General features: G+C 38.6%; 2 protein-coding genes across 3 annotated transcripts; one reads left to right on the forward strand and one right to left on the reverse strand.

Moving 5' to 3' along the window:
- Nucleotides 1-47573: 47573 nt before the first annotated feature.
- Nucleotides 47574-84305, reverse strand: RASSF9 (Ras association domain family member 9). Of its 2 annotated transcripts, XM_051845719.3 has the most exons (3): nucleotides 82754-84305; nucleotides 70194-70289; nucleotides 47574-52496 (listed from the first exon to the last, which is right to left on the reverse strand). In XM_051845719.3, the coding sequence occupies exons 2-3, from the start codon at nucleotides 70238-70240 to the stop codon at nucleotides 51236-51238; spliced, it is 1308 nt and encodes a 435-aa protein (XP_051701679.3). In that variant the 5' UTR covers nucleotides 70241-70289; nucleotides 82754-84305; the 3' UTR covers nucleotides 47574-51235. The 2 variants fall into 2 exon arrangements, with proteins under 2 accessions (XP_051701679.3, XP_002711317.3); XM_002711271.6 differs by lacking the exon at nucleotides 70194-70289 and having other exon boundaries at nucleotides 82754-84293.
- Nucleotides 84306-105905: 21600 nt separating this feature from the next.
- NTS (neurotensin) lies at nucleotides 105906-119482 on the forward strand. Its single transcript, XM_002711375.6, has 4 exons — nucleotides 105906-106115; nucleotides 108343-108404; nucleotides 114805-115029; nucleotides 119140-119482. Exons 1-4 carry the CDS (start codon nucleotides 106043-106045, stop codon nucleotides 119290-119292), a joined length of 513 nt encoding a protein of 170 aa, XP_002711421.1. The 5' UTR covers nucleotides 105906-106042; the 3' UTR covers nucleotides 119293-119482.
- The last annotated feature ends 24697 nt before the right edge of the window (nucleotides 119483-144179 follow it).

Here is a 144179-nt window from a genome sequence, read left to right on the forward strand (position 1 = left end):
ATTTATCAGCGATGTATGTTTATAATAGTGACAAAAATAGTTTTAAATATGAGAAAAAATATAACTGCATAGTATTTATAAGATTATTATAGGTGGTCAAGTTGCTAAATTGGTTTTAGTTGAGATGATGTAAATATGAAAAAGCTTTTCAGCAGAGAAAAATATGTGAATGGCTCTCTTCCATTTGAAAAAGTACTTTCATTTATTGTTAGTAACAATACTGAGTTACTAACAGTTACTGAGAAGTAACTGAGTTGTGAACAGAATTTCATAGTCAAAAGTCTCCGACATTTCCAGACTAGTGACAAAAATTTAAATCTATATACATTAAACACATAAAAATGATATAACTTTAATTCTTTGTATCCTTGCTTCATGTTATAACATGGGTTGCTAGTCTTGATTTTGATGTTCTAGTACTTTAACTTTCAATGTTCAGGAAAGAACAAAAAGATGAAGAATAAATTACATGTGGATAGACATAAAGAACATTCACATTCTTGTATGGAAAGTACGTATTTAATACATGCAAGCATATATTTTCTTATAAGCAGATGTTGACATTACAAAATAACAAGTAATTGAGCACAGATGGTGTGGTTGGCTTATAAAGTGCTTAAAGGAGAGTTAGCACTCAACAGAGACAGCAGATTTCCTTTTCAGTTAGGGTTCTTTTGGCTTTAAATAGTCCAGATTTCTTTCTCACTTAATGACTCTTTGCAAAGGGAGTGCTGTGAGCCAGTTTGAAAATAGTAATGTATCAAATACAAATGACAGATATAAAAATGATTTTATTTCGAATCAACCTTAAAGGAACCATGCTACATAGATCGAGTGTAAAGTATAGTATCAGTGCTATACATGAATTACATTTACATCTTTGTACACAATTGAAAAATGATAATTTATTAATATGATTATTACATTCTTTTCAGTTAGTTATTGAGTAAATTGGGCTTAAACTTGCTGCAGTAGTATTTCCACATTTATGATAATTGCAATAAATTAGACCTGCGACAGAATAAAACAGTCAATTTTCTCCTATTCATGGTTGTGTTGTTGGTGTGTTTAAGTCTGTAAACCCAAATAAAAATGATGGTAATTGAGGAAGAAAATGGAGGAAAACATAAATCTTACATGTGGTTAGGAGACAGATAATAGTTTCAATTTACTATTTTGTAGAGCAAAATGATGTTAACCCCAAGAACACCTATACCGTGCTGATAGTATTGACTAGAAATATTAAGATTCATATTTGAAAGTTTTTCTTCCTTTTCATAAAAGAAGAGGAAGGGAATAGTCTTTCTCGAATTTCTGAGCCATGCCCAGTTTTTTTTTACATTCCATTGAGAAGGGACTTGAATTATTCCTCAAAGGCATTCTTCCACACAAAGGTTTTTCCCTTGACTTCAAAGTAGGAACTACAAAAGTGCATATTAACATTGAAATGGATGAAAAACAGATTGAAAATTTTGAATAAGCATAGCAAATTGAAAGGCAGCTAGTAGAAATAATCAGAGGATCAGTTAAACTGATAGACCACTTGAATCTCTATTGTGTTAAAGTCAAATGCAAAGGATGAAGATAATTTTTGCAAAGAATACAGAAAATCCCATGCAATTGAAATCATAAGACACAGAAGCAAAGAAAGCTCTAACTCCTTAGATGCAATAAAATATTACTATGACCTAATGAAGCAGGCAAAATACATTTGATTACTAAATTTTGCTTCACTTCCTAGATTCCAAGATACACAAATTTGGGGAGCAATCGCATCATAGGTAAGTTGATACTTCCTATTGGCTGCAAAGACCTTTCCATAGACTTTCTGTTACGTCAATTCCCAGAACTTGCAAAAAAAAAAAAAAAAAAAAAAAAAGGCAGAAGACAATGTTTTGGAATTTCAGAGCCCCATGATCAATAATCTCATTTTAAAAAATCAACATTTTACACTGTGAGGATGGAGCATATCAATAGTCTGCCACAGGGCCGGCACTGTGGCATAATGGGTAAAGCCTCAGCCTACAGTGCCAGTATCCCATATGGGTGCCAGTTCAAGTCCTGGCTGCTCCACTTCTGATCCAGCTCTCTGCTATGGCCTGGGAGAGCAGTACAAGATGGCCCAAGTCTTTGGGCCCCTGCACCAGCATGGGAGACCAGGAGAAACTCCTGGCTCCTGGCTTCAGATTGGCGCATCTCCAGCCGTTGAGGCCAACTGGGGAGTGAACCAGCAGATGGAAGATCTCTCTCTCTCTCTCTCTTTCTCTTTCTCTGCCTCTCCTTCTCTCTGTGTAACTCTGACTTTCAAATAAATAAATAAATCTTTTAAAAAAATAGTCTGCCATATTACCATCTTAGAAAATGCTTGCTGTTTCTTGTTTACTTCTGCCTTACCAATGAGATCCTTAGAACCATACAGTTCTTAATCATTTTCACAGAGATGTGAGGTTCTTTTTTGCTTGTTTGTTTAAAATAAAGACCATAGAAGAGTTAGTTAACTCTGGTAGTGATCTCCTTAATATAAGTTGCTTGCTAGAGTGTATTCCTCATAGAAATCTTTTGAGAGATAAGAGGATAAGAGGAAAGCATGAAGCATTTATTTTGGAGAGCTTTACGAAAATTCTTTCCACGCATTTCAAAATTTTATGTTCACTCTGGAAGAAAAGTTCACTCATTAACTTTATTCATCAGACATTTGTTGAAGAGGTTAAAATAGTAAACTGGAGGTGGACATTTCACCATTTAAGACATGCACCGTTAAAATTGTATATCCCTTATCAAGTAACAGGGTTCAGTAGTTGGCTCCTTAATAATGAGGATCCTGGGAGACAGCAATGACGACTCAAGTCATTGTGTTCCTGCCACGCCTGTGGGAGACCTGGATTGAGTTCCCAACTCCATCCCTGGCACTGCCCCAGCCCATGTGGGATGGTATCTCTCTCTGTCTCTGTCTCAACTAATAAAGTAATTTTTAGTGTGGACCAATTATTGCAGAAGGATTAATTTAAAAGTTTCCTTCAACAATGTTTGAGGCTACTATAAGACTGGAGACTAGAAAGAACAAAATTTTTTAAATAGTACAACATAGTTGAAATTATTGGATATGTCCTGAAATCAAACAGAAGAATCTGAAGCTGAAGCTAAATAAATGAAATTCACCCAAAGGAGTTCTAGAATTGCTCTATATTAGTGAAACTTCCATTACTTTAAGTAAAATACCTGACATTTATTTTGGCTTTTAGTTTTGGGGCTCATAAACCAGGATCTGGCATTCTCATTAGTCCTGCATCTGACAAGAGCAGAACGCGCCCACAGGCTGAGTCAGGAAGCAGAGACAGGAAACAATTTCCATCCTCCTTCTGTGTGGTCTTCCCTTATAAAGCCATCATGATTCAATCCAGGGCTCCACCCTAGCAAACTAACCCAATCCAATCATTTTTCAAAAGCCCCACCTTCAGATATGACAATTGAGTCAAGTTTCTACCCTTAATCCATCAACCATTTATCATTTTACCTTTAACATAATACTCTGAGATTTAAATATCTGCTAAGGTTTAGGAATCAGATCTTGATAGAACTGTAAGAAGCTCCAAGCAAAGTATCAGCAGTTACCAATGTCAGAGAAATTAAATCTTGCTCTAAGTATTTCTTCATCCGGTTACTCATTTGTATTCCTTATAATAAAGCAGTGAATGTAAGCAAAGTGTCCTTTTGGGCTCTATAAACTATTTTAGTAAATTTTCAAATATTAGGGTTGTGCCCTGGGACTCCCTAATTTATAACCAGCCTATCACAGGTACAGAGGTCTGGGGCTGGTGCATAGCATCTCTGCTGGGGCAGTCTTGGACAATGAACCCTTGTGGGATCTCACGACTTCCATTTACTTACACTGTATCCTGCATACATAGTGAAAATTGTATATATAGTTCTCTGTTCACTTGGTAAGTTGTATCTACCCATTTCAGGTTTACAGGTTGATGTTATCACTAAGTCTCTTCAAACATGTTAAGGCATATAAAATATGATAAAACTTTTAGATTTTTTACTAAACCGTACAAAACTTCTTTAAATATTTATAATATTTATTCAGAGTATTATGTAGTATAATACTATCAATATTCTTGAACTATTTAGCCTATGTAATTTATATCTTTCCATTTAAAGAGATTTTTTCTGCTTTGTGAATATCATAAGGTGATAGTTTTACAAAAGCTCTATGAAAATTACAGTGTGCAATTAGAGTAATTAAGGGCCATCAATGCAGTACAGTGAGTTTTTGAGCAGGAGAGTTTTAATACCTACTTAGAGCTGATTAATTTTGAATTATAATGCATCTCTATCAAATAGAATAGCTAGATCACTACTGTCATGACTAAAATATGAGTAAAAGATTAAGGGGAAGAAAGTGGTGAAACAATGTGCTCTAACTTACATTTTCGTGTCCAAACCCGAACTTGTCTTTGTAAAATGTACACTCTTTGGGTGTAGACATCTGCATACAGATGTAGTTTCTCTTTTTCTACTGAGCATGTAGTATGCTACAAGGAGATTCACCCCAATACAAAGGTATTAAGATAATCCCATCTAGATTTAGAAATTGCTATTCTACAAAATTATCTTGTTTCCAAAAAGATCTCTTAAAAAGTATAAAATAATGTGTTGAAAAAACTAGATTTTTTCAAATAAACTAAATAGAAGTAATTCTATGTATAAATGCTAGGAATGAGTTTACTTAGACTGCTTGATTATATCTCAATGATAAAAGTTGATTAATCAGAGAAGGCTATGTGTTTCTTGTTTTTTTGTTTGTTTGCTTTGTTTTCATTTATTTATTTTTATTTGAAAAGCAGTGAGAGAGAGAGAGAGAGAGAGAGAGAGAGAGAGAGAGAGAGAGATGCAGAGATAGAAAGAGAATGCCCTGGTTCATTCCCCAAATGACTGCAGTGGTGGAGCTGGGCCGATCCTAAGCCAAGAGCCAGGAGCTTCTTCTGGGTCTCCCACATGAGTGTACAGGCCCAAGCACTTGGACCATCTTCCACTGGTTTCCCAGGCACATCAGTAAGGAGCTGGATCAGAAGTGGAGCTCCCAGGACTTGACTTGGCACCCATATGGGATGTCAGCACTGCAGGCATTGGCTTAACCCACTATGCCATATCACTGGCCCCTTGCAGTTTTCCTATGTAAGTTGCAGAAGTCTCATGGACACCTTTGCAACTTAATCAATAACCATTTATCTTATAACTTGCATTCACTGCTCACTTACACCGTCCTAATCTTCTCTTCAAATTCATCATTGCTCTTTGCCCTTTCCTCTTATGCACAATTTGATGTTGATTGAGCTTTCCATTCCCCACTATTTTCATTGCTGTTTTTTTCCCACTACAAATAGCTTTCTATTGTTCTGTTCAGCCATATTTGCACTACCTTCATCTCCGAGAGCTAGACAATTACTTCGGCTTCAGACTTCATATACTTGAGAGGTTTTATTTACTTCCCATAGGAAATCCTGTACGTAAAGAGCTGTCCAGTCCTCAGATGGTCACAAAAAGATCATCACAGGACACCACACATAGTTTCTTAATTGTGCTTCCTGGTTTCCTCCCTGAAAAACATCAATAACGAAACAAATAATGTCTGTCATGGGGTTGGTGTTTGGCACCGAGATTAACATGCCCTTTGGAAAGCCTGTATCCCATATAATAGTGCTTGTGTTCCAGTCCTCACTCTGCTTCCAAATCCAGTTTCTTGCTAGTGGGCACCAAGGAAGGTACCAAGTGATGTCTCAAGTAATTGGGTTCTTATAAAACAAAAGTTGTTTTTTTTTTTTATTTGAAAGGCAGAGAGGGAGGGTGGGAGCGGAAGAGAGAGAGAGAGAGAGAGAGAGAGAGAGAGAGAGAATCCTCCATCTGCTCATTCATTCCTCAAGTGGCCACAATGGCCAGGGCTGAGCCACACTGAAGTCAGGAGTCAAGAGTTCCATCTGGGTCTCCATGTGGGTGCAGGGACTCAAGAACCTGGGCCATCCTATGTTGCTCTTCCCAAGCCTTCAGCAATTAGCTGGATTGGAAAAGGACACCAGCCCACACGGGATGGCTGCACTGTGGGCCCAGCTCCACCCTTATACCGCAACACTGGCAGCCAAGAAATGTTATTAACGCATTTGCTTCTTATATTTTTTCTGAAAGCATTCAACAAATGCTAATCTGGAAAAGACACTTCCATTATGAAGTATTTTATTAGAGATCTTTAAATTTATCAAATTAGCGTAGTACATTTTTCTTGCAGTGAATGAAAATTAATTTTATCCTATTGTTTATTGTCAAGAGCACTTAAAATGTTAAATTACATAATTGCTTTTTCAATAAAAATGAATCACTTTCTCATCACCAAGATCATAAAAGAGCTATCACACATCATTGTTACATATATTATGATAATGATACTATCTAGAATTCTTGACTGACTTAAAGTGGTACTTTCATTCTTTGCAGAATAAAAATAAAATCCCAAACTTTTATGCTCCTTCTCAGACAATGATAACTGTTAATATCCACCTCTACTTAGACATTTTATTATGTTTGATTATTTTATTAAATGTATCATGAGTCTCTCAACAGGTAATTGTAACTAAGAATGCAAAAACAAGTATCTCAATTACAGATTTGAAGGTCAAATTTTAAAACAAAGTCCCCTCTATTGCTAATAGAGTTACTTCTAAAAAGTGAATCACTTGAAATTTTAATCTGCTTATTTTACTAAAAATTCCTTTTATAAAAAAAAATCAACAAGACGTTTTTGGCAAACATTTAATTTTCCCACTTATCATGGAGGCACCAAAATCTCTTCTTTTTATCATAAGGGCTCGACATCTTTTCCCTCATTTTCACTTCAAACTATAAAATTGATGTTTCAGGTGTAACAGAACAATGATGGGATTCAAAGTGAAATTGGTGGAGTCATGTTAATCATGGAATAAGGACAAACAAGAAGGAAGAATCTCATAAATCATTCAATTCATTTTAGTCTATTCACTCATTTCATTCATCCCACAAATACTTCTAATGTTTCATGTTGCATTAGACATTAATGATAAAAGGTGAAAATACATGATCCTGACTCCCTATACTTCCTAGAACTTCTCCAACATTCATACTGGGTTTGCATAAAATCTGTCTTAGTGGCTCGAATGCATGTGCAGATGCATTGACAACCCTCTCTCTTGGCTTCTCAAAGACAGAAATAGTGGAGAATCAACTTCCTTTGATGACTAGAGATTGGAATTTTGACTCATTATGCACTTGGCTTACACACTAAGAATAGTAAGGAAATTTAGCAACAATTAAGAAGTATTAACGTATTTGGTTAAAATCACAATTTTTTTTTTGCTTCCCATGCACCAAAACTAGAGTATTTTCCTATACTGCTGCATAAAAGAAAGGAGTTGGCTGATTACTTCATTAGTTACACATCTTTTATCTCCTCATAAAAAAACATCTTTTTGTTTTGTTTTGTTTTTGACGTTTAAGCAATCAAAAATTGATAGGTAATTATTTCAGGTATTCTTAACTCTTTTCTGCTTTGGATTTGTTACTTAACCTTGAAATATATACCAAACCAAACCAAACCAAACCAAAACAAAACAAAACAAAACTTAAATTATCTGACAATGTAACAGTACAAAGCAACTTAGATATATAATACTCTCAAAAATTAAAACAATAATAAATAGCAATAATGAAGGAATATTCAACATTGTTTGTAGACATCTAATTAGTGATGAGTACAAGCCATTCCCAATAGAATTTAATTTGCTTGATATGATTAGAATCAAACATAAGCTGTTTATTCTAAGCTACTTTCATTTCTCTTAATGGATTTCTTTTAAGTTTAAACTTAAAAATTCTGTTTTTGTACTCCCATACACCATAAATTGATGCTTCAATTTATGATGATTTAAAGCAAATGAAGCAGTGTGCTGTGGCCTTTGCTTAACATGATATTCATATAACAAAAACTATATCCTTATTTGACCTATATTCTTCTCACTTTTATTCAAAGGATTGGAGAAAACCTTATGCTCATTATTTCACAACGCCCTATATTTCTTCTGTCTCTGTCACTGTCACCCACTCCTCATTTTATTATTGCTTTGTTGCTACATGTTGCCTAACTAACCCTCTGATAGATGACTTTGTGTTCTCTGACACATTAACTCTCAGATCACTATTTCTTTTACTATAAACCAGCTTATTTGTTTTTCAAATGTCATAAATGATTATTTCTAATGATTCCCAGTCCTATCTAAAGTTGTGAAAATTATTAAGAAAGCAATCATCATGTATACCCGTTACAAAACAGAATATTTTATTAAAAAGGTAATATTATGGAGTCGGTGCCATGGCACACTAGGTTAATCCTCTGCCTGCAGCACTGGCATCCCATATGGGCACCAGGCTCTAGTCCCAGTTGCTTCTCTTCCAGTCCAGCTCTTTGCTATGGCTCCGGGAAAGCCCAGGAGGATGGCCCAAGTGCTTGGCCCTCTGCATCCGCAAGGAAGACCAGGAAAAAGCTCCTGGCTCTGGCCATTGCGGCCATTTGGGGAGTAAACCAGTGGATGGAAGACCTTTCTCTCTCTCTCATTGTCTATAACTCTACCTGTCAAAGAAATAAATAAATAAAAATCTTAAAAAAGGTAATATTATGTAAAGCTATGCTAAAGTATGTGAGATACTTTGTCTCATAAATATTGTAATCTACATGAAACTGTTTTGTAAGAAAAACATAAACAACATGGCAGTTAAATTACTAAAATTTATGAAGAGTAAATTTCTAATTAAAAGAATTTATCAAATTGGTATGCGAAGTTTATGGAAATGAAGCAAAGGATAAGCAATTCATTTTTCATCCAAAATATTTTAAACATCTCTATATATCAAGATTGATAAGATATATATTTATTTCTATTATAGAAAAAATATTCATTTGGGACATAAAGAATTTTGTTTAGAAAAACTCACTAGGGTTTTGTAACTTTATTAATAGGTTTATCACATTGCCTTTTCTGCCATTCTCCACTCTGTTCTGCTCTCTATGCATTTTCATTGCACAATGCTTCACATTTCTTATATATTTTTATGATTTCATGTACTGTTTCTCAAAATAGGTAAAATTATTTGATGTCTTCTTACTTTTTAGATATATTTAAATTCAATAGCAATACTGTTGTTTGAGATCTACCTTAGCACAGTGCTTCTATAACGCACTTATGCACTTATAAGTGCACTTATAAATTAACAACTAAAAGTATTTTCCTTTGATTTTGTATGTAATAACATCTTGGGCAGAACATGGAATTATGGATAGGAGCAGAACAATAACTCAAGAATGACTATGTGGTCTGCGACTCTGGCACAATGGTTGAGGTGGCTTGTGACACTTGCATTTCACATTGGAGCGCTCATTCAAGTCACTGCTGCTCCTCTTCCCATCCAGCTCCCGCTGATGCATCTGGGAAAGCACCAGAAAACCTTGCCACCCACATGGAAGACCATATGGGTTCCGAGTTCCTGGATTCAGCCTGGCCTAGCCCTGGTAGTTTTGGCCATTTGAGGAGTGAACCAGCAGAAGGAAGATCTCTTTGTTTTTCCCTTTCTCTCAATTGCTCTGCCTTTTAAATAAATAATAAATAAATCTTTAAATAAGGATGATTATTTTTTACACCTTTGGTAACTATGTTTACCAGATTCTTTCACCAAACAGTAATTATGTTTGGTAACTAAGCCCTTTATGTTCCAAGGTTGGCAAGAGGTAAAAGTAGGTGCATTGAGAGAAACATGAGTAAGAGAAGCAATAGATTTACAGCTGAAAATAATGAGAGTGCATTTCAATTGTTAAACTCCAGGTGCCCACATAATTTTCGGTAGTAATGAGTGATAGTAGGAAATATAGGTGTGGCAGTAAGAGGGAGGGTGATGAAATAGGTTTGGTCAGACCTAGTACTTGAGCTGTCCATTGGGACAATGTTAAAGAAGGTGGGGAGAAGAAGAGGAGGGGGAGAGAGAGAAGGAGAGGGATAAAAGGTAGAAAAGGAAGGGGGAAGAAGTAGAAGGAGGAAGAACAGAACAGAGAATCACTCAAGAGGTTGACTATAAGACTGAAACGAGGGGCAGTTATTTATTTTGAGGACTGGATATAGGAATACGTCTAAAGGAGGGAACAAAACAAGGAGTTTAAATCATGAACAAAAGAAAGAGCAGTTTATAAATATAATTTATAATTTGTGAACAGAGTCTGAGACTCAAGGTTTCTATCTAAAAATACAGGAGAAGCAATTCACCAAACTTTTGAGAGGCCACTAAAAACAAAACTCATCTTGCTTCAGTTTGCAATGGGAAATTTGAATTCAAGATTCAAGCACAGCAACCAAGAAACAGACTTCAGTAAGAGAAAGCAAACTCAGTCAGAAACGAAGCTTAACAGTAAAAAGTATTAAAATAAACTGTCAGAGAAATTGAAATTCAGCAAAGCCTCAGCTAGTAAGAAACGCTATTGGCAAAGCAAAGCAGTAACTCAGCAGGAGTGTCTCGTATGACTCCTGTACATGCCCAGCCTTTCCCCTTATATGCAGAGTGGGACTCACATTTCAGGCAGAGGTGAGTATAGTTTATCCGTGGACATGAAAGCCATGCTTATCCACTCAAGACACAGGTTTCTGGGGAACTGAAGGCCTCCCAAGGGAGAAGGGCAGATTAGGCAGGTGGACCCACTAATGAGGCGTGGGGTGTCAGGCTCAGCTCTTTTTTCAGATTGTCCAATCAGATTCATCACTCTTCTTCCAAGACAGGAGTGAAAGGCAAACGTCCAATCCTGGGGAAGTACCCACACACAGAAACATGGGATTTGGACATATAAAGTTCTCCTATGATGGAATCGTTTACCCTTCTGGTTTCCTTGTTCTTCTTCCAAAAGATGTTATTGCTAAACATAAAGTTCTATCATTTCTCTGTGCTCCTCCTTTAAATGATTCTTTTTCTTCATTCATTCATTTATTTATTTTTCAGGAAAGAGCAAGTCTGTGTGATGGAATAAAGATTCCTCCATTTTTGGTGCTGGTCTAGCATGGGGTGCTTGCTATCTTCCATACTAAAACTAAGGAAAAGACCAAGGCAGGTAAGATCTTGGTTAGAAGAGGAAACCTCTCTGCTACCTGAATGAGTCACTAAGGTATCCCAAGAAGACATTAGCATCGTCAGTTGAATTGTGCCCCTTCTAGTTGTTCCATGTGCACAGCACAATGGGATGCGTCCCTTTCCCTCATGGCTACTTTCTGCACATAAAATCTGAAAGAAGTGATAGACTTTTTCTCAACATAATAGAGGGGAAATATGGTGTAACCAGACTACCAAGGCCTGCCTCAGAGCAGAAAAATTGACTAAGGATTTCCTGTCTTTCCAAACTCCCAGGAGAGAGTTATTCTGTTTTGATTCAACTCCACAAAATATTTTTTCACTGGAAAAAATGTCAAGTCTAGTCTCTGCCCAATAACAGTGGTTCTCGGGTTTGAATTCTTCATTGAGACACCTCTGTAACCTTTCTGGGGGCACATGTCTCTTCCTAACTGGAACTTTGGGTGGGCTCATTCCACTCCATGCTGGAAATATTTATCACATCTGTTTCTTTGAATTATTTCAGCAGTTCTGTCAGCACTGTGTCTGTTTCAGGTTATATTGGGAAAATCAAAGATATTATCTTTCAAGTACAAAACACAATTGTGAAGTGATTTTAAAAATGAACTTAATGGATTTTACCTCAATACTCTGTACTGATTTGTTTTTGTTTCCACATATGCTGTTATATTTGTAAATTTCTAATGAATTACATAGGCTGATAATGATTCAAGAGGTTGTATCAGACACTTGGGAAATTTTCTCCTACCACTTCTGCTATAGTCTTGTAACTGCTTCATAATTCATACATATTATTGTTTCACCAGACTTTTGAAAATTACCATTTATAAAGTCGACTTCCTTAAGTTAGATTTTTTCAATTGTTTTTTAAAATATAATTTACCTGTTGTGTTTTGGAATGGCATGATTCCAATCAGAAGTATCATATTTAAGCAAGAAGTAAAAATTACACACATTTTATTCTAAGTTGTTAAAAAGGTTAATAGTTAAATGGAAAAGATTATCAGACATTTACCTTTTTTATACCATGGAATGTGAGTTCTACAAAGAAAATAAAACTAAAATGTATAGTAAAATGCTAACTTGTAAGGAATTAAATGAAGCCAAATAAAAGTGTATAAAGCACAATTATCTACTTTTATTCTGCATACAAATGTTGATATTAAGTGATGTTCATTTACTTATTATCAAACTCAGCCCTCTGCTATGATCGCCTCCACTGTTTGGAGGCCTACATCAGTTAGAATTTTGTTTTTACATCAGACCTTCCCACAGTGGCTAAAACAGTATTTATGTTTTTCAAATTGTAGGAGTCAGGATACAGGCAATTAAGATTGGTGCCACTGATTAAGGAAATCACCAAGGGCTTGGATGGATATTCACTTCATTTTTTTTTTTTTAAGATTTATTTTATTTATTTGAAAGATAGTTACAGAGAGAGGGAGAGACAGAGAGAGAGGTCTTCCATACGTTGGTTCACTCCCCAGATGGCCACAACGGCCGGAGCTGTGCCGATCCAAAACCAGGAGCCAAGTGCTTCTTCCGGGTCTCTCACATGGGTGCAGGGGCCCAAGGACTTGGGCCATCTTCTACTGCTTTCCCAGGCCATAGCAGAGAGCTAGATGAGAAGAGGAGCAGCCGGGACTAGAACCGCCGCCCATACAGGAAGCCGGTACCTCAGGCCAGGGCTTTAACCCATTTCGCCACAGCGCCAGCCCTGGATATTCACTTTTTGATCTGCCATCATTAGCACATGATTTTGGCTATTGCTCTACCTTCAAGAAACGTGCTCATATTTCAAAGTCAAACAAGGACTAAGGTCATGGAAGCTGTCTGTTTTATTTCGAGTCTCCATTTCTATATTTGGCTAAAATACAACACGTCCTAGTGCAATTATTTTCAAGTATGTGTTTTAAGGAAATAAAAGCAAGATTCTTTTAGTAAGAAAATAATACATGTGCCATTGTATTCTTTTCTACAGAAAAATTATAGTTCCAAGGATTTATGGTTATTGCTTACTTTTGCAAAATTCAAAATACATAAGATTTTTCTAGGAAGTTAAACAAAAAGGCAAATTTCAAGAACTCAAATGGAAAAACCATTATTTAGTAGAGAAGAGAATGGTCCAGATTTGCCATTTAATCTATCATCATGGGTAATTCTGGTGCACATGGTTCATGGGCCATTCTTTGAGATATACTGCTCAACTCTTCTAAGTTCATTGAAGATACCATCCAATTTGATAAATATAATTCAAAGGCAATTGGTGTTTTAATTTATTTTATCTTTGTGTTACAACTTTATGTGTTTTTATCCTTTGAATTCCTTCTAATATTTTTTTATCTTACTTTTATTTATTTGAAAGGCAGAGAGAGAGTGAGATAGCAAGAGAGACAGAAAGAGAGAGCACCCATCTACTTGTTCACTCTCCAAATGCCCAAAACATCCCACAACATCCATGGCCAGGCCAGTGCCAAAGCCAGGAGCTAGGAATGCAATTCAGGTCTCTCACGTGTGAAACAGACCCTGATTATTTAAACACTCACTGATTACCTCCCAGGGTCTGAGTTGGCACAAAGCTGGAGTCAGGAGCTAGAGCCAGGAATTGAACCTAAGTAGTCTGATAAGGGATACAGACATCTTAATTGGTGTCTTAAAGAATTAAGCCAAATCCTCACTCTGTATTTTTCAAGTTCTAGAATATGCATTCATCAGGTCTCTAGGGTTCTTGTGAAGGAAGACCCTTTATCTTTTCCCTTGGATACTGGAAGAGATTTTATAAAACATGCTGTTTTCCCATTGCATAAAATGTGGTCCGTTAAAAAGGAAATAGTGCGTAAGAGTTTATTCCCTCATGGCATATATTCAGTAATATGCTGGGGAAGGTTCATGCTGGCTAGTTAGCTCCAATTTTCAGCATCTATTCCCTGCTTTGCATTCAGTGACATCGAATTGGCAGTTATAAATAAGCCACAGTGTGCATTTTATACATTACAGAATTAAGGAGATGCTACAATCAGGCTTTTGTTTTCCATCAATTTTATTACCTTCATTTTTACTCTCTCTTTTCATTTTTACATCATTGCTTATATTGTTTTACCTAAATTTGTAGATATGTAAGTAGATGGCTAAAAAATCAGATTTCCCAACTTTCCTCATCTACAACACCTCAGGAATTTATTATTATCATTACTAATATTATAGCTGAGATACAACGAGACAGAGAGAATATGCCATCAGCTGGTTCACTCCCCAAATACTAATAATGATCTAGACAGGGCAAAGCTGAAGTCAGGAGCTGAGAGCTGGAAACTCAATCCAGGTCTCCCTCATGAGGGCCAAGAACCCAACCACTGACACCATCACTGCTGACTTCCAGGGTCTGCATCAGTAGGAAGATGCAGTCAAGAGTTTGAGCCAGTCATGGCAGTCGGGTACTCTGATATAAGACTTGGGCATCTTAATCCTAACTGTATATAACTAGTCCCTGAGAAATTTGACTTTCGTGATCAGTATTGTGGCAGAGAGGGTTAAGCTGTGGCTTGCAGTGCCAATATCCTATATTAGAGTGCAGGTTAAAGTCCTGGCTTTTCTGCTTCTGATCCAGTCTCCTGAAAATGTACCTGGGAAGGCAGCAGAAGATGGCTCAGATACTTGGGCCCCTACCACCTGTGTGTGATGGAGTTTCTGATCCCTGATTTTGTCCTGGCCCAGCCCTGTATACTGTGGCCATTTAGGTAGTGAATAAGTAGATGGAAGATTTCTTTCTCTCTGCCTCTCCTTCCCACTCTGTGTAACTCTGACTTTCAAATAAATAAATCTTCAAAAAATCTAAACATAAACAAAGGAAACATGAATTAGAACCTGAAGATCTGAAATAGAGTCCTCATTAATAAAATAAAGATAATTTTTTTCAATGTAATAAATAGTTTCTAGTAAAAAGTTCTTGGATTAATCAAAGTTACTTTGCCCATTCTCTGAATGAAGAATTCAGACATTTTTGAACAGGATGAGCTATAGGAAGAAAGTATGGAATAGCTGTAGAACAAAGTGACTCACATAAATGATTTACTATGTTCTGTAGGATACAGATCATGGGTTTCTGAGATCATCACAATAGATAATATTGATATACCTATAAGAAAGTATAAAGTCAGAACTGAGTCAACACTCAATGAACACTACAGAATGATGCCCTATAAAATCCAACAAAGACAAGCTGTATTGTTAATCAGCCTCCACAAAACCTGGTTTTGCAAGATGCCCTTGATTGATGCATAGAGTCAGCTATCCTTACATCAACAGCATGTTAATAGTGAAGAAATACATTTGTAATTGCTTTTGTTTGTGAAAGTCCTATGGAATCCTAAAGGTAGATTGTTCAGTGCAAAATGGGATGAACTACTAATGTAGCACACATACACTCTTGTTAAAATTTTAACTTCTGTTAAGTACATTAAATAAGTATGGCACATCATATAATAACATTTTAAAAATATTTAAAATAAGGACTTGAATTTTGTGTAATGTAAAAGACATTATAAGGAAGGTAATTACCAATCATCCCAAAATATCATCATTCAAGGTTAGATTGTCAAAATGGATTAATTGGAAAACATGTCAATTGAAAATAACAAACAGATTGAACTGGATAATTTATGAACATACACAAATTAAATATTTTAGTTTCTTTATATAAAAAGATTTATTTATTTACTTGAAAACCATAGTTACACACACACAGAGAGCAAGAGAGACAGAGAGGAAGATAGAGATCTTCCAGATGGCTGTAATAACCAAGGTTGGGACAGGCAGAATCCAGGAGCCAGGAACTCCATCAGGGTCTCCCATGAGAGCAGCAGGGACTCAAGCATTTTGGACATCCTCTGCTGTTTTCCCAGGCCATTAGCAGGGAGCTGGATTAGAAGTGGAACAGCTGAGACACAAATCAACCCCCATATCACAGGTGGTGACTTTATCCACTATGCCACAATGCTGACCCCTGACTTTAATTTTTATGTAAATTTGTCTCAGTATATATCTAGTTCCATTTACTTTCATCCATGCACAGAATGCAAGACATCTTTTATATTGGTATTGATATTATTGTTAATATCATCAGTGTTCTTCTTAAGAATTATATACTGGACATCTGAATCAGCAGTAGATAATTAAATTATTCTAATCTCATTTGTATTAGATTCTTTAATATTCACTCAACACTAAGTCACTCAGAGAAATAAAAACACATGGATGATTTACAATTGAGAAGGACAGATGTGGAGGCAACATAGGCTTAAGAGTATATCTAGGGTTTACTTGGTATGCTCAGAGTTCTTTATATCTGCTTGTTCTGCTTCCTTCTCTGTTCTGAACATATTCTATTACTAATCACACACTTGCTCTGTGTGGTGGGGGAAATGGGCAATGACAGCCCTTGCTTAGGATCCTTCCTGCTCTGAGAACACCGAAGCAACAGTATGACATTTAGCCTTCTGACCAAATAAAGAACATCCTAGGGACAGCATTGTGGTGCAACAGGTTAAACTGCCTCTTATGACACCAGCATCCCATATGAGAGCACCAGCTTGAGTGCTGGCTTCTCTGCTTCCCATCTAGCTTCCTGCTAATGCTCCTGGGAAAGCAGCAGAAGACGGCCCACGTATTTGGGCTGTGGTCACCCACCTTGAAGACCCAGGTGGAGTTCAGGTGCCTGTATTTGGTCTGGTCCAGCCCTGACCTCTTTAGGTGAATAAGCAAGTAGAAGATCTCTCTCCCTCCCTCTCTCTCTCATCCTGTCAATATTTCAAATAATAAAAAAATTTTCCTTAAAAAAAAGAAAAATTCAAGTGTTGGGGGCTACTGTTGTGATGCAATGGGTTAAGCCACTACTTACAAGGCAATCATCTCATATCAAAGTGGTGGTTCTTGTCCTGGCTCTTCCACTTCTGATACAACCCCTTGATGATATACCTGGGAAAGCAGCAAAACATAGTTAAAGTATCATTTAGGTTGGAGACCTGGCTGGAGTTCTGGTTTCCAGGCTTTGGCGTGGACTAGCTCTGGCTGTTGAGACCATTTGGGGAGTCAATGAGCAGATGGAAGACCTCTCTCTGCATCTCTCTTGGTCTCATGCTCTCTCCCTCTCTCTTTCTCATTCACTCTCTCTTCTCTCCTTTTCACCCTGCCTTTAAATAAATAAATACATCTTTTTTTAAAAAGAATCTAATTGTCGCAAGTCATCCTGGCCTTAAACACTGCTAGATGAATGTATTGCTATGTTTTCTGCCTATTTTGTGGAAGAAAATCAGAGGACCATTAGCTTAAGGCTTCAAAATGTTGAGAACAAGAACGCTTGCTAGCAGCATTTTGTCTTAGAGGAGGAAGGGGGATTTCATACAGCTTTAACAAGAGGTATTATACAAAAGTCAGATAATTCTGGTAATACTGAAAATCAGCTCTGGGAAGAGGGTGAAATTATTCGATGGGTTAGTTTTTCCTCATTGATAAGTTGAGCCTCATCAATAAGGGTGAGGAAGAAGAGGTGTAAGCGGAATGGGAAGGAACATTGTGGGAGACAAGATATGTCAAAGCCACAATAGAAATTCCAGTCTCACAGATTCTTAATAGATTCTTAATATTCTAACCCATATGGGTCATGGATTCGTCTCTTTATTCACTTACAAAAGATTCTGCTTGTAATAAGCTGTTAGTACTTAATCAACAGCCCCAAACAAATAACACCTGTCTTTCATTCTTAACCTGCAGGCTTGTCCTGCGAGGCCCGCACACTGCAGGGATGGGGGGCGACAGCGTTCTTAGACGAGAAGCATGGGAGACAAGTTTCAGTGAATGTGTCTGTTTATTAACGATCAAGAACACTCTTTAAAGGGCAGACAGAGGGGGTGTAGCTAACTCAGGGCAACACTAATTCTATAGGATGAAGCTGATATTGGGGCCACTGTGCTCCTCCAATCAGCTTGAAGGTCACATAGGCCAGGGGAGCTTTCCAGGTGGTCCTAATGGGCTTAGGTCACATCCAGGAGCTGTTTACCTGATTTGTAATTACAAGACCTTTCAATAAGGAGGTGGAGGGAGTGTCTGGGGCTCCTGCCACCTGACAGCAGTCAGGCCATCCAGGGAGGCATGGTGTGCCATGCCCCTCTAACTTCCTGCATGGGCTAGGCAGGCAATCCCCCAGCCAGGCACAGAATCACCCACATATATCAATCAAAAAAAAAAAAAAAACCTTAAGAGGGTTCCCCTGATAACTTTGTTCTGTGCTGTAGTATCATTTATATTTTAGTAATAATTAATATGTAGGACTTCCTTAATAAATGATGTAATATGTAACATAATACAAAAGTTAGAAGGATGAATAGATATTCTAATTTGATTTTAGTTCATTTGAAATCTTTGTTATTTTTAAAATACATTGCTTGGAAAATATCACTAATTCTGTTTCACTCAGGAAACCAAAGGGATCCTACAAATCTATGAGAGCTGAACAATATTCATTCGAGAAACTCATATTCTAATAAAGGATCAATGCAGTTTTGTTCATTACACAATATGCTGAACTGATTTATCATCTTGTATAATACTGATCAAGGTAATGAAAGATAATAATTCAATGTATCAGCCTAATTTGAATCAACTAATTGCTTTATTGAACAATGTAATTAAAATGTGTCTGATCTGTTGGGTATTTAAGTGTATTTAGATAGTGATAAAACATGCTTAACCAACATTCACAGGTTCATAGTCATCACCATAAAACATGGGAGGAAATGCAAAGAAATCAAGAGGCACCTGTTTATACACATACTGTTCAGTACACCCACTATGTTTTTGATCAGACTGGTTTTGAAAACAGAGTATTTGCATAAATAATATATATACATATCCTCAAGACAGAGAATATCCATATTACAATAATGTAAAAATTGAAATGTTTTACTTTTTTCCTTACTTCCAAAAGACAAGAGTAATCTAGGAAGCATAGATATTCCACTTTGCATGCCATAGTCAATAAAATTTTTAAACAAACATTAATATAATCCATAGAGCCATTGTTTTTATTTCCATAATTCTAATAATTAAGATTTGCTCAAACATAATTGGTTACCAGTGGATTAAATTTTTAAAATATAGTAAACACTATTTGAAGTTGGAAGCTTGTGACCAGTCAACTCCCAACAACAGAAAATTTGAACCTATTTTCTCTTCTGGCTGAAAGCTTCCCAGAAATAAACACAGCAATACGTAAGTTTAAAGGAAAAATTTAAATCATACCATCAAAGCCACTGGATACCTAAGTCCACAGTCTTCCCTACTCCTACAGAAACCCAGTGACTTTATTTTTTTATTTTATTTTATTTTTTGAAAGGCAGAGTTAGACAGAGAGAGACAGAGACAGAGAGAAAGGTCTTCCTTTTCTGTTGGTTCACCCCCAATGGCTGCTGTGGCCAGCGCACCACACTTTTCCGAATCCAGGAGCCAGGTGCTTCTCCTGGTCTCCCATGTGGGTGCAGGGCCCAAGCATTGGGCCATCCTCCACTGCACTCCTGGGCCACAGCAGAGAGCTGGACTGGAAGAGGGGCAACCGGGACAGAATCTGGCGCCCCGACCTGAACTAGAACCTGGTGTGCCGGCGCCACAGGCAGAGGATTAGCCTAGTGAGCCACAGCGCCGGCCACCCAGTGACTTTAAACTGCCTTGTTTGTCAAGCAGAATTTCATAATGAATACACATACAAGGGATTTCAGACATTTTGTGGAACCATGAAATTCAAAGTTGTTTCTTTTGGTGCAAAAAACCTTTGAAAGCCATGCATGGTATTTTCATAATATGGATTTTTCTTGAACTTTCTGAAGCCCTTTGTACAGGTTCTGGAGACACTAACGCTAAAACTTTGACTCTATCGTCACTTACTGCCTTTCAGACTTTGGACAAATCACTTGCAGTGTCCACCCTGCTGTACTTACCTTTCAAATGATGGAAATTAGAACTAAAAATCTACCTCATAGCTTTGCTGTGATGGCTAAATGATGGGTAAGTACCTGGTTCATAGTGTGAACTACGTTAATGTGAATTCATATTATTGTTTCTTTCAGTTCTAGCTATTTAGGGCACTTTCTATGGAGAAAAATCTTTGCATGAAGTTTAAGACATAAGTCTGGAGCAGAGATACAGAACTAGGCTGACTGAAGACTCATTTGAACATCTCAAGGAAGAATTCCATCAAAATTCAAGCTTCCAGAAGCAAGCAAGCAGGCAACAACTAAGAGTCAGTCTCTTATTTTCTGCATCTTTTTCCCTTTTGACAGGCCATTCTCAGAATACACTTCTACAAGATTTCTTTTTTTTTAATTTATGTTTTTATCTGATAGGCATATGATAGAAATGGAGGGAGACATACACACACATACACATACAAGGTGGGGGAAGAGACAGACACAGGGAGAGAGAGAGAGAGAGAGAGAGAGAGAGAGAGAGAGAGAAGGAGAGGGAGAGAATCTTCCCTTCACTATTCTACTCCCCAAATGCTTGTAATGGTGAGGACTGGTCCAGGCAGCCACAAGCAGTGGTTCAACCCACTACACCACCATGAAGATCCCTCCATGAGGCTTCTTTTGATGTAGTTTTGGCTTATTGTCTCAATTCTCAGTCCATCTCCAAGCAAATACTCAGGCAATATCCGAATTTCAAAGATGAATAGTAGTTATCATTTTTCGGTGGTATGATTTGGGTATTAGTCTGGGTGTGCCTAGATGTCCATTTAGGAAAGGCTTGGTCCCAAAAGTCCTATGTTAATAGCATTAAGGGTAGAAACTTAATCCAATTATGGTGTTTAAAGGTGGCACTTCTGGGAAGTAATTAGATTGTATTAGGTTGTTAGGGCACAGCCCCCATGATCAGATCATAGTGACTTTAAGAAGAGACATAGATAGACAGGTGTGTTTTTTCTTGCCATGTGATGCTCTGTGCTACCTTGGGACCCAGCCAGCAAGAACCAAATCACTGGGATCACCCAAGCTTGGATTGTGAACCTCTAAAATTGTGATAAAAAATAAACCTCTTTCAAAAGTTTGCTTGTTTCAGGTATTTTGTATTTGTTATCAAAAACTGAGTAATATATACTGTTAATTCAATTTTTTGACAGGCAGAGTTAAACAGAGAGAGAGAAAAAGGTCTTCCTTCCTTTGGTTCACCCCTCAAACGGCCGCTACAGCCAGCATGCTGCGCCGATCCAAAGCCAGGAGCCAGGTGCTTCTTCCTGGTCTCCCATGCGGGTGCAGGGGCGCAAGCACTTGAGTCATCCTCCACTGCCTTCTCAGGCCACAGCAGAGAGCTGGACTGGAAGAGGAGCAACCGGGACAGGACCGGCATGCCGACCAGGACTAGAACCCGGGGTGCCGGCGCCGCAAGCGGAGGATTAGCTTAGTGAGCCATGGCGCCGTCCGTTAATTCAATTTTATAAGGACTGGTTTATCTTTCCTTGGTCACACACACAGCTAATCATGTCAGTTAATCCCATAATAAATTCCAACTGGTCAGGCTTCTATTTCTCATTTCATACTCATTCCTTTATTTTAAGCCTTTTAAAGTAATAGATAGAAACAATTCTGCTTGTTTCTCTAATTGCTTCCACTGTATAAACCAAAATAAACATAATTCAGTGAGAAATAATAGCATATGTGAATAGCACAAAATTGAAAGGTATTAGTACTAGAACTGACTATACTCTATGAGTTGAAGACATAGGCATGATTTATAACCTAAATGCCTAAGAAAATGTCATATTCTGAAGTCATTAAAGAAGTATTTTCTGAAGTCAATCATATCCCCCTTCTGACATTCTCACTCCCCCCAGTTCTATCCTGTTCTGAGCATGAATGACTGCCTGGGGATTCATCCTACACTTCACCCTCTCTTGCCCCTGTATTGTTGCAAAAAGTCAAATTAGTAACTTCAAAGTCCATCTTCAGCTCCTCTCTAGCTCCTCTCTTTCCATATTCTCTGTCCTAGTCAATCTCTCCCCAGTGTTGATTAGATTCTCTCCAGGTTTCCTTGGCCAGTCATTGTCCATCAACATCTTAGCATGAAACAAATGCCCTGTGAAACACGACCCAGCCCTTGTTTCCAACCTGGTTCCTTTCAACCCTCTCCCAGCGCCTCACATCCTCCTGCAGCCTCCGCAGCTATTTTCCTGTACTCCAGACTGTCTCCATGTGCTTGTCCCTCCATGCCTTTATGCTTGCTACTCCTTTGACCTAACATGTTCTTTTCTTCATTTTTATTTCTTAAGATTACATTCAAATATTTCCTCTTCAAAATCCCCATAATCTGAGTTATCTACAGGGGTAGTTCTTAGTTTGTTACTATTGTTTTCTGATCAGACTCTTTCCTAACCTCTCATAAAAAATAGGAGGACTAATGGCCCCACCTGGACCCATCCCAGTCTGCCTTCTCTTCTGGCAACAATTATTAGTCTAGTACTGATTCAGCCCATCCATTCAGAGCTCGTTTCTGATATTTTCTCTGTCTGTGTTCTTCCTGGCACGCATAGCAGAGAATACGTGAATCTGGGTCAGCTATTGGCCCTACTCTCTATCACTTGAAAAAGTCTACCGATGTGAAAAAGAACAATATATACAGAGGAGAGGCAGAACAATACAACTGGTAGAGCTGAATTTCTTTTAGAATCCCCAGGTCCTCAGAGAAACCAGTGTGCTATAGTGCGTCCTTCAGTTATGAAAGCTTCTTTATTATGCTCCCATTATGGTTCTATTTTTTGCATAAACATGTCAGTTTGGTTTCTGTCACTTATAACTAGACCATCCTTCCTCACGTGTTATCAGAATGTTCTCATACTCTATGGTATTGTGTTCATTTTCTTTCATATTCCATAAATAGAAGTAAATACATTTTGAGGACATATTAAAATAAGAACCAAATAACTACTTGATTCTATACAATAAAAATACATAATTATTTAATAAATATTTTAACAGATGAGTAATCTAGCAAAGCTTTGAAAATAAAGAAATTTTAAGATTTTCTTTGAAAATTTTTATTTATTTATTTGAGAAACAGAGACAGAGAGGAGAAAAAAGAATTTTTATCCACTGATTTACTTCCCAAATGCCCAAAGTGGCTGGATTGGGCTGAGGCCAAAGCCAGAACTGGGAACTCAATCCGGGTCTATCACGTGGCGGGGGGGGGGGGGGGCCCATCGCTTGAGTTATCATTGCTCTTCCCAGGGTCTGCATTAGCAGAAAGCTGGAGTCAAGAGCATGAGGCAGGTATCAAACTCGGGTACTCCAATATGGATTAAGAATGTCTTAACCACTAGACCAAATACTTGTCCCTAAACTTTATCATACACAATTATTAATTTTGAAATACTTCATTTTTATAAATTGCTTTTTAAATATTTATTTGAAAGGCAGAGTTATAGAGAGAGAGGCAGAGGCAGAAGAAGAGAAATATTGCATCTGCATGGTCACTCCCCAAATCGTTGCAACTGCCAGATCTGGTACAGGCTGAAGCCAGGAGCCTGGAACTCCATCTAGGCCCCCAAAGCACTTGGTCCATCCTCTACTGCTTTCCCAACTGCATTAGCAGGGAGCTGGATTGGAAGTGGATCTGGTGCCCATATGGGATGTCATCGTTGCTGGTGGCAGTTTAACCCACTATGCCACAAAACCTGTCCCTAAATTAATGTCTTATTTATTAATATTAGTTATAATAGTTGGCCTCAGTGGCCACATAGTTCAACATTATAATTTTTCACATGAAAATATATAATTCTCAACATGATAAAGCTTCACCAAAATCATACAATTGGTATGTGATAATCTCAATTTTATATTTAGTGTAAATACAAACTTTCATTATGTATACAAAAAAAGCACAAAAGAAAGAAACAAGTAAAATTAATTCAAGTTAATTATTTAGTCTATTAATGGCATTGCTATCACTTAATTATAGCTCTTTTGTTCAAGTTTTATTGCTTTTGTATTTAACAATGAATGTCCCAGGAATTAGAACTCTACTGTAAAATTGATTTCTTTTCATTATACATGTATACTTTTCTATATAAATTTTACATATATATATATTTGTCTAACAGAGAGTAGACCAACAGTAATGAGTACAGAAACTCCAGGACACATAATTGACCATTCAGTTTTTGATGTTTGCCCTAAGAGTATACCATGACCATCATACAGCAAATCTTCTTAAAAATTTTTCCTGTATTAGAAATATTTTCCTATATTAGAAATAAGCAGCAATAATTGATGTGACTAACCTTAAAAGATTTTTTCAAATACAGGCTTCTTCATTAGAAATAAACTCTTTCAGAAATACGCTATGTATGCTATGTATGTGTCCTAAAGTTGTAAAGCATTCTAAATCAGATAAAAGAGCTTGTGACATTTACAAAACCAATATTGGCACCAGCGTTGTGGCTTAACAGTGAAGCTGCCACACATTGCCAGCAACCCATATGGGTACTGGTTTATACCCCGACCACTCCACTTCTGGTCCAACTTCCTGCTAATGGCCTAGGAAAAGCAGCAGAAGATGAGCCACATGGTTAGGCCCCTGCACCCACATGGCAGACCCACATGAAGCTCCTGGCTCCTGGCTCCTGGCTTCACCTACCTCATCCTGGCTCTTACAACCATCTGGGGAGTGAACCAGTGGATGGAGGCTCCCTCTCTCTCTTTTTCTCTCTCACTGTAACTCTGACTTTCAATTAAATAAATACATCTATCTATCTATCTATCTATCTATCTATCTATCTATCTATCATCTATCTATCTATTTCTATAAAGCCAATATTTATTTTTCTTCTCTTTAGTAAAAAATATTTTTCAATAAAAAACAAGATTAGACTGGTTACGTGAAAATTCTATCAAACAAAATTAGAGATTAATTTAATCTACTTAATACCTACAAGAAACCTTATTTGATGCATTCGTATACCACAACTAATTTTTCAGGGAAAAAAATCCACCATGACATCAATGTATATTCCATATCTGATCACTCCTCACCATCTTCACTTTATCACTTTAATTCAGCCACTGTCAACTTCTAGCTGAACTGCTTCGGTGGGTGATTCAGTAGAGTATTAAATAGTAAAATTTCTAGTTTTTACAATCCTGGACACTGCAATTCCAATTTCTGTTGTGCACCTATTATTCAAGCAAATCTCATTAAAACAAAGGTTAGATTTTGATTTCTTGTTGTTTTCCCACTTTTCTCAGAGAAATGGTGGCCCTTATGATGATCTACCAGGCCTGTCCAATTTAGCCTAAAATTCTCCTCATGGAGTTCCAGGTTCTGAATCCCCTAACCATGCTACCAGGCATTCTCTCTTTCTCACTGTTCTGTGAACACATCACACATGCCTACAATTCATGACATAGGCTTTCTCTTCCCTGTCAGAAATGCTTTAGATCATATTATCTACAAATGTTACTTATTGTTTCCTTCAGATGTCTACACAAACGTCACCTAATCAGAAATCTAGAAGACCGCCCTATATTAAATTAGCCACAGTCTCATAATGTTCTTTACTTTCTCATGGATCCCCAGGTAACATGCTGAATATTTGTTTTTCATCTCATTTCACCACAAAAGAAAGTGACATGAAGTCAGGGACACTGTTTTGTTCACTGCCATCAGAAACAACTGAGAACTGGAAAACACCAGCTGAGCTAAAAATACATGAATAAAAAAAAAAAAAAGATGGGAATTACAGCACTGATAATCACTACTGAAGCAGCTAAGTAACTTCATAATTGCTTCAAATTTTTGCCATTAGTTCCATCACTTTTATTTCTATTTATTTTATTTTTTATTTCTATTTATTTATTTTTATTGATATGAAAGGTAGCAAAACAGAGAGAGAGAGAGAGGAAGGAAGGAAGGGAAGGAAGGAGGAAGGGAGGAAGGGAGGGAGGGAGGGAGGGAGGGAGGGAGGGAGGGAGGGAGAATGTTTGTCTTTCACTGATTGTCTCCATAAATGCCTGAATCTGGATCTCAGTCCAGGTCTCCCATGTGGGTGGCAGGTGTCTAAGTATTTGAGTCCACACCTGCTGCTTTCCAGGGTGCACATTAGCAGGAAGCTGGGATCAGCAGTGAAAACAGAATGGAATTCCATGCACTCTTGGTGTTATTTGGAGGCTACTAAATTTTGGGATGGATAATTCGTTCTGGAGCAATAGAAAAATGCTACAGATTTGGTAATGGTGCATAAGTTTATCTGCTCATGGAACTTGAAATGTAAATTTTTATTGTAATTCTGAAAGATATCTGTGTATGTATTTATAGATTTATTTATTTATGGCACTGTAAAGAATTTTTAATAAAATATAGTTGCTTGCAAAATACATTTTTCTTAGTCCTCAAAGGCATCACCATTCATATCTTAGAGCCATCAAAACCTCTTACAGATTTAAAGCTACAAAATACTACAAGATTATTCTATCACATGTAAAACTTAAACATACTTGGATTTGTTTCCTGTTCTCAATTAGTTTCCCATATATCCCATTTTATTATTTCTAAAATAAGTTGTTTATCTGTGGAACTTTCCATTTCCTTCCTTTTGTAGTCTTTTTGAGAGTCTGTTCTCTTCATTTTTGGCTTTGGCACATCACTGAATTTATTCTTGTCTACAGAATCTCTCACCTAATTGTATGCCCTCTTCCCCCCACTGTGTGATTCACTTTTGTTTGTCTTTGATGTAAGGTAACCTTTTTTACTACAGTGATATTTTAACTTTTCTTCCGTTTCTTTACTTACGTTCCAACATAACAGTAGTTAGTAAAACAACAAACTCAAAAGGAGCTTTAGTTATAGAAAATGAGTTGACTGTAACCAAAACTAATAGAACTTTAAAAGCCATAAAATCAGAATTTCTGATGCTAAGCCTCTGTGAAAAGAAAGAAGTAGGTGGTCAACATTTGGATTAGAAAAAAATCAGGTGGTCAAGGAAGCAATGTTCAGTTTTCAGCAGATGAGTATTAAAAACTGATAGCCTATGACTGGCGTTGTGTACAGCCGGTTAAACCTCCCCTGTGGATCCATCCCCATATCCGAGAACTTGCTTTGAGCCCCAGCTCCTCCACTTCAACTCCAGCTTCCAGCTCCTGTGTCTGGGAGGCAGCATATGATGTACCAGGTACTTGGACCCTGCCACCCACATGGGCAACCTGCAAGGAGTTCCTGGCTTCCGGCTTCCTCCTGGCCCAGTCCTGGATGATGCAGGCACTGGGGAGTGTTCAAGTGGGTGGTGGTGAGATCTCACTCTCTGTCCCTCACTCTGCCACCCTGCCTTCAATAAATAAATAAATAGCAAACAAAAAATAGTTTTAAAAGGGAAAATAGACAGTCTTGCTATTCTGCTTTTCATCTTAGAAACAAAGTATCCTTTTCTGCTACTGGCTAATTGCATTAACTATCTATGTAATTAACCATTTGCTGTAACATGGTCCAAATCCTTCATCTGATTAAGTTTGTGAGAGAAAACCAAGGAATTTATTGTCCCTCTATTGTTTAATAATATACCTATATGTCTCTGTGTGTAACTACAACCTAGAGCTTAATTGCTTGCCTTCAATACAATGAAATTTAAACTATTAATTATCTGTCTTTGGAGCTATTTACCATCAGACATAAGGAAATGAGAAAGGGAAAACAACAGAATGATTTATGCCATCCTGAACAATAAAAACACTTACTTTCTTGTTTTAAGTTATTTTCTAGATAGGAGCTACTTTTCAATTCAGCAAATGCATTCTACTGTAAATAATTAACTTCCTGATTTCCTGAATGCTCAAGTGGTAGTTGAGTTAAAAGCAATTTTCTATTTTTAAAGTGAAAAATGGCTTAATAACAGTAATTTTGTATTGCTCAACCTAGCAAAATACCTGATTTACAAATATTCTTTTAAAAAACTTGAGCCTACATTTGGGTTATTATTCACTTGAAATTAATATTTGGCTTCCACATTGTTTTAAACTTCATTGAACAGTTTTGGCTATGAGAAGCTTTTACTTCTTCCAGACTCAGTTATAATCATATATTTCAGCTTATCTCTAGCCATGACACAGCAATATTTTATGTATTACACCAACAAGACTACCTCTTGACCAGGTGTGAACCCATGACAGGGAGGGCTTACATTTTGTTTTAGTGGTCTATAATTACCTATGAAAACATGAGTTACCCTTTTAAAGTCAGGCCTGGACTGCTTTTATCAGTTAAACATACAGTCAAATTGATTTCCATTTAAAATCATGACAGACACAGTATCTATGGAATTGAGTCTTAAAAGACAAAGTCTGACACATAAAAATTTTACAGAGCTTATTTGTGTGCACAGCATAGGAACCCAGAGTGTTAGAGACACCTCAGTCTGGCAGCCTCTCATTGAATTATTTTAATAGCAGAAAACTTAGAATTTAGATTTAAACCAAATGCAACAAATGTCTATACAGGACACCTACGTTAACATTCTGAAAAAAATATACATATTCTTCCAAGATTTTCTCCTGTATTATAATTGCATAATTCAACATAGGCACATGCATCATAAATCATGTGTGTGTGTATATGTGTGTGCTTATGTGTGTGTAGTTGCATAGAAAAATGGCCTTGTTAACATTTTGTTTTTCTGAATACTTGTTACTATAGCTATTTCTTTGAACACTTTAAGGAAAATACTTCTGTCAATGAAGCTCTCATTTTTTGAAATGTGTAAGTATTCCCCTATTGTTTAAATGCCAGTACACAAAATATATGTTTCAACTCATGTAAATAGAATGTCACAAAAGTTAAACTTTGTCTACTGAGTAGAAGCAAAATAGAAATTAGCAGGTTACTTAATTCAATAAATAAATATCGCCATGGGAAAACATAAAAGATCCCTGAGTAACTTAATTACCTCTTAATTAATATTAGAAAGCAATTGCTGAAACTACAATTTAATTAAGCCACTGCTACAGGGGATCCTCTTAGGTATAGAATAGGAAAAAAAGAAGTTCAGTAACCAAATAATTCTGTGCACACTTAGTTACATTAGCTTAAATAAGTTCTGTTGTTGCTGTTGTTACTATATATTGTTTTTCTATATGTTCTTATATCTGATGTTCTTATATCTGATCTTCTCATATCTTCACCTTTAAATTTTTATTTGTTTATTTGAGAGGTAGAGATACAGGTAAAGAAAGAGAGCTGGTTCACTCCCCAAATGCCCACAATGGGAAGGGTTGGGTCAGGGCCAGAGCCACAAGTAGGAGCTGGGAACTCAATCTGTCTCTCCCATGTAGGTGGCAAAATTTCAATTACTGTTGTCCCACGGTCTACACGGAAGGGAAGCTGAGTCAGGAATCAAACTCAGTAGTCTGATGTAATCTTGAGACTAAATGACCACTCCGACCTTCTCTACTATTTCAGTGTGTTAATGTGCATTATAAATAATATCCAAATCAGAAATACAATATTGCCCCCAATTTTTGATTATGGAGATCCCTTCATTTGAATTATCTTACTAATATAACAATGAACAATCATTGGCAAATGCTTATGTAGAAATATCAGAAAATATATATACCTTACATGCTAAGCATGTTTTTTCTTGTTGTAGATTCTATTTAGTGGTTTATATACACTAGATTGCAATGTAAGCCTTATGCATATATTCTAATGTCATAACCACAAATGTCTTTAACATTTTAAATTCAGGAACCTTCAATCTTTCTACTCTTCCCAAGGCATTTTATTTTATTTTATTTTATTATTTTTTTTTGACAGGCAGAGTGGACAGTGAGAGAGAGAGACAGAAAGAAAGGTCTTCCTTTGCCGTTGGTTCACCCTCCAATGGCCGCCGCGGCCAGCGCATCGCGCTGATCTGAAGCCAGGATCCAGGTGCTTCTCCTGGTCTCCCATGCGGGTGCAGGGCCCAAGGACCTGGGCCATCCTCCACTGCATTCCCTGGCCACAGCAGAGAGCTGGCCTGGAAGAGGGGCAACCGGGACAGAATCCAGCACCCCGACCGGGACTAGAACCCAGGGTGCCGGCGCCACAAGGCGGAGGATTAGCCTATGGAGCCATGGCGCTGGCCCCCAAGGCATTTTGACATCAATTTCTATTGCTTGAGAATAAACTCTGAAATATCTCTCTTTTACCACATCCCCTTTCTTACTTATTCCATGTCTTCACTAAATTGAAAAAATTCCCCAAAATTGGGCCTCACCATCAATAGTTCAACATATCTGTGTCTTCTTTTATCCATCTCGGGTTTGCATATCAAGGTAACTAAATAAGGCTTGATTGCATTATAATGTACTTACTACTCCTGTAAAATTCCACAAAATCTGTAGACCTTTCACTCTTTCCTCCTTATCAATTTTCAAACATGAGTCATATAAATAGCAAACTTATTTCACAATATGTCTACACCCAGCTTCCCTCCATGCACAGCGTTATTGAAAGATGTTTCAAAACTATGCTAATAAGGTCTACAATAAATTCCTGTTATGCGTCCTCAGGAGCTCCTACTGCTACTGTGAAACCTTTGTGTGTGTGTGTGTGTGTCTTACTGAAAACATTACCAAAAAAAAAACTTTGCACATGAACTTTCCCATGCTTTTTTGAATCTCTTAACGATGCATATCCTACTTTGAAACCTTAAGAAAATGATGTTCACATTGATGTTGCTGTCAGAGAACCCTGTCATTCTTCCTATTCTGCTTCATTTTCCAAAAACTGAACTTCCCTATTTACCTGGACTGATCTTCTGACTGCATTTTTGCATTTTCTTTGTCCTCTCATCCACCAAGACTCTGTTTCATCAGTCTGTTACGTACACCTTTAACCTTTCTCAAGAATCTAATTTCTTTCCTTCAGCTTACAATGTCCATAGTTCTATCAGAATGAAAAAATATAAAAGTCCTTCAATTTGTTTTCTTTTTCCTCAGCTTTCAATCTATTTCCTTTCCAAAGCCTTGTTCACATGAACTAGCTCCACTTCAACATCCACTCTCTAAATCAGTTGTATTGTGACCTTCATACATTCCTGACAGTGATTCTGCAGTTTCCAAATACCTTACGGATCAGCAAACCTGAAGCTTTCTTTCAGTGCTTGGCCTAATTGTATCTTTACAGGTGACATATTCAGTAGCTCTTCTAATGTGACTTCCTTTTTGGCCTTTATGATCTTTCAGTATCCAGTTTCTCCTATGCCTCTTCTCTGTGTACTTTGCTGATTTGGCATTCTATAATCTATTTGTTTACTATACCATGTTGTGACTTAATGCACATCCATAATTTCAAATCATATCTTCTGTGAAAGTGCTTCACAGTGGAAAGATTTGATAACTAGATACACCCTCCATTATCTGGACTTAATTAGTGTGGTGTTCCCTGAATGTTGGGATCTTTTTTTTATTTTATTTTTTGACAGGCAGAGTGGACAGTGAGAGAAAGAGACAGAGAGAAAGGTCTTCCTTTTCCGTTGGTTCACCCCCCAAGTGGCCACTGCAGCCTCACAAAGCTGATCCGAAGCCAGGAGACTTGGGCCATCCTCCACTGCACTCCTGGGCCACAGCAGAGAGCTGGCCTGGAAGAGGGGCAACCAGGACAGAATCCGGCGCCCCAACCAGGACTAGAACCCGCTGTGCCAGCACCGCAGGCGGACGATTAGCCTATTGAGCCGCGGCACTGGCTTGAATGTTGGGATCTTTATAACCTTCTTAAAATCATTATGATGAACAACCAAGGCCCAAGGGCACTGCACTGGGAATTTTCTCTTAGCTATAGTGACTAATTTTTTAGTTCTAACAATATCTTAAGAAATCAGGAAATCGTAATTTTTGTCTGCTCTTGATTGTGCTAAGCCCCAGTAAATTTAAAATTGTATATTCTTTTTGTTCGTTTGTTTCCCTCCTTCAGTATAACCAAGAATTTCAAGTGCTTTTCTGCAGATAATATTGCCAGTCATTCCTCTTATTCTTCCCTCTACAATCCCATTTGCAGTCATTCTTTAGTGCTTCATAGTCTCCTGCCTAGACTTTTGCAATAGCATGTATTCAGTGTGTGCTTCCAGAATGCTATTCTCCTTAGCAGTGTGATCATACTTATGTTATTGCCAATCAACTGTTCACTCAAATTAAATACACATGTACGTAACATTTATTTTTCACTTTTTGAGAGGCAGAGAGAGAGAAAAACAGACAGAGGGCTCTCAACTGTTGGTTCACTCCCAAATGCTCACAACAGTCAGGGCTGAGCTGAGGATGAAGCCAGGAGCCTGAAACACAATCCAATTCTCCCACAAGGGTGGCAGGAACCCAATAACTTGAGCTACCACTGCTGCCTTCCAGGTTCTGCACTGGTGAGACGCTGGAGCCAGGAGCCAGCAGCCAGGAGCCAGAGCTGGGGATCAGACCCAGGCACTCCGATGTGAGAAGTGAGTGTTTTAATTACCAGGCTAAAAGCCCATTCACAAACTTCAGATTTTTTTTTGCTCATGTATTCATTTTTTCCTCCCATTATTTATGTTGGTCTTTTTTATCTCTGTGTCTATGTACAACTTTGCAAACCACCAGTTTCCAAAATAGTACCTTTGACATAAGGCCTTTGGTCTCAGATCTGACTGTATCATCATGTGAAATTTGCTTATCCTCCTTTGGCCTCAGGTTTGTTTGTTATTTTTCTTTTAATATGTAGGGCTGACATGATATTATCTATTACCTAGAGTTGTGAAATTGAAATAATAACTACAAAGTTCCTAGCTAAAATCAAACCTCAAAAATGTTAGCCTCCTTACTTGATTTTCCCTTCTAAATAGACCTTTAAATCTCTATTGGTATTTTTTTATTATCATCATTTGACTCTTATGGTGGTATCTTGCCTCCTGAACAAGATCTTAGAGAATGCACCCTTGTCTTGACTCATACTTCTTTTGTGTCCAGTGCAGTACTTAACATGTATTATATTCACTGTAGGACTCATCAAATATTTGTTGAATGAGTTTGCTAAATAAATTATGAAATCTTCTGGAAGTACAAACCAAGTCATGCAAGCCCAAATTGTGAAAGACTTCATAAGAGCTCTTCATTTGTGACTGAAAAAACAAATCCATATAACTTTTGTATTTAAATAGAAAACACAAAGCAAAGGCAAAAAAAAAAAAAAGAAATAAGAGAGGGAGCCATTAAAATAATTTTTGAAAATCAAAATGCATAAACAACTTAATATCAAACTGGTATAAGAGAACCAGAGAAATAATTTTGTTCTACTGTAAGGAAATTCTGGGAGAAAATATGCTACTGTGCCTTCGTTTCAGCATCTAAAATGTATGTGAATTTGTTTTTAACTACTTCTTTGTGAGTTATGATAATAGGCTGGTAACTTGTATGAGAATATTTTGAGGTTTTTTTTGTAAAGCTTCAAAGAGCTACTATATTTAAAGTGACGTCATCTTTGTGTATGCTGTAAATATTGGGTAACTATATTTCTTCACAGATTTAGTGCATTCAGTTGCTTATCATTTCTTTCTTTTCAGTGTTTCATTTGTTTATTTTACCTTTATCAAGGCAAACAAAGTGAAATGTTGTACATTAAAAGCGTGCAAATGTATACCCCTACCATGTCAATTCATACTGGCAAAAGCAATTTTCTTAGTATTACTCCTCTTTGAAGCACATTCTCACAGCTGAATGTACAAAGAGCTGTCTACTGATTCAACATAGCCAATTCCAACTCACAAGACTTCTACTAATGTTCACATTCTGAAGCCACCGAACCTAAAGAGCTCGCTACAAACTCGTCACCGGCCTAGCAGAAACAACAGTAGAAATGGACACTTCCAAACCCATCAGGAATTATGCTCAGCAACACACGACAACCCTCTTATAGCCTCTAGTCCTCGTGCAATAGAGCATTCTGGGAAAAGCAGTCAAGCATTGGCTGTGGCCCCACGGCTTGCAGCCTGTGGAACTGAAACGCTTCAATCTGTTTCTGAAGCTGCCAGCAAAATCTACAAGTCATGTTGATGAGGAAGTTACTTTGAGATATGAAATCTTGATGAACACGGGTAGCAGAAGCTTTCAATCTACAGTCAGCATGAAGGGTTTCCCATAGACAAAAGAGCGATCGGTCCTGCCGTGCACTGTCTGGTACCCAAACAACTGCTTGGACACTTTGTCCTATCGGGTTAGGTTTAGTCACTTTCGCTGCAGGAGCGGGTGCTCCCCTTGGAAAGGAAAAGTAGCCCCTGGCACAGAGAGCAGAGGCCCAGTAGCAGACTCACCACAGCCACCCGTCATTTCTTCTTCTTCTTAGTCATGGATTTTTTTGTTTTCCTATCATTTATTATACATGCTATTATCTACTCCCCTCTCCTGTTTGCTGAATGTGCCATGTGGTGTTCAGACCTACCCAGGTGCAGCTTCCTCACCCACCCCTAGAGTTGTGACTGAAGCCCAAGATGTCTTTATTATAATTAAAGTAAAACCAACTCTCAATTATCTATGATAATGGGTTCCTGGGAGAGCCTGGATGAATAAATGCGTTTGGAAACTTGTCACCTCGTGTGAACTCTCCCGTGCTGTCCCCTGGGTGTGGCAGAAAGAGCAGGGTGAAGGAAATAGGAGGGCTGAGTGCTCACAGTGACTCACACTCCAGTAGGCAGCTTCGCAGACGATTTCGGGGATGTCCACTTGTCACCCCTCTACCCCTTCTTGAGGGTGAAAGGACTGACAAAACGGAGATCCTTTAGCCACACGTTTGTGGAGTAAATGCACGAATGAGAGGCTTTCTTGATGTGGTTCCAGAAGATGAGAGCGCTTTTCTTTCACTTCTCTCACAGAGTTCCAGGGAGTAAATGCAATCATTGAAATACTGTGGCAGTACAAGCTCTTCCCTAAGGAAGCTGTACTTAGGTGTGAGACAGTTCTGTCAGATGCTCTTAAATCATGGGCAACTTATACTATAAAATGTGTTCACTACAATAAACTAGTTGACAAGAAAACATTTTACAATCTAGGCTATATATGAAATAATGCTTCCATTATGTTTGCCCAATATTTATAAAATTTATAAAATATTTGTCCGCTCATCTGGAAAAAGCTGGTGATTTTTCTCTAGTAGATATACAGAAAAATGTCAACCACTGATTGAGATGGGTGAGGAGGTACCTGGCTTCTCATTTTGCTATTAGTTGTCAAGCACTGATATAATTTGAATTCAGTCAATATTCATGTCAATCATAGAGATTTTTCTGGTGGCAGAGGAACAAAAGGTAGTTAAACAAGACATGGTTCCTGTCCATAATTTATTGTTTCTATAGATTTGCGAGTTACAGGATTCAATCCCAGACTCAAGCTCTTCCAGGGCTGTTATACTTTTTTTATAAGTACCGCGCTAACTGATTGCACCACTGGAGCCACTGTGTGTGATACTTTCTGTCAGTTCTACAATCTTTCCCCACAAAAATGTAAAGGACACTGAGGAAATATTGAAAGTAATTTGCAGAGGCCGGCGCCGCGGCTCACTAGGCTAATCCTCCGCCTTGCAGCGCCGGCACACAGGGTTCTAGTCCAGGTCGGGGCGCCGGATTCTGTCCCGGTTGCCCCTCTGCCAGGCCAGCTCTCTGCTGTGGCCCGGGAGTGCAGTGGAGGATGGCCCAGGTGCTTGGGCCCTGCACCCCATAGGAGACCAGGATAAGTACCTGGCTCCTGCCATCGGATCAGCGCGGTGCGCCAGCCGCAGCACTCCGGCCGCGGCGGCCATTGGAGGGTGAACCAATGGCAAAGGAAGACCTTTCTCTCTGTCTCTCTCTCTCACTGTCCACTCTGCCTTTCAAAAAGAAAGAAAGAAAGAAAGAAAGAAAGAAAGAAAGAAAGAAAGAAAGAAAGAAAGAAAGAAAGAAAGAAAGAAAGAAAGAAAGAAAGAAAGAAAGAAAGGAGGGAGGGAAGGAAGGAAGGAAGGAAGGAAGGAAGGAAGGAAGGAAGGAAGGAAGGAAGGAAGGAAGGAAGTTGCAGATCGATAGAATTTTGTTTTTCAAATCAGGACAAGAAGTGTTACATTAATACAGTGAAGTATGAGGACTTCACTTTCCTGGAAACACTAAATTGAGTGTCCAAAGGTGTACATTTCAATAATAATGTCACCATTAACTATCTACAAAAGTTCAGTTATCTGAGATTCTTTTTGCTCTTTTTGTAATCTGAGGGATTCGGACTACATGAAACTTTAAATTCTTTCTAAATTCAATTAAAAAATACTATGATAAAAGAAAGATGGGATTTTTGAAAAACCTTAATAACAAATATTTATAGGCCCTGGAGACATTGGATATGAGGGTTGATTAAGTGAGGAGCCTAAAAAGATTCTGAAGAATTCAACTTGGATAACTGATGTCAGATTATTCTGGAGGGGTTATCTGTTAACCCCAAAATGCAGGCAAAGTGAGAGAAAGCAGCAGCCAAGATGATTTATGATCTAATAATTGAGCACTGGTTGCCTGGGAAAGCTACAACCAATCTTTTTTTTTTTTTTTTTTTTTTTTCATTTCCCTGACTTGTGTATTCTTGTTCTAACAATCTAGAAAAATTCCCCTGGCATTATGCATAAAAACTCATTACTCACTTAGCGTGGAGAAAGCATATACCCTTCAAGCCTCATTTAATTTGTATCTACAAGGAATGAGGAATACTAAGCATGGTCTCTAATTATGATTCTAAATAGTGAGGTAAAACTTAAAGTAGTGACAACCCGTGAGCCTAGGTAATGGTGGTATAGAGTGCACTAGGGTGATGACAGAGACTGTCAGCTACAGCTGAGCCTCTGGATGATGGAAGTTTTCACAAAATACTGATAGAAGTCTGTTTGAATGGCAACTTTTCATCAAGTCTGTGAGTATTTAATGCATGTCACATACTCTCATTCCATGAAATATGGCAAGTTGCTTATTTCCTTGTGTGTATATTAAAAATTTGAATGAATTTAAGTTTAAAATAGGCAGATCATTTTATCTTTGATAGTAATTTGGGAATTCTTCATTCTCCAATCGTTATAATCCATATTTGCCTGTCATTTAACAGCCATGTAATATTCTTCCTATCGTTAAATTTGGTCTTAACCCACCTGTGTACATAGTGAACTGTAACTAGATTTAATGTGCAAACTACAACCTGAGAATATAATCTTTTAAAAAATAACCAAGGGGCTGCTGCTGTGGGGCAGTGAGTTAAAGCCTTGGCCTGCAGTACTGGCATCCCATATGGACGCTGGTTCATGTCCTGGTTGCTCTACTTCCGAACCAGCTCTCTGCCATGCCTGGGAAAGCAGTGGAAGATGGTCCAAGTTCTTGGGCCCCTGAACCCACGTGGGAGACCTGGAGGAAGCTCCTGGCTCCTGGCTCCTGGCTCCTGGCTTCAGATCCGCTCAGCTGTGGCCGTTGCGGTGATTTGGGGAGTGAACCAGTGGATGGAAGACTGCTCTCTCTCTCTGGCTATCTCTGTAACTCTTTCAAATAAATAAATAAATAAATCTTAAAAAAAAAATTACCAAGCTTCGGGGCTAACATCATAGCATAGCAAGTAAAACTGCCACCTATAAGGCTGCCATCTCATATGGGCTCCAGTTCCTTTGCCGGCTGCTCCAGTTCTGTTCCATCTCCTTGCTAATGGCTTGGAAAAGCATCGGAGGATGGCCCAAGTGCTTGGGCCCCTGAACCCTGTGGAGACCTGGAAGAAACTCCTGGCTGCTAGCTTTGTTCTGGCAGAGCCCTGATCGTTGTCTCTCCTTCTCTCTGTGTGTAACTGTGCCTTTCAAATAAAATCACAAATCTATTAAAAAAAAAATAGGAACCATCTTCAACCAAACATGACAGTACAGCTTTCAGCCAATCAGGCTGCAAACTTTTTGGACAAGTTCAAATCAGGCAAATGCTGAGCTGTTACCAGACTCTTTCCAGATGTCACTTCCTTTTTCTGCCTATAAACACTGCCTGACCCTGTAGTTGGAGGAACTTTATGAACGTTTTCTCTTTAAGGGTACTACCCCATTCATGAATGATTTCTTTGCTTAAATATAAATTCTGCTAAGTTTAATTTGTCCAAAGCATTTTCTTTTCACACTACAAAAAGCACGTATGCTCTTACATCAGTATCTCCAACATTGATTGATAAAGTAATCTTTTAAAAATCCCACCATTAAAATAAAGTTAGATCTGGTCTGTTTTCAGCTGTACCATATACAAAATGTAACTCTTTTTTTTTTTAAGATTTATTCATTCACTTGAAAGGCAGAGTTACAAAGAGACACACAGAGAGAGAGAGAGGGTTTCTCCAACTGCTGGTTCACTCCCCAACTGGCAGCAAAGCCCAGAGCTGATTCAATCAGAATCCAGGAGCCAGTAGCCTCTAGGTCTCCCATGTGGGTGCAGGGGGCCAAGGGGTGGGTCATTCTCTACTGCCTTCCAGACCATAGCAGAGAGTTGGATCAGCAGTGGAGCAGCCCAGACTCGAATCAATGCCCATATGGGATGCCAGCACTGCAGGCGGCAGCTTTAGCCACTGCGCCACAGCGCCAGCCACATTTCAGTTACAAATTGCCTTCTCTTTATCTCACTCAATATGAAATAATATTAGAGGACCATGGTCAAATGAACATTTGAATGGTAAATAATCATAGGTAATTTGAAAAAATGTAATAAATGTTCCAAAGATTGTAGTGAATTCAACTCATATAATAGATCAAAACCAATTTCTAAGATGCATCTTGAGGGCTGGTGCTGTGGCACAGTGGGTTAAAACCCAAGCCTGCAGCACCAGCACCCCATATGGGTGCTAGTTCAAGTCCCGGCTGCTCTACTTATAATCAAGTTCCCTGCTAATGTGCCTGGGAAAGCAGCAGAGGATGGCCCAAGTACTTGGGCCCCTGCACCCTTGTGGGAGATCTGGAAGAAGCTCTTGGCTCCTGGTTCCAGGTTTCAAATTGGCTCAGCTCCGGCCATTTCTGTCATTTGGGAAGTAAAACTGCAAATGGAATACCTCTGTCTCTGTCTCTACCTCTCTTTGTAACTCTGTCTTTCAAATAATTAAACTAAATGTTTAAAAAAAGATAAGATGCATCCTTGATTTACCTTTTAAACATTTTATTTGTTTATTGAAAAGGCAGAGTTATAGAGAAAGAAAGAGAGATAGAGATCTTCTATCCACTAGTTAACTCCTTAAATGTCAGCAATACCCAGGGCTGGGCCAGGCCAAAGCGCAGAACCAGCACTCCATCTGGATCACCTGTGTGTGTGGCAGGGACCTGTGTTCTGGGGCAATCATCTTCTCCTTTCTTTGTCACATTAGCAGGAAGCTGGATCACAGTGGAGGAGCCAAGGACTGAAACTAACTCTCCTTTGTGAGAGCCAGTGTGACAAGCGGCAGCTGAACCCTCAGGGCCACGGTGTTTGCCCCCACGCAATCTTGATTTAAATGTCACTGATTTTTTTTGTTTGTTTGTTTTTACAATTGCCTTGCGTAATTTTGTGTAATTTTATCTGGGATTTTGGAGTTATTGTTCCTTTTGATATCCAAAGAAAACCACTTGAAGCACTTTTCTAATATACTTCAGAACAGGGGATAAAGATTCTTTCCAAGTTTTCCTAGAATTACCAAAGGGCAGGGAAACTTACTGCTCCTGTCTCTCTTTCCTCCAAATTTCTTTTGTTTTTAAACATTTATTTATTTATTTGAAAGGCAGAGGCAGCGAGAGAGAAGTCTTCCATCCACTGGTTCACTCCCCAAATGGTTGCAAAGAACAGAGTTGGACCTATCAGAAGCCAGAAGCCATGAGCTTCTTCTGAGTCTCCCACTTGGGTGTAGGGGCTCAAGAACTCGAGCCATCTTCTGCTATTTTCCCAGGCCACTGCAGAGAGCTGGATCAGAAGTGGAACAGCTGGGATCCAAACTAGTGCCCATATGGGATGCCAGCACTGCAGGCAGCAGCTTTACCTGCTATGCCACAGTGCCAGCCCCATTCCCACCAAATTTCTTGTCCTGTATTTCTTTAGCATCTCTCTCTGTCATCTCCACTTTGCTAGTAGGTAGGCGTAGAATCTTCTTTGGTCTAAAAAATTTTTTAAAAACATCATTTTGGTGTAACCAGGCTATTACTGAAATTTGAAGATGATATGTAAATGAAGCTTAGCACAGCAAAACTCCAATTCAAATATAAGAACTCAAAATTCACTGCTAATTCCGCATAAGGCATCACTGGGTTACCAACACTTCCTAAGCTTAAAAACTCTACACCTCTGATTTATTTTTCATCTCTGATAACACTGTTTTTCCATTTAAATTTTTGTGTATTTATTTTCATTTTATTTGAGAATCAGAGAGAGAGAGTGAGAGAGTGAGTGAGAGAGATCTTCCATGTGCTGGTTCATTCCCCAAATGGCCAAAACAACACTGACACTGAACCAGGCCAAAGCCAGGAGCCCAGAACTCCATCCAGGGATCCCATGTAGGTGGCAGTGAACTAAGTACTTGGGACATCATATGCTGCCTCCCAGACACAGTAGCTAGAAGCTGGATCCAAAGTGGAGGAGCTGGAATTCAAACTAAGCTTTTCTGATATGGAGATGGGTCCCAAGGGTTGGTTTACCGCACTGCAGGGAACCAAGTACTTGGGCCATCTTCTGCTGCTTTCCCAGGTGCATTAGCAGGGAGCTGGATCAGAAGTGGAGCAGCCAGGACTTTCATTGGTGCTCTTGGGTGAGATGCTGGCATTCCAAGTGGCAGCTTAACACTCAGTGCCACAATGTGTGCCCTCACACCAGTTTTTGAAGAATAAAACAAATCATCTTACATGCCACCTAATGTTTTTAACCAGCATTTATATGAATTTATTTTTCTTTATGTAGTAGAAACTGAGATCTAAGGCTTTCCATTAAGAAGTCCTAAGTTGCTCTTGGTTGCTTTTGAACATTGTCAGTTTCTAGTATAAAATATTGGTTGTCATAACAAATACTTAGGAAAGTGATTTCTTTGAGGAAAAGTAAAATATAAACAATCTATAGTTGTGCTTTTTAAAAAATTTAATCCCTTAACATAATTAAATGTTACTGGGAATTAATTTTTCTTAAAATGAGTCAGATTATTTTTGACAAACTGTCCTTTTGTGCCTAACAGTCTTTGTGACGTGTAGCTAACTTCACACCAACTTGTCTTCCCTGAAAATTCTGAGATAGTTGTCAATTTCTACTGTTTTTGATTATGTTTCTGTCTTATAAGTAGAAAAACATTTCAAGAACCAAATACAAGGCAACTATATCTTATCTTATTAGAAACTATAAAACTTTTGATTGTTGTTCCAAATTAAGTATAAGCGTATTGTCATCCTCTAAGGAATAACATATACATTACTTGTAAAACTGTTTTATTTCATCTTGTACCTCTATTTCCATCCTGTGTTTATACACAAGCTTTTTATTCCAATGCTGGACTGCAGTAAAATATGTTAAGTGAATTTGGTGATGTAGAGCATGCTATGTAAGTCCTCAGTTGAAATGATGACCAAAAGAACAGACAGATCTCTAGAAGTAATCTCCAAGGGATAAAAGTAACACCAAAAACATAGTCTTCTGTGCAACCTGGTAAACATTTGTAGTTCATTTCATACAAATACAATTCTGCTTCATTTTTTATTATCATTAACATAGCAAAAAATCATAAAAACCAAGAATATGCTATACTAATTAGAGCTGCCATAGTAATTAAAGTCTTCTCTAAGCCAGGAGGGATGCTGGGCGTTTCCCATGCCACTTATCTCATCTTAAACATTCCAGAAAGTCAGGTATTATTCATCTCAGTTTTGCAGTTGAGCAAATTCAAGAAGAGATTGTTTGTATAACTTGACTAAAATCATGTGGGTAGCAAGGGCTGGATTCCAAATATGCACTGAATCTCAGGATTCTTGAAGGGCATCTATCTTAGCTATTCTGTACAATAAATTACATTTAATTTGAGCTAAGAAAAATCACAATATGGATAGTTTGGTATTCGTAATATGTGAGCCCCCATTGTGACACAGTTGAGGAAAAGTATGTAAGACACATCAACAGCATCTACAGGACTCACAGGACACCAGAAATTCAAGAAGTGGACTAATTTCTTGCATCCTGTTCACCTTAGATTAAGCATTAGTTAGAAAAGAGACAAAAAGCCTTCTCTCCTTGAGTTCCTGCTGCCTTGGTGCAGTCATTCGGTAGGTTTTTTTTCCAAGCTCTCTTTGACTTAGGTCTCTGGAGACTTGCATGTCTGTCCCAAACGATGGGCTCTCTTCATCACTTTGGGAGCACTTGCTCTTCACAGCCCTGCATTCTAGCTTGGTCTTTAGTCACCAGTTCTGTTAGAATTAATAATCCGTGCTCTCATTCTAAAGCCGCCTGTTTAGACACACTTGGGTAGCTGTTTAAAAACACAAAAGTTGGGGATGAAGCCCAGATCTCCCCAATCAAGTTCTCCAGGGTGAAATTCAGGAATCTTTGTTTTTAACAGGCACTCTTTGTGATTCTGTTGTGGAGACAAGTTTGGGAACCACCTCAGAAAGACTCATGACTCAGGCTGACCTAAAAATCAAATCTCCAACCAGGACATTTTCCTCCCTCGGCTTCCTGCATTGGAATGACATCCAGTTAGCATTACCACCCTCATCTCAAGTAGAAGCGCTGTTCCTCATACAATCTAACATTTGTGCATTTATAATCCTCCAGGATATGACCTCAGGAGTTGGGCGGTAGATGCTGACAAAGCGATATATAAATCCACATTTGGCCTCTTTCCCCTAAAGGTAATTTAGATTTTGGTCAAATTTCTATATTTGAAAAGCAAAAAACATCCTTAACAATCACCATGTCATAAACTTATACTTACTATAGAAGAGTAATTTGTGTACACATTTCACATATGCAAAAAGTTGATGCTAACAGACATCTAAAATTTTAGTTTTAATTCTTAGAAATTGTAAAACTCTCTCTAGTTTCTTGTCTGAAGTATGACAAATGCTAGTTATAGTGGGAAAAAAATCTTTATAAATAGGATTTGAAATGGATAACCTTAGTCTGAACAATACCTACATGAACATTAGTGTATTTGTGCCGAAACAAAGGGAAAGAAGTAGCATGCATACTAAATATAGCATATAAGCAATATTGCACCCTTACAATAATAAGTTATTATACTCTTATAATAATAAAATTAGCATTTGTAGAATAGCTCATTTTCCAGGAACTATGCCAGCCCTTCAGTTACTTATCTAGTTTTACTACATTTATTGGCAAATATTCAGTACTAATCTCTGTTACGCATGAGAGAGATAAAAATAAATAATACAGGATAATTTCCCCTCCACCTCTATTTTCAGTCTATTTTTTTTTTCTGTTCTGGAAACACAAATGATGTCTTTTTTTCCTGGCTAAATATTATCTAGTTAACATAACAATGATTCTGGTCTATTAAAGGTGTTACTAACAGTCCTACAGGCCTTCCCTAACTAATTTTGAAAGAAATGGGAGATAAGAGTGAAAATGTTGGTAAAGTCAGAGTTTTGAATTTTAACTCTCTCCTTTCTCAATAAATGAGCTACTCAGTTTTAAGCTAGAACTTGCTCTATCAAGGATAAAATAACAAGAAGAGAGCCATGAACAATAAATACCTAAGATTTGTTGAGAATGTATCAAATCCACAGAATGCCTTACTTTACATAATTTAATCAAGCTGGAAAAGACCTAAAGAAATGTCTAATTTAACCTTTCCTTTTCTTTTTTCACAATTATTTTGTGACTAGGAATCTGCCATTCTGGAATTCAAAAAGTTTGTTTAGATTATTCAGGCTTCTAGTTCCCAGAGAGTTGATCTTGCCATTATTTATTATTCTCCTGCCATTTGATCAATTTTTGAAAGTCCCTAATGCACCTTAGCAAAGAAATAGGAGTCAGAAAAATACTGTAAAAATGAAATATTTCTAATGTTTTTAAATTATAAAGTTTCCATATTTTGAAATATATTTATGGTGAAAATAAGGGTGTCATGAGTAAACCATCACTTTCTTATAAAAATTATTGGCAAAATTGATGTATTTTTATTTTCAAATGGATTTGTTTATTGGTATGCAGAAATTATTAAATTATTCCTAACATATTTGGCCTATCTATATTTTAAAATTCATTTCTTTTAAACTAGAGTTCATTTTGTATCATTTCATATCCATGAGAATTAAAATTTATAAATAATAATACTTGAACAAACCCAAATATCTCAGAACTTACTTAAAATTCTTCTATTATTGAATTCTATTAATATCTTCATGTATATATGTTTTCACAAAGTTTGAAATATTTCCTTGCTATCTATTATGAACTGTAAGAGTATAGATTGAAAGCTATGAATCATTGAGGGTTGTGGGCTTATATACCATTTCCAAATCACTTTTCATGGTATTTACCATCTGCTATAAGTAAATCCCCATATTTGATTATTTTATTTTCAAAATAGAAGGTCCTTAATAATATGTATAATGGAGCTGGTACTTGTTAGAAAAGCACACATTCTAATAATGTTGAGAACGTAAGAGTTAGAACAATAAGACCTGGATCTTTGTTACTTTTAAATCAGATTCGTTATGGAAATCCTTAATAGCTTTGACAGCTATTTGTTTAATTATTGGCCACAGTCTGAATTATTTTTATTTATTTATTTATTTAGTTGAACCTCTGAGTGAGAGTGAAGGAAGGAGGACGGGAGAGAGAGAGAGAGAGAGAGGGAAACTTACATTCTCTGGTTCACTCCCCAAATGCTTACAACAGCCAGGGTGGGCCTGACCAAAGTCAAGAGCTGCAAGTTCCATTGGGGTATCCCAGGCACATGGCAGGAACCCACATACTTTGGCCATCATCTGTTCCTTCCCAAGGAAATATTAACAGAAGCTGGACTCCATTCAGCTGATGTGGAATGTAGGCTTCCCAAGCAGTGGTTTAACTCACTGCACCACAATGCCCTCCCCCATTGTCTTGTTTCTGAACTGATAAATTTTGCAAGCAATATTCATTTATCTCAAAATAATAATTAGTAAGTTTAATTTATTATTAAACATCCTATAGATTTGAATTAAAAATCAGATCACAAAGGATTAGTTTTTATAGAGATTAACTGTCAATATTTATTAAAATTAAAAATTGCATTTATCACCATTGAACCAATATTTCTACATCTAGCAATCTAGTCTCACAGAAACACACTGATAAGATTTATAAAAAGTATTGTAAATGACTGAGAATCACCTAAAATGCCCATGAGAAGATTAATGGAATAAATTATGATAATTGACAGGATGGATTCTCTGCTGCTCTCGGAGTATAGAATCTCTATATGTCCCATAGAGGGCGGTCTCCAGAATAACCATGTGTCAGAATAAGGAACGTGTTGTGTGAGCAAAGTGAAGTCCCAGTCTTTACCGTAAGCAATATTTTTAGAAAAAAAAAATTATATCCACATACATATATCATGTTGTACATTGTTTGAATAATTCAAGTTTGAAATCATCTACCTATTTCATTTAGAAACAAATAGGAAAGGGGACACCACTGTGGCATAGTGGGTTAAGCTGCCACCTGCAGCACCAGCATCCCATATAGGTGCTGGTTCAAGTCCTGGCTGCTCCACTTCCAATCCAGCTCACTGCTGATGTGCCTGGGAATGCAGTGGAGGACCACCCTCCATGTTGGAGACCTGGATGAAGCTCCTGGCTTTTGGCTTCAGCTTGGCCTAGCCGTAGCCATTGCAGCCACCTGGGGAGTGAACAAGAGACGGAAGACCTCACTCTCTGTCTCTCTTTCTTTCCCTCTAACTCCGCCTTTCAAATAAATAAGATAAAATTTTTAGAAAAAGAAATGAAATAAAGAGAGAACTAGGACAGATGTTTAGCTTAGTTAAGAAGCACACATCCCACATCGGGGTACTTCCTTTCAATTCCCAGCTCTGGCTGTTCGACTTCATCTTCCCACCAAGGAAGACCCTGGGAGGCAGCAGTGGTATTTCAAGTGAGTGAATTCCCAACTCTCTCACGGGAGACCTAAATTAAGATCACGACTCCTGGATTCACCCTTCGCCCAGCTCCAGCTGTTTTAGCTATTTGGAGAGTCATTCACTGAGTGAGAGCTCTCTGTCTTTGTTTAAAAATAAAAATAAATAGCTGAATGGTACTGTATGCATAAAATGTGGTGACTTACCAGCCTCCTGTTAAATTATGTCTAGTAGTTCCACATAAGAAAAGCATATTTTAATTGCTTCATTTGAATTCTCAAAATAATTCTCAAAATAATTATTTCGGATATAAACCTAGTAGCTACAAAATTTAAAAAACAAATGTTATTCTTAGGCCCAAAAGTTGCTGAAAACAAATTATATCTAGACTAACAAAATAACTATTCTGTTTTCTCTCACTGTTGAGATGAATTAGTAATACAATAGTGTTAATTTATTTCTGTTTTACTGGATACTATATACAGTCTTTAAGAAACTCATTGCAAAAAAAAATAAACAAACAAACAAACTCACTGGGGCCGGCGTCGTGGCTCACTTGGTTAATCCTCCGCCTGCGGTGCCGGCATCCCATATGGGCACCGGCTTCTAGTCCCAGTTGGGGCGCCGGATACTAGCCCCGGTTGCTCCTCTTCCAGTCCAGCTCTCTGTTGTGGCCCAGGAGGGCAGTGGAGGATGGCCCAAGTGTTTGGGAAGAAGCACCTGGGTCCTGGCTTCGGATCGGTGCTGCGTCGGCCATAGCAGCCATTTGGGGAGCGAACCAATGGAAGGAAGATCTTTCTTTCTGTCTCTCTCTCTCACTGTCTATAACTCTACCTCTCAAAAAAAAAAAAGAAAGAAAAGAAACAAATTGCAAGGTCATTTGTAGAAAGAACAAGTGAATTTCCTTATGGTTTAAATGAACAACTACTTAAAAAACTCAAAATCTATTCTAAGTTACACTTCGAAGAGGCACTGTAGTGACAAATTATAATTCATTGTAAAAGATTCACACTTTGTTGAGTGGTTTTAAGTTAGAACGATTTCATTCTAGGAAGCAAGGTAGTTTGCTATAAAATCACTTATTGAATTTACTAACAAACCAGAACAAAAGTATATAAAACCTAATAAAAATCTCTGTTAGATTTTATTTATGTATTTATGTAGTCAACAAATAACTGATTTTGAAATATATTATAAAATAAATAATATCATTCATAGCTATATAAAACTTATTGTCAACACAGTCAACCCACCCAGAAAGACAATATTACACTGAAGTGTTCAATGATGCTTTTATTGCTCTGTCAGTTACAGAAGTTGTATATACTTATATCTGTCACATCAGGTTTATTAAACCAATCAGGTAGTACAAAAAGAAACAGCCTAATATTTAAAAAGTGTATCAGGACTAAAAGGTATTCCTTTGTCAGTAGAAAAATATTTTTAAGTAGAACAAGAATCCTACTTAGAAAAATTATAAAATGCAGCAACAGAAATATATTTTGTTTTGTCAATAGATGCTTAAATAAATATAAAAATAAATTTTTAATGAATTAAAATATCTTCTACATACTAATGAAGGATCATTCATTATTACAAGTAAGAAGAAAAATATAATAGATATTTCATTTAGAATATGTTAAAATTATTTTGTGTGTCTACTATTTCAAACTCAACTCTATAAAATATGTTTTTCTTATAAACATATAATGGAAAGAGAAATTCAATAATTAACCATAAAATTGGCTAAAAAGATAATATCGTGTTGCTTTAAATCAGTAATTCTGTGAAGTACAAATAAGATTAAAAATGAATATAACACTATGGGGAGGAAGGCAAAAAAAATTAATGTAACATCAAAAAACCTCGTAGTATCATAGAGACTCAGTGTTCCTCTAAATTTTTTTAAAGCAGAATTACTTTTAATGTTTTAAGTCTGCAAAAATGGGTATTTGGATATTTATGTACAAATACACAAGTATCAATTACCACAAATAAAGATACAAATACAAAATTTCAATTCCTTAAAATGTAGGTATTCAATTTAAAAATTGAGTAAGGGGTACAGAAGTTGATAGGAGGGAGTTTAGTTAACCAGACAGATGATAAAGTAATATGTTAAGAATCCTTTATGGAAGGGGAATTGGATAAGAACATAAATGAGTATAACCTAAGCCAGAATATAAATGATGAAATAAACAAGAAATACATCTGAAATATTTGTGAGCTTACACATAAGAGATTACAATTGGTTGAATATAACAAAAATGTTCCATAAAAGTGATAGCACATTACAAAGGCTGGGAAAATGGATAGGACTCCAGAAGGTAGCAGATGGAGAGAAAAACAGGCATTCTGTGGGGAAGAATGCACTAGTTATTGCCTGTGAGAATCTAAGTCTTTTGATAAAAATAGAGTTGTCAGCTTTGGTTTACTTCTAGCTGCACACAGCAATTTCATAGTTAACCTCTCAGGTTACTGAAAAATTTTGAAAAATCCATAAGTACTGTATTTTAAGGTTTCTTATAAGTAATGAAAAACACTAAACTTTCTATCAAGTCCTATAATTACAACTTAAATTTTCTCTTAAATTAATAATGAATATCTTAGTATTCACAAATAAGAACATGGTATTTTAGTTTTTCTGTTTTCATTAATATATTAAAAATAGCTCTAAATTGGAGACTCACTATGGAAATTGATGAATGATTATGTACTATATTGATTAGAAGCACAAATACCTGTGTATAATTAAAGATCAAATAGAAATCCTAAAATGAATTTAAAAACCAATAGTTTTCCTCTCTACCAAGGGTTTTAAACATTATTTCCTATAAAATTTAGAATTGGCTTTTGGATTGCATCATTGTCTTTACCTCTATAAAAGCAGAATTGATTTATACAATCAAATTCTCTCTCACGTTCTTTCTTTACAACCTCTTTTGAACTCAGTAAAGTTACATAAGAATATAAGCAATGTATCTTTTTTCATGATTTTTCTCATTTAGGGTAATCCAAAGAGATTATTTTCACTTTAGGAAAGCAACATTTACAATTGTTTTATCACTTATGACAATCTTTTGCATTTAATCCCTCCTAGTAAACAGTGAACTTGTCAACAGCTCACCACATTGTTTCATAATTTAATGGCCTATTAGGCAGGTAAACTTTCATTTCACAAGTGATTATTATTCAAGTCCATTTGTGTGTGTATATATATCCTATGTTGCACTGTACTTATTGTTTATCACTGTATCTTTTATCGAATGGAAATTTCTACATTTCCTACCAGCCAACTTCAAAAATGGCCTACAAATATCTTAGTGCAAAAAATGACAACACAGATGCTATACAGTCTACATACCTTCCCAAATATGAGTGAAAAAATTAGGAGAGGGAAAAATACAAGGATATATGAAGAAAATTTAAGAAAGACAAAGAAAACAGTTAATGAAGTTGAAAAGTTGAAAACATAAAATTTTAAAAATGAAAAAGTAAAACTGAATCAAAACCTACAATACACTATATGTAAAAATAAATGAAAAGAAACATGAATTTCAGTATTATTCACATATTAAAACTAAGTCAAATATTTTAGTTACATATGCACTGGCTCAGGAAAGAAGATGTCAGCTACAGAAAAAACTAACTGCATCAGTAGTCAGTTCACATAATAAAATGATAAAAACTATTTTCAGTATGATTTTACCATGTGTTCACTGACAGGCAGGAAGGAAAGGAAGAAACAAGGGAAGGGAAAAGAGGAATGGAGGAGGGAAAATAGAAAGACAGCCAGGCAGGCAGAGAAAAAAGAAAAAAAGGAGGGAGAAAGCAAATTCATAACCATTCATTCATAATCAAAACCAAGTATAGTTTGGCATATGACAGTGTTCAAGATGGAAACTAAATAATCCACTAAGTTTCTTAGGTTTTTGGTAGCACTCTGGAGATATTGTAGATCCTTTAAAAGCTTTTTAGATGAAGTGCTAAGAAAACAAAAAGAATTGTAATGTAAAATAAGCTTTCTCCATATGGGATTTTGTACATTCAGAAACAAAATGCTAACAATTATGCATATAGAACTCTATTTTACCCACACAAAGGAGTAAAATTTCATTACTATAATGTGTGTAGATAGGGTATAAACAAACAAAACTATGACTGGTTTCCTCTGTAACCCACATCATACTTCATTCAAGAATGAGCCTGCAGCGAAACTGGTCTGATCAAAGGATCTGCATTGCTAGATAATAAAAGTTCATGCATATCTCCTAATAATTGTATTCTTCTTTAGAAAATTCACTGTGTGTGTGCAGCACTTGGCCTTGCCTCATCTGTTCCCTCCACTGTGTCTAATACACTGCCAGTCGTTATTCGTGTCTCCAGAGCAACTTGTCACTTAAACCTAAAAGGTAAAGGGCTCAAGAAGTGACAGACTTAGTAAGTTACACAGACTAAATATTAAAAGAACAAAGATTTAGATTAATATAGTTACAACATAGTAGCTGCCATTTTCTTTTACAAATTTCAATGGCAATGCAGAAAAAAAGATGTTTCAGTATGTTTTAATTTTACTTCTGTCATGTTTGAAGTTTCAGTATTTTGACTATCCACTATTAAGAATTGTTAGCTTATATAAATCATTTTTCATTGAAGCTGTGATAAATTATCTATGATTCTCAATTATTTCTGTGTTCTATACCTACAGGCTCATTCTGCTACTTTTCTGATAGTTCATTCTTGAAATTCTTAAGGTAATACTTAAGGTCATACTGGAAATCTTATAACCAAAAAAAAAAATGGAGTTCACTAGTTTTTACTAACTACCGAATACTTTAACATGATTCACAATTTTCAGAAAGTAGTATTTCAAATAAAGTTTCCTATTAAATTACGCAAACACAGACAACATTCAAGCAGATCGGAAAAGCCCATTTAAATTATGTTGACAACAACACCAGGTCTCCTGCAGTGTTCTCAGAGTCCTGACTGTGGTTAGAGCTGATACCAGTGTCTGAGTCTGTGTCATTGGTGTAAGTGTTAAATACTCTTTGAGTGAAGGGAGGAACCGCCCCGTCGCCGTTGGGAGCTTCTGATTCCTTCCCTCTGTTTTCCTTTAGCTGACATCCATCCTTGTTGCTAATGTGAATCGAATCGAGCTCCTTGGCCAGCAGTTCATACTCTTTTGCTTTCATCTGAAGCAATGAGTCACTATATTTAATCTCTTTCTGGATGCCACTCAGATGAGAGTGGATTTTCAAACCAGCTCTCATGCTCTTCTCCAAATCACACTTCACGCTTTCCAAATTGGAGCTTTCCAGTTCACTCCCAGTTGCCCCTTCTGCATCTTCACCCGCGTCAACGCAAACGCTTCTCACCTCCTTTTCTATCTCGATGGAGAGCTTATCAATGAGCATCCTGTAATATTTCAGCCGCTCTTCCAGCTGTACCACTCCATCACTTTCACTCAGGTCCTCCAGAAACTGGTTTTGCTCGCACTGCAAGTCTAGCTTCTGCTCCACTTCACTGAAACTGGGCATTAAATATGCATTCTGAACATAGTTTTCTCCATCGTTTTCTACCCGATCTAAGTGAAACCTAGCCTCACACTTCTCAATTTCCAGATCCAGCTCTTTCATTCTTCGGACTTGCTGATGAATGGTATGGTCTTGGGAAATAATCAGATGAACGAGCGTCTCCATGTTATCTCGATCATGCGACACTGTATCCTGTTTAATTTTAGCCAGTTTCCGGAACGTTTTTCTGACGATTCTTTTTTGTTTATCTGGTGGCAATGTCTTCATGTAATGGGCTGGGCTTAGCTCCCACAGTTTTTCTGTGTTTTGCACTAATTTGGCCTCCGCTGTCCGCCACAAGGGAACTGGAAGAAAGGCGTCTGCTTTCACCAAGACAAACTGCATGTTGGGCTGCTCGTCTCCCCAAGCCTTCCAAAGCTTCAGGATTCGAGTCAGTGGAGGAAGCACCCGCTCGGAGCCCCTCCACTTCTCCAGGATGCAGTAGTCGCTGGGGCTCCCCAGAAGAAATCGTTTTTCTCCAAACGTTGTCTGGTGTTCCTCGAGCAGGGCCTGGATGACGTCAGCGGAGGTGGTGCGTTTCGTTAAGCCGCAGACAATCTTCTCCTCTTGGCAAACCCAAACCACAATTTCCCTCTCTTCGGAATCCATGTCTTTAGTGGGAGACCTGGAACAACAACAACAACAAGACACACACACACAAAACACACATTATATGTCAAGCATCGCTAGTGTAAACTTACAAGGTAGTGTTTCATTACTATCCTTTTTGAAAGTCTAGATTTAACCGTAAAGGGAGCTGCATTTTGAGGTTGGAGCGACATTCAAAAAAAAAAAAAAGAAAGAAAGAAAGAAAGAAAAATCCGGAAGAAAGGATTCTGATTATTTTTACCACTTGAAATGGTAAGTGCTGAGGAGACAATTATATCTACTCCCACTGCACATTGCGCAATGCATACATGTATGAAAACTCCACAACTGGTACCCCATAAATACGTACAATTTTTACGTGCCAGTTAGTTTTTTTTATTTATCAAAAATCAGAAGATTTAATGAAAGAACAATTTAAACTATAGAGAATACCTTAATTCCCTTTTTATTTCCTATGTAGAGTTCAAATCATAGCGAGGTAATGATACTTTCGCTTTTCTTCAGAAGTTAGTTACAATATAAACACAGTTAGAGCTGCTCCAGTTAAGACACCAATCAAGAGGGAAATGAATAGCAGCCTTAAGCCTGGAGGAGGACCACGAAAGCATAAGTAGCAATGGTGGGACAGTTATTGGAGTCAAGGAGTCAAAAACTGTTCAGGGGGCCGATGCTGTGGCATAGTAGGTTAAGCATCTGCCTGTGGTGCTAGCATCCCAAAGGGGTGCTGGTTCGAATTCTGGCTGCTCCACTTCCAAATCAACTCCCTGCTGATGGCCTAGAAAAGCAGCAGAGGATGGCCCAAGTGCTTGGGCCCCTGTGCCCACGTGGAAGACCTAGAAAAAGGTCCTGGCTTTGGATCAGCCCAGTTCCAGCCATTGAGGTCATTTGGGGAATGAAACAGCAGATGGAAGACCTCTCTCTCTCCTCTCTCCCTCTCTTCCTCTCTCCCTTTCTACCTCTCTCCCTTTCCCTCTCCCTCTCTTTTTCTATAACTCTGCCTCTAAAGTAAATAAATAAATCTTTTTTTTTAAGTTTTTAAGTTTTTTTTTTTAGTTTTTAAGTTTTTTAAGTTTTTAAAGTTCAATATTAGAAATAGCGACCATTTCATTCAACACATGTTTATCGCATGCCAGTTGTGTGCCAAACCTATCTGAAGAGACTAAGGGTACAAATGCAAGAATGCAGACAGGATTATATGACCAATTTAAGATAGTTGTGAATGCAATGAGAAAAATAAACTGAGTGAAGGGAGAGAAGATGATTTGAAAGAAGGGGAAGTCTATTTAGAATACTTACAAGTCCCTTTCCTTATGAGGAAAATGTATAAATTATCAAAAGATCATCAGAGACTAAGTACAGGTTCAGCCACTGTCTGCAGTACTGGCATCCCATATAGGCACTGATTCAAGTCCCATCTGTTCCACTTCCCATCCAGCTCCCTATTGATGTGCCCAGAAGGGGAGTGAAGGATCGTCCAAGTGTTTGAGTTCCTGCATCCACATGGGAGACTCAAATGAAACCCTTGGCTCCTGGCTTTGGCCTGGCCTGTCCCTGGTCATTGTGGCCACTTGGGGAGTGAACCAGTGGATGGAAGGTCTCTTTCTTTTCTCTCTCTCTCTCTCTCTCTCTCTCTCTCTCTCTCTGTATTTCCCACTCTCACTGTAACTCTGAATTTCAAATAAACATTTTTTTTTATAAAAGGAACTTTTATGGCAGTGGAACCATAGGATATCAATAGAACACTGAACTGGTCAGAAAAAACTTCTCTCACTACAAGCCATGGAGAAAAGTGGGCAAGAATGTGTGGCCGTCTATGTCTTTTAAAATTAATATTAATCTTCTTCTTGAACTAATGCAGTTACAAAGGGTTTAGGAATGGATGAGTGACACCTTTTGCTGACAAAACTGTCATGTCCTCAAAAGCCCTTACTGTTGTCTGTTTGCAGTAGTCCCTATGTCCTAACTGAGAAACTATTAATCTAATATCTTATCTGATTGAGAATCACCAATTCTGGGTCTATAGCTGAGAAGGACACACAACCTATAAATTCTTCAGGCCTAGAGCTGTGAGGAAGACTGAGAAAAAAGGAGCAGAGAATTATTTTGAATACCAGAATAGTAATGGTATCCATGACAATACTTCTCCAATAGTTTCATGATCCCCACCTGACCTGGGATTATTCTTGCTTTGGAGAGCTCAAATTTTGTCTATTGTGGTCTCTTATAGAACTTTGCTCATTTTCATCACATGTGGATAAGTAGTACTAATATACCTTATACACAATGAAGAAAAAAGCTATTAATTCCATGTTACACCTGAGAAAATTAATGCCTTTATTACTAAACTCACAGTCTGGCTACAAACCTCTTCACTTTTTTTTTAAAAAATTCTTTTCTAAATGTCCTTGTATTTTCTTGGGTCAACTAGTTCTAAATATTCAAGGGAAATTCAAAACCATCATTCAAACAAAATAATTTTCAAAACTTTTGCCACTGGACTGAACATACTTAAAAGTAATGACCAATAAATCTTCCACAACTAGTATGTGCTTTGTCATATCTACAGTCTACTTTACAGAAGGCTTAGGATGTTGAAGAAAACTGTACTTATTTTATAATATGTTTCCAAGCAAGTTTCTTTTTATTTATTCAAAAAAATTTGCTGAGCATCTCCTCTTTAGCTGGCACTCTCATGAGAAGTGTGAATGATGCAAAGACACACACGACTTACATGCAGCATCTTTGGTTTGTTGAGGGAACTAGTGCTAGGGCTGGAAAGAGAACATTTGAGTTAGTGTCAGTGTTAATGCTAAGATCCTTATTACAGCGTGGTGCCCAAAGGCTGCACTGACTTAAACAATCTTCAGCATATTTTCATAAGGTAAAATAAACACTTAAATCAGAAATATAGGAAAGAGACAAAAATATTTAGAATGAAACCGATCTAGAAATCTTAAATAACCATAACTTTATGGAAATAATTGTCTCCCTGCAAACCTCATACAAATAAAGAATTTAACACCAAAATTGGAATAAGCTAAAATGTTCCTTTCCCAACTTTTGTAGCTTTACTATCCAATAGACATGATATCCACAAACACATACACAACAAAAGGTTAAAAATACAAACTCATCCCAGATAACTTGATTTGTTACATAATACAGTATAGCTAACTTTTCTATCTAATGGATTCCAACCAGTGGTTGAAACACAAAACCTGCTACTCTAATGCCAGACTGTCATTATGACATATAAATATACATACACACTGCAAACTTAAAAATGTAGTTTGTTGTGATTTGCTTAGCTTTTGTGTGTGTTTGTTGGAGGTGAATAGATAAACATTTTACAATTCTTAAACTGCCCAGATAACATATAGTCATATAAAAATTGAAAACTCACTTATCTTTACTTTTTTAATTTATAAAAATCTCATATTCTAAAATTGTTTGTTTATATCCCAGTGTTTTACTTCCATGTATAAACAATCTCACTGTTAATGTGATAGTTCCTATTTTCAATCCACTGAAGATGCTTCTCTTTTACACATTTTTTGATAATTACTAATATTATCACCATTCTACAGATGACAAAACTGAGACAAGAGAGAGGGAAAGCAATTTGCTTACAGTCACAAAGCTAGAGAGTGTTTTTTCAACTGTGCCTTTAGATGTTAACCCACAACTAATTCTTGAAAGTAAGCTGTAATATTAAAGGAGCAGGGCCACAAAAATTGAAAGCATATGGTGAGGTTAATATGTATGGCGGTTCCAAGAATGGGCTCTCTGGACACTCTGGGATGGAGGAATCCAAAGGTAAACATCCTGATAGGAGGCTGAATAGGAATTTGTTTGCAAGTTTAAGATAGTTTTTCTTCTTCTTCTTCTTCTTCTTCTTCTTCTTTTTTGTTTTGACAGGCGGAATTAGTGAGAGAGAGAGAGACAGAGACAAAGGTCTTCCTTCCGTTGGTTCACCCCACAAATGGCCGCTACAGCCAGCCCGTTGCACTGATCCGAAACCAAGAGCCAGGTGCTTCCTTCTGGTCTCCCATGCGGGTGCAGGGCCCAAGGACTTGGGCCATCCTCCACTGCCCTCCCAGGCCACAGCAGAGAGCTGGCCTGGAAGAGGGGCAACTGGAACAGAATCCGGCCCCCCAACCAGGACTAGAATCCGGGGTACCAGCGCCACAGGTGGAGGATTAGCCTAGTGAGCCGGGGTGCTGGCCAAGTGTAAGCTAGTTTTAAAATAACTGGAGATTATCTGGATTATAGGATTCAAAATGTGTTACTTTTATGTTGTATTTAAGACTAAAAGCATTCACTCAAAAATTATAGTTACAGTATCAGAGTAAAGTAATACCACATACATTTCATTCATTCTGCTTTAAGACTGGAATTTTATGCTAATTTGGTAACTGTTCACTCCTTCAATTGGCAAGCAGATATGAAATATTGTAAACCGGAATTTAGTTGCATCATGGCTTCAATGTATCAGACTTAGCATTCCTAATATCTTATTACCCATTAAGTTCCTTGAATAAATTATATGATCAGAAAGATTTCAGTTACCTACATCACCATTTATAGCAAGGCAATTTACCAGATGGCCACATGAAGCAGGCAGAAACAATGATGGATGAAAATTTATAATACTGCCTTACATAGTACTAAGTAGGTAATCTTACATTTTGGTTCTCATTAAAATATACAAGAACTAATAAAAGTTAAAGAATTTTACAGTGGAACACACATTGAAAACTTGAATAAGATTATAGTATTGCTTTGACTTGACTTAAAGCTCTTTGTCTATTTCAAGAATATCATGTAATAAAAGAGGAAAAATGCTCAATATTTAAACTATAATTCCCACCAGTACAAAACTCTTTTTCCCAGGTATCTGTTCTGCATATTAGGGACTGGAAACTGAACTAAAAGTAATTTGAAACATCAATAGAAAACATTCAAGAGATTTTATGGCACAGTCTAAATATATTTACCACAGCTATAACTATGTAATAAATACTGACATTCCACATGCATATTCTATAGTTATATGAGCTTTAATACTTTATTAAATTTAGTAATGTTAAATATTATCTTAAGTTCTTCCATATATGCTTTTTTGTTGCTTAAAAATGGGAATTTTTAAATTGACTCTACTGTCAATCAGGATCTTAAATTATTTTTCCACTGATACTTTATTTTAACATCATAAAAATTATGAATTAAAATGGTTGGTTTATAATTTAAAATAGAACATAATCCATCAAATATCCCTTCAAAAATCTTCCACTAAGAAACTACAATGCACACAGCATCAGAGAATAAATTAACAACTAAAATCTTGAAGTCTTAAGATTAACGTACCAATTATGTTTTCTGTGTCAAAGTTAAGATCCAACAAAATATACATCTACAAAACAGGGATTAAGTTTGAAGGCAGACAATATGAACATAAATGGATAATATTTGGCCATTTTTATTCAGTTGTCCGAGGAAAAGAGCCATTGTAGTTGGCATGCAGGAGAATCAAAGACCAGCATTTCTTCCTGTATAAAGAAGACAAACTTCAGCTGAAATGTGATATATGAAATTTAGAGGGGTAAATGTTCAAATTGAGCCTTCTTTCAAAACAATAAAAATCATTAAAATGTCATATTATTTACAATAATTACATTGTAAGTTATGCTTCTAAAACCCAGTATTGTACTGGAAAATTAGGATGCAAGCCACAGATATTTATGGAAAATGTTTGGAACTCAACGTATTTTTCCCTAGAAACTTGCAATAATTCCTTATTTCCAAGGCCAGGCTGGAAAACGCAGTAAATACTAACACAGTCTAATTACCATGCATCAGAGTGATTTAAGTGAAATGCTTTTATTGCTTAAGTCTGTAGAACAAGACTTCACGCTTGGAAAGCAGAGTTAGTTCCAAGCTACTGGTGGCATCTGTGCCAGGGGATTGTGAAGGCCTCCTCCTGTTGCAGAATAAAGAACTATAAAGCTTTGGAGTCCTCTCTGAGTCCTAGCCAAGGGCCCAAAGACAATTCTCTATCCTTTTTACTACAATTGCTTTTTCTTTAAACAGCAAATTTTAGGCTTATCTTCTACTAGGGATGATTATGCTTTTCAGAAGACATTTGACAGCATGAGAATACCTGTTTTGGTTTTCGCATCAGGTCTGCAGGTGCATTCGTATCTAGTAGAGTAGAAGCCAGGATCACAAACATCCCACAATGTACTGAACAGCCCCTCACTGCAAAGGACTGTCTGGCCTAAAATGCCAAGGGTGATGCAACTGAAGAACTCTGCTCTAGATTTAAAACAAAATATACCTGCCTCACAGCCTGACCTTCACCCCTTTCTTACATCTTTTAGTGACCCTTACAGTAACATGTATAAAAGCAAAGATAGGGAACAAGGAAGACTTTACATCTCCATGCTACTTGGCATTCTGTCCAATGAGATGTAAGTGGAACTTTTTTTTTTTTGCTGTTTCTTTCATCCTACACTCAATGGCTGTGCTTGGTTTTACTAATCCCGACCACCTGGATCTCCCTCTGCTAGTTCCAGAACTGATTCTTAGCAATATTATGGTTTGCATTTAGATGCTGTGAAAGCACAAATTATTTAGAATAGGGTTAAATTTAGTGCAAAAAGCATCTTCCATTGATAGTCTGGTAGATCATCCTTTGTAATGCAGAAACAATATTTGGACATCTGGCTACCAAATATGGGGAGTGGGCTGGGGGGGTGTAAAGAAGATATTTGGATGATATGGTGTGCTAGGAATGAATTCAGAGAGCAGTGAGCGCCAGGACAATGGAGGGACTGGGAGTCAGCAAGTAGGCTATCGCTATCATTCCTCTCTCACTCCTGCCTTGAAGTGGATCCTGCCCTGGAACTAGTGGACAATCAGAGATTAAAATTAGGAAGAGAGGTGTTTAGGCTCCCAAAGTTCAGCACAGCTGGAATGTAAGACAATATCTGTAATCTGTACAGGGTGAAGAAGCAATCCCCAGAGACACCGTGGGAAATGACAGAGAAAAATATCTCTGCATTCACTTAGCTCAGGGAAGTTGTAGGTGTGGAAGAAAGGCCTACATAAATCAGAGACAATCTTTAAAACTACCTTAGCAAAAAGCTACACTGAATATGACAGTATCTTATTTTTTTGTTAAGAATACATTCTGGAATCTGACACTATGAATAACACCACTGCACTAGAATTGGCAGCAATAAACTAAATTAAAAAATGGCCATTTGTGGTTTCTGATTTCTGAGCACAAAGATTACTAATAGTGTACATTTTATCAACCTTTAGCTAAAACAGGCATAGTATCATAGAATGCCATTCTCAAAAACCCTAACCATTTGTAGAAAGTTAGATGGAATAAGAGTCTAAAGACATTTAATTTAAAATTAGTATATATCAAGGCCAGCGCCACAGCTCACTAGGCTAATCCTCTGCCTTGCGGCGCTGGCACACCGGGTTCTAGTCCCGGTCGGGGCGCCGGATTCTGTCCTGGTTGCCCCTCTTCCAGGCCAGCTATCTGCTGTGGCCAGGGAGTGCAGTGGAGGATGGCCCAAGTACTTGGGCCCTGCACCCCATGGGAGACCAGGATAAGTACCTGGCTCCTGCCATCGGATCAGCGCGGTGCGCTGGCCACAGCGCGCTGGCCGCGGCGGCCATTGGAGGGTGAACCAACAGCAAAGGAAGACCTTTCTCTCTGTCTCTCTCTCTCTCACTGTCCACTCTGCCTGTCAAAAAAAAATTAAAATAAAATTAAAAAAATTAGTATATCAATTTAGACCTCGCCTATCAGAAAGAATCCTCGAACTTGAGGCTTAACATGACTATTGTGAACTTGGTAGTTGAGGAACAGGTATTTAACAAAATAGCAAAATAGCAGGAGTAAAGAACAAAGAAGGATGTGTGAAAGAATACCCTGGGATAAAAAAAAAAAAAATAGTGCTGGTGCTGTGGGGCAGTGAGTTAAGGTGCCAATGTTATTCCTTTATCCCATATTGGAACATGGATTTGAGTTCCAGCTGCTCCATCTCTGACCCAGCTCCCTGATAAGACACCCGGGAAAGCAGCAAAAGATTGCCCAAGTACATGGGCACCTGCCAAACACAAGGCGATATGGATGGAGTTCCAGGCTCCTAGCTTTGGCCTGGCCCAGCCCTAGCTGTTGCAGTCATTAGGGGAGTGAGCCAGCAGATTGAAGACCTCTTTTCTCTGTGTGTCGCTATCTATTTTTGTAATTCTTTCAAATAAATAAAAAACATTTTTAAGAAGACTACACTGGGTCATAATAGCTCACATTTATTGTGCACTGAGTGTGTGCCAGCCATTGTACTGACTGCTTAATTTTCATCACAACCTTATCAAGTAAGTTCTATTTCAAGCCCATTTACCAATTATAAAATTGAAGCACAAGACATGAGGTATTTGTTTAATGCTAGCCTCAGTTAATAAGGATGGAAAAATAAATTTGAATAAATGGTTTAGAATTGAGTTGAACTACTGATGAACTCTCTATCAAGTCTAATATGATAATCAACCAAATTTTCTGAGGATGAGATATGAAATGAGTCAGAGATATGAAACCACTAAGAAAAAAAAATTTTGTCATTATAAGAAAACAGAATATTTACCACTTACTTCAATATGTTATTAATACATAAAAGATCATCTGTCAACTCAATATTCAATGAGTGACTTTCTTGGCTATCAGGGGCTTATCCTGCACAGACTCCTATTTTTTTTTTTTTTTTTTGACAGGCAGAGTGGACAGTGAGAGAGAGAGACAGAGAGAAAGGTCTTCCTTTTTGCCGTTGGTTCACCCTCCAGTGGCCGCCACGGCTGGCACGCTGTGGCCGGCGCACCGCGCTGATCCGATGGCAGGAGCCAGGTACTTATCCTGGTCTCCCATGGGGTGCAGGGCCCAAGTACTTGGGCCATCCTCCACTGCACTCCCTGGCCACAGCAGAGAGCTGGCCTGGAAGAGGGGCAACCAGGACAGAATCCGGCGCCCCGACCGGGACTAGAACCCGCTGTGCCAGCGCCGCAAGGCGGAGGATTAGCCTAGTGAGCCGCAGCGCTGGCCCAACTCCTATTTTTTTTTAACCTGTGTAAGAAGTAACTATAAAATTATTTTACAGTTTATCTGGTGGATCTATGAATAAAATACCGAATTGTCCATTCTATTCAGTTTTCTTAAAAAGATTATTTACTTATTTTTGAAGCAGAGTTATTCCATCCACTGGTTCACTCTCCAGTTGGCCACAACAGCCCAGGCTGGACCAGGCTGAAGCCAGAAGCCAGCAGCCAGTTGCTTCATCACAGTGGTCCACATCAGTGACAGGGTTCCAAGGACTTGGGCCCTCTTCCACTGCTTTCTCCAGCACATTAAGAGAGAACTGGATTGGAAGTGGAGCGGCTGGCACTTGACGTGGTGATCATTTGGGATGCTGGTGTCACAGGTGGTGGCTTAATCTGCTGAGCCACAGTGCTGGCCCCTAGATTTTAAAATATATTTCAGAGCCAGCACTGTGGCTTAGTGGGTAAAGCCACCGCCTACAGTGCCAGCATCCCATATGGGCAGAGATTTGAGACCTGGCTGCTCCTGCACCCATGTAGGAGATCTGGAAGAAGCTCCTGGCTCCTGGCTTTGGATCAGCCCAGCTCCACCAATTGCAACCAGCTGAGGAATGAACCAGCGGATGGAAGACCTCTCTCTCTCTCTCTCTCTCTCTCTCTCTCTCTTCCTCTCCTTCTCTCTCTGTGTAACACTGACTTTCAAATACAAATAAAATAAAATATATTTTCAAAATGGGAGTAACACTTCGAAGAAGTAAAGTTTTCTCATTTCTATTATATTGTGAAACATATATATATATACGTATATATATGTATGTATGTCTATATATATGTAGTAAAGTTGAAGGAATCAGATATGTTAAGTTACTGGCTTTTTCACTTACTAAACAATTTTTTAACTATTTTAATCATTCTTGATTATATTATAACACATCAGGAAAATCAGCAAAATACAAATTTCAAATAAGAAAATTTCAAATGTCTATTCATCTCAGAACCTAGAAACTGTTAATATCTATTTCCTTATAGTCTTTTTTCTATAAATGTTTATTTTACATATAATGTTAATATTAATAATAATAACATTTAATAAATACTTACTACGTGCCATGTCCTGTAATTTGTACTTTACATGTGTTAGTTCATTTAATCATCACCCTGAGAGAGAACAATCCAACATGGGAAGCGAGATACACAGCAGACTCATAGAATGGCAGATGTCCTAAACAGCACTCTGGCCTCAGAATCAGCCCTTAAGGCATGCGGATCCAGCTGAAAAGCCCATGAGAGTATTTCAGACATGGAAAATCAAGACACTCTGACAAAAAAAAAAAATGACCTAAATGAAAGATCTCTGCAAGTGAGATCCCAGTGGAAAGAACGGGTCATCAAAGAAGGAGGTACCTTTCTCTGAAGGGAGGAGAGAACTTCCACTTTGACTATGACCTTGTCTAAATATGATCAGAGTCAGTGAACTCAAGAGGCTTCCATAGCCTTGGCAACTCATGACAAGAGCCTAGGGTGATTACTGATGCCATAAACAAGAGTGTCAATTTGTTAAGTCAACAACAGGAGTCACTGTGCACTTAGTCCTCATGTAGGATCTCTGTCCTTAATGTGCTGTACATTGTGATTTAATGCTATAACTAGTACTCAAACAGTATTTTTCACTTTGTGTTTCTATGTGGGTGCAAACTATTGAAACTTTTACTTAATATATGCTAAACTGATCTTCTGTATATAAAGAGAATTGAAAATGAATCTTGATGTGAATGGAAGGGGAGAGGGAGCGGAAAAGGGAAGGGTTGCGGGTGGGAGGGAAGTTATGGGGGGGGGGAGCCACTGTACTCCATAAGCTGTACTTTGGAAATTTATATTCATTAGATAAAAGTTAAAAAAAATCATCACCCTGAACCAATAAGGGATTTTCATCAATGATAATCAATTTATAACTGAGTAAATAAATGAATAATAGAACACTTTACACATACTAAATTTTATTTAAAATTATTCATTAATTTTTCCCAATGATATTACCTACACTTTAAAGCACCATATTCTGTTGTATAGACTGTCATTTTAAAATTTATTTTAAATTTACAGTTTTATAATTCGAAAGACAGATAGATAGAGAGAAGCAGAGACAGTGATGGTTCACTCTCCTATGGCCTACAATAACTGGGGCTGGATAAGGCCAAATTCAAGAGCCTAGAATTCAATAAGAGCATCTCAGTTGAGTGGCAATACCCAAGTACTTGAACATCATCTGCTGCCTCCCAAGGTGTGCATTAGTAGGAGGTCAGATGGGAGGTGGAGGAGCCAAGACTGGAGCCAGGTATTCCAGTGTGGGAAACAGTCATTCTGAGGTATGACTTCACCACTGCGCTGAACGCCCATCCTGATTATCTTTTGTTTAAAGATTCCTTAAAGGGAGTTACTTAAAATCATGTCACTTAAAAAAGTTCAGGAAAATTTACATTATTCTATTTTTCCATGAAATTTCTGGAGACCCCTCATATACCTAAGCTAGATGTTTTCATCTAAATAACACCCAACTCACAAAGTTATAGTTAAACAATATATGACCACAGATATGAAGTTCTTTTTGATAGAATTTAGTAACTGCTAGTTCCCTTTATACTTTAGCAAGAAAGAAGACAGCAATGTGTTTATACAATGACACCAAGTTCATGTTTGTAAATGTCAGTATATTGTCTAGATATTCAGCAAACAGAGCCAAATGTCAGCACTAATTTTGGAAACTTAACAATGGAAAGCAATAAATGATTCAGTTAATTTTCTAGTTTTATTTGAATGCATCAACTCTGCAACAAGTAGGTGATGGGTCAATATTTGGATAGTCAAACATATTTGGCAAATATTTAACTAGTACAGGGTAGGCAGTAAATGGACCTTCGACTACATCCAGCTCACTGTCTATTTTTGTATGATCACACACTAAGAACATTTTTTATATTTTTAAATGTTTTAAATGTAGTAAGAATTATTTTATGGCTCATGAAAATTATATGATTCAAATTTCAACATCCATAGTTTTATCGAAGACAGCTCTGCTCATTTTTTACATATTACACCAGGCTGTTTTCACCCTGCAATGGCAAAGGTGATTTACTGAGGGAGGGAGACTTGTATAGCTCACAAACTCCATACACTTACTACCTGATCATTTGCAAAAAAATTGCCGGCCAGCGCCACAGCTCACTAGGCTAATCCTCCGCCTTGCGGTGCCGGCACACCAGGTTCTAGTCCCAGTCGGGGCACCGGATTCTGTCCCGGTTGCCCCTCTTCCAGGCCAGCTCTCTGCTGTGGCCCGGGAGTGCAGTGGAGGATGGCCCAAGTGCTTGGGCCCTGCACCCCATGGGAGACCTGGAGGAAGCTCCTGGCTCCTGGCTTCGGATCGGCGCAGCTCCGGCTGCTGCAGCCATCTGGGGAGTAAACCATCGGATGGAAGACATCTTTCTCTGTCTCTACCTCTCTCTGTAACTGTCTTTCAAATAAATAAAATAAATCTTAAAAAAAGAAAAAAAATTATGGATAGGCATTTGACACAGCAGTTGACACGCCTGTTAAAATGACTGCATCCCATATCAGAGTGTTGGGGTTTGAGTTCTGGGTGAACTCCTGACTGCAATTCCCTGCCAAGGGACACATCCTGAGAAGTAACAGGTGAAGGTTCAAGGGGTTGGGGCTCTACCACTCACAGGGAGAACTGGATTGAGTTCTTGGCTTCCAGATTTGACCTGGCCCTAGCTTTTGTATTCGAGGAATAAACCAAGGGAAAGTAGATTCTCTCTCTCATTCTCTCTCTTAAATAAAATGAATAAATAACAATTTCTCTCTTAAATAAAATGAATAAATAACAATTTCAAAATCCCAAAGTTTTTAAAGAATGTGTGATATATTAATATATGTTGAAACAATCTGGGAGACAGTTGCAAGTGTTCTTGAAGATTTAGAGCGTTGTTCAATTTGTTCTTAGTAAGTTCTAAAACATGGGATGTCCCTGCCTGTTGATTTTTGAAAGCTATGCTGATTGGCGCTGTGCAGAAGTTTAAGCTGCCACATGTGATGTCAGCCACCATCCCATATCAGAGCGACAGTCTGACAAGTACTGGTGGCTCTGCTTCCATTCCTGCTAATGTCCCTGGTATGACATCAGAACAAGGCCCCTGTAATCCATGTGGGAGATCAGGATGGAATTCCTGGTTCCTGGCTTTGGCCTGACCTGGCTGTTGCCGGTTTTCCTTTTTCTTTCTCTCTTCTCACCACCTCTCCATTTCCCTCCTCTTTCTTATACCTCCCTCTTCCTCTCCCTCTCTACACCCCTCTCTGTAATTCTTGCCTTTCAAATGAATAAAAATCAACAAATCTTTTTTAAAATGTGCACACCCATACATACATAAAAAATAAAGTTTAACTAACTTCCCCGGCTATGCACCAAGGCAGCGCATGCATGTTGGGGCTACCTTTACCTTTTTCTAGACATTGTACCAAAACATCCACTTTCATACTTTAATTTGTACCATTCCTTCAAATAAAGAAATTTGGTACGCAAAAAAACAAAGTTTAAGTAAAATTAAAATTAATGAAGCTGGTAAATGATATTGATGCTCTGCTCCATAAAATTTTACTATAGCCAATTTTACCTAGTGCGTGGGAAATGTCTTCAGTGGTAATAGTTTTTGATTCATAGCACTGCATTCCTAGGAAGAGATAAACACAGATCCTTCAACCATAAATAATACAGATTTTTTTTAGGTCACTAAGAAAATTCAAATCACTATTTTGACAGATGAAGAATGAAAAGACTTCTGTAAAAACTTTCCTCCAAATACAAGCTACTAGCATTTTTCATAAAATAGTTTGAACATAGGAATTCTTCAAAAGATTATTCTTTGAAAATCTAGGGTAGTCAAAAATTAACAAACACAGAATCCTGAAAATGAAAAGTTGGTGTGTTTCATCCTCTACCGATGCCAGTTTAATTTTCTAGGCAGTAATGGCATAAACCAGTCATGCAGGATAAGCAAAAGCCCAGACATTCCATAACTGCAGGGAAGCTGTGGTACATAATTCCCATAAACAGAGCAAAGGGAAGGGAATGTGTAAAGAATGTGCATTGGAGACCACTTGGGGTTAAGTAAACTAAGCTCTTAGCTCAGATTCCGGAAATTGATTATAATCCAAATGTAAATATTTAACATGTAGTATTAACCAGATGAAATGCTGAGAAAATATCTAATCTCATTGGAAATTCTAGCATTTACTTCCCAGTGTTACCTGTGCCTGGCAAATACCTTGGGTAGCCTTACTGATTTGTATTTTGTAGAGAAATATTTCGTAACAAAGCAGAAGGCCACTTATTAAAAGGACAGCTACCTAGCCTCAATACTTTATTTAATGACACTGTAGTTATTTCAATACTATTAGCATCAGTTTTCCTTTGGAAGACAAATCCATAAATGCTTTTGCCTACTTAGTGATGATTGTATGTTTTTAGCTTGTCCCTCTAAATGTACCTGAGATATGTTGCCATATTTGAATGGCACTAAAATATGTGAGAATTTAAATTTTCAAGTAATATAGCTGAAAGTACCAGATAACTCCTTTATCCCCAATTTTTATTTATTGAACAAACTCTATAGTTGAGTACAACAAAATGTGACTTTAAATGAGAAGCTTCATATAAAATGATCTACTCTTCAAATTGATCATGAACAAATTACCTAGAAGCAATAATACCTGGTAGAAATGACAGCACATTGGGGCCTATTAATACATTAAGGCAAAGGAAAAATACTTGAAAGCATTATCAGTGAGAAAAAATAACAGTCATGTAATCAAAAGTAGCTCTTGTCCACTTTTCTCCTTGAGGTTTTGAACTCTTTAATATACTCTGAATTGCACTGCCTGTAACTCCTCTAGGTCTTTGTTTCACAAATTATCCCTTCTCAAACTGCTTATCTTTGATCTTTCCCTCTGGCCCTTTCCACTGTGTGTGCATTATTGTAATGGCTTGCATGTTACCATACATTCCTGTCCTTCACAAACTCAAACTACAGTCCTAATCACTCCCTAGTGCACCTCTTTCCAGGAACTCTTCAACCCACCAGGAAGTGACATTTGCTGCAGCTAACCCTCAATGACTGATTTCTTCTGTGGTTATCGGGAATCTCCTAACTGACTTGACCTGACCTTCTGTAATGGAATGCATGTGACCTCTGCCTCCCTGTCTTGTAACTCTTAGCCTTGACCTCCATGAAGCTGTTCTTGTGCAATTCTTGTTACTTCTATCTTTACTTCCTAGCTTCTCCTGCCCAGTTGCCACGCAGACCTTCCTTCTTCCCTTTTTTTTAACAGAGGAAGTTGTCATACAGGATAAGATTCCCAAGGTGATAAAGTCTTTGTAGTTCCATAAAAACAAAGAGTCTATTTCCTCACCACTGGAACAGACCTCGGGACGTGCTGTAATGGATGGAAGATTACAAAAACCACGTTGTGGAAGTTCTGGAGCCCAGGCTCAGGAAGCCTTGTGGTCTGCTTCCTTTCTTTTGGGATGGTTTTTAGAGGCCTGAGATAAAGGATCACATGGAGAGAGAGCGCCCTGGCCATTGAAGCTGATGCACCTGATACAGCTCTCACCCAGCCAGCTGCTTATGAGACAGCCCAGGGGCAAGCAGCTGCAACAGACTTGCCAACCAGCAGAATCATCAACAAGAAGTGTTGTTTCAGTCCCTAATTTGGGGGAATGTTCTATTAAGCAAGTTACATCTGATACGGCTGGCATCCCCCAGGTTTCTATGAGTCATTTCTTATCTCACTAAACATATTCTTTTGAGCAGCTGTGACAATACCCACAACACTGTCCATCTATTGTATGATGATGTACGCAAATATAACTTTTTTGACCTTAAGCTCTACACTATTTCCAAATTCCTTTCTTTTATGTTTACATGGCATCTGAATTTGTATAACCCAAAGAGAGCTCAAATTTGACCCATTAAAACTGACATCTTCCTTTCATCTCATATCCTGAATTATTCCATTCTCCTGATTTCCCGTCTTACTGAATGTGATCACCATCCCTCATTCTGTCTCCCAAGCTTGAAAACTGTGTTTTCACACAACTGTTGTAAATATCCACCCTTCTGTTTAACTCTGTTATCACAGTAAGCTACTATATTATTATGAAATCTTGCACCTTCATATTTGTATCCCACAGTATTACCACACTGCCATTTTTTAAACTTCAAATCTAGTTTTGAACCTTCCTTGATTAAAGTCTTTAAATGATTCCCAAGTCCTTCATTTTAAATCACTCCCCGTCTTTTCCTCCCACCCTCCCTGTCTCTCTCCTTCTCCCTCCATTCTTCTAGAATTCCTTCCATGATCTCACCCCTCCAACTCAGAAGGCAGCATTCTTAAATGCATACTTCACACTAGTCATTCCTAACTTCTTTTTGATCTGTGACAGATCTAATAAGAAAACAACCTGCTGTCACATAAATCACCAAATGTATCTACTACGCTTATATTTTGATTCATGGTTTTCTATAATCTGTTTCCTTGTTCTGAATCACCATTGCCCCCTACCCCATTCTCCATCTGACTCTTATTCTGCTTCAAGTATTCTTTCCCTTAGGAAAATTCCCTGACTTTCTTAAATAATCCCCTCCACAACCTGGATGGAAATAGATGCCCATTCTTGATGCTTTTGCAGAACCCAGAGTACGCCTAGTAACACTCTTTCTACCTTGTGTAATGCTTGCTTTCTTGTTGGGTTTCTAGTTGGATCTGGGCTAGAACTTTTACCTCTGAAATTTAAAGGTAGGTATTAAAAATTTCCTTTTGGGAGAATGATAGGGAGGGGTTATGAGAGGTAAGTTAAATGAATTTCTCAGCCAGTAATCAAGATCAGGGGTCTGAAAATTATGGTCTGGTGGCTATAACTATCCCATCACCTGTTTCTGTAAATACAAATTTCTAGAAAACAGGCCCATTTCATTATCTATTATCTATGACTGTTTTCTTACTACATTGACAGAGTTGTTGAGATAGTTCCATTGTGGCTGGGAAAATCTAATCTATGTGACCTGTTTTAAAATATTTATTTACTTATTTATTTGAAAGAGAGAGAGAGAGAGAGAAAGAGAGAATCTTCTATCCACTGATTTGCTCCCCAAATCGCTGCAACATCCAGGACTAGACCATGCAGAAGCTAGAAGCCAGGAGCAGGAATTCCATCCTTATCTCCCACATGGATGGCAGGGGCCCAAGTACTTGAGGCATTTCCTGATGCTTTTTCAGGCACATGAGCAGGAAGCTAGATTGAAAGTAGAGTAGCTGGGACTCAAATTGTACTCTGACATGGGATGCTGGAGTTACAAGCAGCAGCATAACTCACTGTGTAACAATTCCAGCTCCTACTATTTGGCCTTTTACAAAAAATTATTGACCATTCCACTGTTAAATTTTTATTTATTTTCATTTTGTTTGAAAGACAGAGATACAGACACAGAGAAACTGAAACACGGAGACAGACAGATAAATCTTCCATCTTCTGGTTCACTTGTCAAATACTCACAGTAGCCAGGGCTGGACCAGGCCAAAGCCATGAGCCTGGAATGCCATTCGTGTCTCGCATGTGGGTGGCAGGGACCTAAGTACTCAAATCTTCTTTCTAGGATGTGCACAGAAACAGTGAAGCCAGGACATTCATTGCTAAATTTGAACTATAAAATTTATCTGATCCGAAAATTAGACTTTATTTATTTCAGTAGTAAAACATTCTTTCAACTTCAGTATCTATGCAAGTATTCTGTGCAAGATTCTCTAGATTAAAAGTGACTGTGAAAATATCATGATTTTTATACAGAAGAAATTTACAGTCTAGTGGAAGTAATGGGCATGTTTGGGAGGAATTTCAAAGTTTAGGAGTAAGTGATCCTTAAAAGGATAGCTGCTTTGTGAGGCCCAAATGGAATTAACACAGGATGAGTCAGCGCGAAGGCTGTGAGTGGGAAACCAGTGTGTTTTGCCATCAAAGCGCCACTCCAGGTGCACTGTGCTCCCTATTAATCAGCCCCATATGGACGTCAGGAGGGGTGAGAGTAGGCTGGATAAAAGGCTGCTTTCACAGTCCTGTCTCAGGTGCAGTATAGCCAACCACCAGGTGTTTGGAGGTGGAATATTTGAAAACATTGAAATGACACCTTAAAGTTGTCTCCTTATCTTGTTCTTTCCCCCAAATTATCTTGCCATTCTTTTGGTTCTTTATGATGACAAGCATGGGTTCCCAGTTACTAATCGCCAAAATTGCAATGACATTGATTCTTTTTTCCATGCAAATACTATCCAGACCCATTGAATTTTTATTTCCTATAATTTCTGTCTCCATGGTGAGTATATCTTGCTTCTCTCTGTATGTAAGAGACTCCTCTAACTCTCTCCCACCTGTCCCATTCCTATTCCTTCTCAACTCTCCCCAATATTTTCTCTATATTTCTCTCTGGGTGATCTTTATGGTACACAATAATCAAGTCATTTTCTGGCTCACAGCTCTTTCATTGGCCCCTACCATAAAACAAAGAAGGTGGCAGTATGTGTTTGGCCTTCTACCAACTATAGTGATATTATCACATTAAACACTTTGCCTTTCTTCCTGTTTCTTCTTTCTTTAACTAAAGTGTTCTGTCCATCTTAAAATAGTCAAATCTTACCTCTCATTTAGGTTCCAACCCAGCTGCTGTTCTTGAAACCCACAGAGGGATACTACTCTCTCCTTATCTCTTAAATCACACTTTATCCCTTAACTCTAGTCATGAGCCCAAGGCACTACTATCCTGCTAACCATCTCCCATGGATGTTTAATAGGCATATGAAACTTAATAAGGCCAAGGCAGAATCATTACTTTCCCCTAAAAGCTAATCCGGTACGAATATCTCTGTGTCAGGAGCTGGTGCCTCCACCCACAGTTGCTCCAGCCAGAAACTTCAGAGACTTCCTTCATTATTCCTTTTCCTCCCCAACCATTACAAATCTCTTAAGGTCTACTTCCTCTCTCTCCTCCTCTGCTATCATGATGTTAGTCACCATCCTTTGTTTATACTATTGAAATGATTTCTCAACTGGATTCCTTGCTTCCATTCTTCATCCTATCACAGTTACCTCCTCATATGGCAGCCAATTTGATCTTTTGAAAAACGTAAATAAGGGACAAGCATTTATCATAGCAGCTAAGATGCCCCCATTCCATATCAGAATGCCTGCATTCAATTCCTTGCTCCAGTCTTGAATCCATTTTCCTGCTAATGGACACCCTGGGAAGTAGCAGGTGATAGTTCAAGTACTTTGGTCCTTACCACCCACACGGGAGACCCAGACTGAGTCCTGGGATCCAGGCTTCAGGCTGGCCTAACTCTAGCTATTGTAGGTATTTGGGGAGTGAACCTGCAGCTACAAGAGACCTCTCTGTCTCTTTCTGTCTCACTCCTTTTCAAATGAATAAAAGTAGACAAAAAATTTAAGACAATTTAAAACCATAAATATGATAACTCTCCTGATTAATACCTGTCAATAGAGTTCCTTTACATTTAAATGCAATCAACAAGCATCTCAAGTCCACAGATACCCAAATAACCATATCCCTATCTCGGTTCTCAGGTACATCCTGTACTAATGGACTCCTTTTGCACTGCTTTTCCTTCCTTTCTTCCACAAGTCCAAGCCCAATTCCACCTCAGTGACTTTACACTTTCTATCCCATCTGTCTTCTTTAAGAGCTTTACAAGCTCTGATTGCTTTTGTTCATTCAAATCTTTATTCAAAAGCCTCTTCTTTACAGACCACTTTACAGGCTTCAATTCAGCCTTCTGGTTTCTTTCTTTATAGCAAAAACTGTATCTGAAATTTGTAATTCACTAACACTGTACCATATACTTAATGAGAGTACAAACTTGGACTCTCATTCTTACTACTTTATCTCTAGCACCTGGAATAGCATGTGGCACACATTACACACTAAATAAGTATTTATGGTTGAAAATGTGGATTTTTATTAGAACTCTTTAAAATGTCTTTAATGTTATTTATCTGTGTCTTCTGTGTATGTTGGTCAGCAAGATCCTTAAAAATACGATCCATATCTGACGTTAATCCTTCATAATGTGCAAAAATTTAATATCTGGGGATGTTTTTTAAATCATCAAGCAACCATCACTTTGAATTAAAATGTGAACAAGCTGATGAATGCCTTTTCTTTCTATCTTTTTAAAGTATTTATGTTACTTGAAAGGCAGAGAGACAGAGAAAGGGAAAGACAGAAAGACAGAGAGATCTCCCATCTACTGATTCATTCCCTAACCGCCTTCACTGGGAGGTGCTGGGCTGGGTCATAACCGGAAGTAGGGCCCTCAATGTGTGTCTCCCGCATGGGTGGTGGGGACTCAACCTGCTGTGTCCCAGGATGTACATTAGCCGGGGGCCGAAAGCACAAGTGGGGCCCAGACTTGAACTCAGCACTCTGAAATGACATGCAGGTGACCCAAGTGGTGCATACTTCTTGACGGAAGCCCTGTTGGACATCTTCCTTTGAAATGCTAAAATAAATTTAAGAATCAGTGCTATGTAAAGTGGCACATGCAAAGCATGTAAGGCATTACATTGCATAAGCTACCATTTCACTTAATCCTCTAAATTGCGATTATAATAATTTCTTCTGATTAAAAGTAGAAACACTAAAAGTGATGAATATTTTAAGAAAAGTAACATTTTCATATCTCATGACTATTGTTAATAATTATAGGAAAAAGAATCCTTGAGTTTAACTACTACAGTAGACCAGACAGTCAAGAAACAAAGGCAAATATTTTGTGGTCTGCTCCTATAAGTTGCCTGGGTTCCTGCACTACTCATCAAGATGAAGCCTCAAAGGTCCACCATAGGGGTCAGTACTGCGGCATAGCTGTAAAACCACTACCTGCAGTGCTGGCATCCCAAACAGGCACCGGTTTGAGTCCCGGCTGTTCCGCTTCTGATACAGCTCTCTCTTATGGCCCGGGAAAGCAGTAAAGGATGGTCCAAGTGTTTGGACCCCTGCACCCACATGGGAGACCTGGAAGAAGCTCCAGGCTCCTGGCTTTGGATTAGCCCAGCTCCAGCCATTGCAGCTATTTGGGGAGTGAACTACCAGATGAAAGACCTCTCACTCTGTGTCTCTACCTCTCTAACTCTGCCTTTCAAATAAATAAATAAATAAATAAATAAATAAATAAATCTTTTTGTAAAAAAAAAAAAAGTCCATTATAGCATCTTAGGTGCCTTTTCTAATTGTGATAAACTCATTCATATGAGAATGCAATTGTTTTATGTCTACCCGTGGAAATATCCATGGTTTTTCAATAGCATCTCTAAGAGCTGACAAGCAAATGTGAGCCCTTCTGCACAGAAATAAAAATAAGTACCCTCAGGCTCTGCTGTGGGACACTGTGGTCTCCTAAGAATAACATTCTTCCACTGGATGCTTTGTTCCCTTAGCTAGCCATCACTACAGAGAATTTCAGTGGGATTGCAAGTGATCAGAGTAAATAAGGAGCATTAGGTAACTAAGGTATTTGAAGTGGTTATGCAATATGCTAGTCACTGACTGAGAACAAGCATGCACTGTGGGGTACATCATTAGGCCACAGACAAAAATCTTCTATCAGTGAGACACCATAATTAGTGAGCAGGAAAATTTGCCCAAGTTGGGCCACTATCTGCATGAATGGAATTAAAATTTAAAAAACCTATAAAGAGGTAGAATAATTCAACTCCATAATCCAATAAACTGACCGAGTTAACAAGATTATTCGAATGAATGGTAGTCAGCTAGAGCTGAGCTTGAGTCTGACACATGTAAATACATCCATAAAATATTTCAAAATGTTTCCATTATACCTTCAGTTGTAAGTATTGCTTTCTACCAACCCAACCAGGATTAGGGATTCTTGCCAAACTGATGATAGTGCTGCTTGCTTCTGGACCCCTCTCTTTTGATTATCCTGAGTCAGTCCTTGCTTTGTGTGATTCAGCCCCCTCCTACATCTTTTTGTACATCTGATTGTGTTCCCTTCTCTTGTCCAAGCCTGTCACATGTGGGAGTTTAATAAATGCTACCTAATTATGATGATGGTCTTTTTATTTTCCTTCACCTCGGTTTACTCCTCTCTTACTTAGTCAGTCATCACAATTTATTGAGTAGCTACTCTAGAGAAATACCCTTCCACAACTCCCAGAGATTATACTCTCATTTTCTAAACTGTATTATAAATATTATGATTTTATTTACCCTGTCAAATACAGTTTCCCATGGAAGAATGGATTTTTTTTTTAAGTTCATGCATGAGTTATTTAACTATAATGCTGTTTTCTCCAATTAGGAGTTTAATCTCTAAAGAATGGGGTTGTGTCTTTGCATGCCTGGCACAGTAAAAATACCAAGTGTATCAGTCCTAGAGAGAGATAATTAAAATGCAGCTACATGTAACATGCATCGGTACAGCTAGACTTAGCAAATACTTTAGCAAATACTAGACTTTAGCAAATACTAAACATTCAACAACTATTGATATTGTTATTTGTAAACTAATCATATCTTTCTATAAATGAAAATTGCCAAGATACCATCTTTCTTTTGTTGAGGTTATATGACAATGCATAATGTTTTAGGTGAAATAAGATTACAAAATGCTCCCGTTTGCAATTTTGTCTTTTAAGTTAACTTGAAGAGGTAAATAAGCAGTATGATAAAATTGAATTCTACTCCGAAGAAAATATTTGAGAATCATAGAAGCTTAAAATCGAATGGAACTCTAGACATCTAATTCAAGCTCTCATTTTATAACAAAAAATAAAATTAAAATATTTTAATTACGTGTCCTTTTTTATCAAAATATAAAAAGACACATAAGGAAACATCCCTTAATTACACTGTGCTATGTACTGAAAAATCATTAATGGCTCAAAGAGGGTAGCAAAATCCATATATTTCATCAAGAGCTAAGTATAATTCTGTGCAACATGTAGATTCTTTTGTAGCTATGTTTAATAATTCATAATCTATCTCTTTATACATAGGGTGAGAGTGAGATCACTGGTAATCCAGAAATTCTAGTGAGTGAAGGTTAGGATTTCAATGCCTCCAAATTCCACCATAATTAGGTACTAAAAACTTGGGTATAATTTATAACATCTTGAATTCAACAGACCTGAATAGTGAGTGAATATTTATTTCTTAGGATTGTGACAAATCTTCTATATATAATTGATTTAACCCAAACACTTGATGGTTTAGGATCAACTCTATTTTAAAGGTGAGAAAGTTAAGTCTTCAATAGACAATCAGATTAATGGCTTGCAGAATGGATATGAGTTCTCTTTGCCACTTATTCACTGTTCTATGTCTTACTTGCCTCATATGTGAAATAGAGAAAATAACAGTTCCTTCTTCACAGCATTCTTTTTTACTATTACATTAGTTGATTCGTGTTAATCACTTAAAGCCTGCTAGGCTAAAGGAGGGCCATAAGAAATGGGAGCAGTGGTGTATTCATACTGACATTAGTGATGCCTAAGCATCAGGTCTCCCTCAGTTGCACGTCACTTCCCAAAGTCCCAGAATGACTTCAGCAATTTTTCTTTAATTCATATTTGCATAATCTTCTACTTAAAGAGCGTCCCCTTCCCCAATACTGTAAAGTGCAGATTTGCCCTTGTATATTATCATTGCAGTAAAGTCTATAAATATTTTCCCTGGGACACACAACTGGTAATATCACAGCTGAGATATGTGCTATGTCTACGTGACTAGACAGTAAGAACTCTTTATATTTTTAATTTACTTTCACTGTATTTGAAAAGAAGATTTTCCACTTGCTCCTTTCCTCCCCAATTTCTGGCAGCTGCAGGGCTGGGTCACACTGAAGCCAGGAGCCCAGAACTCAATCTGAGACTTTTAGGTGGGTGGCAGGGGCCCAAGTACTTGAGTCATCATGTCCTGCCTCTCAGAGTGCACATTAGCAAGAAGCTGGAACAGAAGCAGAAAAGGAGGGATTCGAACCAGGCCTTCAGGTATGGGGTGCGGGTGTCCCAAGGCGGGGGGGGGGGGGGGGGGCGGGTCTTAACAGCTGCGAAAAATGCCTGCCCCTAGGGAGCCGGAAATCTTAAGCAAAATATTTTTCTGGCTATTTTGAGCACTTAGCTTTTGTCTTATAAACTCCAATTATCTGACACAAAGGGCATACATCCTCCTTTCATATGAGAAAACAGATATTTCTCTCTTATCTCAAAAGAAGGGGGAAATGCTCCATATTCAGCAATGGGGTCTATGGTAGCCAGCCCCAGTGAACAGTCAAATCTCACTCATGCACATACATGATTGCATTTCAGGTCTTTTAGGGGAGGTAAGAGCATTGCTGGAGAATGAGTAACGCTGCCTGTTTGTGAGATACGGCCCTTTACCACCAGAAAACAAGATGAGTCTGAGCAAGGGTGATGACAGCTCAGCCTTGGACTTACAGATTCATTTTTTTAAGTTACCACACACCCATCCAATAAAAATGTACTGATCCACTACTCCAATCCAGGTAATATATAGGGATCAGCTATGTTTTGACAGTGTGTTCAATTTCTTTATCCTATCAACAAACATTTATTGAACCCCTACTCATTGATTATTTAGAAAGGAATTGTACAGATAAGTTCTCTGTTTTCACCAGGCTCATATTCCATGAGACATGTTTATAGAAATCTTAAATCAGTTCATAGAAACAGAGGGTATTACAGCCTCCAGATATAAACCGTTGAGGGTAATTCTTCTTTGTAAGCCCACTTATATCCATTGATCTTTCTCACTCTTGAAGTATCTTGTTTAAGGTAAAGCATCTTTCCAAGGCTCTATTTCTTTCATACAAATAAGTTACTTTGTGATCACTTGGGTGATCATTTATGTTAGTAATTATTTTCACCTTTATCCAACAAATGTGCAAACTTTCTCTGAAAGGTGTAGTATTACAACAGGCTATACAGGAATAGAAACCATATATTTTAAAAAGTTGTAAACCATTAACTTTAAGGAAATTAAAGTTGTGTTTTTCCCGTGCTGTGCTTCGATATCTTTAAAAATTCCTTAAGCAAACAGACATCAAAGAACATCAGTACACACAAGTATGCTGAACTTCTATATATGTGGTACAGATACCATGAGGCCTCATTTTAGAAAAGTCATCTGTCAGGGTTTCCTTGTTAAAAACTGGAATTTTTATACACTTGGAAGAAATAAACACATACCCTACCTTCAACTTTCTTCCAATTTCAGATCTAAGATAAAAAAAGAGTAAGGCTACATTTTTGTGTCCATAGAATTATTTAGTGCTATCATCTGACCTTCTGAAAGTACATACCAATTAAGTAACATAAAATTTACTGAGTTATGCAGTCTGGCAATAAAATATCATCTAAATAAAACTGTTAACCAGCTTCAAACTTTTTAAAATGTTTTTCAAAAGAATTTATTTTAAGAACTATTCACCTTGTGTTATACATTGGGTTTTAACATCCATAATATCTTATTAGATTCAAGCAGATTTAAGATGACTTAGTTTTGTTTTGTTTTGTTTTCTGTTTTTTTTTTTTTTTTTTTTTGAGAATAATTCAAACTTTTTCCTAGAGCTCAATTTTGGCCAATGCTTTCTGTGATATTTTTGCCAGGGATAAAGTATTCCAGTCATTGTGCCCAGTGGGCTGTATTCTGTCAACTAAACTGCTTCTGTTACTGGGTATCATTAGGGGAAATCACTTTCAAGAACTCCTGAGAACTACGAAGATTTACATACTCAAATATCCAGCATTTCTAAATGCAATTTCAGAAGCATCTTAAATCTTTCTTTGAACAGTACACAACACATTATGCAATAATTTCCCACTTGCAGAACTGATAAATCACCATTCTTCTAATTATAGAGAAGAGATATTCTTGACAGCAACTTTTATCCTAACCACAAAACTTAATTCCTCCTTTTGAAGTCGCAGTCATTGCATGATTTATTTACAGCAGTAATATAACAATGTCTGATTTTATAAAAATGGCCACATATGCTATAATTCATCCAAAAGCAAATTTAATGCAAATTTTGTATATCAATTATAAAATAATAGACTATAATACTTACTTTTAATATATTCCTTGCTATCCATCACAAGTATATTTTTGAGACCTCTAATTTTAGGTTGATATGATGAGACTATCTCTATACCCTGTGATGGGGATTGCACATATATATGTAGTTACACGTATATGCATGTATAATGTAATGCATATATATTACATATATATATGAAAAGCCTGGAGATGATGAAGAGAGGTATAAAGTAGTACCTGAAAATAATTATAGAGGCCTTTTTAAGTGGATTAGATCTTTTATATTCATCAATTTCCTTCCACTTTACACACCACCATCATGAACAATCTGTATTTTTTATTTCTGACAAATATATGGGATACTACTTCCCTACAATAACTTCTGCTTCTAGCAATGTTTTGTGAAATTTCAATCGATTCTATATCCCCAATTTTATTAATTAAAACCCTAATGAATCATTTTTCATAACCAAGTGTTCCATAAAGTTTTATACTAATATTCCAGTTTAAAACAACTTTTACCTTGAAAATACAATTTAATATAAGGATAATTATTGTCACAAATCAAATCCATGTGAATACTTAAATAGGTTAACAATCTAAATCCAATTAGTAGATGTCTATATGACTATATAATAGATCAGTAATTCATTATTTACTTCTTTGGCTTTTAAGTAAGAAACAATGGCTGCTAATGACATTTACAACCTTGAAAGGTTTGTCAAAAAAGTATCTAGACTTTCCACATGTTTATTCTTCATTCTGGAGAAAAGAGTGATCAATGAGACATACATCACTCTTTGACATTCATTCATGGAATATTCGGTTATCCTGGAACCAAAGTAAATAATACATCACCTAAGAGCAAAAGCTACACTGCAATCTGTACTTTCACAGTTATAGGTTACTGCAATTAGAAAAACTTTTTAAATTAATTCTAACTACACACATAAACAATTTTTAGACTGACACTTTGTCTTTAATTTATATAAAAGTTGGAAATAAAAATCCTAAAGCATTTGCATGGCTAAATATAATGGCTTTGTGACCAGGTATTAGTCTCAAATTTTGTTTATTTCCTAGTTTTTCTTCTTAAAATACAAAAATATATAGAACAGTAGGATTTATTTGGGTCAATAGCCATACAATTATTTGACTATCTCCGTAAGTATTGGATTTTATCAAATATCAACCAATCCCATATAAAATACTCACAATTATATACCAGATGACATCACATGAGGAATAGAGAATACAATAACTACTATGTTTCTAGTATGAATAAAAATTGTAATTTTAGTTCACAAAATTAAATAAATAACTGTATTGCAGGCCCAGCACATGCCAGGCACTGTGCTGAGCATGGAAAGATAACAGTGTTTAACCGGGTATGGCCCCTCCCTCTCCAAGCTTTATAGCCTGTGTTTTCTCCAAGTTTCTACGCCTCCTATTTTGAAGCATCATTTGCATCCTGTTTGTCTCTAAAACTCTCAAATATACATTTGCTATGTGAACAATGAGAGAACTCTCTCATGAAGTTCAGTCTTGGATGAATAAATATCACTCCAAGAGTAAACAAGAATGAAAAAGCAGACACATGTAAACATGCAAGAAATTTACTAGGAAACCTTGCTCAAAATGTTATGATCTCAACTTGCCAAAACTCCTTTTAGCAATTCATCGACTTCCTGCTTATAACCATGCAATTAGACCTAAATAGTTCTGCCATTGTTTAAGTTACCTATCATAAGGTCTACCAATATATTACTCAGATCCTTTCTTTACCTTCCACAAGGAATATTGAAGAATTTATTGGCGCTTATCAAATGACTTTCTTAATTTCAATCACATTTTCTATAAAAGGATAGATCACTAGTCAGTTTAAGGGAAGATATCTGGTTTCTGTACATTGAAATAGGATTATTCAAACCATTATGGAACCTAGTAGACAAACTGGTAAACTAAATCATATAACTAATTTTCACTTGTAGTTTCACCAGTGAGATGGTAGAAAAACAAAAGGCTTCATAGATAGCAATTCAAAATGACTCCCAACAATACACTACTTCTATTTCAATAGACTGTAACTTACTCACTACCTAACTTATGGTACTCATTTTTTTTTCTCTTATTCAACCACTGCTATGGTTTAATTTTTTTCTTAAGGATTAGAAAAATATAAATCTGTAAAGGGAAGCACCCAATTAGAATGGCTTAAGCACTTTCTCAACTGTTTACATCTTTGCCAAAGCACCTGCATTATTGATAAGACATCACTTTGGGAAGCACTATTCCATTTTTCAGAGTAATTGGGAATACTATGAAACTCTATTTTTAACTATTCTTTCAACTCCTTCATAATTTTCCACAGAAAATGTCATATTAAAAATGTTTGTAGACTCACCTCCTTGAATGAAAGTTAGTTTTCTGAATAGAGTAGATGGTGCAGTAGCAAAACTAAAGAAAGTGGGCAATGTACTTCCCCAAGTGAAACTCACAGGGGCTTGCAATGTTTTATTGGGCTGTATCTGGCACACTGTGGACGAATTCTTCTATTGGAACAAAAATCCCCAAATAGCTTCCACTACAAGGTAGTATGCCAGAAACACACTTGTTTTATAAAATCATGTGCTTTTCCAAAATACAAATGCCAACATAATGCTACAAAAGTAGTACTACAGAACAGCACTGAAAATACAGTCAGGATTTTTTGTTGGTGGGGGACACTTCCAGAAAAATACACATTTAAAACAAAAACCCAGTTCTGATAAACATCACACAATGTTTTTTACATACCCAAATTACTTTAACATACATAGTATGACTAAAATTTATAAATATCTATTTATGATAAAATATCAAGTTACTAGGAAATAAAATAAAGTTTTACAGTATTTACCATGGCTGTTTTTTCATAGAAACTTAACTAAATCATGATGCATATGGCATGAATGAAGTACAATTTTTGAAGTAGACATTTGTGCACACACTAAGGTATGGAAATTTAAAGTTGTATCCCTCTATATTGTCATGCCAACACTTTAAAATAATTATATCATTTCCTACCATGTAATTGTATCCTTTTAAATTTACACTAAGCAAATTATGACAAGTACAAACAGGCAAGATTGAGAGAAGATCAGTGGAAAAGCCCCTATATCAAAACAAACACATTCAAAAAAATAAAGCCCATGCCTAAAATTACCCTCACATTTTTTGGCATAAAAACATAACACTTGAAGTGCAAATAAAATATTTAATGGAACTAAGACACACACATAAGCTGAAGAAAATCTGTGTGTGTGTGTGTGTGTGGTGTGTGTGTGTGTGAGAGAGAGAGAGAGATAAGTATATTTATTTGTCTTATGGACCTTGCAGACTTGACATATCAAACTCAATCAGAGTGAACTAGCAGTAATGAGAATTAGGGAGGACAGCTGTTGGAATTCTCGTTTAGTGCCCAAAACTACCGTCGAAAGAATCAGTTCACATAAAGTTCTCTGCAAAGTATTTTCACTTGGGAACTTTCCACCTCCCAGTCTCAGGGGAACCAAAGCACGGTTTCCAGATTCTATCAGTACCTGCGTTTCTTTATTCCAATGAGTGCTTCTCAATTCTAGTTACATCTTTATCAAAGTGTCAAACCTTTCTACTGCATTCTAAAGTCTTGTCTGAAGCAACATGAAGCCTGTCATCCTATTTCCCTCAGATGCCCAGGGCAGCAAAAAGAGAAATCACTGGCCACGCTACTTATGGAAACAGGACTAGCCAAAGGTGGGGTGGAGGGCAAGAGTCGAAAACAATCATTCTTTATTGTCTTCTGTCCGATGCCATCATCAACACTGGGACAGTGTCATACTGGACCTAATGTCCCTAGGATTTTGTCCCTCCAAAGACCGGATTAAACACCCCCACACACACAAACACACACACACACACACACACACACACACACACTCGACTTTACCTGTTTTTATGCCGAGTCTTTAGCAAGTTTTTTCCAAAGGGAGCCATGGTCTACCAGGCGAGTCAGCAACAGGTACAGAATCTCCAAGTGGCCAGGGCTGTGGGAGCTGGGTTTTTCTGGATTTCTGGGGCGAAGGAAGAAGGACTGGAGCTCCCTCCTCACCTCCTCAGATGTTCAGGGGTTTCAGCTCATTAGCAGCCGGCTGAGAGAGTTGCTGGAAGTTGTGCAACTGCTGCTTAACTTTGAACTGCGGGATTGTTGTGGCTGCTGCACCTTTGGAGACCTGCCCAGCTTCAGCCTCCAAGAAGGCGTTTGGAAGCAGGAAAAGAAAAAAAAAGAGAGAGAGAGAGGAAGGGAGGGGGGGACTCTATTGTGTTGAGTTATTTGCAGACTAGCTAAACTTTAAGAACTGCCAACCCCACAGGCATGGTAATACCCATGGAATGAGAATTTCACTCAATTTGGAAACACACCCCCCCCCCCCCCCCCGCTTTCCACACCCAACCACACAAGGTGAACTCAACACACATAAAAGGATTGAAAAGAAATACCCCTCAACCTCCCAGCCAGCTCCAGTCTGGGAAAAGTAATCTGATCGTGGCAAAGCATGAGTGAGGGCCAAGAACACTTTGCCTTATCGACTCCACACAAAAATCCCCTGCCTTGGGTGCCCGAGCTTTCCGACTGGTTTAGGGAGGCGCGAAGCTGCAGCCCCCGGACCAAGTGAACTGAGAGACCACTGGAGATTGGAAGCCCCTGAGCTCAGGATTCTAAGAATGGCCTTCCACTCCCCTCCTCCACACTTCCAGGTTCATCTTCCAGAAGTGGAGGGGGCCAGAGGGTTCCGCGGCTGACGGATCACAGCAGCCCGCGCCAAGACCAGCGCCGGTTTGTGCCGGACTCTCTCCCGGCGGGACACCCCGACCCCTGCCTCCTCTGCTTCTTACAGGGCCCGGACGGTCCCCCGGAGTTTCGGACGGAAACTGATTGATTTGCTCCCGCCCCTCAAGTGTGGGAGTCCAGTGTGCGCTGGGGTCGAGGGGTGGGCGGGCTTCCCGGGAGGGCTCCGGGTGGAGGCGGCCCCGCGGGAAGCCCTGTCGAGGGCGGGAGGTTCTGGGACTGTTCCCAGGGCGCTGTTTCCTCTCAGGCATTCCCACCCCATACCCCGCCAGGCTTCTAGTGTGGCGCTCCTGCTGCGGTGGATGACGAGGGGGCGGGAAAGCAACCGAAAGGCTGCGGGCTGGCGGGGCGCTGGGCGCAGGCACAGAGCGTGAGGCTCACGCTCTGCGTGGGAACAGCCCACTAGTGTGACCTCGCAAGTGTGTGCACGCACTTAACGAACTGTTGTATCCGGGACGACTGCACTCAGAAGAATCATGTTCCTCTGTGTTTACTGTAGCCCTTCTCTATTCCTCCTCTGTGTGTTTTATATATTATTTTATGATGGATGTAAAGTCTGTCATTTTTGTCTTGATAATTTTATAAATTGTATATAATATCTCTATTTATTCTTCCAAATCTTTTTAAGTTGAAAGCCTTTTTTATAATTCTGGAAGACAGCGTAATTGGATGGGAGAGAGAGTGGGAGATGGGATGGTTGCGGGTGGGAGGGAGGTTATGGGGGAAAAAGCTGCTATAATCCAAAAGTTGTACTTTGGAAATTTATATTTATTAAATCAAAGTTGAAAAAAATACATGGCCTAAAATGGATTTGTTGTCAGTGGTAACAGAAAAATCTTTAAAACAGCAAAGTTAGTAATAGCATGTTTCATATTTATAAACATATATACCAAACTGTAAGAGTACACATATATGCTTTATGTACTATATATACAATATATGTACTTTAAGTGCAACATAAATTAACTAAACTTGTGAATATTTATGTTAGAGTTCTTGATTTTATTTTGCTAGCATATCACCAAAAAATAAGATTTAAAATATTATGGAAGTTTTCCCAGTTATTCTAACCTGTTCACTATAATCCCTTAAAGCTACGCTACTTACTTACTACAATGATCGAAATCAGTTTGCGAAAATTTTACATTTACAAATATCTCTGTTTCCCATAGTTTTGATTTTCTTAATAATACTACATATTTTTGTGTATTGCACTTTTCCATAAAAGAATTTAATGGAAAAAGAGGAAACAATATTATCTTTTTTACTAGCATAATCTTATGTTGAGTTTCAAGTTATCACAAATGAGTTTCATTTAGGATGTTATTACTCATATAAAATAACCTATTAATAGTTTTCATGTCAAGGTCTCTGATGTACAAGAATTAAATACAAAGAGGTTTGTCCACATTAAACATGTGCAGTTTTTATTTGTCAATTATACCTCAATAAAGCTGGAGAAAGACACAAATGGTTTAATGTTCCTCAGATATTGAAAACTGAAAGGAATAAAAAATGTGGGTGCTAAAACCTAAATGAAAATAATCAAAAGAACATATTTAAAAGAAAATCATAAAACTGTGTTTAAAAAGTCACCATCTCTAGTAACCAAGTGCTGTAAGGTGAAACTGAAAGGAGATTCTCTTTTGCATCTACAAATGGGCTGAATTTTAAGATGATGATGTTAAACTCGGACAGTATCATTGCCACAGTATATAACTCTACCTGAGCAGTACTCACTGACACGTGACCTTTAAGAACTGTGTCTGGGTATGTTCAGCAATAGCCTCCAAAATATTCAAATGCTTTTTGAAGTTTTTTCTCACAAGAACATTTCTAAGGAAATACCCAGCTTCATAAAAAGGCTTATGCTTTATGCTAGTTGATACTGATTTTGAGAACTAAATGAGGAGCAAACGAAGTACAAAGACATTTTGTTAGTCTAAGCATTAACTATTTTCTTTATGGGGTGGAGGGTATTAAGAAATACTATCTCAATCTTGCAAATAAGGCAAATGAATGACCACATGCCCTTTGAATGATAAAATGGAACATTATCTGATAGTCTCTTTCAAAGACTACTCAAAAAATGCATTTTAAACTTATTTATTGGTTAGACGGAAACTCTAGAAGTGCACATTAGATTATAAAGAAAAATTGGATGTGTAGTGAATGATTTTTGTGCAGGGATAACACAAATGATATTTTAAATTTCATTTATTTATTTTTATTTTTTGAGAGGCAGAGCAAGAAGGAGGGAACAAAAGGAGAGAGGGGAGAACAAGAGCAAGAATGAGAGCATAAGCCAGAGCGTGTCTGTATTCCCATGAAAAAGTCTCTACTTTTTTACTTGTTGAACATTGTGGTTAGTGGTGTATTAAGCCTGTGGTTTTAAAGTGAGTTGAAAGTATGTTATTGCAAAATGTAAAGGAAAAACAAAAGGAAGGAAGGAGGGGGATTGATGGAGAGAGGGAGGGAAATATGGTTATCTTTTAGAACTATAGCTATGAAATACATGAAATCTGTTTCTTTATATTAATAAAGAGGAGTCTATACAAGCCACTCCAATATGGGATGCAGGTGTTCCAAGTCCATTGTGCCACAATGCCTACCAGTACAGATGGTTTTTGTCTAGTAGAAAACATAATCCAAGAAATTATAGTTTGTGTATTTGAAAGGCAGAGTTAGAGAGAGAGAGGAAGGGAGAGATGGAGGAGGAAGGAAAAGAGAGAGTGTGAGAGAGAGAGAAACATAGAGAGATATTCCATCCACTGGTTCACTCCCCAAATGGCCTCAATGGCTGGTGCTGGGCCTGTCTGAAGCCAGCAGCCAGGTGCTACTTCTGGGTCTCTCACATGGGTGCAGCAGCTCAAGGACTTGGACCACCTTCTGCTACTTTCCCAGGCATATTAACAGGGCTCTAAATCAGAAGTGGAGCAGCTGGGCGCTCATATTTGATTCTGGCGCCACAAATGGTCGTTTTGTGTGCTACACCATAGTGCCAACCCCAAGGTTATAGTTTTATTGCCTTGTAGGATGTCAACCAACTGTGTATCTAATTTAATTTTATCTCAGCTTGCAGTCTTCAAATCATTGCACATAACAGTCCTTCCTATCTTCTTTTGGATTAACGTTTCAATTCCATTGGCATTTTTAGGAATGAGTCATTCTTTGATTTTTGCCCATCATATATTGGTATAAAATTCATGAATTTTTTATATTTATACTTTAGAAAGCTATGAGAATGCATCAGCCCTTTTCTGAACCTATAGAAAGTTTTCATAGAAGATGATTACTTACCTATATAATTCTTTCTTTTCTTAAAGCATAATATGTGTAAAAATGGTCATTGATAGTAGATTCTCTTTCATATCTGAAAGAATAAAGCAATGGAAGAATAGAAAAGATCAAATTCCTTAAATATTTAGATCTCTAATGAAATCAAAATGGAAGATGGTGCATTATATTTGATAACAAGGAATGAACATTAATTTAATTAAATAACAATTACTCTTTGGTTGAGTTGACATAAAAAAGTAAAAATCATGTTAGAACATGTATTCTAATAGAAAAGGCTACTTTTGAAGGACATATAACCAAGAAAATAAAATAAATGTAGGATTTGGGGGGATAGTTCTTTTTTTTTTTTTTTTTTTTTTTTTTTTTTTTTTTTGGACAGGCAGAGTTAGTGAGAGAGAGACAGACAGAAAGGTCTTCCTTTTTCCGTTGGTTCATTTTTGAAGCATAGACCCAACCTCTCCTCATGCTAAGAAGTCTTTTTTTTTGACTTTTTCTTTATTTTTTTTAGACTAAGCAGTCTTGATTGCCTTTCTGTCAACTACATTTCATAATTATTTGGGCTGATATTTACCATACACAGAATGGAGAGCAAATTCTTGGCAGAACCTATTAACTGTTTACACCAATGTTAATTATCATCCTCTACCAATACATGTGAAAACTCTTGGTTGCCAGGTCAAGGTGAGAGGGAGGAAAAGGGGAAATGTGAGGCAAAACCTACACAATAGAAAATATTTAGGTCGTACAAGTCAAAAGATTTGATCAGTATACAATATGAGGGCTATACTTAATACCGTACTCAGGATTTTTATTGAATACATTACAGCTGATGTTGCCACAGGTGGGGGAAAGTGGGTAACTAAAGGAGCAGATAGATATGTTCATTCAGGTATAGTAGGCATTTCACTCTCTATCTTGTAATATCATGTTATAGACCGTAAATACACATAATAAAATGTATTTACTAAAAATGGTATCTTCATTCCCAGGGTTAAGCATTTTTAACCTCTTAGAAAATTAAATACAAACCCTGTAGCTTGGCATTCATGGCTCCTTATTGTACAAGCTTTTCTTTTCTTTTTTAAATTTAATATTTTTAAAGATTTGTTTATTTATTTTAAAGGCAGAGTTATCAGGGAAGGGAGGGGGAAAGATCCTCCATTCACTGGCTCGCCTGGACCACAACCACCAGGGCTAACCCAGCTGAAGCCAGGAGCCAGGAGCTTCCTCTGGGTCTTCCGCACGGGTGGTAGGGGCTCAGTACCTGGACAATCCTCCACTGCTTTCCAGGGGCATTAGTGGGGAGCTGGATTAGAAGTGGAGCAGCCAGGACATGAACCAGTGCCTATATGCAACGCTAACAGCTTAACCTGCTGTGCCACAATGTAGGCCCGGCTACAAATTTCTCTGACTTTTAGTTGTAAGATATATAACTTCATTGAAGGTGGCAGATATGATATAGGAATTAAGAGCCAGAGTTTTGAATCCATGCCACAACTCCCTTAAAGAAAAAGATTTACTTATATATTTATTCATTTGAGCAAAGTTACAGAGAGAGGGAGAGATGGAGAAATTCTCACATCCTCTGGTTTACTACACAAATGGCCACAACAGCAGGGGCTGGGCCAAGCTGAAACCAGGCACCAGGAAATCCATCTAGGTCTCCCACATGGCAGGAGTTGCAGGCTGCAGGCAACAGCCCAGTAGAGATCTAGAGTTCATTACTTAACCTGTCTGAATCTTGGTTTTCTGATCTGAAAAATGAAGGAGTAACAAAAATGCATACTCATTTTTTCATTAAATGTAAATATAACAGGATTTTTTTCTTTTGAAAAACACGGTTTTACATAAATGTGTTTTGTTCTTATTACTAGAAATGTCATCTCCATATTTTAATGAATAAGTTGGCCTACTGGTATAATTGTCATGGGTATCCTTGGTAAAGACCACTTTTTCTGAGGGGCTGCATAAAAAGAACAGGAGAGCTGAAATTCTGTGTTTTGGATTATACAAAGGCACTTGACTGTGAGCCAATTTGTCACCACCCACAAGGTATTCTGTCAGGAAACAACATACCAGATAGCTTGTTAGATCGATCAGTTTATCTGATTTACTCAAAACCCCAGCATTGTTTAAGGAAAAATAGTAAGACATCTAACCTGTTTTGTTTGGATTCAAAAGAAGAACTCAGAAATGATTAAGAATTGACCAGAAAGATGGGAACAGAAATAATTAAGCATTGGACAATCAAGATGTGGTAAAAGAGGCTTAGTGCGAAACAATGCTGTTTATAGCAGAAAGTAGAAAATCCCCAGAAGTTAGTGGAGAATAAATGGTTAAACTCAGTTCCAGAGCTGGTACCAGTATTACCTGCAATCAGTTTCTATACTCTGCAATTCGTTCGTGTCTTAAATTCCCTCATAGTTATGGAATTTGTATCTAACTATTACAACAATGATGGCTTCTCCCAACTAATCTTTTAAAGAATGGATGCTGGTTTCACGGATTGTGAAATTTCTTCTGTAGTAGATTTTAAGCATGGAAGAAATAACTATATTGAATGATTTAGATAAAGCCCAGAAGCAGAGCTTCTGTTTCAGCTAGTATTCTATAGTGCAGTATATTTTGATTCTCCATAAAAGTTTAGAGTGGCACTCCTAAGCTTTGTAGGATACATAGTCAGGTACCTAATTAGTCATCCAGCTTCAATAGGCAGTTCCATAGCCTTTAACTAATTAAACTCAGTATTTGGGGAGCTGACTCGTTGGGTGTTGGCCAGATCCTAAATAAAAGGTTGACCCGTGTCCTAAATAAAAGGCTAAATATCTTCACTTAGTATCCACGGCTGTTATTAACTCTAATGAGATAAAATGACAAATCCATACAAAGCTGGCTACAACCAGAGATGGCTCAACTTCAAAGAAAGTTGGGAAAGCTGTGCAACAGATACTTTCATAAAATTAAATACAAGCACATGAGTATATAAACACTCACAGATATGCATTCACCTGCTACTAAAAATAGTGTTATAATATTATATTTTTTTTGCACAATGTATTTTTACATTTGGTATTTTTTATCCCTATAAGTTCAGCAGGAAAGAAAATATCATCTCAAATTTATAGAAATAGAGAAATACAGAAGTTTACCACCATGTGATGGCTGAATTTTTACTCAAAACAAAGTCAAGGCCAAACTAGAATCAAAGCTGATTTTATATTTGATAATGAAGATACTCTTTATTTCAAATTTCTTGTTATAAAGGAAGAACATGAGACTCAGAAATAAAAGCAGTTGCTCAAAGATATATTCACATGGAATAGAAGCAGAAACAGCTTTTGTTGGCTGTGTTAATACTCAGTTACAGCCTATTTTCAATTGACATGTAAAATGGAAAAAAACATCCTAAGGACTAAAACAGATCCTGAGATTCATCTATGTAAGAAGTGGGTATTGTGGCGCAGCAGACTGAATGAATAAGTTGGCCTACTGCTTGAACATCCCCATCCCAGATAACTGTGCCTGATTCAAGTCCGACTGCTCTACTTCTGATTCAGCTTCTTGCTTATGTGCCTGATAAGGCAGAAGATGATGAATCAACTACTTGAGTCCCTGCCACTGATGTGGCACATTTGTGTGGAATTTCTGCATCCTAGCATCAGCCTGGTCCACACCCAGCTGATGTAGACATTTGGGACGTAAACCAGTGGATGGAAGGTATCCTTGTGGGGCCGCCACTGTGGTGTAGTGGGTAAAGCCGCCGCCTGCAGTGCGGCATCCCATATGGGCACTGGTTTGAGTCCCAGCTGCTCCACTTCTGATCTAGCTCTCTGCTGTGGCCTGGGAAAGCAGTAGAAAATAGCCCAAGTGCTTGGGCCCCTGCACCTGTGTGGGAGATCTGGAGGGAGCTCTTGATTCCTGGCTTCGGATTGGTGGAGCTCCAGCCATTGTGACCAGTTGGGGAATGAACCAGCAGATGGAAGATATCTCTCTCTCTCTCTCTCTCTCTCTGCCTCTCCTTCTCTCTGTGTAACTCCAGCTTTCAAATAAATAAATAAATCTTTAAAAACAATGGTAACCTTGTCTCTCATTACCTCTCCCTCCCTCTCTATCACTCTGCCTTTCAAATAAATAAATGAATAAATCTTTTAAAGAAAGAAGTTGCCCATTCAAGTCCTCAATTTACTGCTAAGGGTTCTGAGTCCAGAAGGAAGTAAATTAATTTCCAATCTACAGTAACAGGGTAGAAGCACAACTTTCCTGATGCAGTATTTTTTTTAATTATACAACTCTGTATGTTCAATCTATTTGTAAGCATTTAAATGTCAAAGGTTCATATCTCATATCTATTTCAATGGTAATAAAGAAACAAAACTGTTTTGATCCATTATTGACATTTCATTTATCAGGTGATTTGATACTTTAATATATGCATACAATATTGAATGATTAAATCAAACTAATGGACACATCCATCAGTTCATGTACCTATCTTTATTAGTAGAAAAATTTTTGAAATTTATTTCTTTAGTTATCTTAAAATTATGATTCTCAATTAAATATAATGTGAATTTACAATGAAATTTCATAAACTGATGAAATTTTAGTGAAAGTTTTTTTAAAGATTTTTTTAAGATTTCTTTTTTTAAAGATTTCTTTATTAATTTTGAACATCAAAGTTAGAGAGAGACAGAAAGAGAGAGATTTTCCATCTGCTGGTTCACTCCCCAGATGGCAGCTATGGCTAGCACTGGGTAAGACCAAGGGTCTCTCATGTGGGTGGCAGGATCCCATGTACTCAGGCCATCTTCCACTGCTTTTCCCAGGCCATTAGTAGGGAACTGGATTGGAAATGGAGCAGCTGAAACTTGGACTGGTGTCCATATGGGATGCCAGCTTTGCAGGCGGTAGTACCTGCTATGCCACAAGACCAGTCTCAAACGTTTTCTTGGGAAAAAGGGTTTACAGAGAGATGCATGATGTGACTATTACTTGAATCCTGCTTCTTTACAATTTAATGTGTCAAAGATTAGTAATTTTTAAAATTTAGAACTCTCTTTTAATAAATATGGGATGGGGCAGGCATTTGATGCCATGAGTAGATGCTACTTGGGATGAGAATTTCTCATATTGGAGTGCCTGGGTTCAAGCCCTGGCTCTGCTCCTGACTCCAGCTTCCTGACAATGAGTACTCTGGAAGGCACTAAGTGATGGCTGGAATACTGGATTCCTGCCATCCACGTGAAAGAGCCAGATTGAGTCCAGAGCTGCCGACTTCAGCCTAACTCAACCCTTGTTGTACTGGAAGAGCTGATGTTGAACCAGCAAATGGGAGACCTCTCCTCCATCTTTCTTTCTCTTTCTCTCTCTCTCTCTGTCTCTCTCTATCTCTCTCTATCTCTATCTATCTCTTTCTCTGTCTCTTTCTCTTTCAAATATATACATACATATTTTTAAAGGATAGATAAGGAAATGAAGGGTTATACTTCATGTTTACATGCAGGATATTAGACACTAACTTAGGTAGTACAGACGGAGAGATTTTTACTTCAGGGAATTGGTAACAAGAGTGGTGGAAAAAAATAGAGAAACTAAGCTGAATGCCAGAAGCCAATAGCTATAAAGAGGGGAAATGATGTTATTATTCTTCAATTCAGAACATCTAAAATATAGTACAAAGAACAATAATTCGCTCTTTTAAAACCCTGGGGTTTGTTTCAAGTATTATTAGCACCAAAAATAAAACCCTGAATCTTGTTTTCCTCTTTGAAATGCATTCTGTGAGTGGAATTTGAAATAAGAAGCTGTGGGATTTGAAGAAAATATCATGCAATTATAAATGCTGGAAACTTTAAGGTTGAAAACAGCTACATTATTTGTGTTAAAAAGACACAGAAAGAACCACAGTTAATGACTTTGCTATTATTATTCCCTACCACTTATGTTTGCTTTGTGCTTAAAAGACAAATTCACTTGAAACTAATTTGGTATTTGATACAATAAATGTTTATTGGATACCTAGGGTGCATCAGCCATTGCATTAAATGCCTACTATTCAGAAATGAAAAAGACATAGTTGTAGCTTTTAAAATCTTGAGCCAAATGGGAAACACAATTATAAAATATCATTCTTTGAATTGAGATTTGTAAAACTTACAGTGCTGCGAGGGGAGGGAAAAAAGGAATTAAATATATTTAAGACAAGGAAAATCAGAAAATCTTGGAGAAGCATGTGCTGTTATTGTCATTTTACAGGTGTTAAAAGCAATAATAGTTTAAACATCTCAATTTGGGAATTTTTCCTTATTATTTTTTCCCTTTTATTAAGTATATTTGGGGTTATTCCCTTTTTAAAATGTATTAAATATTTAGTGAATTGAACTCACCACTATATAAGTTTTCTTTTCTTATAATTTGGAGAACATATTAGTCTTACATGTAACAAACCGCTAAGTCCAATAGTTATGAGTTGATTTGTGTACCCTCCCCAAATTTATATGTGGAAGCCTTAATCCCCACTGTGACTATATTTGGAGATAGGGCAGTAATTAAGGTTAAATGAGGTCATTAAAAGTGGAGCTCATATCCTTACAGGAACAGAAAAAGAGAGCAGAATTTTCTCTCTCACCATGCATATGCATATGCATATGCATAAGAGAGGAGATTAAGAATACAACCAGAGGTGGTCACCTGCAAACTAAGAAAAGACCTGTAAGAAACTAAATTTTCTAGTATTTTGTAGCCTATAGAACTGAGAATATGAATTTCTGTTGCTTTAGCCACTCTGTCTGTGGTATTTTCCTAAGCCAACAAAATAGACTTACACCAACAACATGAAGTAGGTGAACTTGACTTGATTATTTCCTTGGGGAAGGACATCAACCAATTTTTTCCCTTGAAAAGACATTACCTTCTCTTACCATTCTTTGTTGCTCCTGAACATGAGGCGGATGAGTTTGCAGCTGAGTCAGTAGCAACCTGGGAAGTGCAGGAGTCCAATTCTACACCTTCTGATTGAACTTCAATGTACAGAATGTCTCAGTGAACAAACATGTCCTGCTGGACTGAAATGATACCCAAGTTGCTAAGGGAGATTCAGATTCAACAGTAAGGACTTTCAGACTGCGTCTGTCTAGGGTTCATCAGAAAAAAAAAATCCTATGAGAGACAACTCATTCTGGAAAACATGCAACACACAGTGGCTATGGATTTGCAGACTCTAAGTGTGCAAGTGGGTGAGTGTTGATTAGGAAGTAACGCGTCCCTCTGTGATGTGAAGGTCATCTCTTCTGCAGGGTTCTGAGCTTGTTAAGACAGGGGTCACAGGTCTGACTTTGCTCACCCACTTGAGACTGAATCCCAGTACAGCAATAGCAACTGGAAAACTAAGACTGGAAGTGAGCTGCTCACATTTTCCATCTTCCTTCCCAGTACTTTCTGTAAGGTAAGGCTGCTTTGTTGTTATAAGAAAAGAGAAAGGATGATGTGAGGGACACAGGAAGATGTGATATTAGATTTCTAGATGAAATAGCACTTACTCCAGTAATTAATATGGGAATTAGAAGAAAACAAACCAAAAAAAAAAAATAGTGTTTAGACAGCTACCCTAATATAACTTAGATGGTAATAAAATTGCTTCTAATGTGTAGCAGAGCCTTAAAAACTACAATATTAAAATGTTTATGAGATGAAAACAGACTTAACAGAACAATCTTTGGTTTGGTTTTGAGGTGTTAAAAATATCTCCACCAAGGCCGGCTCAGTGGCTCACTAGGCTAATCCTCACCTGTGGCGCCGGCACCCCAGGTTCTAGACCCGGTTGGGGCGCAGGATTCTGCCCCAGTTGCTCCTCTTCCAGTCCAGCTCTCTGCTGTGGCCCGGGAGTGCAGTGGAGGATGGCCCAGGTCCTTGGGCCCTGCACCCACATGGGAGACCAGGAGAAGCACCTGGCTCCTGGCTTCAAATCAGCACAGCGTGCTGGCCACAACGTGCCGGCCTTAGCAGCCACTTGTGGGTGAACCAATGGAAAAAGGAAGACCTTTCTCTCTGTCTTTCTCTCTCTCTCACTGTCTAACTCTGCCTGCCAAAAAGAAATATATATATATATATCCCCACCAAGTTTTTGATGCTCCTCCCTTTACTAAGTGAAGGCTGATTCCACTGTCTGTGAGTGCAGACAGATCTTAGAACACACTTTTAGTGAACAGAAGTGGATTAGACTTAGTGTCCTACTTCTACAGTCCTCCGCTCTACCAGCTGAGCTATCGAAGGATACCAGTGTCCTACTTCTAACAAACAATGGCAGAAATGATGACATGTCCTTATCAATATCAGGTTGGAAAAAGATTGGGACTTCTGATTTCCTCTGGGGGAAGTCATATTTTGTAAGCAGCCCTATGGAAATAGGAACTAAAGTCTCAAAACTCACGTGCCTGTGGCCGTGTAGAGCGTTTAGAAAATGTTCTGGTTCCTTCGGATTTTGTAGCCCCAACCTACAGTTTTAACAGTAGTCCCATGGAGCTCTTGAGACAGAGCCACCCAGAAAAATTGCTCCCAGATTCTGGATTTGTACAAATTGCCTTACCTAATAAATATAAGCTACTAAGTTTTCAGGTCAACTGCTACACAGAGTTAAATAACTATTACAATTAGACTCACTAATTATAGGAGAAAAGCAAAATACACAGGAAAGGCAAGCCACATCTTAAACATTAGATTGGCTGAATGTTAATAATAGTAATCCCCACTAACTACTAGGATGTACATTAGTGATGTGTATTTAATTGCCATTCCCTATTTGGGAAGTAATTTTCTGGCATGCTATCTATGAAAATTTTTAACTTACCAGTTCTACTTGTAAAAATCTAACTTAAAGTAATATCTTAAATGTCCAAAAAGATGCAGTTTTATAACAACATATGGAGTAATAAAAAATGAATCGTGTAACAACCACTTATATGATATTTAGTACTCATTTTTATATCTTAATTCTATAGATAAGGGGAAAACGGGAACAGAAAAGTGAAATGGCTTCCTTGAGGTCACAAAGCTACAGAACAGATATTTAAAGCCATGCTCAATTACAACAGGCTACTTCTCATATAAAGAAATAGTTTGAATAAACTTTAACAGAAGAATATTTAAAAATAACATAGTTGTTATAGATACTTGATGTGAATATTTAAAAGAATAAGGCAGATTTATTGTCAATTTCATGAAATGAAATCAATGATCATTCTCCTTTTAGTGAAACTACTTGTCATAATTGCTAGCTAAAATACCTGAAGGTTAATCAAGCAGGTGATGCTAATGAATATAGGGACCTGGCCTGCTCTTGCACAGTGCCACTATATAGAACATGGATGCATTAAACTTTCTGGTGTTTCCAGAGAATATCTGAAAATCTGTTATTTTCTAATGTGAAATATTGCCATATTAAATGAATGGCAACAAATTATATTTTTAAACATGCCAAAACCAAATATGACATTTCTGAGTAGAATACCTATGTGTGATATTCCTATAAATTTACCATAATTGAGAATTATTCAAAGCCATCTAACTTCACTGAAATATAATTGACTGCATCATCATATCTGAGGAAGTAGACAAGACATTAGCCAGCCATTGAGGCATTCAAAAGTGAACAGAAAAAAAAAATTATGCTTCCAGGCAATCTCAGCTAAAGAATTGCTCATCTCAAGAATCAATGTATCAAATACTGCAAATATAATCGATTCTGCATATACCTGTAACTGAATGGTTCAGAACTTGAACACTTGAGTCAGGCTTCATGTGTTTGAATTCCAGCTCTGCCATTCACTATTTAGACAAACTCTGTGTTTCTGTGTCTGTATGTGCAAAACAGCCATATAATTTAATATGATAGAGACACTGTGAGAAACTAATGACTCAATAAATATTAGCTATCATTACTATGCAGATTAAGAGTTAGATAACCAGAGCTTGGTGTCAGAAATCATTCTTATCACTTAATAGTCTCTGGATTGACTTCTCTGTCCCAAAACAGTTCTCGATTATAATAGCTCTGTGTACAATAGGAGAATATCAGCATGGGAGTGTGAGAACACACACTGTGGCAAAGATCTTAGTATAAATTAAGAAATTGCTATTCTTTCATTTTCTTCATTTTTAGTTGATAGATACAACTGTGTGTATTTGCTGCAAAGAACACTGTTTTTATTAAGATTTATTTATTTATTTGAAAATCATAATTACAGAGAGAGAGGGAGAGACAGAGAGAGAATCTTCTACCCACTGTTTCATCCCCAAAAATGGCCCAAAGAGCTGGGCCTGTGCCAGGCTGAAACCAGGAGTCAGGAGTGTCATCCTGGTCTTCCATGTGGGTGTAGGAGCCAAACACTTGGGCCATCCTCTGCTGCCTTCTCAGGCACGTTATCAGGGAGCTGGATTGGAAGTGGAGCAGCTGGGACTCGAATCGGTGCCCATATGGGATACTGGCATTGCAGACTGCAGCCTAAGCTGCTACACCACAGCACTCGCCTCACAACACATTGTTTTGAAGTACATGCACTTTGTGGAATGACTACATCTACCTAATTAACAGTTATTACCTCACATTGTTGTCATTTTTGTGTTGAGAACACCACATTTACTGTGTTAGCCTTTTTTTAAAGAGTACAGTTTATTGCTAAACACAGTCACCACATTATAAAATAAATAGATCTACTATCTAACCGTAACTTTATAGCCTTTAACCATTATCTCTCCACACTCCCTCTCAATACTCTAGGCTCCAGTAATCACCATTCTACTCTAATTCCATGACTTCAATTTTTTTTTAGACCCCAAAGGCAAGTGAGATCATGTGGTATTTAACACAGGATTTGCTATGTTTCACTTAATTACTATGGTTTGAAGATTTGGTTCATGAACTCACAGAGATGTTTAAATTCCTAAATCATAAGTTGATGGAATTAAGAGGGTAGAAATAATTTAGTTCTTGTGAGTAGGAGTGGGTGGTCCTTAGGTCATTGAAACAGTGCTATCAGAATGCAGTTCTTGGGAGGTGATTGGCTATAAAGGCCTGAGATGGGCCCAGCTACCCTCTCTGCTTCCTGGCTTCCCATGTGATTCTTGCTTCCCATGAACTTTACCATAGCCGCCTCTGGCCTCACCAGACAGGTGCCCAACCAATGGGTCTACCCAAGCTTGATCCTCCAGAATAAGCCAAAATGAACCTCTTTCAATCATTTCATTGTAGTAATGAAAATATGACTAATACAAAGAATTTTTATTATAGATTCTAGCTCATTAGTTATTATCAGTCTGTTACAATTTTCAGTTCATGATTTATTCTTGGTGGATTACATAGATCTAGAAATGTTTCTTCTTTCCTTTTATGATCTTGTATGTTTGTCACATAATTTATAATTTTTTCTTTCATTTCATTTTTTAGTCTTCTCTTTCTTTTTTATTAGTGTATTTAAATGGTTGTTCATTTTGGTTATCTTTTTTTTTTTTTTTTTTTTTTTTTTTTTTTTTTTTTTGACAGGCAGAGTGGACAGTGAGAGAGAGAGACAGAGAGAAAGGTCTTCCTTTGCCGTTGGTTCACCCTCCAATGGCCGCCGCGGCTGGCGCGCTGCGGCCGGCGCACCGCGCTGATCCGATGGCAGGAGCCAGGAGCCAGGTGCTTTTCCTGGTCTCCCATGGGGTGCAGGGCCCAAGCACCTGGGCCATCCTCCACTGCACTCCCTGGCCACAGCAGAGGGCTGGCCTGGAAGAGGGGCAACCGGGACAGAAACCGGCACCCCGACCGGGACTAGAACCCGGTGTGCCGGCGCCGCTAGGCGGAGGATTAGCCTAGTGAGCCGCGGCGCCGGCCCATTTTGGTTATCTTTTAAGAAATTCAACTTTTAGTTTTCTTTTTGTTGTTTTTTTCTTGTCTCTATTTTATTTATTTTTGTTCTGGTATTTAAATTTCTTTTCTTCTATTAACTTGGATGTTAGTTTGTTCTTTTTCTAGCTCTTTTAGGTGTAATATTAGGAAGTTTACTTGGATTCTTTCTTCTTTTTTGATATAGATATATATTGTTTTAAGTTTTCTTCTTAGAATGGCTATTGTTTTATCTCATAAGTTTTGTATGCTGTGTTTTCATTATTGTTTGTCTCAAAATATTTTTAGTTTCCTTTTTAACTGTTTCTCTGTCATATTAGTTATTAAGGAATATATCATTTAATATTCACATATTTGTGAATCTTCTCAAATTCATCCTGTTATTGATTTCTCACTTTATACTTTTGTGATCAGAAAAGATCCTTGATATAATTTAAATATAGAATACATTTTTAGATAAATGGCAATGTAAGTCAAAATTAGTGGAAGAAAGCCATAAATGTAATATGGTAGAAATTTTTAGATTTAAATGATTAATTAGGGAAGAGAAAAATTTTGAAATCAACATTTTTATCATAACTCATAAAAGTTAAGATGGTGTTCCTCCTACTTCAGGACCAGAAAAGATGTTGGAAAAAAAGGTTGTGATATGACAAAGTAAAATAAAAGATCATCTAGAGAATAATGGTCTAGGAGCTCAAGGACTTGTATTTATTAGAAGATAACAACAGGCCGGTGCTGCGACTCACTTGGCTAATCCTCCGCCTGTGGCGCCAGCACCCCAGGTTCTAGTCCTGGTTGGGGCGCCGGATTCTGTCCCGGTTGCCCCTCTTCCAGTCCAGCTCTCTGCTGTGGCCCAGGAGTGCAGTGGAGGATGGCCCAAGTGCTTGGGCCCTGCACCCCATGGGAGACCAGGAGGAAGTACCTGGCTCCTGGCTTCGCCCGCTGTGGTGGGCTGGCCATAGCGGCCATTTGGGGGGTGAACCAACGGAAAAGGAAGACCTTTCTCTCTGTCTCTCTCTCACTGTCTAACTCTGCCTGTCAAAAAAAATAAATAAATAACAGAACTGATTATATCAAAGCATGACATTATTTAGAATAAACATTAAAAAGAACTATCATAAAGAAGTCATTTTATAGTGTTTAATGCCCTTTGCACATGTTTCAACTTGTAGTATTAATAATAGAGAAACTCACAAAGGATTGATTTCTCAAAATTGGTTGGCAGATGTTTGAGAATAACCTTCTCCTGGAACAAGAAATGAGATCAGACTCTGAGCAGTCCAGACTGAAGTCATTTAAGACTTGGCAGGTGAAAAGGAATTGAGAACCCACTTAGAGTACCTGAGCCTGCATTCTTTCTTAGCACATTGAGTGTTTAATTCTTGTTCTATATGATTCTTCTCAGTTCCACATTCTTTGTGTCAATGAATTATGTTGACATTAAAACATGACCCAGAAATGCAGTTCTTGCCTGGTGTTTTCATTCTGTACATACGTGTGCCTCCACCTAGAGTACAAAGTGAGAAATGTTCTTCCCCTGGTCACCAGCGTTGACTCCCCTAGAGCTACAACTTCTCCCTAATTCTTCCTTTCACACATTCTGATCTCCCACCCTAATTAAAGAATTCAGTGCAAGTGAACTCTCTTAGGTTCTACATAATACTCATAGAAAAAAGAAAGATTCTGAGAAGAAGAGTTTGTATATTTGTTTACAATATGGACCACACCTAAGCCTGAAAGGGAGAAGAACATGAACAACTAGAATCAAAACTCAAAATTCTATTGGATTTTCTTAAACTAAATGTTCTTTTAGGTTAAAAGTCTTAGCCTGTCTTATTTGGCATGGCATTTTCTACAGCAAGTTAATGCAAGATTTCCTTGTTACTTGGATCTGGTATTAATGTAATGACGATTAGTTGTTGCTTTGGAATGAAGCCTTGTTCAGTCCTATCCACACTCTGTTTAAGAAGACTTATCCTTACTTAAACCCTCTACAGCTCTTTTTATTTTTTTACCCAACACAATGGGAATAACATCATCCTGTGAACTCTGATTCATGGGCTGCTACGTTACATGAAATCAAATTAGCCCGGCATAATGCCTGTCATAGCACAAGTTTTTAATTTCAGATTGAATTTTTGGATTGCTCTTGGGCCTGTGGTATTAGTTACAGTGCTTGTTTTTAGACTCAAACAGCTTGCCTGTTCACTGTAGTCTTCTGCTTCTGCTCTCCAGGCACAACTTTGCTCTGCAAATCGCAGGCACTGGTACCCACTCTGCTTGGGGTACTGAAGCAGGTACAGAAATAGTCTTAGACCATGAAAAGATAGGGGATGGGTAGGGAGAGAAAAGTACAATATTTCTTTCAATAAAATAGGTAATTACACTCATTTGTAAAACTAAGAAACATGAAAGGATAGCATGAAGGATTTTGTTTCTTACCTGTAGAGCTTTTATTTTGGTCTTACTGAAAAAAAAAAAAAGAGGCTCATCAGGACAATTTCCTGAGCATTAAACACAGTGGGTAGTGATTTTATTAGTATTTCAATATTTTCTTAGAAATATCAGAAAAAAAGATTACAGGTGAAGTTAGCAATAACTGCAGTGAGGAACACCTTTAACTAAATGCGGTAGCTTACCAACATGTGGGCCCCAGCAAAGCACACATTGTAATTAGAGTTTAAATTGCAGAATAGGCTTTCACTTCAGAAATCCACCATCAATTTTTCCAAGTAATGACCTACTTGATGCGAGAAGAGACAGGAAGAGCCAAAGGAAAATGAGCTGGGAATCTGTAAAGATGATATGCAAAGCATAGTTAGCTCTAGATTTTGGTTTACGTTTGCATAAATCTCTGAGGTCTCCGTTCTATGCATTTTGTGTATAAGGGCATGTGGGTGTGCCTGTGTGCATGCACGTCTCTATTTCCATGCCTAGAAAATGGACGTTAATTGAACAGAAAAATCAATAGGGTTTACCATGAGTTTGACATCATTGTTTGTTCAGATGAATCAGAGTTACAGCTCCAAACCAGAGACTCATTTAGATAAATGAAGTAAACCCACACGTGTCCTAACCACATGATCCCAGCCAGGGTGAAGTTCTTAAACGATTTTTGAGAGTTGACTTTCCTGGTCAGGGGGAAATGGATGACTGGAGAAAGACTGAGAAAACTGACTATTGTAAAGGTTCACATTCAATATAAAGATTAATGCTAACAAAGGATCTTTGCTCGTGGGTGAAAGAATATTAAAAATGGAAACAACGTGTAAGAAGCTTAAAATAATGAGCATTATAGTTTAATTCAGTATGTTTCAAATGCCAAGTCCTTGTAAGTATAAGAAGCGATACTGCAGTCAGTAAGAAAGATTCCTATCTTTTGAGCTGCTTGCAAGTTTATGTGATCAGTACAAACTACTGATGAACATTTAACAGAGGCTGAGAAGAGAGATAGATGAGACTACTCTCAGAATTCAAACTTAAAAACATTTATGTTGTTTAGGTTATAATGCACTGTCTTTAAAATGATAAGGGGCTGGCGCCATGGCACAGTAGGTTAATCCTATGCCTGTGGCGCCGGCATCCCATATGGGCACTGGTTCTTGTCCCGGCTGCTCCTCTTCCCATCCAGCTCTCTGCTATGGCCTGGGAAAGCAGTACAAGATGGCCCAAGTCCTAGTGCCCCTGCACCTGCATGGGAAACCAGGAAGAAGCTCCTGGCTCCTGGCTTTGGATTGGCGGAGTTCCGAACCAATGGACAGAAGACCTCTCTCTCTGTCTCTCCCTCTCACTGTCTGTAACTCTACCTCTCAAATAAATAAATAAAATCATTTTAAAAAAATGAGAGATAAAGTCAGAAAGAAAGAAAGACAGTGGATGTTTGGTATAGAGGTTATGATGCTTGTTGGGACACCCATGTGCCATAACAGAATGCTTGGGTCAAGTACCAGCTCCACCACTGAGTCCAACTTCCTGCTAATGCAGACCCTGGGAGGCAATAATGATATAACTTGAATGTTTGGGTTTTAGCCACCCATATGGGAGACCTAGACTGAATTCCCCGCTCCTGGTTTGCCCCAGGCCAGTTCTGGGACTGTTGTGGGCAACTGGGGAGTGAACCAGTTGCCTCTTTCCCTCTTTCTCTCTCTCTCTCCAATTCCACCCCCCACCCAGTGTGTGTGGAGGTGGGGTGGGGAGAGGTTGTATATGAGTAAAGAAGCTCCTGGCTCCTGGCTTCGGACCAATGTAGCTCCAGCCATTGTGGCCATCTGGGGAATCTGGGGAGTGAACCATCGGATGGAAGACCTCTCTCTCTCTCTCTCTCCCCCCCTCTCTCCCTCCCTCTTCCCCTCCCCCTCCCTCTCCCACTCCATCTCCTCTCTCTGTGTAACTCTGACTTTCAAATAAATACATAAATCTTTTTTAAAAAAAGTTACAAATTAAAAAAGAAAGAGACAGACCAGATGGTCAAAGGAAGATGTAGGACAGATCCCAGGTGGCACAAACACCTCAGGCTATACTTTGGCTATTCAGCTATAGAGAGGCTGAGAAGTCTAAGAAGCCTCCAAAGGTACTGCAGGCAAAAGTGCTATAGAACTGAAACACTATTGTTCATCAGGCAGTTCCAGAGTTCGTGCATTGCTAAGTTAAATGAGCTTTCTAATGCGAATTTCCAGGTATCTCCGTGAATTATTTTGGGTTATTTCTTACCTAATAAAGATCTGAGTTAGGTCACAGAAGAGGACAGAAGTCTCATACTATAGAGAGGTTACAATTAACCCAGACAAACAACATCCATTTAAAGTTAGTGAATTTAAACTAAAAGGTCAACACAGGATCAAAGAGGAATGCTCTGACTCTGACAGTTGCTCTAATAGATAGGTGAAAGTTGGGAGGATTCACATAAAAATCCTTTAGAATAAAGACAGCACATTCATCTCCACATAAAGGTACCTAAAATCTTGTATTCAAGGTATTATTTAGCTACTTTCTAGGGTATTTTTTAAATGTAAGTATACATACTTAATCTGTTCCTAAAACAAATTATTCAACTTTGCTATAGCTGGAAGGCATTAGTGCTAACAAGGAAAGGCGTAAAACATTTAGAGAGATCAAGGTTTATCTACATCATAATTTTACCAGAAAAAAGTTACACATCCTTATTTTTCAAAAAAAAAAAGTACATAGTATGTACTTGATTTTGAGCCATTTGACATGGATTAACATGTTTTACCCTATTTTTTCATATTTATCATGCCACATCTAAACTAATTTACACATTCTTCCCTTTTACTAATAAACTACTATCAAGCATTTTAAGTTGATTGTGCTTGCCATTCAAAAGCAGAGAAAAAGATTTGAACATAAAAGAATACATAATTTATTTATTCATGAAAGTGGCTTTTAAAAGATTTTATCACAAAGATGCTTTGAAAATGAGGAAAAGGAAAGCAGAATACTCAAAAATTCTAACTTTATCAGTTAAACAAAGTCGTTTATACTGTTATTGCGCCCCCTAATGGTAGCAAAGCAAAAAATCCATACTTAAATATATTTTCATGTCTTTCCTAATTAATTATCCTTTTATGAAAATTTCCCCCAGGTGAATAGTGTTCAATACTGTGCTATATGTAGGTCCACAAAAAAATTTTTAAAACTAAAGGTAATAAAATCATCAGCTGTTATTCAGTTCTGGAGCATTAAATTCCATAAATGACTCCTAATTCTTAAATAATTATTGTCTGGAATTAATCCCTTTTCACAAATTTATGGTTAAGAATAGAGAAGTTAATCTCATAAACATATACTGTAAAATAGAGATCAATTTTCTATAAGGGGAAATACAATTTTTCTCAATTGTCACTACTTGATCGATTTATATATTTAAAAATTAAACAAGTCTCAAACAACTTTATCTTTAAATATTCACACCCATAAGAGTGCTGCCTTTTCAGATTACTCCATGTATCCTGAAATAGCTAATGTAAGAAGATAGCTTCATTCCAAAAGGCATTTTAAGCAATTTTCCTCTGAGAACACAGACAAAGAATGAGTATCACTGCAACTCATGGAATACGTGAAGACTTTGCTTTAGAAATGGGACTTTGGTGGGTGGTGGTTACCTGGGTTTGCGTCCTCTCCCAAAGTGCAGTCTCATTACAGAGAACTGTAACAGGAAAGAATGTTGATGCAGTCGTGAACATCAGTGAGGAGGAAATTTTATGAAGAATGAGATATGACCAAGAATGAATCCAAAAAGAGCAGAGTAGTGTGGGCAGGAAAAAATATATTAAAAAAAAAATCAGTGGTAAGTCTATCACCTGCAAACACTTAAGTAACAGATAGCTAGGATTTAGAAATACAATAGTGTTTTTCTAAGACAATCAACCAAAAGTCAGGATAAATATTTCAGCTATTTTTCCAATTACTTATATTAAAATCTTTAATTTGTTAGGAAAACCATCCTATTGGAAGTATTCCTCTTTCTTTTTGTTCATGTTCTTTGTGTTCTCAAATCCTTGGATTTTAACTTATTCACTGCTTATATTCCTTCTCCTACTTTGTATTATCTAAAACATGTAATAGTTATGAAATCAAAAAAGATTTGCTTGGGAGATTGGGTTACTAAAAAATATACTCTAAGTCTTTAAGAAGTTCCAAGCCAAAAGGCTCACTAATTTGATGCATTCATTAATCACGGAGATTTTGTTTAAGTATTAGAAATAACAAATCTATGTTTCACAAAATCAAAATGACAACTTCTTGGAGTGGGGAAATGAGAGGAAATTGGGAAAGAATGGTGCTGGGGGTTCTCAGCTAGCACATAGTATATGAGAGTGTTTTTGAATGACTCGTTCTGTGCGTCAGAAATCCTGAGTAGCAGCAGCAATTAGGGAAGATCGTCACATTCACTCAAGCTTTATAAGTGGGGGAGGAGAGTGGGGGCCAAGGAAAGGGGGAAGAGGAAGTGAGGAGAGGGGGCAGGGGTAGAGATGAAGGAAGGGCACATCCTGCAAAGATAATCCCTGTGCAATCATGACATCATCCTACTTACATATATATTTATATATATATAGGGAATGGTCAGAGCATCTCTCACAGTTCACTCACTTTCGAAGCCAGCTGAAGGCAACAGGCGGTGCTAGAGAGAGCCCTCTTCAGCGTGTTTCTGAGTTACAAGGACTTGGCTTGCTAGAAGGCAGAAAGCAATGAAGGCAGCAATGAAAATCCAGCTGGTATGCGTGATGCTTCTGGCTTTTAGCTCCTGGAGTCTGTGCTCAGGTAAGCCCAGCTGCAATTCACAACTCCCTGAAATGATTTCTTTTTCATCCCTTACAGTGTGCTGCTACTTACGTTAATGTATCCAGGGAGAAGAATCCTCCCCCAACCCTCTTTATTCAGAATTTGCTTTTGGTGATGGAAACTGTGTATATTGTCGTCTTGCTCTGTCTTTATGATTACAAGAACTGAGAGTGTTTTTCCCCTTTTTAAATATGCAAAGTAATAAAAGGGATTTCAAGGAAACAATGCATGCTCCCCTTTGGAATGCAGCCACTACAGAAATACAAGCAGGCATGCATACAAACACACACAAACTTTAAATTAGGTTGGTCATTCTCTAATGAGAAGTATGGAGGCGGTGCCTGTCAGTGTTCAAACTCATCATTAAAGTTCATTCCATTCACAATATTTTGCTCTCATCCTTAGACATTTTCTTGAGAAGCAGTGGTCTCTACATTTCTTACTCTTGTCCCAGAATTAATTTTTTAACTTTGTGTGTGTTAGGATAAAGTGAAAATTGGTAGTTAATGAAAAAATGAAGGAAACATTATTTGTAGAAAACTTATTTCTTGAAACACACAAAAAAGAGAGCAAGCCTTTTATGAGAATACATTACATATAGTCTATGTATTAAAAGTCATGGTATTAATATAATTTTTGAATTATTTGCATGACATCAAAGTTGATTCAAAATGTAATTGGAAAATTAGTAATCTTATATTAATAGAAATGATTAAGCCTTATTGTGTTTTCCATTAATGAGAAGCTACACATTGTTAACTATCTGCCCATAACTCACTTTGAAATAAGATATCAGTATATAGGAGTAATATGAAATATAATGATCACAATATGCTTCAATTACTCCATGTAAAATAATTGAATGATCACAGCAAAGTGGAAAAAACCTTAGTATTTAAAGACAATAAAAATCATTTAAGTTGGTTATGTTTTTATAGCACATGGATATGATGATATCTAAATGTTTAATTCAAACTCAAGGTTTTTTTAAAACTATGAAATTAAAATCTAGCACCAGACATAAATATGATTTATGCAAAAGTTTTCATTTCTATAATCATTAAAATGACAGGTTAGTTTTACAAATCTTTCTATGTGAAATTATTATTTTACCTAATTGTTACATGAGATTAAAAGTATATTTAGAGCATATTGTTAAACACTGTGTCTACTTACTCTTCATACTATTTGCTGTAGTAAGTCAAAATTTATGGGGATTTTGGTGTACACTGTGCATCAGTGACTGGTGGAATTTGTCATTCCTTTTGAAAAACCAACTGCATTTCTAACAAATAGGAGGAAAGGACATCAAGTGTGATTTAGTTCCTAAGAGACAATTTTACAAATGCTTTCTCCAAGTGTGATGCTTCTTTTCAGTAACAATATCTAGTACAAGGAAGAGAAAAGTATTTTTATCCTCTACTTTGTCCTATATCAAAGAGGTTAATGAATATGGATGAATTCACTTTGCTATGGTGTTTGATAACTTATTTCTAATACCATGTAGTATTTATAATTTTTTTCATTTTTGAAATATTTATTAATGGAAACTTTTAAAGAATATCTTAAAAATTTGAGATATATTTTCAACATTATTGTGCATATGTTGATAGACAGCTCCACTTTAGCTTAAATAATTTCTTTAATTGCCTGTGACAAAATTGGTAAGTGCATATAATCCCAAATTCCTCTTTAAAGTACATAACAATATTTCAAAGAATGCTTTATAAAATAGTATCTTAAGGTAAATAAATCTCAGTGTCTTAAAATTATCAATAAGCAATTCTCTTTGAATTTGTCTTGAAAAATTTTGTTGTACTTACATTTTCCAACATGCATATTTTTATGTATGAAGACTATTGCTGATAACAACAAGGTACTGTAGCATATTTGATCTAACCAAGTGTCAGACAATATAATCAGAATTTTACTCATGTTCGGAGATTAAAAACTCCAAATCATGAATATCTTTATTAGGAAATAATATGTGCTTATTTTCTTAGAAGTGCTTCTGTTCTTTGAGCCTGTCAGCCTAAAGTAAAATCACAATCTACTTCTTCTGAATACTATTTGAAGGAGAATAAATACAGGAAATGGACACTAAGCTAAGACTAAGTTTTATTTGACATGAATCTAAAATCTGTAAATTACAATATAGTTGTATGTTGTGACTTTGTAGTAAACATATGGTTTTGATTTTACTCAGATTCTGAAGAGGAAATGAAAGCATTAGAAGCAGATTTATTGACCAATATGCATACATCAAAGGTAACTTTTTCTTTCTTCTAACCTAAGGTTGAAGAACATTTGAACTTTCATTATAAACATGGTGTCCTTTCCTTACAGTAATAATTTCCCATCAAGACTGAAGGGTTCCTTGGGAGGCATTTCCCTTTTTGGACAACTTTTTAAATTCTCAAAAGTTAAGGTGTGGATGTGACAGGGAAAGAAGCTATAGTGACTTTTAATAACCATATTTCAACTTTAATGAAGTAAACATTTATAATTTATATAGACATATAAATGTATTTAAAGATATTTGTTTGCATTCCTATTACATTGTGTATGATAAAAGGGATATTGACCTTGAGTTAAATACAAAAATGGAAACTAAATGAATGTTTTGCCTTTTTTCATTATGTTAGGAAAAACAAAATGGGTTTCCTAAATTAAAAATGAAAGCTCATGACTACCCGAGAAGCAAATGTGGTAGACAGGAAAGGGCGAAAGATGAGAACAGTAGTATTGAGCTCTAATCCTCAAACTGACAACTATTTGGTCTCAAGCAATTGGGTTAGTTAACATTACTTATTTTGTTTCCTTATTTTTAAATGCAATGGTTGTAGTTCATGATATCCTAGAAATTTACAGGTCCATAAGGGTTTTAAAAAATGTTAACTTTACTTTTTATTGCATGTCAGTATTTAAATTCTTCCTGTTTTCATCTGTACCTACTTAGTACATTTATGAAACTAAATGCAACTTTGTCTCATGAACCTGATGAATCCTCTCCAAGAATTCTGAAGCCAACTTTTCTGGTTCCCAACCTATACTTAGCAGAAAATCTCCCTTGGAATATGATACCATATAGTATTGATTTACTTGGAGTGAGTCAGTGTGTATCTTAATGTATGGTCAGGACACAGCTTCTCAACAAAAAGATGTTTCTCAAGGAAAAACAAATTTTGCAGTGTGGGAGTTGAGTGGCGCAATCATTGTTACAGCACTGCTGTGCCAAAGGTGAAGACTCAGCAGATGCTGAGGTGGAAACATATGTGCTCACAACTCCTGCCTTATCCTGAAACAAGATTCCAATCTAAATGTTAGAATCTCAGTTTCTCTTCCCTAATGGGGTCATCTTGTTCTAGGCACAACAATCCTTGATATACAAGTAAGACTGAGTTTTGTTTAATAGTAAATATGGAGGAAAAACTAACCCTTTTTGTGTGCAAGAACTTTTTCTGTGTGTGTAAAAAGCAACAGTTTTGACAGTGTAGGGCACTGTTATCATAAAGCTAACAGAGACAGGTTCTACAAGGGTCCTTGAAAGACACTTGGGAAAATTTAAGAACACACAGATTTTCATCATGGCCATATTTAGAAAAATCGATCTAATTGAAACCAAATACTACCATAATTTGGTAGATCTCATATCAGGGGTGATAAAATTTAATTTCTCATTGAAACAGTGTACAAATATATTTTAACTTATGATAAGAGATCCTTAGCTTTGCACTCAGAACAGCAATGGCTACACTTTTTTCAGTCCAAAAAATGAAAACAATCAAGTTCATGGTCTTGGTTAGAAAATAGGTGAGAATAGAAAGCCTTGGTGTCTTGATATAGACTCCATTTCTGAAATTATAAGTGTACATTGGCATATAAAAGTTCTAAATAATCTTGAAAATAGGATATAGATTGAAGAATGCTAGATGTTTTGAAAACATGTGAAAATGGAGGGTTTTAATTTCTTCCATGAGCAAGATGTTGCACAGAAAGAAAATTGATTCTACTATATAGAGTGGTTTTGTTTTTCTCTATAAATAAATACACTGTATGAGTATTAACAGAATAGAATTTTTTTTGGCTTCATCTGATCTCTAAAGCAGATTAAAGAAAATAATTAAATTCCATTGTCACCTTTGAGATAGTAAGATATGACGTATGATAAGTAGGTATCCTGAAGTACTATTATTCCAATTTTGCTGCAAGGATGAACAAAAACTTTCTTCCTGATTTTTAAAACAAAATCATTTTCTTATTTATTTGTTATTCAATAATTTTTGCTATATTCACAGTTTTACACAAATGAAATCTCTAGAGTTGGGACTATTTTAGCCAAATTTACTACATTAAAATTTTACTAGCAATAATATATTGTACCGTTTTCTTAAAATGGAAGCCAAGAGAAAGAATTTAAGTGTTTTCCCCACAAAGTAATAATACAAAATTGAAGGGATACATGTGTTTACCCTGATTTGAACATGATATGGGATATAAATGTATTGAAACATCACACAATACCTATAAATATGCACAAGGGTTATATATCATTTAAAATTTTAATTGAGATATTTGACGTTAGTGTGAGGAAAATTCCATTATTAAAAGCTTCAAAAGTTTTAACTTTCTTCTTTTAATTTTATAAGTAGAATATCTGAGTGATTACATTTTGAAAATAAAACTGTTTTGAGAGTGAAATATTGTTATTGAAATATGGGCTTTTCCTCCACCTGTGGCACTGGTACCCTGGGTTCTAGTCCCGGTCGGGGCGCCGGATTCTGTCCCGGTTGCCCCTCTTCCAGTCCAGCTCTCTGCTGTGGCCCAGGAGTGCAGTGGAGGATGGCCCAAGTGCTTGGGCCCTGCACCCCATGGGAGACCAGGAGAAGCACCTGGCTCCTGGCTTCGGATCCGCCAGCGCGCTGGCTGTAGTGGCCATTTGGGGGGTGAACCAATGGAAGGAAGACCTTTCTCTCTGTCTCTCTCTCACTGTCTAACTCTGCCTGTCAAAAAAAAAAAAAAAAATGAAATGATTGGCTCATTTTCTCACCTATGAACAAGCATCTCATACTTGTGTTCACAGATACTTAAACCAGGCTTTCAAAGGTCAAATTAGTTTAGGGAACATTGAACGCTCTATCTGGCACTACTGAAAAGTCACAGTGAATATCTGGTTTGCAAAAAGCTCAGAGACACTTAAAATTCAGGAAAACTTTTGATTTTTTTCAAATTCATTTTCCACTTTACTCAACAGTGGAACTCTTTCTCTTCTTTACCTTTTTTTTTTTTTTTTTTTTTTTTTTTTTGTCAGTGAGTGCAGAACTAATGTTCTAGGAACAAATTTTGGAAAACACAAGACAATATCTGTAAAGAGTTTTCCAAAGGTAAATTTATAGTATCCTCTGAAGTGTAACATTATAAGGTGTTGCTGTCACAAAATGGGAGCATATTGTCTTTAAAATATACTCCAATAACAGAAAAAGTTAAACAATGCTGGATAACCATATTCAAGGGTATAGTAGAAAGGATTTCCGAGCCAACTGAAAATATTATAGTGAATATTTTTATGTTAGCAGCTTAGTTTCTTTAGGGTGACATATTCATCAAACGTTATGAACATTTACAATTTTTACATGTGTTGCCAAAAACAACTTCCTTTTTCTTTTAAAGATTGATTGATTGATTTGAGGGTCAGAGCTACAGAGAGGGATAGACAGAGAGAGAGAGAGATCGTCCATCTTCTGGTTCACTCCTATCTGCAGCTATCAGGGCTAGGCAAGGCCCAAGCCAGGAGCCAGGGCCTCCTTCAGTTTCCCACAGAGGTGGCAAGGGCCCAAACACTTGGTCTATCTTCTGCTGCTTTCCCCAGGCCATTAACAGAGAGCTGGATCAGAAGCGGAGCAGCCTGGACACAAAGTGCAGCACCACAGGCTGCGGTTTTTTATCAGCTATCTCACAATGCCGGCCCCAAAAACAGATTTCAAGAAGTTAAACCTAACCCTGAACCACAGATGTTTAGGATTGGAGTGCCTTGTTCCCCATGTCATTGTTACAATTGAATGTCGTACATATAAAGTCTTCAAATCTGATGGTAACCAGACTGAAAATTACTCCACATATTTCTCTTACATGTTTGCTTTGAAGGAGTGATTCCATAATTTTTCTGCTTCTGTTACTAATGCAATATTTTCAATTTTTAAAGTATTTTTTTGAATTGGGGTAGTTACTCACTTCTTTTTGAAATCTTTTTTAAATATTTATTTGTATTTATTTGAAAGAATTACAAAGAGGAGAGACAGACACACACACACACACATTGAGAGAGAGAGAGAGAGAGAGAGAGAGAGAGAAGTCTTCCATTGCTGGTTCACTCCCCAGTTGGCCACAAGATCCGGAGCTGCGCCAGTCCGAAGCCAGGAGCCAGGAGCTTCCTCCATTCTCCCATGTGGGTGCAGGGGCCCAAGGACTTGGGCCATCTTCCGCTGCTTTCCCAGGTGCATTAGCAGGGAGCTAGATCAGAAGTAGAGCAGCCAGGACTCAACTTGGGACCCATATGGGATGCCTGTGCTGCAAGTCTGGGCTTTAATCTGCTGTACCACAGCACTGGCCCCTCTTTTTGAAATCTTAATAGTTGTGTTAAGGATACTAAAATTTTGTGCCAGTTTTTTCTACATAGATTGATTTTGATTGAGTTCAGGATGCTGTATGTTTCCATAGAGATATTGGTGATTTACACATTTCTGTATTTAAAATCATCTTTGTCTTTATGGAAATTGATTTAGAATCTGCTAAGGTTATCACTCCTGGCTTGTAAAATAAATTGTCCTACATTTTCACAGTAGTTTATTTTATTCATATTAATCTATCTGGATATTGCTTGAAAATAACACATCAAAAAAGTTCTAACTAGGGACTGGCTTTACATCACAGTGGGTTAAGCCACTGCTGGCGATACTGATGTCCTATATTGGAGTGCCAATTAAAGTCCTGGCTACTCAAGTTCTGATCCAGATACGTGCTAATGTGCCTTGGAAGGCAGAAGAAAATGGCCCAAGTACTTGGGCCCTACCACGCACATGAGAGATCTGGGTGGAGTTCCTGACTCCTGGCTTCGGCCATTCCCAGCCCTGTCTTTGGGTATTTGAGGAGTGAACCAACAGATGGAAGTTCTGTCTCGCTCTCTCCCTCTCTGTTATGTTGCTTTTGAAAAAACAGACATATAATAAGTCTTTTTAAAAGGTTATAATCATATCTGCATGTAAATATCTCCATAGATAACTGTCCCAAAATATTTGAGATGCAACCTTTGCTGTATACAACACACAAACATGCACTTGGGTCCGTTCTGGAACATTATATTCTCTTCCTTTAGATTTTGTGTTTATCCCTGCACTATTAATTCACCCCTTTGATTACTGTAGCTTTCAAATGCATTTTAACATTTAGTAGAATAAGCCTTTCCTTGACACCATTTTTCTACATCTTCTTGGTTGTTCTCACTCGGTCAAACCTTTATAATTATTCTGCCAAATCCCATTCTGCAACTTCCAGGATCCCTGTGTTTTCCACACTGGAACACTGATTTACAATTACATTGTATTTGGAGAGTAGTTCAGAAAAAATATAGCTTGATATTATTATAATTAAGCCTGTCCATAATGCCCTTGTGTTCATTTAAATCTCTTTTTTAGTCTTTGAGAAAAAATAATATTTGTGCCCTTTGAATTTTTTGCTCATTTTGAGTATTTCACTGCTAGGGGATTTCCTACTCCTTGTTTTCTTATTGGTTATTGTTGATATGGAGGAACATTGTTGATCATGGTTAATTATGGTTTTTAACAAGACCTTATTAGAGGGGCCCAGCACTGTGGCACAGCAGGTTAAAGCCCTGGTCTGCTGCATGGGCATCCCTTATGGGCTATGGCCTGGGAAATCAGTAGAAGATGGCCCCTGCACCCACATGGGAGACCCAGAGGAAGCTCCTGACTCCTGCCTTCCAATAGGCGCAGCTCCGACCATTGTAGCCATCTGCAGAGTGAACCAATGGATGGAAGAACTTTCTTTCTGTTTCTGACTCTGACTCTCTGTAACTCTGTTTTACAAATAAATAAAATAAATCTAAACAAAGGCCTTATTAGAAAATAAATTCCATGAAATATTATAATTATAATTCACAAATAAATTGGTCAGCTCTAATGCTTGCATGACAGGTATTAATGTGAGGAATATGTTAACAGCCTCACACTATTGTAATTGTCCAAGTCTATTAATATCATTTTAGTTCTTGCTGCATTAGGCACTAAGCTGGAACATAATGAAAAGCAAATTATATTTTTTGAATTTTAGTTTTTTCATCTCTGACATGTGTAGACATATATATGTCTACTGGCCACCATCTATAATATCTTACTTTCATATATAATTGTTGTGTATATGCATGTATGTATGTGTGTGTATGTGTGTCTAACTCTATTATGTATTCTATTATCCAGAGAATGCCAAGAATTTAACTTATGACATGAAGTTATTATATCAGCAATACTATATTTATTAGGCTAGAGTAACAATTAAACTCCAAAATGCCATGAATTAACTTAATAGAAATTTATTTCTTACTCATATTCCACAAGTTTTATTTCAAATAGTTGTTTTGCCTTCTGTATTTCAGATCACTAAAGCAAGTGTTCCTTCTTGGAAAATGACCCTGCTCAATGTTTGCAGTTTTGTGAATAACCTGAACAGCCAAGCTGAAGAAACAGGAGAGGTTCGTGAAGAGGAGCTTGTTACAAGAAGGAGATTCCCTACCACTTTAGATGGCTTTAGCTTGGAAGCAATGCTGACAATATACCAGCTCCAAAAAATCTGCCACAGCAGAGCCTTTCAACACTGGGAGGTAAAACAAAAACAAAATATGAATATAATTATATGTAAACTAGTTAGCTCTCATTTGTATTGATTTTTTATCCCAATCATATCATAACAGGAAGAATCACGAATATTAAAGAATAAACCATGTGCTGAGATCAATATTCCTCCAAATCTTCAAAGAGTTCTTACAATATTTGGAGTTTAGAAAAAATATTTTATCTTAAATCTTAAAAAGGGATAGATTTTAAGGCAGATTTGATCCATATGCTTTATTATGCTTAAGTGGATGACATGTTTTGGCAATTTTTGATGTTGGTGGTGGTTGTGGCATGTCTAAGAAATTTAAGGAATTCAAAACGTTTTCTTAGAAACACAAAGTCATGTGTTTACTTATCTACAAACAAATGCAAGATGCAAAGTGTTCCAAATAAAACCAGAATAAACACAAAAGATTTTATTTGCATTTGAATATATTATGCAAATAAAATACACATATACATATGCATACAATCATTTATATAAAACATATGATAGGGAGATATATCCCTTTCATTTCATTTTTTAAATTTATGCAAATAAAATACACATATACCTATGCATACATTCATTTATATAAAACATATAAGATAGGGAGATATATACCTTTCATTACATTTTTTAAATTTAATTTGTATTTAAATACATTATGCAAATAAAATCTTTTTGTAATTTGTAAAATATATATGATATATATTTTTATCATTCCACTTTTATCCAGAACTCTTTGATTTGTGTTTGTTTATAAAGAAAAATACATGACTCTGTGCATGTGTTTGTAGTCCTATTTTAAATGTTTGTGAATTTCAGGCATTCTTAGCAGCTAAACTAGGTTCACTATAGCCACGACAGCTAAGTTTCATCATACAGAACTACAATGAGAAACTGGGTGAATAAGTTGTATTAAGTACTATGCTGGTACTCACCACATTTTATTTGAGAACGTGTGTTTGGAAAATTTCAAGAATCTTTGGTGAAATTTGACTTGCAGTTAGTGTTATATCTTAATGTTAGCCGTCGCAAAGCACACCGGATACCGGAGTAAGGGAAAGGGTTTATTGGGGAACACCCTACAGACCGGAGTGAAGGGGCGGCGAAGGAAAAAGGGAGAAGGAGACTATAAAAGAGAGAGACAGAGAGGAGGAGACGAGACAAGAGAGTGCAGGAGAGAAGGGCCAAGAGCCAAGAGCCCAGAGGAGGAGGCTAGAGAGAGGAACAGAGAGACAGCAGGAGAGAAGGGGCAAGAGAGCACGTGTGCAGGAACAGGCCCTTTTAAAACTTTGCCTGAGGGCGGGCAGGGAAGCAGGAGCAGCGAATCTCATTAGGATGGGGGTGGAGCCTTGCTCAGGTAGCTGGGCCATGCGGCCACCTGGCTACAACTGTGCCAGTTTCCTAACAGTTAGTTGATGTATGTCCAGAGCCAGTCATCTAGAACTAGGTTGTCTGAAAACAATGAACAGTTCTTCCATGGGTTCACATAATGTAAATGTGCAGAACCAAATATATGAGTAAATGCGATAAGAAATTAATTAACTAGAATATTCTACGCCTACCCTGAAGAATATCCTGTTAGTGAAAAAAAAAAAAAAGCAGGTTCTGTAAGAAGGTAAATATAATGTTTATTCATTACAGAATAAGAGTGACTTACACGGAGACTCAACACCAAAGATTTTTGATGAATATTGGGAAGTGTTCCAAATTAGTCACATTCTAGTGAGAATTTATGCATTTCATGCGAGTAAATTTTCTTTTATTGCAACACATTAAACTTACTGGCCCAAAAAGGTTTTTTTGGTAAGCAGGGATACATTTCTCAAGTTGTAAATTCTTGATTTTGAATAGGAGTGGTTACAAACATCTTCAAGAAGGGTACTACTTCAGTAAAGAGGGCTACTGATCAATTCAAAGAAGGACATTTCTTGGACAAGATAAGGAATGTAGAGATAAAGAACAAAGGATTATGCAAGGTTGCCCCACTTTGTTAATGCAAAATAGACCCATTGTGCACATCACCCAAGTTAAACTGATCTGGCAGATAAGACTTATCTCTCTGGACACTAGGACAGGTTTCAGAAAGTGTTGCCCTTGAATGCTTTATAGGTATTTTAAGGGCAATTTGCTTTCAATCTCCAGCCATCAGAGTTATCTATATTTTTATTTCTGCCTTGTAAGTGTTTAGATTTTTAAAATAATTTATTTTGTTTAAGGAATACAACTTCATTCATTTAATATATACAGATTTGGGAACAAGATGCTTCCCCCTGTACCTTCCTCCCACCCATACCCCAACCATTCTTCCTCCTCCTTCTTCCCTTGCCATTCTTATTTTTCACAGTGATCAATTTTCAGTTTATTTTTATACTCATAAGATTAGTCCTACACCAGGTAGAGAGTTCACCTTGGTTATCTATATCTTGTGATTTCCAATTAAGTATCTGACAGTTTCAACAGTTTTCATCCTTATACACTCAAATGTGTTCCATTCCTGAGATACTAGTTCTAATTTCATTCTCTTTTCTCCTACTAAAGACATAATTGAGCATGGCATTGTTAAAGGCATACTTTTAAATATGTTATAGCTTACCTTTAAAATAAATTATTTTCAAAATTAATAGCTTAAAGATTATTCAAAATAAAGCACTACAATTTACTGCAGTAATTGATATATGTTGCTGTAAAAGATAAGCTAGACTATTGGAAAGATATGAAAAAAAGATGAGTCTAAAAAAATGCTTTAATAGAAAATAGAAATTTAAATTTTCCCCCAAGGGGAAACACTTCTTTTAGATCAACCTAAAAGAAAAATTTGCTTAATGTTTTTGTATTCTGAATTTATACCAACACAAGATTTGAGGGTGACATGCTTGCTGGTATAATGAACTTACTCCTGACTACCACAGATATCCTGTGGAAAAGATGAAATGCAAGCAAAACTTCTAGTGTTTATTCTAGATGGCAAGCAAAAAGATGTTTTCCAGATGAAAAACCAAAAAGGCCAGTTTTAATTTTACTTGCTGTGCTAGTCATCCTTTAATTTCAATTCCAGTTAAATGGTTTAATCTTAAAATATTGTTTAGGCCAATAAAACATAAATAATACCAATTTTGACATAGGGAAATGTTAATTATGTGCGATTTATCCAAAAGAAAAAGACTCTCAATACACTCTTATGAAGACGAATCAAGTGAACATAAGATTGGAACTTTTTCTATTCTGAATGTTATTGAGTGATTTAAAAATAAAACGATAATATTATTCTGAGCATAGAGCATAGTACAAGTAATTACAGACTATGCACAGAGGAACTAAAGATTAAGAAATGAGATTGTCTGACAGTAGCTGTTTTTCTTTCTCTGAAATTGAATAGCTGTGGGCTAAAATAAAGTACTGTTGTCAGGATTGTATGCACATGCATTATAATTTAAATGCCAATATTAGTTGTAGTGACCCCAAGGCTTAGAAGGCAATCACACTCCAAAGAGATTTTAATCATTTAAACATAGCTTTCATATATGTCGATTTCTACAATGAATGAGTAGGTTAAGAAGAGCAAGAATTCTTTAAGATTGAAAATAAATCCAAGTCAAGTCAGTATTTGACTTACTTGTATGCAAAATCCTGTTACTTTTACAGCCAAACTTGATTTACTAGATTCAAAACTGTGTTTGTTGTGATATATATATATATACACACATACACACACACATATATATAAATATATAGTTCTTACCATTTTGTTCTCTCCATCATAAACTCAAGGATGAAAAATACTGAGATGTCTTTTGGTGTGTCCTTTCAATTGGAGGGATTAGTGTTATGTTCTCAAATATATGTAAGTTTCTTGAAAAGAGTTAGCTTGGTGAACTAGGAAGAACCCTGAATAGAGAACTCGAAAGACCAGATTCTGATCTTATCACAGTTATCAAGTTCTTTGTAAAACTTAAGAACTGTTCCTTGGCAAAACAATTTCTTTGAACCTCATGTACCTTATCCATATGTACCTTGCCACCTAAATAGCAATGTGATTTAATGTAGGAAAATCCTTACAATGAAATATTTCATTTCTGTAACTTTTAGTTTTGTTCTCTTTATATTATAGTTAATACAGGAAGATATTCTTGATAATGGAAATGACAAAAATGAAAAGGAAGAAGTCATAAAGAGAAAAATTCCTTACATTCTGAAGCGGCAGCTGTATGAAAATAAGCCCAGAAGACCCTATATCCTCAAAAGAGGTTCTTACTACTACTGAGAAAATCAGTATTTCATTTACATGTGATTGTGTTTTATCATTCTTTAAACATCAAATTATATTTGTGTGACAATGTGACAGAGCACAATAATTTTGTCTCTTCTAAAATTGTGGTTTATTGAATGTGACTTTTCTGCATTAATTTAAATTGGACTAAATGTTTTCAAATAAATCTAGATCTTGAGCATGATGTATCGTGTATAATTGGAGTAGCTATTAGTTGAGACATCCATATAATGTTTTGTAATTTTGCAAAGCACATTATGAATTGTTTAAATAGTCAAAATATTTGACATTTTACATCAAATTATAAATGATACAGCAAAGAGCTACAGCAAAGTCTGGGCTACATATCATTAACCAAAAACAAAGTAATAGTACCTCTTTTAGTATTTGACTGAATGTTTTATTGGATTGGTAGAAATTTGCTCTTTTCAAGACTTACTTACGCATCTCCCAGATGTAGCAAAAGTGGTTGTGTAAGATAGAACCATATGAAAGAACAATTAATGAACTATTGTTAACTATGCCTATCTTAATGAATGACCTTCAGTTGAATTTTTTGTCTGTTAAATGAACTTGATAGCTAATAAAAAAAGATAACAAGCCATCAGAATCATACATTTTTCTGAAGATTTGCTTCCATTACAAGAGTTACTTTTATTAATGTTTCACCCTCTTTTCACATTGATCCAATAAGTGAAAGATTTGTTTTTAACTTCACTGAGGTATTATGTGACTAATATTTTTTTTCCAAATTAGGAGGGTACATTTGTGGCAAAAAGCTATTCTTGAAGCAACTCCTCCTAAATTTATTTTAACATAATACTTGCAATCGCATAAGCCATCACAACATTTATATTTCCCCATTTACTCCCTCAACAGAAATATGAAAAAAATTGGAAAACAGAAGAAAGACTAAAAAAAAGAAAGTTTAGGATATCAAAGTACTGTAACACACCTACCGAAGGTGTGGTCTATGCATAACAGAAATATCAGAGGGGAGGGGAGAAAGAAAGGAACAAAAGAAATATTTAAACCATAATGACTGAGAATTTCCCATGAACTATTATCAGACAGTAAACTACAAATCCAGGAAACCCAGGAAATACTAATAAGGACAAATGTCAGGAAAACTATACATAGGGATATCATTTTCAAACTACATAAAATCAGACACAAAGGAAGAATATGGAAAGAAGCCAAAAGGGAAAACTAACCTCACCTATAGAGGAGCATAGATAAGAATTAAATCAGATTTCTACTCAGAAATCATACAAGCAAGGGGAGAGTGAAAAGTTCTGAGAGGAAATAAAACTCACCAATATAGAATATTATACCCTGCAAAATTATCCTTCTTAACTAAAGGATAAATAAAGACTTTCTCAGGTAAACAAAAATTAAGGAAATCTGTTGCCACTAGACCTCCCCTGCAAGAGATATTAAAAATAGCACTTTAGACAGTGGGGGAAATTATAGAAGTCAGACACTAAGATGTGCACAAGAAAAGAAGAGAATGGGAGAATGAATAAATGCAAATAAAACAAGAACTATTTGCTTAATTCTTAATTGATCTATCAAATGAGTTTGTTTCAAGTAAAAGCAGTATCAATGTGTTTGATTATATATACAAGTGTGCATGTATGTGTATTATATATAATAATATAATATTATATATATTGCATCCCATAAAGACATTTTAGTTAATAATGGGTCACATACATAGTAGTTTTACCATAAGATTATACAATCTAGTAATATCATAGTCATTTTAGTTTGTGTTGGCATTCTGTATGATGGACACACAATGAGAAAATCATATAATGATTTATTTCTTAGAACATATCTCCATTGTTAGGCAATGCACGAATCTCTCTCTGTGTGTGTGTGTGTGTAACCACACTCACAAAGATGCTTCAAAAAAGTTCGTGGAAAAATATAAGCTTTTTTGGTGAGAATAAATCGAAATACCTGTAAAAGCTTTTTCATTATATACATTATATACCTTTCCATAGGCCTTTTGTGTTGGCACTTGTATGTTTATAAATAAGTGAAATGAATGACAGCCATCATACAAGGAGTGGGAGGAAGAAACTAAGATTATTTTATTATTATAAGGTGCTCATATCACTCATGAAGTGGTATAATGTTATTTGAAAATAGACTTAGCAAAATCTAGGAGAAGCAACTATTCAAAACAAGTCTAACAACAAAAGAAAACTACAATTGATATGTTAGAAGAATAGCAAATACAATACTGTAAAGTACTCAATTAAAAATGAAAATAGTAGAAAAAGAAAACTAATATAGAACAAAGAACAGGGACAAAAATAAAAAAAGTAACAAATATTATAAACATTAATCCAACATTATCAGTAACCACTTTGTTCTAAAGGTAAAAATTAAAAGACAGATATTGTCAGGGTGAATAAAAAACAAGATAACTATCTACAGGAATCATTTTAAATAGAAAGGCATATATAGATCAAAAGTAAATTGCTAGAGAATGATAATATGCTAACACTAATGAAAATAGGGTGGGAGTGGCTATTCTAATTTCAGACAGAGCAGACTTTGCAACAGGGAAAGTTATCAGAATAAAGAAAGGCATTACATAATGATAAAAGTTTCAACTCTCCTAGAAGACACGATAATTTTTAATGTATATGCACCTAACGAAAGTGTCAAAATATTTGAAGAAAATTGATAGACCTTCAAGGAGAAATGAATGAATCCATTATTATAGTTGTAACTTCAGTAACCGTCTGTCAGAAATAGATTGAGCAGGGAAAAAAGTAATAGGAACATAATTGAATTCAACTTCACCATCAATTAACTGTATATAAATATTTGTAGAATACTTCATCAAACAACAGCAGAGTATACATTACCCTCAAGTCATTTTTAATCTGGAAATCATAGACCACAATATAATTAAAGTAGAAATAAATGATGAGAAGATAGATGGAAAACTCCTAAATAACGGGAGATTAAGATTAACCCAGAAAATTTGAAAAGACATGCCCTCCCATATACATGCACAAAACTAGCACACAGTTGTTTATCACAGACTTATTCACAACTACTGAAACTTTGAAGGAAACATGACATCCTTCACTAGATAAACAGGTAAATAAGCTGCTCCACATCCAGACAATGGAATATCAGTGGCATTAAAAAGGAAATGAGCTATTGAATCATGAAAAGGCATAAAAAAAACTTAAATGCCCATTGCTAAGTGAAAGAAGTCAGTCTGAAAAGGTTATACACTGTATGATTCTGAGTATATGATAATTTGGAAAAGGTAAAGCTTTATAATAAAAAGGTAAAGTATATGATAATTTGGAAAAGGCAAAAAAGATCAGTGATTGTAAGGAATTGTGGTGCAAAGAATGAATAGACTAAGCACAGGGGATGTTAATCTCTATGGTACTGAAGCGGTAGGTACATCTCCTTACATATTTATCCAAACGTAGAATGAACGACCGCAAGAGTGAAATCCAGGGACTGGCACTGTGGCATAGCAGGTAAAGCCACCGCCTGCAGTGCCAGCATCCCATATGGGCTCCAGTTCAAGCCCCAGTTGCTCCACTTCCGACCCAGCTCTCTGCTATGGCCTGGGGATCCAGTAGAAGATGACCCAAGTGCTTGGGTCCCTGAACCCACGTGGGAGACCTAGAGGAAGCTCCTGGCTCCTGGCTTCAAATCAGCCCAGTTCTGGCCGTTGCGGCCATTTGGGGAGTGAACCAGGGGATGGAAGACTTCTCTCTCTTCTCTGGCTCTGCATCTCTGTAACTCTGCTTTTCAAAGAAATAAAATATCTTTTTTTTTTTAAAGAGTGAAATCCAATGTTAACTATGGGTTTTGGATAATGATGTGTCAATTTAGGTTCACCAGTGCCAATAAATGTACAATTCTCATGAGCATATTGATGGTGGCTGACGCTGTGCATCTGGGAGGGCAAGGGGTAGTTGGGAAATCTCAGTGCCTTCCTCTTAATTTGACTGTGAACCTGAAACTTGCTGTGAAAATAATTTGTCATAAAACACATCCTCAATTCTTTTCACTTTGAATAAAATTCAAATTCATCTTAGCAGGCCTTGAATGCTCTGGCAATGATCTACATTTTATTTATTTCCATGCATTCTCCACACACACCAACTTTCTTGTTCTTTCGTTAACACAGCCGGCTTGTTTCCTTTTCAGAACCTTCGTAGTTGCTGAAATTCCTTTTCTGGAAAGCTCTTCTGTCAAAAAATGCTTTTTCCTAAAGACACACGGCACAAGATACTCGATTAGTGACTAAGTTTCCAGTGTCCCTTGTCACTAGGAATGGCTAAGTTGGAACCAATGGGAGTTTGAATGAATTAGAGATGTCCAACCAGTAGATTTTATACTTTAAAGATAAACCTTGCTCCTGGAACATTTTGTTCCTTATTTTTTTTTTCATGACTGTGGACTTATTTATAACCACAAGCAAATGCCATTCTTTTGAGGATGGCACATATGTTGATAGAGCTTGGGTCATCTGACAACCTTGTACAGCTAAGCTGCCTCACCAGTTTGAACCAAACATGACTGTGACTTGAAATACAAATGTACTGATGACTACTTGAAGGCACTGCCTTTTTTAGCCTTATTGGTATAACATCATATCCATTGTTTTTTAAAACCATTGTAATCCTTTCCCAAGGCTTCTCATGGTTTATCCCTTCAAATCATTTAGACGACTTCTTGAATGATGTATGTACAGTAAAATATTTTCTTAATATCCACCCTGAATAACTTTCATTCATTAATCATTTATGATCATTTTAACATACTTTATTTTTCTTTCATACTTGAAAAATAAAACAAAAGAAAAGCAGTAACTGACAACTGGGAACTATACTGGCAACAGCAGCTATGCCATGGTGTTCTTTTTTGATGCATTAGCAATGTCTTAGAACTCAAATTTCATGCATACAGATTCATATGAGAGTCAGGGAAAGAGAGAGATAGGGAGAGAAAGCTTCCATCTGTTGATTCACTACACAAATACCTACAAACAGTTGAGCTTGGGCCAGGACTTATTCAGAAACTAGGAAGTCAATGTGAATCTCTCACATGTGCGGCAGGGAGACAACCACTGAGCCATTATGCCAACTCCCAGAGTCTGCATTAGAAACCTGGATTCAAGCCCAGGCACTGACTTGGGACATAGCCAAATACTTGCCTCAGAAAAGATCATTTTTATCATGATAGTAAAAGACATAAACAAGGCCATTCTCTCTTCATGTAGAACAAAAACAAAAAGGCCACCCTCTTTTTCTTCCTGGTCTGAGTGACTGTTGCTTCTATACCAGCCACCGCTTTAACTGTGCCATTCTTTCTACCTCTTGGATAAAAACTACAAAGATATTCCATCATAGAATTGTCCTCATTTCCAGAAAACACTCAGTCCAGAGCAAAACCACTGTTCCTGCAATGCTCCCTAAATCAGCCAACATAGTCCAAATTCTATAAAGCTACCTGCTTATCTATAAACACTGCAATACCAGCAAAAATTCTGTTATTCAAATTTTTGTTGGTGTAATATAACAAATACGGAAATAATTTTACAATTTTAACAGCTGAAAAGGCCAGTTACTATTCATTCTGATTCATTTGCACCTGAAAACATAATTTTTTTTATTGTTTAATGCCAGAAAAACAATGGATCATTATCAGAAAAACTACCTGCCCCCCAAAATGTGAGTACTTTCATTTTACTAAAAATAGCAAAATTTTTAGTTTGACCTTTGATCATTTTTTGGGCTATTTGTGAAACATTTGGTATTATAAAACACAATTCTTTAAAAGCCTTGAACTTTAGAAATGTATTAGGTTGTTTCCAAATATGTGATAATTTTACTTGTCTTTTATCTCCTACTGTGACATGCATTGCAAGTGACAAACCTTACTTACCTCAGTGACTAGATCATTGGGCTGTCTTTACAGGCAATGGATTAAGCCATTAACCCTCTTGCTTTTGACACTAGCATCCCATATCAGAGTGCAGGTTCAAACCCTGGCTGCTCCACTTCTGATCCAGCTTCCTGCTAATGCACCCGGAAAAACAACAGTCATTGAGTTCCTGCCAACCCCGTGGGAGATCTGAATGGAGTTCCTTGCTCCCGGCTTTGGCCTGGCTCCGCTCTGATTGTTATGGCATTTGGAGAGTTAACCAGTAGATAGGAGATTTCTCTCTCTGTCTCTGTCTGTCTCTCTCTCTCTCTTTCTCTCTCTCTTTCTCCCTCTGTCTCTCCTACAAAACACTCATAAAAACCAGTGCTACTGGCAGGCCAATTTAGAAAGAGGTGTCCCTTTCCAGAGTGGATAAGCTCTGCCCCCAGTGCATGACTTCATCAGTAGATTGTGGTTAGGATTTCATCTCTCATGCAGTTTCTCTTCTTGACACCCTAGTCTAGGTCACAACCTGCCAACATCGGCCAGGCTAAAGAACTTAAATAAGTGACTGTCCATTCAAATCCCAAAAGGATCCAAATTTAAATCTGTTGTTACACTAATAGAAAAAGAAAACTTCTTTGGAAGTTTGACACTTAGTGTTAACTAAGTGTCAAATTAACTTTTTAATTGGCTGATATGATAGATCAGATTTTAAGAAGGGAACTTAAGGGCCAGAGCTGTGGCATAGTGGGTTAAGAAAATAAAATAAATCTTTTTTAAAAAATAAGATGGAGAAGCTAGCATTGTGGCATAGCAGGTAAAGCCACTGCCTGCAATGCCATCTCCCACTACTTTCCTAGGTGCATTAGCAGGGAGCTGGCTTGGTACAAGAGCACCATGGATTCAAACCCACACTCTGGTATGGGGTACTGGTGGTGAAGGCAGTGGCTTAATCCACTGCACCACAACAGTGACCCCTAAGGAACTTATTTTTCACTTGTTAAACTATATTTGATTTCACTAGATTTTCTGTGTATCAATTTCAGGACTAAATTTTAAAAATCACTATTAACTCAGTTAAGAAAACAGAGCTAAAGGAAACTGGTTTAACAAACTTGCTTAGTCTTTCTTATGGAGGTATAAAAATATATGTGTGAAATACAGAATTCCCTATATAAAGCTTTATTGTGTTTCCCTCCATTATTACTCTCACATATAAAGACATTGAAAGGTGAATAGGGAGAACACTACGCTTTTAAAAATATTTTAAAGTGATTATAGAGTCATATAAAAATGAGGAAGATACAGAACTTTCTGTTGTGCCACACATCCACAGCCTCCAGCATGATTGACAGCTCCTACCATAGTGTTACACTCATGACAACTGAGGAACCTGGATCAGCAAATCAGCATCATCCCAACTCCATAGTTTACGCTAAAGTTCATTCTCGGGGTTCAGCATTCTCTGGATTTGAACAAATATGCAATGACATATCCATTGTTATAGAATCACACAGAATATTTTCTTTTTAAAAAAGAAAAATTTTTGAGAGGCAGGGAGGGCCGGCGCCGCGGCTCAATAGGCTAATCTTCTGCCTTGCGGTGCCGGCACACCGGGTTCTAGTCCTGGGTGGGGCACCGGATTCTGTCCCGGTGCCCCTCTTCCAGGCCAGCTCTCTGCTGTGGCCCGGGAGTGCAGTGGAGGATGGCCCCAGTGCTTGGGCCCTGCACCCCATGGGAGACCAGGATAAGTACCTGGCTCCTGCCATCGGATCAGCGCGGTGCGCCTGCCGCAGCGCGCCATCCATGGCGGCCATTGGAGGGTGAACCAACGGCAAAGGAAGACCTTTCTCTCTGTCTCTCTCTCTCTCACTGTCCACTCTGCCTGTCAAAAAAAAAAAAAAAAAAAAAAAAAAGAGAGAGAGGCAGGGAGAAAGACAGAGAGACATTCACTAATTTACTCCCCAAAAGCCAGCAACTGCCAAGTCTGGGCGGGAGCTGACTTCTGGGAGCTGGGAACAAAATCGATGCGTGCAAGTGAGTGGCATCATCTAATTCCTTGAGCCATCGCTGTCCCTCTCAGGATCTGCAGTAACAAGGAGCCAGAGCCAGGTACAGAACTCAGATACGTGCAGACACGTGGATAAGTCATGTGAGCATGTGAACCGTCCTCTTAATCGCTAGGTTAATATCCACCTTCCCACATACAGAATTTTCATTGCCCTAACTTTCTAAGTTCTGCCTATTCTACCTTTTGTTCACCTCCACCTCAGGCAAAAAAATGATCTTTTCATTGTCTTCAGTGTTTTGTTTTTTTATTTTCCAGAATGTCATAAAGTTGGAATCACGTGGCATTTAGTCTTTTCAAATTGACTTGTTTCACTTACCATTAATCAGTTTAGCATGAAACCGCCAAATTGGCTGTGCTGTTTTGTATTCTCACCAGCAAAGTGTGAAAATTGCTGTTGAACATTATATTTTAACTCACTTCCTCTGATTTTTTATCTCCGCAAGCCCTCCATCATATGCTGCAATGGGAAGCCTGCTCACTTCATTCAGACTTTTCAGCTTTTGTCTGAATAATTGTTGATGGTTTAAAAGTATATTTGAGGGGCTGGTGCTGTGGTGCAGTGGGTTAATGCCCTGGCCTGAAGCGCTGGCATCCCATATGGGTGCCCGTTCTAGTCCCGGCTGCTCCACTTCGGATCCGGCTCTCTGCTGTGGCCTGGGAAAGCAGTAGAAGATGCCCCAACTCCTTGGGCTCCTGACTTGTGGGGCTAGCACTGTGGCACAGCGGGTTAAAGCCCTGGCCTGAAGCGCTGGCATCCCATATGGGTGCCCGTTCTAGTCCCGGCTGCTCATCTTCCAGTCCAGCTCTCTGCTGTGGCCTGGGATAGCAGTAGAAGATGGCCCAAGTCCTTGGGTCCCTGCACTCATGTGGGAGACCTGGAGGAGGCTCCTGGCTCCTGGCTTCAGATTGGAGCTTCAGCTGTTGCGGCCATCTGGGGAGTGAACCATCGGATGGAAGATCTCTCTCTCTCTGTCTCTCTCTTTGCTTCTCCTCTCTTGTAATTCTTTCAAATAAATAAATAAATCTTTTTTAAAAAGTATATTTGACTCATAGGAGTTTGGTATCATGAAGCATTCAGACATTTCATTTCTTTTTCTTTTCTTTCTTTTTTTTTTTTTTTTTTTTTTTTGACAGGCAGAATGGATAGTGAGAGAGAGAGACAGAGAGAAAGGTCTTCCTTTTGCCACATTCACCCTCCAATGGCCGCTACAGCTGTCGCGCTGCGGCCAGCGCACCGCGCGGATCCGAAGGCAGGAGCCAGGTGCTTCTCCTGGTCTCCCATGGGGTGCAGGGCCCAAGCACTTGGGCCATCCTCCACTGCACTCCCAGGCCACAGCCGAGAGCTGGCCTTGAAGAGGGGCAACCGGGACAGAATCCGGCGCCCCGAACGGGACTAGAACCCAGTGTGTCGGCGCCACTAGGTGGAGGATTAGCCTAGTGAGCCACGGCGCCGGCCTCAGACATTTCATTTCATAAGATCATAACTGTGTAAGATTTTTTCAAGCCTCATTCCCTCTAGACTCTTCCTGCCCCTTTTCCGACAGTGTCTGGGGCTACTGTGGTTTCACCTCACCTCCCTTTCCAGCACTGGTGTGTAGACTCAGTGGCTGGGTTCCCAAGCCATGGGCGCCCGTGGCCTCCACATAGGTCCACTATGTCCCACTAGTTCTGGAAGAGTTTCCTCTGCAGTTTTTTCCCTAACTCTTCCCTGAAACTACAATATCTCCACTTTTATTAAACTATCTTTTCCCGGACTATCAGTGCGCTCCCTCCTATTGTGCCATCTTGGAGCTCCTAAAAGTGATCCCTGTTAAATATAAGAGTGGGAATAAGAGAAGGAGGAGATGTACAGTTCGGCACATGCTCAGTTGGACTTGCCCCAATTGGTAGAGTTAGAAATGTGCCAGGGGATTCCAATTCAATCCCATCAAGGTGGCATATACCAATCCCACCTCACTAGTCCAAGTGATCAGTTTCAGTTCATAATTGATCATAATGATAGGATTAAGAGTCAAAGGGATCACATAAACAAGACTAGTATCTGCTAATACTAATGGATAGAATTAAAAAGGAGAAAACGATCCAACATGGGAAGTGAGATACACAGCAGACTCATAGAATGGCAGATGTCCTAAACAGCACTCTGGCCTCAGAATCAGCCCTTATGGCATTTGGATCTGGCTAAAAAGCCCATGAGAGTATTTCAGGCATAGAAAGCCAAAACATTGTGGTAAAAAAATAAAATGATCTTAATGAAAGATCTCTGTGAGTGAGATCCCAGCGGAAAGAACAGGCCATCAAAGAAGGAGGTGCCTTTCTCTGAAGGGAGGAGAGAACTTCCACTTTGACTATGACCTTGTCTAAATAAGATCAGAGTCGGTGAACTCAAAAGGCTTCCATAGCCTTGGCAACTCATGACAAGAGCCTTGGGTGATTACTGATGCCATAACCAAGAGTGTCAATTATTAAGTCAACAACAGGAGTCACTGTGCACTTACTTCTCATGTAGGATCTCTGTCCTTAATGTGTTGTACTATGTAAATTAACGGTATAACTAGTACTCAAACAGTACTTTATACTTTGTGTTTCTGTGTGGGTGCTAACTGTTGAAATCTTTACTTGGTATATACTAAATGGATCTTCTGTATATAAAGATAATTGAAAATGAATTTTGATGTGAATGGGATAGGAGAGGGAGCAGGAGATGGGATGGTTGTGGGTGGGAGGGAGGTTATGGAGGAAAAAGCTGCTGTAATCCAAAAGTTGTACTTTGGAAATTTATATTTATTAAATAAAAGTTTAAAAAAGTTTCTGATGAAACTTGAAACTATAATGAAAGTGTGCCTGAAGTTGTCTATGCTCTGAGTTCGTTGACGAATATAAACATATCTGAATAAGCTAAATAACTTCTACCCTGGCACACATAAACACAATATGATATGATGTATCTCTCTGGCATCAAGTTCCTCATTTTATGTTCTGTGCATTAATAATAATTTATTTCCTTTGCTCTTTACTACTCTACAATTTTTCTCCTGCCATTGCTTCTACCTGAAAGTTACTTTTCCCCTTGTTGTCTAATTGATCACATTGCATTCCATTGAAACTAAGATGATATGTCACTCCTTGGAAGTATTTTCTAACATTCAATTCACCCAAAGCCCTGTTAAGTCTTCCCTGTGTTTCTTCTGGGCACTGCTGTAATACCTTATGTATGTCCCTGTTAACACAGTCACATTGTACAATAATATAAAATTATTCTGAAGATATTTCAACTATCTTTAAATTAGATATTGAACTTTATTTATATCTGTATAGCTTGTCCACCTTCTGGCACACAGAATGCATTCTACAAAATGTTCAATAAATGAAAACCATTGCGTTATTGAGATGACCAATGGTTACAGTCAGCCCACCTCATCCTCTTCCTTTGTGGACAACCATCTAAAATGAATTCATCTAGAAAGAACCTGTTCTACCCTTGTAGATACCACTGTATGGTCCTCTACGGATACAAGGATTTTTTTTATTTTTATTTTTATTTGAAGGGTAGAGTTTCAGAGGGAGGGAGAGAGAGAGAGAGAGAAGGAGAGAGAGAGAGAGAAAGAGAGAGATCCTCCATCTGCTGGTTTATTCCTCAAATGTTTGCAACAGCCAGAACTGGACCAATCTGAAGCCAGTAGCCAGGAGCTTCTTGCTGGTCTCGCATGTGGGCGTTGAGGGCCCAAGCACTTGGGCCATTTTCCACTGCTTTCCTAGGCACACCAGTAGGGAGCTGGATCAGAAGTGGAGCAGCAGGGACTTGAATCGGCATCCATATGGGATTCTGGCGCCACAAGCTGCAGCATTACCCGCTATGCTGTAGACCAGCCCCGATACAAGGGATTTTCCATGTAGTAGTTCTCAGCTTGCTATTTCACAATGGGTGTGGGCTCTCCCTCAAACTTCAGTGCCGTTAGTATATTATGACACTAAAGAGTTTCAGGAATTCACTGACTCAGCTCCGGTTGTGATGAGCAGCACATGTGATTACGTTCTAGACACAGCACTTCTCTTGCTGTCTGATGTTCATGCAGGAGGCATCCCATGCCTAACATCCTCTTACACAGCCCAGCTAACCTGGTAAACAAACTGGCTCCCTTTACCTGGAATTTCTACTTTGACCAAGGCCAACCCAACCAGTTCTTCTCTGATTTAAAACCACGGCTTATGTGCAATTAGGGTTTCTGTGACAGAAAATCTTTCAGTGCTTCCAAGCTTTTTGCGAATGATCGCTTCTGGGTTTTACCTTGCTCTAATTTAAATTACTTTAGATTTTAACAGCGCATTCAATATGTGAACTTTCACTTTAGGAGAAGAATTCATATAAGTGCTGAAATACCAGCAGCCAGAAATATGCACAAATGAATCTAAACAAGAGTTTTTGAGTGTTCTCAGCAGGAGTCTGAGGGAAAATGAGAATTTAAACCATTTCTTATGATTTTATTATTGGTAACTTTTGAAGGATGTGTGAGGAAACATAACGGGTGGCTGTGTTTAGTGTGGCACAACCTAATGAAAGACAAAGCATCTGAAGTTTCTTGGGAAAGGCTTCATTTCCACGGCTTTAAATTCAACGAGTGCTAAATTATCCTCAGCATTGTGCTTGTAAGTTAATTCCTATGCACTTAAGAACTTACCACTTCCTCCTAGATAGAAGCCTGCTGTTCACCTGTCTTCAGGGAAACAATTTGACTCACTTGCTGTTCCCAACCAACTCTTAATCAAGGGAAAGCTGCCTACAGACAGAGCAGCTTAGAGATACTCATTTATTTCCTTGTGAAATGTCATCTTGATGAATAAAATATGCCCTAATGAAACCAATGAAGGGCTGCCAAAATATTTTTGTAAAATTCTGGAAAACCATCACAAAGATACCAAGGTGAGTTCCAGGGCTAGGTTAGTTTTCTAAGAACATCATTCTTCTGGGTTTAAACCTTTTATGTTTTGCTTGATTTTCAGATTTTTTTCTAAGGAATTCTGATTTCTTTTCCACTAAGATACATGTCAGGATATCCTATCTTGTGTAGTTTTAATTAATTTATCATTTTAATTAACAAATGTTTCATGACTGCCTACTTTCTGAGGCACTGTGAACACCATTGTGGACGTTAAAATAAAGACATGTTTCCTATTATGTACAAATAATACCTTTCCAAATTATATACTGTGTTTTTATGACTAAGTTTTGGTGAGACGGATACGAAAGTAAGTATATTTGGCAACTTCCAAGAATTCCCTTGATAAACAGTAGATACTGATGCTTTGTGCTTTGTTCTTTTTTTTTTTTTCTTTTTTTTGACAGGTAGAGTTAGTGAGAGAGAGACAGAAAGGTCTTCCTTCCATTGGTTCACCCCTGAAATGGCCACTATGGCTGGCACTGAGCCGATCTGAAGCCTGGAGCCAGGTGCTTCCTCCTGGTCTCCCATGTGGGTGCAGGGGCCCAAGCACTTCCTTCCACTCCACTGCCTTCCCAGGCCCCAGCAGAGAGCTGGACTGAAAGAGGAGCAACCGGGACTAGAACCCGGCGCCCATATGGGATGGCGGTGCCACAGGTGGAGGATTAACCAAGTGAGCCATGGTGCCGGCCCCTCTGCCTTGCTCTTGATCTTTCCTTCATCCTGCCTCCAGGAACACAGGTGCCATCTTGGACCATAAAGTCTAGGGGAACACAGTAGGTGAGGCACAACAGTGACTTGGAAGGAGCTTGGTCCCTGCAACAACTTACTAGCTTTGATGACACACTTTTGAATTTTTACAAGAGAAAGAAATAAACATTTAAGTTTTGTTTGCGGCCAGCGCTGTGGTGTAGCGGGTAAAGCCGCCGTCGGTAGTGCTGGCATCCCATATGGGCGCCAGTTCGAGTCCTACCTAGCTTCTCCACTTCCAATCCAGCTCTCTGCTATGGCCTGAGAAAACAGTAGAAGATGACTCAAGTCTTTGGGCCCCTGCACCAGCAAGAGCAACACAGAGGAGGCTCCTGGCTCCTGGCTTCAGATCAGCGCAGCTCCGGCCGATGTGGCCAATTGAGGAGTGAACCAATGAATGGAAGAACTCCCTCTCTCTCTGCCTCTCCTCTCTCTGTGTAACTCTGACTTTCAAGTAAATAAATACATTTTTAAAAAAAGAAAAAAGTTTTGTTAAGCTATTGATAATTTCAAGGTTTTCTGTTACTTCAGGTAAAATCACGATCAGATCAACTTCCAATCTGCTTTGCCTTATGAATCCTTTACCATGTGCACCAGCAATCATTTCTCCAGCAATCTCCCCCGATCAGAATCAACCAAAGCAACAAAAGAATAAAGAAAAAATAAATTACCTACAATCCATCATAAATAAATGGAAAATATGAAAGAGAATTTAAGAAACATAGAACCTTGAAACAATGGAGAGGAACAAGTATCTGAAGATATTACTAAGAACTTACAGAAATTTAAAAAGAAAAGAAAGTTTAATGACTTCCAATCAAGATAAACAATAAAATGTTTATATTTAGACAAGTATTAATGAAATTATAAAATACAAAGAGATATTAGAGGTAGCAAAAAATCTTCACTTTCACAAACAAAATCACCTAGAGAGAAATGAGAGATATACTGAATTGGATTCTCAGTAACAGACATTAGGAGAGAATATTGTCTTTAATGTGCCAAGAGAAGTAACTGAGCTTATATTGCTGTGCCCAGTGATAAGCCCATTAAAAAATTCATATAAAATAAGGGCAATTTTTTTAATTTACAGATGTTGACACTGCAGAAAATAATTTCTGAAAGAACATAATCCCATGAAAAAGATCTGAAAAGGTAATTACTTGTAAGCTATGTTGATTCAAAGCACAAGTAGCATCCATTTATGAGAATAATATTCCAGTTTGTACTTTGAAAGATTAAAAGGAAAATTTTATAGAAAGTTCAACAGTATCATATTAGAAAAAAGTTGGAAATTAAAATACTTAGGGTCCTTGAATTATGTGAGAGGACCTAAATGTTAAATAGTAGAGAGGAACTTAAAAGTTGGTAAAGAAAAAAATGCAAATGAAATAAATAAAAGGGAAAATTCTGCTCTATAAATTCTAAAGATGGCTTTCAATGAAAGAAAAGAAAGGAAAATAAATAGGAAATGCAAAATAAATTATTGACTAGAGGCAAGGCTTTTGGAATGATGATGTGAGATAGGAAATCTCGCCCCTAGAGAAATATCTTATAGAATCATCATGGGCTAGTGCTGTGGCTTAGTAGGTAAAGCCACTGCCTGGGGCACAATCCATGGGTGACGTTTTGAGTCCTGGCTGTTCCACTTCCAATCCCTCCCTGCTAATGCACCTGTGAAAGCAGTGGAAGATGCCCAAGCCCTTGGGAACCCTGAAATCCCCATGGGAGATCCAGATGAAGCTCTTGGCTTCAGACCACCCAGTTCTAGCTGTTGTAGTCATTTGGGGAGTGAACCAGTGGATGGAAGATGTTGCGCGCTCTCTCTCTCTCTTTCTCTTCCTCTCCCCTTTCCCTTCTTTCTCTGTGGCTCTGTCTTTAAACAAAATAAATAAATCTTTAAAAAAAGTCAATTCCTTCAAATTCTCTACAAATTGATTAAAATGATACAGGAAAGGAGATAGCTGGCAAGTAGGAGGTGAGGTCACCAGTTCCTCTTAATAATCTTGCTCTAAATTTCCTGCTCAAAAAAATCCCCTCACATCTTTTGTTTCTAAGATTTACTTATTTATTTGAAGGCAGAGTTACAGAGAGGCAGTGGCATAGAGAGAGAGAAGTCTTCCATCTGCTGGTTCACTCCCCAGATGGTTTCAATAGCTGGAGCTGCACCCATCTGAAGCCAGGAACCAGGAACTTCTTTCAGGTCTCCCACACAGGTGCAGGGACCCAAGGACTTGCATCATCTTCTGTTTTCCCAGGCCATAGCAGAGAGCTATAAGAGAAGTGGAGCAGCTGCGACTCGAACCGGCTACCATGTGGGATGCTGGCACTGTAGGCAGTGGCTTTACCCACTACACCACAGTGCTGACCCCAAGCCCCCACCACCATCACAACTTTTTGTACAGCAGACAGCAGCTGTTTTAGTGAAACCACTGGCTAGAACCAATATCAAATGAAAATAATCAACATGATTGTCCACTGTGTCCTTGTAATGACATATAACCAATTGTAATATTCTTATAATCAAATTACCATGTCTGACACTCCTCCCATCAAGCATCTGATGGCATGACATTTCTGAGACTTCTATAGAAAAAGACAGGGAAATCATAGGTATTCAAACTCCACCATTATGACATTATGAATTGTCGCTCCCCCTCTTCGTGGAGGAACGACACAGGACCCTGCGCTGTTCTTCTGTCTGCTCGGCCCTCCCCGGGTTTGCTGCTGGTTCTTCCCGGGTTGGCTATTGACCCTTCCACCTCCGTGGAAGGGCAGTTCCCCCTGGCCACATTCCCCACTTCCGCAGGGGAGCGGCACACTGCCGGCCGGCTCTCTCGGGGGCTGCACAGGTGTTCCCTTAGATGTTCCTGGTGCATGCCGTCTCTCTCCTCCTTTATAGTCCTCTTCCACCAATCCCAACTCTGCTACCCACACGCCAAGTACGCTGCTCTCCTCCAATCAGGAGCAAGTCCTACAGTTTATTGGCTGAACTGGAGGCAGCTGTATAGAAGCTGTTTTCTTCTCTCCCAGCGCCATATTGTGGGAGAGCAGATGCATAGAATAAGTCTTAATTCCAGTAACAGTCTAGTCCGGGTTGCTCCCCACAGATCCCCCTTTCTTTTTATTTTTTGGCGTTGATACGTGCCTGTCTTCGGTGTCCCGCGGCACACACTCTGCTCTACTTGCTAGAGTTGCCACAGGTTCTTACAAGTCCTATCAATCAGGCAAACCGAATCCGGGTCCTCTCTTCGCCATGTTGTGAGGAGGTTTTTAGGCGCTGATGCGTGCCTGTGTTCGGTGACCTGCGGCTCATACTCTGGTCGAGCTGCCTGCTGGTGCTTACCGCCTTACTAATCAGGCAGACCGAATCCAAGCCTTCTCATTGCCATACTGTGGGGAGGCCTATTGGTGTTGATTCGTGCCTATCTTCGGTGACCTGCAGCTCATACTCTGGTCGAGCTGCCTGCTGGTGCTTACCGCCCTAATCAGGCAGACCGAATCTAAGCCTTCTCATTGCCATATTGTGGGGAGACTATTGATGTTAATAATGTGCCCGTCTTCGGCGCATAAGCTACTAGCCGCCCGCAGGTGCTCATCGCCTCACTAATCAGGCAGACCGAATCCAAGCCTTCTCATTGCAGTATTGTGGGGAGGCCTTTCTATTTCTCTATTTCTCTATCTCCGGGCATTCCTATTTCTCCCATTTTACTTCTATCTTCCAGCATTCCTATTTCTCTCATTTTACTTCTATCTTCCAGCATTCCTATTTCTCTCATTTTACTTCTAAACTTCTGTTTCTCTTATCCCCGCGGCTTCCCAGCGCCCACCCCGAGGCTGCTTCTCGGCACCCGCCCCGAGGCTGCTTCCCGGCTCTGAGCCGCTTCAGCCCGCGCCTCTCTCATCTGCGCGGCTTCCCGGCTTTGCGCGGCTTGGCTTCGCGCACTCCGCGGTCTCCACGCCCTTCGCGTCTGCACCACGGCCTCGCGCCAGCCCTGTTCCCTATCTATTCACGCCCCGTGCTATCTCTGCACGCAGCGGCTTCCGCGAGTCACACAGCGTAGCTTACGTCTCCGCCACTAGCATTCAATCCAAGTTCCCCGGGCTAACCTGGCGAATTCAACCCAGCTCACGTCTCCGCCCCACGATCTGGCTTCCCGTCCTTTGCTCCCCGGGCTAATCAGACGGATCCCAATCTTGCTTACGTTTCCGCTTCTGGTTTCAACTTTTCGCCCCCTATTCCCGGGCTAACTTGAGAATCCCAAAGTGGCTTTCGTCTCCGCCTCGGCCTGCCCCCCGCGGCTTCAATTTCCCTAACATTTTTCTCTACCCGGTATGTTTCCCTAAGCTTTCCTCCAACAATACTCCTCCCTCATTTCTCCTGGCCTCTCCCCACAGTCCGCATCCGAGTCTGTTTGTTCTAGCTTTCACTTTCGCTTTCGACCTTAGAGATTTCTCCCAGTTTCCCCCCGTAGTCCGTATCCGAGTCTATGCCTAGGCTTTCAATAGCTTCTTCCAGCACCTTTTTCGTCCGGCTTTTCCCTAGGCTGTTTGCTAGTCTCTCTCTCCGATATTTTCCACTTCTTCCCGTTTCTTCCCTCCTAAGTTTCCTATCCGTCCTAGGTTTCCTATCCGTCCTAGGTTTCCTATCCGAGTCATGGCACCATTATGTCGCTCCCCCTCTTCGTGGAGGAATGACACTAAGCCCTGCCTAGGCTTCATATCCGAGTCACGGCACCATTATGTCGCTCCCCCTCTTCGTGGAGGAACGACACAGGACCCTGCGCTGTTCTTCTGTCTGCTCGGCCCTCCCCGGGTTTGCTGCTGGTTCTTCCCGGGTTGGCTATTGACCCTTCCACCTCCGTGGAAGGGCAGTTCCCCCTGGCCACATTCCCCACTTCCACAGGGGAGCGGCACACTGCCGGCCGGCTCTCTCGGGGGCTGCACAGGTGTTCCCTTAGATGTTCCTGGTGCATGCCGTCTCTCTCCTCCTTTATAGTCCTCTTCCACCAATCCCAACTCTGCTACCCACACGCCAAGTACGCTGCTCTCCTCCAATCAGGAGCAAGTCCTACAGTTTATTGGCTGAACTGGAGGCAGCTGTATAGAAGCTGTTTTCTTCTCTCCCAGCGCCATATTGTGGGAGAGCAGATGCATAGAATAAGTCTTAATTCCAGTAACAGTCTAGTCCGGGTTGCTCCCCACAGATCCCCCTTTCTTTTTATTTTTTGGCGTTGATACGTGCCTGTCTTCGGTGTCCCGCGGCACACACTCTGCTCTACTTGCTAGAGTTGCCACAGGTTCTTACAAGTCCTATCAATCAGGCAAACCGAATCCGGGTCCTCTCTTCGCCATGTTGTGAGGAGGTTTTTAGGCGCTGATGCGTGCCTGTGTTCGGTGACCTGCGGCTCATACTCTGGTCGAGCTGCCTGCTGGTGCTTACCGCCTTACTAATCAGGCAGACCGAATCCAAGCCTTCTCATTGCCATACTGTGGGGAGGCCTATTGGTGTTGATTCGTGCCTATCTTCGGTGACCTGCAGCTCATACTCTGGTCGAGCTGCCTGCTGGTGCTTACCGCCCTAATCAGGCAGACCGAATCTAAGCCTTCTCATTGCCATATTGTGGGGAGACTATTGATGTTAATAATGTGCCCGTCTTCGGCGCATAAGCTACTAGCCGCCCGCAGGTGCTCATCGCCTCACTAATCAGGCAGACCGAATCCAAGCCTTCTCATTGCAGTATTGTGGGGAGGCCTTTCTATTTCTCTATTTCTCTATCTCCGGGCATTCCTATTTCTCCCATTTTACTTCTATCTTCCAGCATTCCTATTTCTCTCATTTTACTTCTATCTTCCAGCATTCCTATTTCTCTCATTTTACTTCTAAACTTCTGTTTCTCTTATCCCCGCGGCTTCCCAGCGCCCACCCCGAGGCTGCTTCTCGGCACCCGCCCCGAGGCTGCTTCCCGGCTCTGAGCCGCTTCAGCCCGCGCCTCTCTCATCTGCGCGGCTTCCCGGCTTTGCGCGGCTTGGCTTCGCGCACTCCGCGGTCTCCACGCCCTTCGCGTCTGCACCACGGCCTCGCGCCAGCCCCGTTCCCTATCTATTCACGCCCCGTGCTATCTCTGCACGCGGCGGCTTCCGCGAGTCACACAGCGTAGCTTACGTCTCCGCCACTAGCATTCAATCCAAGTTCCCCGGGCTAACCTGGCGAATTCAACCCAGCTCACGTCTCCGCCCCACGATCTGGCTTCCCGTCCTTTGCTCCCCGGGCTAATCAGACGGATCCCAATCTTGCTTACGTTTCCGCTTCTGGTTTCAACTTTTCGCCCCCTATTCCCGGGCTAACTTGAGAATCCCAAAGTGGCTTTCGTCTCCGCCTCGGCCTGCCCCCCGCGGCTTCAATTTCCCTAACATTTTTCTCTACCCGGTATGTTTCCCTAAGCTTTCCTCCAACAATACTCCTCCCTCATTTCTCCTGGCCTCTCCCCACAGTCCGCATCCGAGTCTGTTTGTTCTAGCTTTCACTTTCGCTTTCGACCTTAGAGATTTCTCCCAGTTTCCCCCCGTAGTCCGTATCCGAGTCTATGCCTAGGCTTTCAATAGCTTCTTCCAGCACCTTTTTCGTCCGGCTTTTCCCTAGGCTGTTTGCTAGTCTCTCTCTCCGATATTTTCCACTTCTTCCCGTTTCTTCCCTCCTAAGTTTCCTATCCGTCCTAGGTTTCCTATCCGTCCTAGGTTTCCTATCCGAGTCATGGCACCATTATGTCGCTCCCCCTCTTCGTGGAGGAATGACACTAAGCCCTGCCTAGGCTTCATATCCGAGTCACGGCACCATTATGTCGCTCCCCCTCTTCGTGGAGGAACGACACAGGACCCTGCGCTGTTCTTCTGTCTGCTCGGCCCTCCCCGGGTTTGCTGCTGGTTCTTCCCGGGTTGGCTATTGACCCTTCCACCTCCGTGGAAGGGCAGTTCCCCCTGGCCACATTCCCCACTTCCGCAGGGGAGCGGCACACTGCCGGCCGGCTCTCTCGGGGGCTGCACAGGTGTTCCCTTAGATGTTCCTGGTGCATGCCGTCTCTCTCCTCCTTTATAGTCCTCTTCCACCAATCCCAACTCTGCTACCCACACGCCAAGTACGCTGCTCTCCTCCAATCAGGAGCAAGTCCTACAGTTTATTGGCTGAACTGGAGGCAGCTGTATAGAAGCTGTTTTCTTCTCTCCCAGCGCCATATTGTGGGAGAGCAGATGCATAGAATAAGTCTTAATTCCAGTAACAGTCTAGTCCGGGTTGCTCCCCACAGATCCCCCTTTCTTTTTATTTTTTGGCGTTGATACGTGCCTGTCTTCGGTGTCCCGCGGCACACACTCTGCTCTACTTGCTAGAGTTGCCACAGGTTCTTACAAGTCCTATCAATCAGGCAAACCGAATCCGGGTCCTCTCTTCGCCATGTTGTGAGGAGGTTTTTAGGCGCTGATGCGTGCCTGTGTTCGGTGACCTGCGGCTCATACTCTGGTCGAGCTGCCTGCTGGTGCTTACCGCCTTACTAATCAGGCAGACCGAATCCAAGCCTTCTCATTGCCATACTGTGGGGAGGCCTATTGGTGTTGATTCGTGCCTATCTTCGGTGACCTGCAGCTCATACTCTGGTCGAGCTGCCTGCTGGTGCTTACCGCCCTAATCAGGCAGACCGAATCTAAGCCTTCTCATTGCCATATTGTGGGGAGACTATTGATGTTAATAATGTGCCCGTCTTCGGCGCATAAGCTACTAGCCGCCCGCAGGTGCTCATCGCCTCACTAATCAGGCAGACCGAATCCAAGCCTTCTCATTGCAGTATTGTGGGGAGGCCTTTCTATTTCTCTATTTCTCTATCTCCGGGCATTCCTATTTCTCCCATTTTACTTCTATCTTCCAGCATTCCTATTTCTCTCATTTTACTTCTATCTTCCAGCATTCCTATTTCTCTCATTTTACTTCTAAACTTCTGTTTCTCTTATCCCCGCGGCTTCCCAGCGCCCACCCCGAGGCTGCTTCTCGGCACCCGCCCCGAGGCTGCTTCCCGGCTCTGAGCCGCTTCAGCCCGCGCCTCTCTCATCTGCGCGGCTTCCCGGCTTTGCGCGGCTTGGCTTCGCGCACTCCGCGGTCTCCACGCCCTTCGCGTCTGCACCACGGCCTCGCGCCAGCCCCGTTCCCTATCTATTCACGCCCCGTGCTATCTCTGCACGCAGCGGCTTCCGCGAGTCACACAGCGTAGCTTACGTCTCCGCCACTAGCATTCAATCCAAGTTCCCCGGGCTAACCTGGCGAATTCAACCCAGCTCACGTCTCCGCCCCACGATCTGGCTTCCCGTCCTTTGCTCCCCGGGCTAATCAGACGGATCCCAATCTTGCTTACGTTTCCGCTTCTGGTTTCAACTTTTCGCCCCCTATTCCCGGGCTAACTTGAGAATCCCAAAGTGGCTTTCGTCTCCGCCTCGGCCTGCCCCCCGCGGCTTCAATTTCCCTAACATTTTTCTCTACCCGGTATGTTTCCCTAAGCTTTCCTCCAACAATACTCCTCCCTCATTTCTCCTGGCCTCTCCCCACAGTCCGCATCCGAGTCTGTTTGTTCTAGCTTTCACTTTCGCTTTCGACCTTAGAGATTTCTCCCAGTTTCCCCCCGTAGTCCGTATCCGAGTCTATGCCTAGGCTTTCAATAGCTTCTTCCAGCACCTTTTTCGTCCGGCTTTTCCCTAGGCTGTTTGCTAGTCTCTCTCTCCGATATTTTCCACTTCTTCCCGTTTCTTCCCTCCTAAGTTTCCTATCCGTCCTAGGTTTCCTATCCGTCCTAGGTTTCCTATCCGAGTCATGGCACCATTATGTCGCTCCCCCTCTTCGTGGAGGAATGACACTAAGCCCTGCCTAGGCTTCATATCCGAGTCACGGCACCATTATGTCGCTCCCCCTCTTCGTGGAGGAACGACACAGGACCCTGCGCTGTTCTTCTGTCTGCTCGGCCCTCCCCGGGTTTGCTGCTGGTTCTTCCCGGGTTGGCTATTGACCCTTCCACCTCCGTGGAAGGGCAGTTCCCCCTGGCCACATTCCCCACTTCCGCAGGGGAGCGGCACACTGCCGGCCGGCTCTCTCGGGGGCTGCACAGGTGTTCCCTTAGATGTTCCTGGTGCATGCCGTCTCTCTCCTCCTTTATAGTCCTCTTCCACCAATCCCAACTCTGCTACCCACACGCCAAGTACGCTGCTCTCCTCCAATCAGGAGCAAGTCCTACAGTTTATTGGCTGAACTGGAGGCAGCTGTATAGAAGCTGTTTTCTTCTCTCCCAGCGCCATATTGTGGGAGAGCAGATGCATAGAATAAGTCTTAATTCCAGTAACAGTCTAGTCCGGGTTGCTCCCCACAGATCCCCCTTTCTTTTTATTTTTTGGCGTTGATACGTGCCTGTCTTCGGTGTCCCGCGGCACACACTCTGCTCTACTTGCTAGAGTTGCCACAGGTTCTTACAAGTCCTATCAATCAGGCAAACCGAATCCGGGTCCTCTCTTCGCCATGTTGTGAGGAGGTTTTTAGGCGCTGATGCGTGCCTGTGTTCGGTGACCTGCGGCTCATACTCTGGTCGAGCTGCCTGCTGGTGCTTACCGCCTTACTAATCAGGCAGACCGAATCCAAGCCTTCTCATTGCCATACTGTGGGGAGGCCTATTGGTGTTGATTCGTGCCTATCTTCGGTGACCTGCAGCTCATACTCTGGTCGAGCTGCCTGCTGGTGCTTACCGCCCTAATCAGGCAGACCGAATCTAAGCCTTCTCATTGCCATATTGTGGGGAGACTATTGATGTTAATAATGTGCCCGTCTTCGGCGCATAAGCTACTAGCCGCCCGCAGGTGCTCATCGCCTCACTAATCAGGCAGACCGAATCCAAGCCTTCTCATTGCAGTATTGTGGGGAGGCCTTTCTATTTCTCTATTTCTCTATCTCCGGGCATTCCTATTTCTCCCATTTTACTTCTATCTTCCAGCATTCCTATTTCTCTCATTTTACTTCTATCTTCCAGCATTCCTATTTCTCTCATTTTACTTCTAAACTTCTGTTTCTCTTATCCCCGCGGCTTCCCAGCGCCCACCCCGAGGCTGCTTCTCGGCACCCGCCCCGAGGCTGCTTCCCGGCTCTGAGCCGCTTCAGCCCGCGCCTCTCTCATCTGCGCGGCTTCCCGGCTTTGCGCGGCTTGGCTTCGCGCACTCCGCGGTCTCCACGCCCTTCGCGTCTGCACCACGGCCTCGCGCCAGCCCCGTTCCCTATCTATTCACGCCCCGTGCTATCTCTGCACGCGGCGGCTTCCGCGAGTCACACAGCGTAGCTTACGTCTCCGCCACTAGCATTCAATCCAAGTTCCCCGGGCTAACCTGGCGAATTCAACCCAGCTCACGTCTCCGCCCCACGATCTGGCTTCCCGTCCTTTGCTCCCCGGGCTAATCAGACGGATCCCAATCTTGCTTACGTTTCCGCTTCTGGTTTCAACTTTTCGCCCCCTATTCCCGGGCTAACTTGAGAATCCCAAAGTGGCTTTCGTCTCCGCCTCGGCCTGCCCCCCGCGGCTTCAATTTCCCTAACATTTTTCTCTACCCGGTATGTTTCCCTAAGCTTTCCTCCAACAATACTCCTCCCTCATTTCTCCTGGCCTCTCCCCACAGTCCGCATCCGAGTCTGTTTGTTCTAGCTTTCACTTTCGCTTTCGACCTTAGAGATTTCTCCCAGTTTCCCCCCGTAGTCCGTATCCGAGTCTATGCCTAGGCTTTCAATAGCTTCTTCCAGCACCTTTTTCGTCCGGCTTTTCCCTAGGCTGTTTGCTAGTCTCTCTCTCCGATATTTTCCACTTCTTCCCGTTTCTTCCCTCCTAAGTTTCCTATCCGTCCTAGGTTTCCTATCCGTCCTAGGTTTCCTATCCGAGTCATGGCACCATTATGTCGCTCCCCCTCTTCGTGGAGGAATGACACTAAGCCCTGCCTAGGCTTCATATCCGAGTCACGGCACCATTATGTCGCTCCCCCTCTTCGTGGAGGAACGACACAGGACCCTGCGCTGTTCTTCTGTCTGCTCGGCCCTCCCCGGGTTTGCTGCTGGTTCTTCCCGGGTTGGCTATTGACCCTTCCACCTCCGTGGAAGGGCAGTTCCCCCTGGCCACATTCCCCACTTCCGCAGGGGA

The sequence above is a fragment of the Oryctolagus cuniculus genome, chromosome 11 (assembly GCF_051225735.1).
Source record: "Oryctolagus cuniculus isolate XC-2025 breed Fujian yellow rabbit chromosome 11, ASM5122573v1, whole genome shotgun sequence".
Lineage (NCBI taxonomy): Eukaryota > Metazoa > Chordata > Mammalia > Lagomorpha > Leporidae > Oryctolagus > Oryctolagus cuniculus.

Bases quoted from the DNA above. Each gene is read 5' to 3' on its own strand.
- RASSF9 (XM_051845719.3), bottom strand. From the start codon at position 70,240: ATGGCATTCCAGGCTCATGGCTTTGGCCTGGTCCAGCCCTGGCTACT. The intron at 52,497-70,193 runs GTGAGTATTTGA...TTGTTGTTCCAG, and splicing joins CTGGTCCAGCCCTGGCTACT to GTCTCCCACTAAAGACATGG.
- NTS (XM_002711375.6), top strand. From the start codon at position 106,043: ATGAAGGCAGCAATGAAAATCCAGCTGGTATGCGTGATGCTTCTGGCT. The intron at 106,116-108,342 runs GTAAGCCCAGCT...GATTTTACTCAG, and splicing joins CTCCTGGAGTCTGTGCTCAG to ATTCTGAAGAGGAAATGAAA. The intron at 108,405-114,804 runs GTAACTTTTTCT...TCTGTATTTCAG, and splicing joins CCAATATGCATACATCAAAG to ATCACTAAAGCAAGTGTTCC.